This window comes from Thunnus thynnus, chromosome 18 (genome assembly GCF_963924715.1).
Source record: "Thunnus thynnus chromosome 18, fThuThy2.1, whole genome shotgun sequence".
Taxonomy (NCBI): domain Eukaryota; kingdom Metazoa; phylum Chordata; class Actinopteri; order Scombriformes; family Scombridae; genus Thunnus; species Thunnus thynnus.
This window is the reverse complement of record NC_089534.1, coordinates 15,313,838-15,458,016: the sequence shown is the minus strand read 5'-3', so window position 1 is coordinate 15,458,016 and position 144,179 is coordinate 15,313,838. Positions and strand designations below refer to the sequence as shown.

The 144,179-nt window shown below is 40.2% G+C and overlaps 6 protein-coding genes, 2 long non-coding RNA genes and 1 other non-coding gene across 10 annotated transcripts in view; 2 read left to right on the top strand and 7 right to left on the bottom strand.

Moving 5' to 3' along the window:
- rp1l1b (rp1 like 1b) overlaps window positions 1-1,556 on the bottom strand; it is a 20,563-nt gene extending 19,007 nt beyond the window's left edge. Inside the window, exon 1 of the mRNA XM_067573312.1 lies at window positions 894-1,556. Within this exon, the coding sequence (XP_067429413.1) occupies window positions 894-1,382 (489 nt within the window). The 5' untranslated portion in view covers window positions 1,383-1,556. The remainder of the gene's footprint in view (window positions 1-893) is intronic.
- A 6,728-nt stretch (window positions 1,557-8,284) lies between these two features.
- On the bottom strand, window positions 8,285-11,057 carry LOC137169834 (uncharacterized). The gene is made up of 3 exons (XR_010924549.1): window positions 10,979-11,057; window positions 9,929-10,045; window positions 8,285-8,764 (listed from the first exon to the last, which is right to left on the bottom strand). It is a non-coding gene; the product is annotated as an uncharacterized lncRNA (long non-coding RNA).
- A 29-nt stretch (window positions 11,058-11,086) lies between these two features.
- Window positions 11,087-19,060, top strand: LOC137169835 (uncharacterized). Its single transcript, XR_010924550.1, has 4 exons — window positions 11,087-11,782; window positions 12,842-12,988; window positions 18,174-18,279; window positions 18,652-19,060. It is a non-coding gene; the product is annotated as an uncharacterized lncRNA (long non-coding RNA).
- trnal-cag (transfer RNA leucine (anticodon CAG)) lies at window positions 11,251-11,333 on the bottom strand. Its single transcript has one exon. It is a non-coding gene; the product is annotated as a tRNA-Leu (tRNA).
- Window positions 19,061-20,238: 1,178 nt separating the features above from the next.
- Window positions 20,239-23,591, bottom strand: sox7 (SRY-box transcription factor 7). Its single transcript, XM_067573228.1, has 2 exons — window positions 23,028-23,591; window positions 20,239-21,972 (listed from the first exon to the last, which is right to left on the bottom strand). Exons 1-2 carry the CDS (start codon window positions 23,257-23,259, stop codon window positions 20,999-21,001), a joined length of 1,206 nt encoding a protein of 401 aa, XP_067429329.1. The 5' UTR covers window positions 23,260-23,591; the 3' UTR covers window positions 20,239-20,998.
- Window positions 23,592-26,013: 2,422 nt separating this feature from the next.
- pinx1 (PIN2 (TERF1) interacting telomerase inhibitor 1) lies at window positions 26,014-49,760 on the bottom strand. Its single transcript, XM_067573227.1, has 7 exons — window positions 49,652-49,760; window positions 48,368-48,477; window positions 48,146-48,238; window positions 46,574-46,655; window positions 45,189-45,278; window positions 40,682-40,764; window positions 26,014-28,213 (listed from the first exon to the last, which is right to left on the bottom strand). The coding sequence occupies exons 1-7, from the start codon at window positions 49,668-49,670 to the stop codon at window positions 27,536-27,538; spliced, it is 1,155 nt and encodes a 384-aa protein (XP_067429328.1). The 5' UTR covers window positions 49,671-49,760; the 3' UTR covers window positions 26,014-27,535.
- A 6,093-nt stretch (window positions 49,761-55,853) lies between these two features.
- On the bottom strand, window positions 55,854-62,121 carry tdh (L-threonine dehydrogenase). Of its 2 annotated transcripts, none has more exons than XM_067571860.1 (9): window positions 61,965-62,121; window positions 59,911-60,105; window positions 59,477-59,519; window positions 59,268-59,338; window positions 58,328-58,477; window positions 58,060-58,232; window positions 57,831-57,921; window positions 57,162-57,431; window positions 55,854-57,038 (listed from the first exon to the last, which is right to left on the bottom strand). In XM_067571860.1, exons 2-9 carry the CDS (start codon window positions 60,095-60,097, stop codon window positions 56,899-56,901), a joined length of 1,125 nt encoding a protein of 374 aa, XP_067427961.1. In that variant the 5' UTR covers window positions 60,098-60,105; window positions 61,965-62,121; the 3' UTR covers window positions 55,854-56,898. The 2 variants fall into 2 exon arrangements, with proteins under 2 accessions (XP_067427961.1, XP_067427962.1); XM_067571861.1 differs by lacking the exon at window positions 61,965-62,121 and adding an exon at window positions 60,922-61,073.
- A 2,692-nt stretch (window positions 62,122-64,813) lies between these two features.
- Window positions 64,814-75,914, bottom strand: mtmr9 (myotubularin related protein 9). The gene is made up of 11 exons (XM_067572070.1): window positions 75,806-75,914; window positions 75,242-75,426; window positions 73,991-74,099; window positions 73,722-73,847; window positions 73,359-73,532; window positions 73,021-73,238; window positions 72,708-72,869; window positions 71,994-72,135; window positions 71,634-71,854; window positions 71,077-71,228; window positions 64,814-67,345 (listed from the first exon to the last, which is right to left on the bottom strand). Exons 2-11 carry the CDS (start codon window positions 75,421-75,423, stop codon window positions 67,182-67,184), a joined length of 1,650 nt encoding a protein of 549 aa, XP_067428171.1. The 5' UTR covers window positions 75,424-75,426; window positions 75,806-75,914; the 3' UTR covers window positions 64,814-67,181.
- An 8,371-nt stretch (window positions 75,915-84,285) lies between these two features.
- Window positions 84,286-143,967, top strand: xkr6b (XK, Kell blood group complex subunit-related family, member 6b). The gene is made up of 3 exons (XM_067572751.1): window positions 84,286-85,245; window positions 136,013-136,209; window positions 137,005-143,967. The coding sequence occupies exons 1-3, from the start codon at window positions 84,680-84,682 to the stop codon at window positions 137,973-137,975; spliced, it is 1,734 nt and encodes a 577-aa protein (XP_067428852.1). The 5' UTR covers window positions 84,286-84,679; the 3' UTR covers window positions 137,976-143,967.
- The last annotated feature ends 212 nt before the right edge of the window (window positions 143,968-144,179 follow it).

The following is a 144,179-nucleotide window of genomic DNA, read 5'->3' as shown; positions in this document are numbered from 1 at the left end:
TCAATGTCCTTATTTATTTCAATTCGAAAGCAGTACTCAGCAGTACTGTACCTTTGATCTACATAGACTCAGAGAGTCTCACAGTGTTTTTTTCAATAGCACCTATAATGTTAATGCCCCTATAAACTCCTATAATGTTCTTATATATGGTATGTCATATTATAAAACATTTAATTTACAAATAATTAAATCCAATAACTGTAACTAATAAAAGATCTTAATACTTAGCAACCTGCTGTTTTATTCATGTAAACATTAACATTACAAGTTGTATCTTTGACGACCATATTACAATATGTTTTGCATGTTCATTTGTTCATGTTCAATAAGCGAGAGTATCATAATCAAAGGCCCCTAATTTAGTGTTGCATGATGATTAAGAGGACATGATTAAGAAGCTGTTTATGTCATGTGATGTTGATGATATGTGGTTTCATTAATTGAATATCATCCTGAAATTGCTTTTTGACATTGTGTGTTTGACTTCATGTAGGGCTGATAGCTGATGTTGCTCTCAACTGGGACTTAGTAGGGCACCAGTGCTGTCACTAGAGGCCTCTCTTTCACCCTGGTTTTCAATCTCAGCCTTTAGTACCAACAATATGTAAGACTTCAACAGTTTAAATCTGCATATTGTGGACAACCTCAACTCATAGTAATAGTGATCCTTAACTTCAGGTTTAGCCATCCCTTCAGTTCATTTAAATACAACTTTGGGTCAATCACAGAAACTTCCTCTCGGAAAATGAACACTTCTCTGGGTACATTATAGAGTAAAATGTACTACAAACTCTAGGCAGATAAGGGGGTATCATGAAAAAAGTGAACAGAAAATGAAAACACAACATTTATATCTTTACATTTATTCTACTACCAGGTGTTTATGAACTGACCTTGCGGCCCTCCAGAGTGTACAACTTCCTGATGTGGTACTGCATGAGCTCAGAAACTTCCTCTAAGAAAAGCCCAAAACTGCGTATGCTCCTGCGGTGCAAGACGATGGTCTTCTTGAACGAGGGGTCACTGTTCTTCACCAGCACCACCATCTTGTTGGTCCTGTGATGATGGATGTGGCGCCCGTGGCCAGAATGTGCCACAGGTGGCTCCTTGGGCATGATCGGCCTCCGGAGAACATACTGGTGCGGATGATGATGGTGGTGATAGGGTGTGTGAGTATGATACAAAGGTGAAACCTGAGTCTCTAATGCTTCCAGGGCCTGGGTGTGTCTATACTCAGAGCAAAGATAGCATTCCTCCAGAGGTTCATGATGGGCCACCATGCCATGCTGGGGGATCCTGGGGAGCCTGCTGGTGTGATGCTTGTGGGAGCCATCACCACCTACGGCATTGAAGCACTGGAAGTTGCGCTTGTGGGAGGACATTTTGGGTTGCGCAGACGTTGATGGTAGTCTCTCTGCACTGGATGAAGGATGGCCTCAACTGAGCAGAAGGGGGCAGGTCAGCTTGGGCAAACAGTGACAGGGGGTTGCCATGTTTCTCCTGCGCTGCCTAAGGGAAGGTGTTGCAAAGAACATCTGCATGGCTACCACTCATCTCACCTCATCCTAGGTTGAAAGAGAAATTAAAACAAGAGGTGAAAAAATACAACAGGTTCAAGAACTAAGTGTCTCTCATTTCTTTCTATTCTTATGGTGTAAAGTAATAAGATAGTTAAATGTTTGAATCAAAAACATGGCAGATTCTGAAGTGCCTGTTTCCTTCACATCCAACTTTTTTGATCCAAGGCTAACCTGCATGCAGACAATGAACTTGCAGTTGCACTTTTATGTCTATTTTAGCCTTTCCTGGCAACCCAGCATGGCTCCTCAGCAGCTTCCCTGAAGTACTTAAGTCTAAAGTAGTACCTAAACATGTTTGATAAGGACTGACATAAGGCTTGTCTGAAAAAGAAAATCCTTACAAAGGAACACCTTTAAGCCTGTAGGTGTAATCGGTCTCTATAGTCGTGCCTATAAATGCCAAGTCAAAAGCAACTGGATTTGCTGTTTTATTCTCAGTGATCCAAGATCTGAGAGGCTTCTTCAGGTCAAGGTTTAGTACTGCTAGATATCTTACAACCTGGATTACTGAAGATTTTGTGGTGAATTATTTTGTTGGGATTAGGTCAGAAACTAACAAACTCAAGTACTCTTTTTCATATATTTTCTATGCTATTTATACACTTTTTATGCACACAATGTTTTATGTTGGTTGTCACAATACAGACAAATCCAGACTATAAATAAAGTTATCCACAGTTCAGCAGCCGTTAAAATAATACACACCATTACAAGTAAATACATACTTACACAGGACACGGTTGTTACATATGTAAAGACTGCTGTGAAGATCAAAGAGTAAATGAAGACAGGGATAATGAGGATATAGCCACAAATAAATCCTCCGAGTGACTTAAAATAACGAGCTTAAGTCTCTGCTAGCAGTGAAAGTGGACATTACCTAGTGATTGTCACTGTCACTGACGAAAACACATTCTTAGCCAGCTTTTTCTGCAATCAATAATGTGAGGATTACCTATAAAAAGCAGAAATATCTGTAATATGCACAATTCATTCTTACTGAGACAATACTGTGAGGTAAAGATGATTCATTGTTGCCTGGTGGAAAGGGATACAAGCCCACTATAAAATGCAAATCAAAATGCCTCAAATTCTGCAACTGGTAAAATAGGCTAAGCTTGACTGACACCTATAAAGAATAGGTTTGAATGTTGTCCTTGTTATTGTATTGGTAATGTTCTAGACAAGCAGCAAGTGTTTCCTGAGTTGGCATAGAAAAGTAATTGATTGCTGTAAATATATCCATGTTGTCTGTCAACTGAGCCTTTAAATCTTGAGAGTTGAACCTACCATATACCCATTTATAGCCTACATTGGCATTTTGTAATGTCTTAGAATATAACTTAAGCAGAAAAGGTTATTATTTCCAACATAATCCAGGGTTATGAAAGTGAATTATAGTTCAGTTAACTGAATTAAGACAAATTATTTTACCATAAGTGTAAAAAAAACCTTGTTTAACTAGCCTGCTTTAACTATTGATACTAAATGCTGACATTGTCCATGATATGTTTCATGACCCCAAGAATAAGCCAAAGCATTAAATGAGCTATAAACCTTAGAAAATGCATGGCTACTGAAGACGACCGTTTGTGAAAAAATAATTTTAGAGAAGCATTTTTTCGCAGGATTCAAACATTAAAGGTGCTACTAGGGGAACTACAGGGAAGTTATCTGATAGTATGTAAAGATAGCTCATTATACAGTGTAAGGTAGTATTGTCTACTGTAGCTAGCAAACTTGCAGAATGTAGTTGGTACAAAGAAATGTGGCAGGGACCATTATTCTGTGTACAGTATGTGTTGCTACTAAGCAAATGACAAGCCATGGTCAATGGATTAGAGGTATTTTTCTTTTTCTTTATTCACCATGACCAGGAAACATATGTGGCCTTGAATCCCTAGAATAATGCTATGTTATCCCTAAGGTGTCATGTTTGCCAACTAAGGCTCCTAAAAAAGTTCAAACAAGGAAAATAAAAATGACATCCTGCATTCAGGCCAGGCTGAGTTCATCAGGTTTGCCACGGATTATTGCATCCTTTCTTTGTGGGAATCACACGAACAACATAGTGCAAGACAGGTCTTAAATTTGAACTTCATGGTGGATGACAACAGGCTTTCCACTTCATTCTTTCAGTTAGTGTTGTGCATTTCAGTTGCTATGCAAACAACATTTAACCTGCAAGACATGCTGCAGATAAACATACACCCAAAATGTACAGTAGGTTATATATACTCCATATGTATACTCACATGATCTGCAATTACAATCCAGAGGATAAAAGAACCAAACCAAAAAGTAGTCCCAAAGCCACAGAATGTGAGATGTAAACTCCCAAAGAAACACCAAACCGTTTGAAAGCAGAGAAAGGAGAAACCAGTTCAAAAGCCTCCCTCCAGAAGCGAGCCTACCTGCTAATCAGATACATGGGAAGCTAAGGATAGACTGAAAAGCCTCGCTAATCACTCTGAGATTGGCCTGAAATCTGCTGAGGCTTTGGACACATGACTTGGACTTCACCATTGCATAAAGGGAGTTAAACACGTTTTTAGAAGGCAGTTAAAGACTCAGTGGCAATCTATGACTACGCATAATGTTCCTTCTTTTATCAGTTACCTTTTGTTGCTTCAGTCATCATTATATGGCTGCTCTTTTTGCTGTGTTTTGTCTCTGATGCTAAACCTTAGACTACTTGTTAGTGTGTTATATTTGAGCTAGACATTAAAACATTTTTAAAAGTTATAATGAGAAAGTTTCTTTGTATGTTGATATAAAACAAAATTGGTATATGATAATAATCGGAAAATGGTGGAAATTTCCCTTTATGATAATGAACAGCATTTTTTTTCCCAAGGAGGACAACAATTGCTGAATAGAGAGCAAATTTCTGCATTTCTTAATGGTTTCCTAGATTTTACCAAAATGTCTTTGAAAAACACCCACAAACATCACCTACACTTGTTGCATCTTTGGTTTCCTCTTGCTAAAGACAGTCATGATAACCATAGTATTTGTAATAATTAGAGTGATGACAAGAGAGCATTTCCGAGTCAAGAAAAATCTCACATCAATCACTGCCAGAACACACGGTGTGATCAGAGTGGTGGGTTTGTCCCTCAATGACAAAAGTGTCATTCAGTAGTGATTTAAGGGAGATAATTCTCATATCTGCCTCGTCTATGATATATTTATCTCTGTGTGACCCTTTGCTCTTTCATTTTCAAGATCACAACACCCAACATTTTTCCGCTTGTTTTAGTCTTCTTCCTATTAAACTCCATTGAAGCTGTGCTTAAATATCTCTGAGACATGATATTGTCTACAGTTTAAAATGTGTCAGTGAGAATAAACAAAATAAACAAAAACTTTTAAATAAGCTTCTGATGACTGGCTTTATATGCTGCATTGCTCTGCACCTGTCTTAGTTTTCTAGGTTATTTTATTTAATTTATCATTACAGTGTATTACTTGTTTGTTTTTTTGATCCACTATCTGTAAAAGTTTCTTAAAGATGTGCATGCTCCACTCTCTGTTCATACTTAACAAGAGTATTCAAATGATATTCAGCCAAAATGTCACTAGCCTGCTTCAAACCAGCTCAAAAACAAAGCAGACGAAACAAAGAGTCGTCTCAAGGGTCATATCAAGATAAATGGGCAAAGATGGCAGCCTTTAAAATACCCATTTATTTTTCCAGGGCACTGTGATACTAATAAGAGAGGAACTGCCTCCAGCTAATTGGCCTACTTCAACCCAGCTGGCACAGTCTCCCTAGACAGATTGATATGACAGTCACAGGGCATGTGAAATGCTTTTTCAAAATGCTGCAGATATCGACCGACTGCAGCAATATCTTTAAGTCACGAGGCCAAAAATGTCTAATCATGCATGTTTCACCTGCATTTATATTTATGTGAAAGGTAGGAAAAGCTATTTTAGATTCTGTGCTTTCCTTGTCTAAGTTGCATTTGGGGTCAGCTCAATCTTTTCAAGGACAAAGGAACTGCCACAGAATACATATGAGGGGTTACCCTTATCAGAGGCTTACAGACGGCATGCCAATCCCTCCCTATGATGCCAGAAGTGCTTAATCACAGGAGCACCCACTCCCACAAAGCATATACACACACACGCACACACACACAGTGAGGCAAGCACTCATGCTAACCATCTGTCTTCGGTCTTAAAGAGCTTGATGGGTCAAGTGGGGTGGAGTTGACTTGAGGTGGGTTGATTTATAATGTCCTGACTCAGAAGAAAATAGCAGAAAGACCCCCTGCTGAGTAATGACGGTGAATGAATGACTCACAGGTTTTGTCCTCTGACTGCGGGCTTTCCTGTGTGAGGAAAGAGCCTCCCCTCACTTCTTACAATCAAATGAGAGAACTTACGATCAGTTTGAGTCAGCTCTTGATGGAGTCATCAGGAAGAGGCAACTATGACAGAGATGATTTATCTTTTAATTAAATTTCTATAAATATATATTTTACCCCTACAAGGACCCATCTGTGATCAGTCAAATGAATAACTACTACACTCACCACCAGCCTCGAAGAGCTGAAAGTGCAAACAAGCCACAATAAAGGAATTTCCCAGAACCTGTAGTCTACATTACACTGAATTAAATATGATTAGTGGGCATTTTAGTCTCCTGTCAGCCGCCTGTCCTCCACCATGCAAATTCAGTTTGGATAACAGTCACAGCAGGATGCCCTGAAGCTCATCATCAAGCACACACGTGTGCGCTGATGCTCAGGCTTAGCACTCCCCCCTTCTGGTTGCGGTTAAAATATCAGGGGTAATTAGTGTGCAACCTGCTGTGCAGCAGGACTACTGCAAATTGCCCCAGTTAAAGGGTGAGACCCAAGTTCAAGTTTGGATATAAGATGTAATAAATACTTCCAATTAAAGGGTACACAACTGGCCCCAAATACTAATAACCTATTATGTAATTATATTACTTCAGACTGCAAAGATACAAGTGTAAAATTACACACCAAAAATGATAAAGTTGATACAGTTAACCTGCCATGATGAAATGTCAAATAATAATTAAAGTTATGGCATAAAAACAAGCAACTCCAATTCTCACAACAAATTAAAATCAAATTTCTGTTACAATAAATACAAGTAATACAATGAAAATGTAATACGCTGATGTTTTTTAACACGTATGTTTTTTAATCTAGCAATTGAAGTGCCTATAAGTTCATGAAATGGACAAAAAAGACTAAAAAAAATAAATAAATAGAAAACAACATGATACTTGCCAATTTGACTGCTGTCCATCTTGGAGCTGACAATCCCTCCATCTGTGCATCCGAAGCCAGGGAAACACCCTTGGTATAATGCCAATTCCTGTATATAAGAGAGATGGTAAATATAGTTTAGAGTCTTTTTCACTACTTTATTCCATGTAGAAAAGAACTTCAATCCAATCTCATGATAATGAGTCTCCTAGACAGGCTTTCCCTCTGTTGACTCTTCAACCTTTACCTGTCACAGTGAGGTCAAAATGAGGATCACAAGGAGGGAGTAGGCTATAAATATACTGTGACTAAGAGCAGAGAGCCACATTTACGCAATCTTACAGTGGCAGGCCCATGCTTTGGACAAATCCTGCACTACTTACAGCAGATTTACAAAACCTCTGCAGAATCCTAATTTAAATGTCCGGTTATATTTATCCATTTGCAGTTTTGTTTGATTTATTCATTTCTAAGTAGTCCAAATCTGTACGGTTCAGGTTTAGCCAAGCAAACATTTCACAATTACGCTTTCATAGGTGTAATAAAGTTGATTTTTCAACACGTTAAGATGCAATATTGCTGCATGTGTTTAAGTTTGATATAAACTCAGACTCCACAGTACATTAGCAAACGCTACCATGTCCATGTGTGGTTATGTAATGTTTATTTCAGTGTGTGTGTACATGTGCATCTGTGCATAAGTGTGTGTGCATGCATTAGTTGTGTTTTGCATGTGTGCATGTGCAATTCACCTTCACTGTTTCCTTTTCTTTTTTTTTTAGAATAAAATAGTCTCTATTTTTTATAGCAATCTGCCAACATAAGAAATGAAGGTAGACAATCCTATTAGTCTCAGGACTTAGGTAGCAGATCTTTCCATTGCTGACCCTCATTTGAAACTTCTCATGTAAATCAGATCGCCTTCAACATTTACCAGAACTGAAAATGCCTCCTCTGAGCATGTTCCTTTTCCTCTGTTGCATAGCATGTTGTTTTTCCCATGTCGAGTTAGTTAATTTGTAAATAACATACCATGTTATTATTGAATGTTGTCATCATCACCATTATCATTATTATTATTATTGTGCTGTTTTACACAAACTGTCATTAAAAACACCCACTTGTACATTTGCTGTACACTAATTTTCTTTGTTCATAGATAAAAGAAGCAAAGTAACACTTTTAAAAGATTTAATTAAAACAGACCACAGAAAGTACAATACAATGAAAACTTCAGATGTAGAAATATTGATTTTTCATACAACTGTTTACAGTAAAGACAATAATATTTCAATACTTTAATAAACTATTTTAAACTTTTTACAATACAACTAATATTTACAACTATTAACTATTTACATTTCACATTATTATTTAGGGAACTTTTTCCTCATTTCCTCCAACCATTGGTCTTTTGGAAGAGATTCAGATTGAGGGCATAACACTCTGCGTCCAGTGCAGAACTGGCCACACCTTTTACATGTGTTTGCTTCTACAGTTCGCCTATATGGCCTCTTTGGAGTTGCTCCAGCTTCCACTGTGGTGATACACGCACTGGTTTGTGGGTTGGTGCCCTGAACTGCTGACACAGGAAGGACTACTGCTGGTATTAGGGTGGATGTGCCAGGAACCAGGGTGGATGTGCTGGGAGTCATATCAGATGTGCCGGGAACCAGGGTGGATCTGCTGGGAGCCGTGGTGGATGTGCCAGAGCCCAGACTGGATGTGCCAGGAGCCATGGAAGATGTGGTGATCGCCAGGGTGGAGACGCTGGAGGCAAGACTGGATGTATTGTCAGCCAGCGAACCAAGACCAGATGTAATGGTGCAGAAACCAGGAGTTGGAGAGGCTGGAACCTGAAGGACCTCCAGGCCCGGCACTGTGATATCAGAGAAGCCCTCATCTTCCTCCATGTCAGTTACTAGGGTACACCTTGAAATGAAGAAATAACTTCACCACTACTGAAACCTAATCATTACAGCAAATAAATCATAAACTGCTAAAGCTGGGGCATCCACATGAGTCTAGCCATCTTCTTTGTTCTCAAACATTTGCCACAGGTGAGCTGGCTGCCTATATTGATTCTGAGGCTCTGCCCATCCAGGAAGCAGTGAGCCAGGTAGAGGAAGGTTAGAGTGGGAGGGGATTTTCCACATAACCCTTACATACTGTACTGTTCATATCCTGACACTTCATAGTATGGAGCGGGTAAATTTTGACACAGCTCAAGTATCCCTTTATAATTAGTTCCTTTTACCAAATTTTGAACCACAAATGTATTTTGCATCCATAGATACCTTATCAGTCATTAATAAATGGATGACTTATTCTTGATTGATGTTTCAGAGAGCAGAGAGAGTGTTTTCTTTAGGTTTGACACTATTCATTTATAGAGAAAATACATTCACAACCACACTATATTATGATCTCTTTATCTAAAACAGATGAACATAACAGTCATAATTATTTCTATGAATTTTATTGAAAGTGAAGGACTCTATTTTTGAATGGTAGGCTTCATTATAACCATTAAAACCATCAATCAACACTGCCCGCAAACCACATGCCCTTCTTTTCTGTCACTTGTACACAATCAACTCTAAATTGAGTGTATTAGTCATAAAACAAAACAACAAACTGGTTTGTACATTTCAAACAAACAAAACTGCAAAAAACATTACTTTTGCAGTCCTTTTCTGTTGTGCAGAAGTTGCATCTCCCTCTCTTTTGTCCCCTTGTGACAACTGACTGTGGGACTGCAGACTATTCAGGGCAAATTTTGGACTACTGTGCTGCTGCGGTTGCTGTGGTTAGCATGTGGTGAAAGTGGTGTTATCTTTGCATGAGAGAAGTCACAAGGGCCTTTGCTCCATTTTCTCTATATTGTCCTCCTCTTCTAATACTTTCTCTTCATCTCACTGTTTCCTTTTTGGACTAACAGATCCACCAAATCATTCCCTCCACTTCACCAAATCAGTGAAATAGGGGCTCAGGTACTTTTTATGGTCCTATGAAATCTGCCATCCACTACAGGGAGGACTATGTTGGGCAACCACTATATTGGTTGCCTGGTAATCGATGGGTTTGATTTGTTACTTTGTATAGTCTTGTTTGCAGGTGCAGATGCTCATCTGAGTGGGAACGCTGGCAATTGTAGCAATATGGTGAGGACATGGGCAGTTCTCCTGACAGTGTCAAAGTCCCCCATGACCTCTGTTCCCACTGTCCTAATGACAAAAATACACAGAGATGGCAATCTATAGTTTCAATGTTTCAAGATTTGACATAACCAGCCTTTTCCTTGATTTGACCCCCTCTAGTGACATTGAAATCCCTTTGAATAAATACGGGTCACATTTGACCCGAGCACCCTCTATTATACCAACTGCACAAAAATAAATAATATGAAATATTGTCATGTTTGTATATTCTGGGACACTTTAGGAAAAGTCATAACATTTCAGGCTTAATGTAATTTGAATGTCATTAAGAGTGCTTATACTGCTTTCAAATGTCAAAATGGGTCAAATTTGACCTCAACAGTATATAAGGTATGTTAACATAAGTTAGAAACCCTTAGGTAACATCACTTGTTACAGTGTAGCTAACTACCATAAACTTGTGTAAAGTGATGTGAGGGACGTGTTCATATTACATTATCACCATAAACTTAGCCTAGCCTATTATACAAATTAAAAAACGTGATTAGGTGAAAACGATTATATATCGTGTACGTAACACTGGCATTAGTCTTGGAAATAGGCTCAAATAAGCCAAAATGAACGTTAGCATACTAACAGCTGAAAGTGCTGAAGATCAGAAGACCTATTCATATGAAAACCCCTCAATATATTAAAACCCCTCAATATATTTGTATATATATATATGTATATATATGTGTGTGTGTATACATATATATATAAATTTAAAGGATTGAGTAGAAATAATCTGCTTCATAGTCAAAACATTTTGTTCTCGAAACGCTGTATTGATAGCCTACCCAAAAGCCATCTTGATAGATAACACTAGCAAACTCCAGTCAGATAACGGAGTGTTTACAGCTAAATCAATCAATATAACATGACACAACAGGTGAAATTACTTCTAAATTATGTCATACACTGTAGGATATGTGTAAATACTCACCATGTTATTTGAGTAGATTTGAGCAACATGTTATCATTGATAGCGTCCAGCTTATTGTATGTTCACTGTTTGATGAACGCCCCCCACAGAAAAAGAAACTTACCTTCTCAACATTTCTCCGCTGTGATTGGTCAAATGTTGGAGAGCTGCTCAGAATTGGTCGCAGAATATTGGAGCGGTGAATGTTATTGGTCCAATTCTCCAACATTTTAGACAAACTGAACGTGAACAGATTTTGTTTTTAAAGGGGGGAACGTTGAAAAAAAATGATCTGTCAGAAGTGGGATTCGAACCCACGCCTCCAGGGGAGACTGCGACCTGAACGCAGCGCCTTAGACCGCTCGGCCATCCTGACGTCAGTACGTTTCCCTGTATTTTAATCATATAAATAATAATAGCATGTCGAGTGGGAATACAATGTTTGGAAAGTTATAAAACTCACGACAGCATGACTACTAAACCTCTAAATATAGATGTAACTGTACGGGTTATGAATGCAACTTTAGCTCAACTGGCTAATGAGATAACTAGCATGTATGTAGCTTGAGGACGCTAACGTGTTTCCTATGTTATGGTAGGAAACCTGCAGACCTGGAACACAATACAGAACCGTGAATTTGTGCTTAGTAAGTGCACCGCAGTCTACAGCACACACACAGCTGCACCTCCGTCAGGCTTACATGCGCTTTCACAGTGATTCATACTGCGGAAGGGCTGCAGTTCCTCTCATGGCCGATAGATGCTGACTCCTTGAAACTGCTTGAAAAGTCCAATGGAGGAATCCTCCACGTCCATTGCCAGCAGGTATGCAGTTTTCAGGTGCAATTTCTTGTGTAGGACACTCTCCATTATTGTGAATGACAAAACACCAAATAAGTTTTTATCAAAGTTTTAATCATATGATGGTTTAATGAGTTCAGAGCTAATGTATCTTTGTGCTTTATGAATATAAAGAATACGACAGTATGTATTGTGGTAGAAAAGTATAGCTGTGTGGCATAGAGGTGGTAGCTTTAGTCATCAGAAATCTATCTTTACATCTATCTTCAGTTCCCTTTAGGTTAATTAATGCATTGATAACACCTGGACTGCACACAGCTGGAGCCAATTAAGATAATAATTGCATTGCATCAGAATAAATTACGATTCACACGCAGGTTTTTCTGACTTTAATTTACACATGCCAGTGATGCTGGTTGTAGAGTAATAGTGTAGCCTATATCTTGCATGTATGTTACTGTTTAAAGTATATGTTTGAGAGGAACTCTATGAATGATTGATAAGATATGATGATAGGATAAGAATGATTATCCCACTGCTAAGCATAAATTGGTCAGTTTATAAATAGCATAAGTTAGCATAAAAGGTCATGGGCTATTGTAATTAATGACTTTTTACAGATTCTTAGTTCCAGTCACCATGGGGAAAACTCCCCTGTGAAAGTGCAAACTGTTTGATATTTTGCAGAAGCAGACACACTATAGGGCCAAATCTTACAGGAAAATGTCTTGACTTGATATAGCTTTATTTGCCTACATGTGCTGCATTTCTGGAGTTGAAGTATCTAGCAAGCATAAATGTGGCCTATTTATTATCAGTCTATGTTTGTATGCTATCCTTTTGTAATAGTTTGTGAGTTCAGTCTTTGTGTGCCACAGTGGCTACGTGACTGTAGCTACTTAATTTGCTTATCAGAGCTTTCAGATATCACTGCTCTTAAGTATTCTGCCATCTGTAATAAACACATACCTATACAGCTCATATCCTGTTTTGAACCTGTCAACATGGTACTTTAGTTGAAGTGTCTGAACTCTGGGGACAAGTGTGTGAGTCATTTCCGTGCGTCTCATTTTTGATGTTGAGTCTTTAAGGAAACGGGGCTGAGCATCCAGCAGGAAGGGATTCCTTCAAGCTCAGACATCAACAACATCCCGAATATTACACCCGTAACGTAAGGTTGGAGGAATGGGAGTGAGTGTGGAAATGATGCCAGAATGACCCGTTGCCAAGGTCAGTCAGGAGCAGCGTTACCCAGAAATTCTGAGTGTAAACAGTGCACATCAAGGCAGCGGAAATGCTGTGTGTCATGACTGACGTACTTTATCTCGAATAAGCTCTGGTAAATGAGGTTTGTTGTTCCTGTATGTAGGAACTTACATCATTGATACATGAATCTTCAAGTTTACAGGCATCTGGGAGGTGAAAACCTAAATGATAATGCAGGAAACGGATCTCCTGTACAGGTTTCCTTTAGTGATAAAAAAAAATAACAAACACAAATCTCAAAACAAATTCCACCACCAGTATAGAAATTAAACATTTACTGTATTCCACCCCTCAACCCCCGCACCACATCCCTATCTCCCAAAATACTATAATAATAAGTATCCACACTGCACCAGTCGCACTTAAATTCTTACAGTGCAAAGGTTTATCATAAATAAAATGAAATTAAAGAAACAAGTGTCATTGAATGCAAAATCATGAAAATAAACAAAATGAAATCTAGAGTTGTTGACATCTATCACATCTTAGAAAATCTTGACAAATACACCCAGTTTTCTGTACTTTACTAACTTTCCAACAGAATCATTTAGTGCATAAAAATTGTTTTCTGAGACTTAAATATTCTCCATGTTTCCATATACTTTGAAAGGTAGCAGCAGCTAAAGGTGTTTTGTAGTAGTAGGTAGTTTGACACAGAATTTGACTATACTGTCACCCATTGTATATTTTATAGTAATGTACTCAGCTACGTTAGCTAAATACCATTGATTGCGGACAGTGACATTGATTTGTAATGTTATCACAGCCATCTCTGTTTTTCAATTGCTCTCAAAAAACCCAATAAAGTGTTTTGAAGATTTTCTGTAAGGCTGCAACTAAAGATTATTTTCATTATCAATCATTTTCTCAATTAATCAGTTAGTAGTTGGTCTATAAAATGATACAAAGTGTTGATCACTGTTTCCCAAAACCCAAGATGCAACCTATAATGCCTTGTTCTTTACCAACCAACAGTCTGCAAACCAAAGATATTCAGTTTACTATCGTAGAGGACTGAAGAAACAACAAAATATTCACATTTAAGAAGCTGAAATCTGAGAATTCTGACATATCTTCTTTAAGAAATGACTCAAAATGATTAATCGATTATCAAAGTTGTTGGAGATTCATTTTCTGTCAAAAGATCAATCAATTAATCAACTAACCGTTGCAGCTCTAATTTTTTGTAGGGGGCACACTACACTTTTTTTTTTTGTAGCCATCTCCAGTTTGTGTATTTATGTGCCTCATATAGTGTTGCATATTTGTGAGACCATGAGTCGAGAATGTCAATGATGACAACATTAACCCTCAAAATGTTGACGACAGCGATAACAACAATCATCCTGCTGTGGATATTTACTGCATTGCTGAGGCTAATGTGAGACTCATTCGGCTTATGGAAGTAGCAAACCCACATCCTGGAGGATCTAGGAGGCGGTCTCAAGATTAAGACGATGAAGATGAGGAGAGGAGTGGTAAGACATTCAAGTGGTGGGATGAGACAGCACTAGGACTATGACTATCACAGTAACTATGACAGTGATGCCAGCTGCACTCTGTATGAAAATGAGGACGATGGTGACGATGATAACGTTGAAGAGGAGAACCCACTGCCTGGGCTCCCTGGAGTATCGAGGAAGAAGGCAAGGGAAGATTAAGAAGAAGATGAACAAAGCCCCCAAAAAATCAGACAATAACACAATCCATGATGACAGACATTGCCAGAGACTGTAACTCCTCCTCTACACCAACCACAGAACATCCCCTACATTATATGTGCAGCTTCACTTCTACATCGAGGCTGTAATAGTCTCTTTTTTTTTACCAACTCTTCTGTCAAGTCTACTTTGAATAATTAGTTAGCATTGATACAATTCACTTTTTAACAAATGTCATAATATTAACATTCAAATATTTATGTTTAATAACCAAATACATTAACCAATTCTTGTATTGCTACCTGTAACACAGATTAGATTTAAACATTGTTCAAACATTGAAACCAAGTCATTAATAATATTCTACTGCATGTGTTAAACATTCTCCAAGTATTTTCATCATAGTTTACCTTTGATTAAAATAGAAGGCACCACGTTATATCCAATCAAAATCAAATCATAGTTTCTTTTATTTAATAGTAAAACAGTGCTTTTTTCTTAAGTTGTCGTTATTTGAAAAAATAGTGCTAGGAAGGCTGTATTAATATAAATCCATACATGATTTTAGATTTGCAGCACTTTTAAAGCAGATATAAGATATTTTATGAAATGAGATTAAAAAAAATGTAAAATTAAATAAAAGGGAAAGAACAATAATGCCACAAAAACATACAATCATTGTTAACCTTAACTTTTAATTAAATATAACTATTAAAGGTAAGTTTATCAAGAAATCCTTTTGCTTTGCGGCAAAGAAAATTTTTATGAGGGCTGATCTTGTCTGCTTCACAATCTGATAAGTTTGTTACATTGTATTGCGACACGAATTTTATGCAGGATATTTGCTGAAATATTTAAAACTTAATGGCTCTCAAAAAGTCTCACAAGCTGTCATCAGGCAGCTCGGTCATTTGCTTTGTCTATCCTCCACAGTAGCTGTTAAAAGGGGCTTTCTCACACATCTGAACTTATAACATCACTCATCTAAATCATTAGTGCGTCGGCTTTTCAGGATGCATGCTGAGTAAACTCTGTTGGTGCAGGACGACGGGGTCAGAGCCACGATGGAAGCATGTAAACCCACTAAAATGGAAAAGACGGGGAGTGACTTAAGATCAAAGACATCTTCCTTGCCCTTTAAAAAAAAAGCAGTGTCCAAATTCACTTAATGGTCTTGATTAACGTATTTCATTATCCAATTTATAAAGAGAAAACATCTCAGGAGATGACCATTTTTTACAGGCTTTTTAAAATTAGCAGGAATTAGCCACATTATTTAGAATTTCAATCATGTCTCAGTTTTAATACCCTGGTCTAGATTAAATCTAGCCGTCAGAAAATGGACACATTGGATTAAATATTGTAATTAGTTCAATTAAAACATGAATCAAAGTACGTAAAGCCTCTCCCAGTGATTCCCACAATACAAGATCACCCGCGGAACAGATAAGGATGTTCTATCTCTTAAATGGAACAACCACATTGCAATTAGGAAGCACAATAGGAACATCCTCCTCCACATTGAGGTGAAGAGTTACACCACCCCAGGGAGAATCTGCAGCAGTCAAAAACAAGCCAGATAGCGCTGCAGCATACATAGAGCAAGCCATAGTGCAAGCCATATTAGAGAGAGAGAGAGAGAGAGAGAGAGACCAGTGTAGGCCATGCTGTAAAAATAGGACATCCACTACAATTTTACACTGATTGTCTTAAAAATATATATAAATCTGTGTTGAATGAAAAGTATTTTATAACTTTTTTCACATCACTGTTCCACTTTGGGTGGTACAGGCTGATTTCACTTTGGGTAAAATATTTTAATACACAGCTAGTGTTTTTATGGGTAGTTTACGGAAATGTGCATATTTTTGGAAGGAAAAGCATTTTTCAATCCTTTCTGCAGTAGAGCACAAGCTTTCCTGCCTGCGCCGATTTGGTAATCAGGCCGCGCTTAAATGGAAATCTAGCCTTCTCCTTCCCTGGGTTGGCAGCCATGTGCTGGCCTCCCTCTGTGCTTTTGCTGGTCGCCTGTATCTGCTTAGAACAGGTGCCGGATCCCGCTCAGCTGCAGTATTCACAGCACAGGTACGGGTGGGAGGCCCTTGGCTGCTCGCACAGTCCCCCAAGTTTTCCAGGGGTCCCCATCTGTGTCCCCGCACATCCTCTGCCACATGGCACCTGTCCCTCGACGAGTCTGGTCCATTCTTCGTCCGGCGACGTACACGCCTGCCTGCCACCCCACACTCTGCCTGTTGTTGAGCCACAATGAGATGAAGAATAGCTGCACCCATAATCCCTTGCTGTGAGATGTGTGGGTTTTCCCCCCCCCCTTCTTTTCCTCCTTTGGCCAGATTTAGGGCCAAGTAGAAATTGTAAACAGGTTATTATGCTGCTGTAACACACTCCAACTGGAAATGCACTCCAACAACATTTAGTATTTACTGATGTAAGTGTGTCTTTATCCGTCACACAGGGTAGTTTAATTTGGTGTTAAGTTCACTGTGTTTAGTGTGAGGAGGAAGTGGTAATGGGTTTGTAGTTCTCTGTTTGCAAGGTTTAACAGGAAAAGACCTGATTATTTCATCAGAAAGACTTGGAACAATAACTTTGCTCTGCTCAGCTGCAAAAAATGGCTTGTGGTGTATGCAGCTGCTACATAGGCTACATAGCTACTTATAGGTTTTATAATCTCAAATATTAAAGGAAGTAATACACAGTACCTCACTACTAACCTAAACACAACATAATATATCCAAGCTTGTAGGTTTAAAGGGCATCTCTGTCTCAGACATTAATACGCCTCAGTCACGTAGTTCAAATCAGCCACTTCCTCTTGACCTACACTTAGTACGCAAGGAACGTCATATAGCAGAAACGATCGACCTCTAGATGTGACGTGATTGGACGCTCCCTCGCTGGCTACACAATGGACGCTGGACCAACCAGACAGTCGGCCTCCTCCATGCCTCTGGAGGACATGATATTTAAAGTGATCACTGCTCACCTCAATCCCAGCAGATGGATAATACTTTACACAGCTGTGCAAGCTCTGGCCCCGTCCACACACACCGAGCCTCAACGCTGTTACCTTGACAGTTGGTGTTAGACCACCGAGTTGTTTGTTTGCCCAGGGAAGTGACATGACGGCAGAGAAGGAAATAGGAAACATAACAGACTACCTGACAGACTCATTCCACAGGCTTGACCTGAGACTGGAACTGAGCCAACCAGCAATCAGAGAGAAATAACAAGAGGAGGCTCTTTTGTTTGTTCAGCCTATATCCTTATATTCGCAAATATTGTAAATCTTGTGATCCTGCAAGTGTGTAAGAGATGCAATTTATAGAACGGATACTATGTTCTCCCTTACAGACAATTCTTGCATGTGCGTGTGTACAAAGTGCACTGTTGACACAGTGCACAACAATGTCATGCCGCTGTTTGTTGACATGTTATTTTCTCTTTCCTCTCTTGTTGATTTATTGCAGCTAAAACAGCAGCGATGGCTGTCTTTGGTTTTCAGGAGAAGACTCTCGCTAAAGGTTATGATGACAATGAGTCAACTTCTAGGGAGGAAAGGATTGAGGCTGACAAGTTGAGTGTTTTGCCCTCACTTCCCGAAAACTTAAAAGTCAGAGGATCCGCGCATCTCAGCAAATACCTCTATAGGCCTTCTCTGGAAATCTCACAGCAGGGATTTTGTGCGCTTATCAAAATCAAAAAAGTGCTATTACCCTAAGGAAATGTTAACTAGTCAGTGCTAACTATTTTATCATTGCAAACTACTGAATAGTTAATGGTTTAGATACCAAATAGTGTTTTTTTTTTTTTTTATCACAGTCTAAAACCAGCAACACTATATATATAATTTTAGGAAGTGCAACAACTTATGCCTGAGTTGAGGTTCTTGTGTGCAGTCTAATGTGATGATGCTTTGTTGACACTTTGTCCTTGTCCATGTTACAGTGTCCTTCCCTGAGGTGGTAGATGTGACTGTTGAAACATTGCAGGGCGTCTTTACCAAGGGAGTCTGCAGCAGCACCCTGAGCCGACCCTGACAACTCAGTGACTACTTTCTCACCCCGTATGCCTGGGGCACCACCGACCTGGCTCCCGCATCCAAAACACAGTATGGTTGCACTCAAACGGACCCTCCACAGAGTTTTGAACCCCCACAGACACAAAGGGTAATGATTTAACCCCAAAGAAATGAGCACAACATCACCCAGCTGCAAACATTGGTACATGATGAATGTTGTCATTCTGGTCAGTTTAATCACATTCACAAGTGCCATGAAGGTGTGTCAAAAACACAAGATCAGGGTTGAATATGTGTGCCAAGAAAGGTCATTTTTGGGTACATTTGTTCACCACAAGCATCTGATTATAGAGAATGAAAACTGTTTAGAGCTCAGTATTGTGTGCATTTGTGTGGCGTGTCTGCATTTTTGTGGTCAAGGTAGAACAAGGCAGGTTGACAAAGCCTCTCCTGAAAAATGGTGGGTAAGTAAAGACGGGTAAGTAAGATGCTAATCAGCACGGCAGTGTTTCCTCCCGCTAGCTGAACAGCGGGTTCCCTTCCCTCTCTCTGGCTCTTTAATGCAGGGCCCAGCCAGGCCCAAACATCCTGACGGAGAGAGGCTTTTCCCTTATCAGTCAGGAAACACCGCTCCTCCGCCACATCCTCTTTACAAGAAGCACGACTCAACCGTTCCCAAAAAATGCAGGAAGACCAGCCAGACTCCAGGATTTGTCAAAAGCCCCCCAAATTCCTTTTATCGAAAAAGAAAAATTCAAGAGAACAGAGAGGGTGAGAGGGGAGGAGTGGAGAGGAGAGAGGAGAGAGGAGAAAAAAAAAAGAAAAACGAGGAGGGTGTAAAACAGTCAACGAGGCCTCTGGATTTATTTTTTTATTTATTTTGCACAGATTACGAAAGGTCTGCATCAGCAAGATATAACACGGGGTGAGGGGGTGGGGGTGGAAGGAGTGTGCGGTGGGATGGGGGGTGGGGGGTGGGGGTCCAGCATGCCTAAGAATGGCACCCAGAATAAGACTCCAGGAAAACAAAAGACGGTTGAGATGGAGGCGGGTGGCGACGGCTGTGCCTGTTTTACACTAATCCTCTGAACCGGGATGAAATGAAAGCGAGAGGAGACGGATGGAGAAGGATGATGGAGGGTGGAAAAAGCAAGCAGGGGAGTGGGTGTCAGAATGGGCCACTCGCAGTACAACAGTTAGACAGAGCCCGAAATAGAAGAATACATGGTGTGACACTTAATTCAAAGATGGACAGATGATCCCTTTTTTCCATTTGTGTATGGAAAATTGCAGTGTTCAAAAACTACTAAGCAGTACATCCTTCTTTTTTTGTTTTATTTGGTAATCTGACTGTGTTGATTACCTGCTACATATGGGTAGAAATGTGTTTCATCTGCTACTGCACAATGCCTTTTAAGTGTATCAATTATTACGAATACTCCTGATAATAATGAAATAATAAGAAGTCTTTTGTTGTGGTATGTTTGTGGATGCATCATCCAAGTAGCAACTGATTTAATATAAAAATTTCACTTTATTTTAAATTATTGTCTTTCACAAACCTAAATCAGCATACAGTTATACTTACCATTATTATTTTTCATTGTAGAGGTTATGATTATATATTATTAAGTACTTGATAAGAAGTATAAACGCCTTTTTTCTTCATTATACAACGTCTTTGTTAAATTGCATAAGAAATGTCCAACTAAAACCTCATTCAATTACAACTACTGAGGTAAGACTCCCAAACTAATGAGAGCAAGAACATGATAATACAAACATTCGAATGGAAAGCGTCGATAGTAGCATTACAGTTAGAATTTATGCGAAACATCAAAGGACTTAAATTAGCTTCTAATGAGCATCTGTACACGCCTCAGTGGCAACAGTAACTGGTGACATTTACAAGTGGACAAGAAGTCTTTTTCACGATTGTTCTTCTGGTTTGGAAATTTCATGACAACTGGAGGTGGCATACTATATAGTGTTTTGTGTCTGCATCCCTGAGGTGTCCATCTCCCTTTCTTCACATTCCTCCGATTGCTCTTTGTTCTTCCCTCGGCTCCAGACAATCATATTGCTCAGTAATCAGTTCAGGTTTTAATCGTGATGGGATGAAGATGCTACTCAGGGGAGATTTCTTCAATGGAAACATAGAAATATGTCTCTTATTAGCACCCAAGTGCAACATCATCCCAACTCGACCTCACCCATCTTAAACCCTGTAGTGTCTCTGATCAGTCACAAGTGTAATGGGAGCTGCAACCAAGCTTACGAGATGCCATAGTTGTTGTAGTAGGCCGCCGTTGCGTCCGCCAGCACGGAGATGAGGCTGGTTTCTGTGGTGCTACTGGGACACGCTGTGGCAGAAGCAGTGGCGGCAGACGCCACCTGGATGTGTCCCGTAACAGTCATGCTGCTGCCATGCTCAGGGTGGAACCCGGTCCCGGTGGAGTTCAGGTACTGGTCAAACTCATTGCGGTCCACCTCACCCAGTAGTTCAGCCTGGCTCAGCTGGTCTAGAGTCTCCAGGTGACCCTGTGTCTCTGGTGGGGGGGACAGTTGACCCAGATGGCCCTGGTGGAGCCCATGGTGAATCTGGGGGAAAGATGAGGTACTGTAGTAAGACAGAGGAGGGCCGGGGATCAGTCCTCCGCTGCTGCCACCAGTTTGGGACATGTGAGGGATGTGACCTATGTGTGCGCCCCCACAGTGGATTTGGGTCTGAGTGTAGTCAGTGTGGTAAGGGGGCGGGCTGCCCATGCCATTCTGGTGGTGCTCATCTGGGGAGCAGGAGACGGAGGAACTTCCAGACGTGGAGTAATAAGAGGGGGGTACATGCTCGTGGTCCATGGCATCTAAGGGGGACATCTCAGGAGGAGTGGGCAGGCCGTAGGGGTAGGTGTCGAAGCTGCTGTTGGAGCCGGCAGGGTCTCTGAAGCTTCGGACGCTGGGCAGAGCAGGGCTGGGGCTGGAAAAGCCACCGCCCACACCATTAGAGCTGCCCTCGTCTTTGTCAAGGGAATGACAGAGGGCCCGTTGGTCAGGCAGGGCATTCTGATCAGGAGCCAGTCCGCTCAGGAGGAAGCCAGGGTCCACGCGCTTGCAGATGCGTTTCAGCTGTTTCTTCCGGCGAGGACGGTACTTATAGTTGGGGTAGTCCTGCATGTGCTGCACCCGAAGCCTCTCTGCTTCCTCCACATAGGGCCTCTTCTGAGGGGGAGTCAGGGCCTTCCATGACTTGCCTGTATAAAGAGGAGATAGCAGAATTTTACATTTTGACTAAAAATTCCTGAATAGGGTTCAACAAATTGAATTGCAATTCACTCTTGCACCTTTTCTTTATTTCATATCTGTAGTCAGCACAATATTGAAATAACTGAAAATCTTTTTCTCACACTCAATTTCTACAGCTTGTAAAATATCCATAAAAATGTTCACAATCATTTAAAAAAGTTGTAGGTATACTTCTTCTATTGGACAATTAAGATGTTAAATTGATGTGAATAAATGTAGAATCACAACATGTTTCCCAAAATTATACAAAAGAAATATATCACTATAAAACAGAAATAAGATAAATCTGCCTCAACTTTCTAAATATTTAGAAAACATTCCCTATTTTTCATTTACTTCATGGGTGCGTGACAATTTTTTAAATGAAAGGAAAAAACAAAGCTTTCTCTACCCTCAACATTAAACTTATTTTTAGTTGTTAATTGTATTTAAGACGCGTAATGAATACTCCATTTTAGATAAACAAAGTGTGTGTATCGCTGTTCTCGAATTGGCCTAAAGATGATTTCCGATTTGCTACAGTGCAGAATTTGGAGATTAACATTATAAGCAGTGATCCAAGTAAATCCAAAGCAAGATGATACATTTATATCCTTTCCTCTGCCTTTACTCTCTATTAACGAATTTTACGGGTTGGTAACCTAAACTTCTGAAATTTCGTGGGGTTTTCAGGACGCGCTTCATAGCTACAATAAATGGTTGAGAAGTTTAATTTACTCTAAGACAAATTTGTAACCCACTAAGATAAAATACGTAGTTTTTTTGTTTGTTCTTAAAACTTTTGAAAAACATTTTTTTTAGATATAAATTTACTTATCACATTGGATTTTGAAATAACTTTTAAAAACTTTTGTTTAAACAGCCGAGGCCTGAATGGTTGTAGAAGACTGTGGAAAACTTTATAAAGTAGCAGTAATAGTAATAATAGTAATAATAATAATAGTAATAATAATAATAAAAATAATAATAATAATAATAAATCTTTCAATAACTTTCGTCTCACCCAACATCTTGCTGAGTTCGGCATTGTGCAGATCTGGATTTTGAACCGCCAGCCGTTTGCGCTCATCTTTGGCCCAGACCATGAACGCATTCATGGGCCGTCTGATCCGCGGCTCCGGCGCCTTGTCCACGGGGGTCCTGTGCGGGCCGTGTCCATCGGGCACGTCCCCGTCTCCTGGAGGACACTCGAAGGACTCCGGCCACGACGAGTACGCGCTGATGAGGGCTGCCATCTGCGCGCTCTCTCCTCTCCAAACTTAAGATGCGCTTCTCGCTCTCTCTTTGACAAGTTGTGTGTTCTCGCTCTGAGTACACTCTATGGGCTAATCAAGGCGCTGAAAACATATAGAAATTGCTTCTTCTTTTTTTTTTTTTTTTTAAAGAAAAAAATCCAGCGAGATCACTAGAGCTACAGGCTGCAGTCAGATGTCAGTGCAGGTTTGGGGAGAAAACACAGATGTGTTCAGGCAGCGGCTCCTCCTTGTGAGTTATGATTCAGTCTTTCCTGGTGGATGGGGGGAGCGCTTTATATTTGAGGAGCAGGTTCCAGGAGAAACCCCGGAGGACTCTCGGCTCCTCCTTGATTGCAAGTTGAGCCCCGTGAACTAGAAGAGAGAGAGAGAGAAGGAGAGAGAGAGCAGCATTTCAACGCCACTAACTACTTAAACTGCGTGGCCTCACAACAAAACAACACTTTCCACTGACAGATTTCTGTTGAACTAATAGGGCAAATTATAAATTACTCACTGGGCAGTTCATGATTATTGTTTTTTGAACAACTGATCACCAATTAACAGTCAATTGGGCTAAATCCAACATAGGACCATAGTTAATCAAACAACAAAACACGCAGTTATCTTGAAGGAAACGTCACTGTTTTTCCACTACATTCTCGCTTTGGTGTAGTGACGACGAAGAGGGATTTGGCAACCTCGGTTATTTTTTTCTCGTCAACAAGGAAAAACCTCACCTGACAAACTTCTCGAACCTGTTCTGCAGTATTCTTAACGACATCAAACTCCACAGGTTAAGTGAGGTTCTTCATTGAACTCCACAGCGTGACATGGTGTCATGGTCTTAGCATGTAAAGAAAAACACTTACATTTTAGTAAACGCCTATTCTTCCTATTTTAGTAACAGCATAAACATATACACGTTTTTTTTTAAGCATCTCAATGCTAGAGCCTATGTCAACACTACACTCATCCGGAGGAGGTAAATGTCCTCTTTTTTTTTAACAGTTTGGGTACAGATCAATTTTTGGAACCTCTGAGCACATCTGTGAGTGAGAGCAGAGATAACCACTGAACACACACTACAAACAAATCAGTTTCCTTCTGTGGCCAGAGGCGGGTGCATATCAAATCCAGGAGTTCCTGTTGACAGGATACTCTTGGGCTGCAGCCATGGAGTAGCTCACACTCTCACACACAAGGGCAAGCAGACACACACACACACACAGCCACTGATCACAGGTCAGATACTATCTCACCTTGTAATATTTATGGAGGGAGTAACCTGGCTGATTTTAACTCCATCCTTCCACTTCACTGAAATTTAAGAATTTCTAACTTTCAGTGAGAGCTGGTCCAAAGGCGCGTTATACACATCTTTTGGTCAGTAGTGCCTCCCCACCCATCAAACTGAAGTGTCAGCTTATAGCTTTGTGTGAAACTTGCCCCTCACAGGAACAGGATACGGCACCTGAAGCCACAGATTGTGCGTAGAGCAGGCACATCAGTGATATATAGGGCCACACTTCCTCTTGCCGTTCTGACACGGCCACATTGATGTGCTCTCAGTGTGCCAGTGAAAGTCAACGTGTGTGTACGTGAGCTGATGGAGGCCCACGATTGCACAAGAGCGCATGTACATCATGGTATAGACAGCAGACTGTATGAGACAGAGGTGACAGGTTTCACACTGTATTTGCAATTTGGAATTTAAACACATGCAGGTTCTGAGTCGGGGGGTTTCTAAAAATGACTAATAGGTCTACGTGTGAACTGCTGTGTGGGTGGGAGCTGTATCAGCCTGCTGTCGTTCACCCATTCAGTGTATAAGACATGTGGCTACTGGAGACTTGTGAGAGGGATTTGTGTCTTTGTGTTTGTTTGCTGTAAAAAGGGAACTTCAACAGAAACTTCACTGACACATTCAAAAAATTTTATGAATGACTTCCACTGTTGCTTAGTATTATCAATCCCTATCAACTTGCTAAGCCTGATTCATGCCAGATGTATCATTATAGTAGTTTTTTCAAAAGTGTGTGTACAATTATGTAAATGGTAGTAGTTAAAATATTTATACTGTATATTCAGAGATGCATGTGAAGAATAAATTCAGTTGGAGAGCCCAAATTTTTGATTCTAACTCAATAAAATATCAATATTAATTATTACATGTTTATTTTACACTATTTTAGCTTTTTCTTGTATCTCTTTTATCATGTGTGGATGAATGATTCTGGTAATATATTGAACTATGTAATCTCCAGCTAATGACTGGATTGTATACGAGGACAGGGAGAGAAAAAAATCTGTGCACCTCAGACGCTTACAGTAACAGTCTCCATTTCCACGATGAGCCAATCCAATTTTTTCAGCTTTCGGTGTAAGAGTGACGAGGAACGCTGCTCTGTTGTGACGGACAGCTGTCGTTTCCTCTTCCCTCTGACTCATAAAACCCAGTCTAGTCGCTAAACAAGACAAGCTTGTTTAAGATTTTGTCAAGTGAAAGAAAAGATTTCGTAACCTCAAAAGTCATATTTGTAAGTGGCAAGTGTTGAGTGTTGTGAAAGTTATCTATGTTGAGCAATAGAAATCTGTGAATTTGTAATATTTTCAGATCATCGTCATGGCTCATCGGTTCACATACAGCGGAGGTAAATGGTATTCTCATCACCCCTATTTCCTGTAAATATATTCAGCTGCATTTCACTTCAACTACTGTGTGTAGGATGAAGAAAAAAACAAAAACAATGAAACTTGTATGCAGGACCATTTGGATTTATTTTACAAAAGGATTCATTCTGGTTAAAGAACCAAAGTTTGTCTGATTTTCTACAGCTCATGGATGTTAAACAAGTGTTTTCCAGATTTATGGCCAAAAATAGTCAAATTATATCTGTATTAAGTTACATAACATCAAAGGAGACTTCTGTGTGCTTTTGTTTTACAAAATTGACTAAGTCATAGGATCAGTTTAATGAACATCAATATGATTGGTTTCATTTTTAAAAAAAACAAATTTAACAGAGATGGTTAAAAGTAATTGACTAGAAAGTAAAATCTGTTGCAATATATTGTTTAAATAAATAGTAATGTTAATGCATGTAATGAGATAGTAACCAAAACCGGACATCTGTAAAAATGCATTTTGGTTTGTTGTATAAAATAGGGTAACATTTTTTCCCTGAATTGGTTGGTAATATTTTGAAATCTGGACCATTTTTATTCAATATAACATGACAGATTTCAGCACATCAGTCTCATCTAATTATTTTAAATCTGATGGAAAACAAGCTTGGTTAAAAAATTGTCGACTTATGACATCTCTTAATACATTGTACACATTGTGGAGACAGCCACAAAGAAAGAGATTAATTCATCTAATTGATCAACGAAACAGTTCAACATTCTGGAAAATATGCCGATTCTTTTTCCAGAGAATTAGATGAGAACAGTTAATATAAAGCTACAGCCAGCAGAGGTTAGCTTAGCTTAGCTAAATGTTTAGACTAAGGGAAACAGCTAGCCTGGCTCTGTCCAAAGGTAACAAAATCTGCGTACCTGCACCTCTTAAACTTACTAATTGTCACATTTTATCTGGTTTGTTTAATCAAACAAAAACCAAAGTGTTGAGGTGACACATTGTGGTTTTTGCTGGACTATGTCTTGGCTGCCGCAGTGATTTTGTGGAGTTGTTAATGGTTGCCTGGCAACCTTACAGTAACAACAAGACTCCAACAAGATTTAATGTGTCGATTAGTGACTTTTAGAGGTGCTGATACCTAGATTTTTTTACCTTCAAGCAGAGCCAGGCTAGCCGTTTCCTCTGTTTCCAGTCTTTGTGCTAAGCTAAGCTAACCGACTGCTGGCTGTAGCTTCATATTTACCGTTCAGACTGACAGTGTCGACTCTCAGCAAGAAAGTGAATAAGCAAGTTTCCCAAAATGTCGACCCATTTCTTAAAGGCAAGGCATTTTACCATCTGCAGCTACAATGGTGTGTCCTGGTGCCCAAGAGAACAAATTGATGACTTTAAAAGGGCAGCTTAAAGTTCTAATGTGATCAAATGTGTGATTTCTCTTTTCTCCTCACTGTAGCAAAGTGATCTTCATTAACAAGTTATTAAGTGGTATATTTACAAGACATTTGATTTACTCATAAAGGCATGTACTCCATATCTGTATGCCTCCATGATCATCTGTATGATAACAGGATAATATAAGTCCTCCTGCAGCCTAAAGAACCGACAGAATTGGAGGCCAGTTTTATCAGTTCCTCCCTAATCTTGATGTTTCTTTTTCTTGTCCTTTTTGGATTTCTTCTCTACCAGCTCCTCTTTGTCCTCTTCTACCACATCATGCACCTCCTCTCTGGATTTCTTCTTCTTCTTTTTGTGTACGACCTCAGATTGATCCTCAGTTAGCCCATTTAGTCCATCTAGAAGCTCAGTTTCCTTTTTGTGTTTTTTAAGCTTTTTCTTCTTGGAGGGAGGCACCTCCTCACAGTCCTGCTCTACACCAGAGGTGGAGCTACAGTTCTCATTCAAAGCCCCTTCATTTTCTTCAGCTTTTCTCTTTTTCTTCTTTTTTTTCTTTAAAGGCTCCTGCTCCTCATCATCTTCCACTATGATGGGAGCTTCACAGTTTGCTTCGACCACTTCCGTCTCCTCTTCAGCCTTTTTCGCCTTCTTCTTCTTCTTCTTTTTCTTTTTGGGCTCTTCTGCATTTTCATCGGTGCTGTGGATGGGACTAGGCTCCTCGGATGGACCTGATATGTCATTGGTCTCTGTACTCTGAGCCTGGCCGCGAGCCTTCTTCAACTGAGCCATTCGCTGTGCAAAATACTCCTGCATAGTGAGAGTACTCGTCACAGTCTTGGTGATGGACTCTGTATCAAGTTCAGTGGGGGCAGTGGTCGTGGTCTCCTTCTCACCCTGAGAATCGCTGCTGTTGCTCTCCTAGACGGAAAAGACACAAGTGAGAAGATAAGAGTTAGGATTCAATGCAGCATTTAGGGAATCTCCACAGAAACAGACAGCACACAATGGTGGACCCAGGAGCTTAAGTGATCGTCAATCATCATGCAGAGATTAACCAGGCAGATCTTAGCGAGTGAAAAGAGTCCAAAATAGGATGTTGATGTAACAATAGGTGTTAAAGGATCGCCTGAAAATAAGCATCAAGGACCTAACTGTCGCACATCTGACATTTATCATCTTTTTCTTACAACGCTACATAGTTCCACACATCCAGCTGTGCGTCCTTGCATAGTCAGCTCCTTAACTTCCATCCATCTGTAACAGCTCCTCACTAGTAAAGCAAGCTACAGCTGAGGCTTGATTTTTCCCACCATAGTGAAACAATATCTTTGCCTAATGAAGGTAACACAGCTTATTTCATGAATAAGGCCAAGTGTTGACAGTTTATGGGAGATTTTTTTTTTTCTTCACTTCACCTGGTGACACTATAGCACTACTTTGGTACTATAACATTTTAAATTCAACTCGTGGTTTATTCATGCTTTTCTGGGCTGAGCAAACTGCTCCCCTTTCACTCAAATAAAGATTTTAATTACAGAATTAACACTGACAATTCATAACATGAGCATTCAGTGCATTCACTTTTAGTGAAAACACTGAGTGATAAGCATCAAAACCACCTTACGATAGTGCTGCAGTAAATACAAATTTGGTGATGCTAATGTTTAGTTTTTGGTAAGACTGTCGGAGGAGTTGATTTAACTCAATGTTCATTTTTTAAAATCGGATATTGTAGCGTTGGTTGAGCAATGCTGGTGATGATCTACTTGAGTCCACATATCCTCTTAGCTTATGAAGGTTTCTGGTGTTTGGCATATGTCGTCATGATTTTGGGACATTAACAATATGTGCAGTTAAGTGAAATGTAATGCAAATGGAACAAAAATATTAAGGAGCAGAAATGGAAGAGGGGAGCTCAGAGGAAAAAAAGGGCAGGAGGAGATTTGTTTGCTAAAAGATACAGTGACCTTAGTAGTTAAAAAGGAGGTCAAAGCAGTATTCATTCATTTCTTTTGCGCTAAATTGTCTCAGCCGGTCTGGATGAATCAGTCTGGTCACCAACTCGTAGGCTATATCCAACCTTTAGGCTAAAAAGAGCCAACTTCACAACTATGAGGCACAACACAGTCAATTTGTCACCTCATCCCTGCGACCCATTTGTCTTCATTTTCCTAATGGCCTACTCAATGCATAATGATTTGTCCAGAAGAATACAGAACCTCCTCCTGAGAATCACACTAAACAATACTGCCGCTCTGTGTATTACCTCAGAGATGGCCGAGTGGATGGCATTTTTCAAACCCTACAGATTAGAGATAAATTGAAAACATGGTGTTGTGTTGAGTCACTTCACGGTTTGGCCTTTAAGCTTCTACATGCAGATTATACTACTTTGACCCTCAACACTGATTGAGATAGACAAGTTAACTGATGGGCTGGTAAAACAATGTGGATGTAGGTCTTAACAGGGCTTGAGGGACATAAATAGACTTAAGTGCAGAGTACATTACTCCATATGAACTAGACTTCCTGCAGGCCTTTAAGTACTCTGTACCTATAATTTCTCTATTATTTTGGTTTCTTAGCAAATTCAGGATTACCAAAAGTGTCAGTTCTGTTAAACCAGCCACCAGGGACTTAAGTAAAACCATGCAAGCTATTAGTCTTAACCCACTAAAAGGCTCTTCATGGTCAATATATTTCCATATGGGAAACAACCATTGTTTTTGGAGCCTGATACATTGATTAATACGGTAAGAAGTGATTGCTCTGCGAATTTACCCTACGGTACAAAAGGCTATAAATTATGCCTGAAAACATATAAGGGGCCTTTGACTGATTTGACCAACAATTACATACTTGAGTATAACGTGACATGAATTATTGCATATCCTGTTGACTGTATGCTTTCTAAAAAGGATGGCTTCAAAAGCCTTACACTGACATGAACGATTGAGGCTAAATGACAAAACGGGTATTGAGATGGACGGCAAAGTTTTCCGCCGTCTCAGACCTCGACTACAGAGAAACCCCAACTTCTAACAAGGGGGATAAGGCCCTTCAGGTGAGTTGCCATTAAACAAAACTTTTCATCTTCCCAGAGAAAATCTATACTCACTGTTACTGCACAATGGTCTCCCTCACTGCTTGGGAGAGTGGAGATGGGGCTTAGAGCTGACAGCGCCAAACAACATGTAACTGGGATTTGGGAAGATGGCTGGGGGCCACTTTAGAACTGCCTGTGAAATTACTCTCAAGAGAGGGAGAGGGTGAATGAGCGAGGGGAAAAAGGAGAGGAGAGTGACTGAGAGAGAAACATCTCCTTCATCAGGGAAAGTGGCTGGAACTTGGTATGTGGTTCGTCCTCACTGCCTGGGGATCTCCATTAGACTCTGATCTGACAGGAGGAAAGTGCTGTGCTGAGCAGAGGCTGGACACACACACATATGGATATAAACCTACAGATTCAGTCAGCAGTACCGGCAGCCCTGGAGATTTTTGTTGGTGAGTGCTGAGGGCAACGTGTTACTAAGAAACAATTTGGCAATAATGTTTGAGATCTTGTTTCCACATTTCCAGGTGTGTGTCATTTCCTACGGCCTGCTATCAGTCACAATTTCCATGTGAATGTTAATGATATGAATCATATGTTTAGTATACAGGAGACATGAGCCGATATCCTCATGTATCCTGATACAAGCTTCATGATACAATATTCAAATATATAAGCACTGCTATATCAATATATTATTATACATACATATGAGAATGTTTTATTATGTAACATGAAATAAAGCTACCAATTTACATTCCTAAGCTGTTGATGGATAGTCACAACACATCCTATAGTTGGCTCACAGTAAAATACCTCACGCTGAAGAGAATAGCTTAAGGCTTTTCATAAGCAGCTGCAGGAAGTCAATGGTATAGTTTGTCATTGAATTAGTTTTACTCAGTGAAGTAGTAAGTAAAACTTTTTCCTCCTATGAGATAATGCCACTGAGGTACAATTTTCTCCTAAAGAGAGAAACCATTTTTAAATTCTTACTAGTTCAACGCAAAACCAAACGATCAGGACCAAAGTTTATTTTCTGTGATACTAAATGTACTTGATTTGTATGAAACTGCAACCTTTAACTCAAAAGTGGATTTCACCAATTTATAAAATCAGTTTACATAATTGCTGGAACTAGAAGAAGAACGACTGAAAAAGGCAGTCCCAGGCTAGTCCACAGCGGGGTTGAGGAGTGGAGGGTTGGAGAACACACCTATATCCAGCCGTGTCTACTCCTCCTCCTCCTCCTACCAGACCCAGAACCCCAGGAAAAGGATGCGCTCAGTGCACTGTGTGCAGTTCTGAGATAAGACTCCTTCGGCAGAGGAGCGGTCTGGCTGGCTATCGGGCCCTTCCTGCTCAGTTCTCTCCCCTGGCGGGGGCTGGGGCTGGGCAGGGAACACAGGGAGGGCCCGCAGAGGGTCCCAGAGAAAAGGAGAGGGTGGGAAGACATTCAACAGGCCGCCTCCTTCAAGACACTCCAGTTCTATCTGTCCCTGCTAATGTAGCCAATGGAAAGCCAACAGTAAGACATGTGCCAAGGTGCCAAGACACTGAGGCCAGCACATTCAGGAGGAGAGTCAATCAAGCCAGCAGAGAGTTGGTGGATACAGTTCACTAGAGTGCATGTGAAACTTTTTTACCCAACAAAATCCAGAACAGCAGCAACATTTTTAAACTTTATTCAACTAATTAACTACAGACTAGCTCAAAGTTGTATATGGCGGAAACCTCTCATAGTGATCACGTCTCTCCGGCTCAAATTGATCACTATAAGCGGATGATTATTATAACTGAATTGTTTTTAATTGACATTTGTAAATTTATTACATGAATGCTGAATTTTATTGACTGTTTCAAAAAAGTAGTACACCTGTTTCAAACGCTTGTTTTGCTGCTGCATCTCATTGGCTTGTTTTTGGCAGTTTGTCATAAAGAGACTATGTTTTTCATTGAGAGAAAATGACCGTTCTTCCTGTCAGGATTTCAATGTGCAGGCAGCACCAGCCTCAGGTAACTAGCTGGAAGCAGACGGGTTACGATGAGGAAATAATGGTGCTGCAGCCGCTAGGTACATTTCATACCATATCATGTATCATGGGAGTAAATAAAAATTGCTGTAGTTTTAAATTTTTTTTTCCATATGTTGTCATGTATGAAAAGACCCAAAATGAACACTGTAAGCAGGCTACTTGATTACTGAGCAAAATATTTAAACAGCATTTGTACAGCAATGATTCTGTCCCAAGCTTTTTGATCCATATAAACGGTTGATCACTGTAACCGTCATCACTTTAAGCTGTTTCCACTGTACTTACATTACTAGGGATGGTACAGGAGAGGTGATTCCAGAGTCAATACTTTTAGTTCAAATTACGTTTTTGTTGCCTACACTCCCAATTCAAGGCTTTTAAATTAAGTCTATAATTTAGATATTTCTGACAGCTGAACAGCTTTATATTTAGAAAATACAGCCTAGATCATAGCTTCCCTTTAAATAACACTGAAATAGAGCAAAATGTAACAACTCAGTTTACATCACTTGTTGTGTGGATTTCATTGACTGAAACTGGTGGCTGATGTTAATTTCTATGCAACTCCACAACACCTACAATGCTGTCCATCAGCAAACTGTTCCAATAAAACACAATGAGGCAGGCATCTGAGCACAATGCGTCATTCCGGTCCTTATGACGCAATGACTGAAATGCGGTCTATTTAATGCATGGTCCTCATCCTGGTCCTTTGGATTGGTACGGGACAAACAATGTCAAATGTGAGGGTTAATCAGGTTCTCAGTTTCAAATTCAATTATTCATATTTGTTTTTTCGAAGTATCACAAAAAATAAGGAATCTGAAGACATCTAGAAACAAATGACAAGAATTTTACATTATTTTTGACACTTAATTGACCAACTAGATAGACTTATAGACTAATATGAAAAAACCAGAGTAAACAAAGATGAAGACAGTGCATCCCAATTCAAGACATTACCACTTTAACAATTTCTAATGACACACACCATCCAATGGTTTTCATGAACAGAAAGATCCTGAAATACTGAAAAGTACTGGTATTTTGGCAGCCCCATTTTCCTAATGCAACAATAAAACCAGCAAATGTGGTTGCTTAAAACTGGCTGTAAACTGGGGCATTCCACTCTCTCTGCAGTATAGTGAGGTTTATATGTATAACTATACTCTTTTGGTCAAACCTTTTAATGAGATGAATATAAAATAATAATTCATATTTCATCATTAAAACCTGATTAAAGGGAAATGTTAGGTCTTGCTGACTGTACTTTTTATTTGATCATTTCATCATTGCTCCAAAACAAACATTAACGAGCTCAACCTCCGCCTGCATTACCAGCCCCAGTGTAGCAAGTACTTCAAGGTGAGGCTTAAAAATAAAAGAAATCACTGAAATGGTGACTAGTTATAGTGTGTATCAATCCTGAAAAATCAAAACTTCACACAATAGCGCAAAACTGGGCGACAGTTAAATGCAGGGTTGGACAAATTTGCAGGTTTACTTTTTTATTACCTTTATTAAAAGTTATTAAAACCTAACTAAATATAAAGTTATGTCTAACTAATCGGCTTTTCTTTTCTAAAAAGTCATCTTCTGGTTTACCTCTTAATTAACATTTGACAAAACTGTAGTCCCCCATTTATTTTCTTAAAAACTGCCTTTTTGCATTACTTGCTGTTTTTTTTTCCAATAATTTCTAGCCAATATTGGTTGGGTCTGTAATTGCATGAGTGTGCCCTCATTGTCCTGCCACAATAATAAATTTGGCGATACTCAAGGTCTATGGATCAGGCCCTGATTAGCCAGCTGTCTCTCCCTGATGAGCACACAGGTCCAGCAGCCCATCCTTCATGAGCCTGATGTGGGTGGACAGAAAAACAGGTGGATACTTTATTCCCTGGTAAATAAGCAAACCCTTCGGTTGCCCATCAATATTCTTTAAGTAATGTCACTGTCCCCATAGTGATACTTATATTCATCTTTCCCTTCAGCAGAAATGACATTAGGTAACAAAGTTAGAAACTGTAAAATAATGCAACTTAGGTACATAAGATGCCACACATGGAAGGTTCCATTAAGAAATACTTTTGTTAAAGGCATACTTTCTGTGTATTGCTAAACACAGGACACCAAAAAGAATGGTTTTGAAAAATTGCACTTTGTGCCCAATGCAAGAACGTTTATCATAAGTAACAAATGAAGACAACATTATGCATGCAGCATGACTGCCCTGTGCTTGTTCACATTGCAAAACGGCTCGCCGACAATGCCCCCCTCAAGAGCATAGAGGTCCCTCCACCTCAACCCCAGAGAGGGAAGATGCAGTGATTATTTTCGCCAGCTGTGATTTATTAGATTAAAGAGTCAGTGATTAAACAGTAGTCGGTGGCTGTAAACAGCCGAGAGGGCTGGAAATCTTTGGGCGGTTAGCTTCACCAGGCAGTAATTACCCTGGCCCCATGTATTCCAGCTTAGGCTCGTAACTAAGAGACAGACGCCCTTTTTTTCTTTTTTGTCCTGCGCTAATCTGTAAGTGTCAGCGAGCTGGCATGGCCAGGAGGGAGCAGTCCACAGAACTGCCAGGGAGGTAGGTGGTAAATGTGTGGTGTGTGTCTATGGAGGAGGAGGGGTGCGTCACTTGGCGGGTCTTGATAATTTTCGGCGGTAAAAGCAAAAGGGCCCGTCAACAAACACGCTCAAGAAAGGGAAAGCTTTTGCTTAAGGCAATTAGATGTTATCTGAGAATGAATTAGGGCTCCTCAGTTTCACAATAAGCCACGCACCCTGCTTGAGTGCACCGGCCCATTCAACATGCACTAGCCACACTGCGACAACGCACGTTTACACCGGCAACCCTTTCAACAGTTCAGTGTTAAAGTTGAAGGACAACTGAGCCTAACCACTCGGGCCAAAATTTCGGGCCTGGTGCCATTTTTTTTTCTATTTATACTGTCAATTACACAATGCAGTGGAACTCAGCAGTAAATTAAGAATAAACCTGCTACGATAGAGTAACTGCGTGAAAAATAAAAAGCTAAAGGAAATAAAGAACCTTGCACAAAAACTATGCTTGTATATATACAGTGGTAGACAGATGTAAAGGTGTCTAAGGGAGTTCACATCCGTTTACATTTTAATGATAGAAGAAGAACATGTTTAAAAATAGAAAAAAGAGAAAACAAGTTTTTTAACAGCAGTAATGGATTGTAAAGACAGTAAATCAGTAGTTTATCTGCTTCCCTGCATGAAGTCAAGCTGAAAAAGCAAAGTCTCAGTCTTAAATAATTAGAACAACTAAGACATGTTAATGGAACTATGTTTATGGCTTATCCACAACAGCCAGCCCAGTTTCTTAATCATGTTGACAGAATTATAATCAATAATTCTACACTACTTTACATCGTTGGTCACAGGCCTCCGTAGCAACCTGTAAATCCTAGACTAGATTAACAGAAAATTTCTGTGCAAAAAAGACATTTTGCTTCTGCGCTGTCAGCAAAGTGTCACTGCTGGACTCCGCCCATCGGCTCCCTGGCGCCCTGCCGACGCATCTGCCAAACGCTCGAGCCCCCAACCCCGCGCCGCCCCTGCCCCATATTCCTTAAGATGGTGGTATCGGGGGAGACCCTGCTGACGTGCGATCCTTCATGTGGACGACGCGTGGGCAGGAAAAAACTTGCAACAGGTGCCACCCGATGAGGCTTGATCCTCGGCCCTTTGTGCCTGAGCAGGAGTGGGAGTGGGAGAGGCCGCAGGGGTCACGCTGACCCGAGAGCGCGGTGCACCATACCGACTGTCTGACTGGAAGGTTCAGACGTCAAAACAAGGCTTGTGCCAAATTATACCCAACTATTTTTCTTGCATGACATCTTTAAGGAGTAAAAAACTAATGAATGAGTCATAAATCTCACAAATCTCTTGAATATTGAAGAAACTGAAGAAAATTCCGTAAGGGTGTACTGAATAAGTAAAATAATATAAATTATGCTGAGGATTCTTCAAAAATGTATTTCTAGAGGACCGAAGGAAATAACTGAAATGCTGAAATCTATTTTTTTATTTCTTTAACATTAATTACCATGACCAAGTATAAATGTCATCACTTGAGAGACAGCCAATCTACAGTCATATCACACAAACAAGAAATTAGATTTAACAGCTGTAGCTCAAAAGTAAAGAAAAAACAAAAAAGATAAAAACCAAATTTTGTCATTTTTAAAAAACACACTGCCGCAAAAAAGACGCAGAAGAAAGAAATATAGGTGGAAAAATAAAACTATGGCTTGTTTCCACCTTTCAACTGAGCTGTTGGCTTTAAAAAATGACTAACTTTTGTTGATGTATGAATCGGCGGGGAGTCTATTTATCAGCAGGCCCTCTGCGGTCGCCCGCTTGGGTCCCTCAAGTCACAAGCCGTGTCGCTCCCCTTTGACTGATTAATTAGCCAATCAGAGGACATTTTTCACTGGGCGGCAGAATGGTTTATTTCAGCTAATGCCGGGCTTTCGAGCAGAGGCCCGTTGGAGCCTCGTCGGCTCTTTCGGCCTGCCTGAGTGGCCGGGCAGAGGGGCAAGGGAGATAAATCAAGCTGGGCTAGCCCTCCATGTGGCTCCCCTAACTAAACCCCCTGAGGAGGGCACGGAGAGCCGGGGGTGGTGGAGAAGGAGGAGGAAAGAGAGGGGGACACAGGACGGCCAGGGGCACTGCTCGCCCGCCGATAAGCACGGGGAGCACTGGGCTGCCAAAGTGCCTTCATTTAGAAGTGGCCGGGGCTTTTTGATATCTCGGCAGAGAGAGCCTGTCATTTGTCATGCGGTGAGTAATTGTGTTGAGGGGCACGAGAGGAGGCAGGAGACGGAGGGGGCTTGCGAGCGTGGGATGGGTGATGGATAACAGGGAGCCATGTAGATGGACAGGTGCTCCACTACAACTTGATAACCCTGACTGGTCAGGGATAGTAAATAATGGTTTAAAGCATACATTTTCAGATGGCTACATGAATGGGTGGAATGAGGTTGTGGGTCATCCATTTATCTTGTAGACGTTAGATGTTACAAAAAGTTATTTGTTACTAACTTACAATGAAGGTAGTTTATTGGTGTCGCAACTAAATGCATAATGTGTATTTTGTGCACTACAAAAACAGCTGTGATGTTAGAGTGTATGATATGAGAATGAAGCACAGAAGAATGAATTATATTTGCTTTAGTAAAAAAAGCTCTTTAATTGTAAACCTACATCAGTGCTTGGACCTGGACTTCAAACTGCTTCTTTACTTCAGTCTTAATTTGTCTTTTATTCTTAATGTGTCCTTCCAAGTGCATTTGTGGTCATTTTAACGTTATTAAAATCACTCCGGCCATTATTTAACCTCCAAATAAATCCAATGTTATGCAAAATACCAATTAAACATTAAAATTGTTTAAGTTTTGACCTTGAAGATCAGGACAGGAGATTACACAGAGGCAGTTCAGCTGGCACAGGCTACTGGATGAGACTTTATGGCTACCTGTATACAACTAATTCATATGAAGGGGTTAAAAATCCGTCCTATGTGCTCACATGTTCTTTGCAACACAGCTTTGATGAACAGAGGCATGTGGGGCAGCTGAGTGTGTGCGTGTATGTGTGTGTCTGCCTGTCTGCATTTCAGGGAGCGTTGCGAGCAGCGATAAGAGGCGAGCAGGAAGCACATCACTGCAGAGGAAGGAAAACCCCAGCAGTGGGGGACTGGTGGAAGGGAGGCTGGAGAGACAGCAGTGGGTGGCGGGTGAAGTGCTGGAAGATTCATGAGGAGGAAGGAGGGCAGATCTGGAGACGCCGATCCAGATTTGGTCGTGTCTCCTGGCCTAAACTTGTCAGGATGCAGATATGAGATAATGCTACTGGTGACAAGTGCAACTAACACTAAACCAACGCTCCCAATGTTGATAAAGTCACTACTGCATACAACTCTTTTGGCTATTGAGATTGTGTGTGTGTGTGTACTGCAGAGCATATTATGTGCTGCAACAGTAATGGCACACTACAGTAAGCACAGATCAGTGTGAATTGCAGGTCACTGGCAGTGTCACGGACATACTTGCAGGAGATCCCGCATAATACCTAGAGCATGATTGGTCAATCACCCTCTTTACCTCTTCCCCGCCACCTCAGATGTTGCCGGGCTTCAACACAAGGCCTCATGGGATGCCATTGTAATTGTGTTCAGTGTTTTCGATATGGTCAATGGTGTCCCTCCTGGCTGAAAAATAACAACCCATAACCAAACGACTAGGGAGAAAATGATGGTGAGTATTGCTTGCATTTCCAATGTTAATCAGCTAGGGAGCAGCGGCCATTGTGATGTTATGGCTTGGCAACTGCAGGGGAATAGAGAAGGGGTTTTTTTTTCTCCGTGCAATTTATGGATTTTAAGATGCCAATTTCTTCAAGCCAAATGCTTGAGATAAACAGAGGAAGCCAGCAAGAGGCTTTTCTGTGTCTCTGAGTCCAAAAGATACATTTGTCATTGTCCTTCTGGCTCTGTATGGGGTCAGCAGAACTTGTGACACCAAAAAAAAAAAAAAAACACACTAGTTTTATTAATGATTACTTATTTCATAGAAGTCTTGTTTGTGTTTGCTTGTATCACTTTTCATGTCTTTATCATGATATCCCTATACTTCATTTACATACAAAATTTGAAAGTCCCATCTGTTATCCATCTTAATTCACCAATAAAAATGTGGCAGCATTCTAAATATATAATATATAAAGCATAAACCTCACTGGCGAAATTATACTGATTTTAAGTATGCAATTTTTATTTTACATGACATTTTTTTTATATGTCTATCAACTGTGTGCGAAGCAGGTATTGGGTGGTGACTCAATTTCAGTCCCTGTAAATTTCTAAGAGTTCAACTGTATGATTAGTGCACCATGAGTTATATTGACAGAAACAGTAAATGCTTGTGTTTCATTTATTTACATTTTAACGTTCAATATCTGACAACATCGACAATGCGGACACTGCTTTTTTTTTTTCACCCCAGGCTAACACATTCCTAATTAAAAACAACAAACAAAAGGAAGATACCACATGCAGGTTAATCTGATAGAAGGCAAGATTTTTTTTCCTGATAAGTGCACTAAAGGAACTCACTGGGCTTGAAATATAACCTGCATCTGATTGAGCCTGTAAGCCACATTTCAAAAGCTTGGAAGCTAGTATAGCACCAAATGGCAAAGTGACGTTTGAAGTGACCAACCACCAATGCCAACAGCAAAAAGAGAACTTTTTTTTGCAAGCGTCATCATTTCAGATTTTTGCACACCTCACCACAATTTTGATTTGCCTTTAATAATGCCCACTGGCACACTTAACTACCTGATGTGAGCGCCCGAAGACAGAAGTAGAGAAGAGGGGAAGTGTGAAGTAGAGGAGTAAGGGGTAAGAGTGCAAATCCTTTAAATGGATTTAGGTGCTCTTGCTGCCATCAGTGGCCTGTTGGCAGTGTTAAAGCTCCACGCTGTGACATGGCTAATCTAGGACCACAGGGTGCACATGAGCTGGGCCCTGTAGAAGCAAAAGGATCACATGATGCTGCAGCGACTGATGGAGGCATCAGAGCCAATGGTCATCCCTAATTACCAAGACAGAGGCAGATAAGCTCGAGCCACCTGGCCAGAGGTATGCCATCTCCTCCCCCAGTGCACACTTGACATTGACTGGTTTAACAAAGATCAGAGGCCAGCCCTTTCAGTTTAGACAGCTACTTTTTCACTGCAAAAAAGTAACTTACATATTAGATTAGGGGTATGCTCTACAAATCTTTAGTAGCTGGATTAAGTGTGCTTTTACATATTAGTTATTGGTCAGTCATGTTTTGGATATAATTAAAACAAAGTTCTTGCACACCAGAAAGTCCAATAGACAGGTGTGTCACATTATAAACCTATACTGTGAGAAAACCAAACAAAACAGAACAAGTGACATAAACCCAACTACATTTTTTTTAAATTCACATTTACTCACTTTAATTTACAACATTTCTGTCCTCAAATAAAAGTCATATTGGCAAAAAGCACCAGCACCATATATATCACCGTATATATAAACATAGCACAGAAAAACCCACCAATCAGACGGAGCCAGCAGATTTGTAGGTTTTTTCCAGGGTGTGTTGAGTAAAAGTGATTGAAAGTGTGCAAATTTTTTTGGTTCTTTCATATTTTGGATATACTACAGAAAGAAAATGTCAGAATGTGGGAAATGTATATAATTAGGCATAATTAAGTGATGTCTCTTACCTGGTCTTGTTCTGTGGCAGATTTTGTTCTCTTCCCAAAGATACAGTTAAGGTCTGTTTCACTACGGGAGGACAGGTCCTTCCCTAAAAGAAAAAACAGATTTCTAAAAATCATACAACAGTACGAAACTCCAACTATTTTACGATTTGTTCAAAGATCACAGTTAACTCATTTGAGCATCATTACTCTGGCACATAGAAACAAAGCTCATTTAAACACCTGGCTGAAATGAAACATGCATTACCAATACACAAACCCAAAAAAACTCATTGCTCACATATACCAACGAGTCTTTTATTACACTTTCCTCAACATATACACCAAAATATAAATAGCATTTAAAAAGTGCAGACATCTGAAAGTACAATTGTTTTAGACGGGCGACCTGTGATGGTTGCAGTTGAAAGCTTGAGTACGTTTGTGTGTGTATGTGTGTGTGCGCTGGGGGGGGGGGGGGGGGGGGGGGGTCTCGGAGTGAAGAAAGGGGAGGTTTGCGTGGTTTGCTTCTTGCTCCAGGGATAAAACGGCAAAGAAAAATAAACCGACGACAAGGTCAGCCACGCCACGCCTCCAGATTCCCATTTTCAAGCCAGGCCTCAAAGACTCCTGGAGCACACAGTCGTCTGTCTCAAGCCCGGGTCCTGTTCGTACAGCTGCATCCTCTTCCTTCAGCGGGGCTCTGATAACATTTGGTTATTTATTGCTTTAAAACCTCTATCTCCCCTACTCTTGGCTTTGAAAGCCACTGCACATGCAGGTCTAAGAAGTAAAACCAAGAAAGTACATTCAAAACTAAAATGAAAAGAGGGGGGGAAGGGGGTCTTTGGTGTTTGTCATCGAGTGAACTTAGGTCAAATTTAAAATTATGCCCAATATGACCTTTCTGCTGTTTGGATGAGGAAGTACCTGTCAAAATTCTCAGGCTTCCAGGTGAAAGTGCAAATAACAATGTTCTGATAAAAATGAGCTTAACCCTACTTTTCCCTTAAATGCTCCAAAGGTGGCTGAGAAACGTTACGAAGGATAAAGCCGAAAGTGTTATTGAATACATGTTGGTTTCCAAGGTCACCGTTGAAATAGCAACAACTGTCAGTACAGATAACTAGTCAAACCAGACCAACCAATCATTGAGGTGCCAAGAAAACAAGAAAACACACAAATCTAACAAATACAAAAGAAAATTACAAACGACTAAAAGAGTATCCATTCAGGTCAATGTCATGTATTAAAACACAATTGCAGGTAGGTGTGATGTTTCTAGGGGAACAAAAGGAACAACACAACTTACTTACAACACACTGTAGTTGATATGGCTAATCATATTTTCTCAAAACCGCTCAGTGTACAGACACGTACCACCTAAAACACAAAAACACGTTTTGATAAAAACACAACGAACGCAATGGAAGCCAACCACACGGAACAGCCAATGGAGAGCTGCGTAGTTAAATTCTGCATCAACCACCCTTGCAGCCATGACAGGTGATAGATGGAGGTAGCAATTAAAACTGGGTTACTGGTTTATGCTGTGGGCCTGGACCGAAGCGGCAGAGATTTTGGTGCCTTTCCCCACAAACAAAGGCCATCAATCCTCAGTGCTGGCAGTGAGAGAGCTGGCATGAACGGGATATCGATTAAAAGCAGGGGAGAATAAGGAGGAGGCCTGCACTGAGGGGAAGCCTCCAAGATGTTTGGAAGGTTCACTGATGATACTGTGGCTACACTTTAGGCAACTATGTGTTTTCAATAAATACATACTAAACGACAAGATTCCTATTTAAGTAAGAATGTATGAAAAAGTTTAATTGTAGATTCAGTGACCTTTGCACACAGACAATCTCTGCACATCTAGAACTATGAGAGTGCCTGACATTTTCCACCACTCATGTAACAAGCTTAGCAACACTAAATCTATTACCAAGCCTTAACTTGGCAACAGCTACACAGGGAGGGGAGCCGACATCGGAGCAGTGGAGGCATGCAAACAGGCGTGGTAGGTTACGGGTTGCCAGGTAACTCTTTGGTTGTCCATGCAAATCCAGACCTCAAGCTGGGCACAGGGAGGGCATGTCAACAGAGGGAGACAATTAAATAAATACTAATAAATGAATAAAATAAGACTTCCTGTAGCTGTCTCGTACCACTCAGCAGACCATGAATATTTCCTACATTAAAAAACTGACAGTCAAAGTGCACTGAAAGTTAATGCATGTCAGACCACTTAAGACAGGCGGAGAACTGAGCTCTCAAGTTTCCAATTAAGTTATGAGTCGTATGTATGGACAAACAAGAAGAGCCAGCGTCTCTTCTCTTGCATGACAACAGTTGTAGCCTCTTTGAGTAGACAGGTTAAAGTGGTGTTAAGTTACCAGAGACTGTTGAATTGACAGCTCTGCTGCCTGCTAACTGACACAAACTGGCTTAAGATTGAATTCCAATGAAAACATTCACACCTGCATTTCCCCTAATCTGTCTCCCGCTCTACTTTTCAACAGTCAGAGAAAATAAAAATACTGAAAGGGAGTGCACTCCAAATGTCTTCATGCGACAAACAGCAGCAGTGTCAGATGCCAACTTCTCTTTACCTTCCCCTGACATTTACATCTCCTCAAATGGATTAGAACTTAAAGTCCTGCAGGATCAGGGCTTTATTAGTTTAACACAGATTCTGGTGCAAGTGTATCCTGCTGTATAGACAATAAGAGAAGACCATAGCCGCAATCAACACAAATGTCCAACTGAATGACAGACAATTGTGGCCATATAAATCACTAGTCAGAGCTTTTGAGTAAGGTATTGTTTGAGGCACTTTTCATGGGGTTAATGAGGCCATTTTGGAAGTGAAGAGAGGTGGCCATTACTGTAAGGATAGAGTTCGGTTTGATGCACTATCATGCACAAATTTTAACTAAAAACACTCCAGTTTAATATGCAAATAATATCTCACATTCACATCATGCTAACCTGATTTATCCTCATGAAGATAAAAACTATGAACTTAGGTGGCATGACAATCTCCAAACACTTAAGCTGGCCAAAAATTGAACTTTCCCAAGAAAATGTGGTGAATGGTGCAATGCGGTAACATTAGACAGTTTGAAGTGATATGGAGAGACAGTATGGATGTATTTATAGTCAAAGAAGGAAACAGATGCAAACCTGCACTCAGGGACACAAAGTGAAACAAAGGTGTCTGCTTGAGTTAATAAAAAGTCTCAACTTGAAAGAATCAAAAATCAAAAATGTATGACTTCATGTATAGAATGTGCAAAGACAAAGATGTCTTGTTTCAAGTCTTAAGTGTGCCTTGCATAGGTATATCTCACTCATCAGGGACATGGTCTTTTTCTGGCTCCTGCCAAATTAAGATCATAAAAACAGGGTGAGAGGGTCTGAGGGGGCGGGGGGGAAGACCGAGGCCAGGTTTTATCAGGCGGGGTCATCTAATGGGTCACAAAGCCCCTGGGAGGAGTTGTTTTTGGGGGGCCAGTAAATGGACCTGCCAGATGCCCCAAACAGGAAACAGGAAGTGGCTATTGAATGACGTAAAGTATAAAAGGCTCTTCCAGGTGAGGAAAAAGTTGAGATTTTTTTCCCCAAGTTTGCTGACCTTATGAGCTACAACTGAACCGATAACAAAAACGATTAGCAATGAATTACTTTAACACATGTTAATATTTGATGAACTTGCACTACTTTCTTGCAAAATTACCTGCAGAATGATTGCAGGTTAAAAATCCGATGATAAAGATGAACATTATCAGCTATTTTTACAGGTCCAAAACATACAAACTGAATTCTAACACAAAACAACATTGAATAATGAACCACCTTTAATAAGAAGTTGTTCTTGTAATCTCTAAACTATGCTGCACGCTCAAGTAAAGCGACTCAGCAATAAAATATGGGCTAGTGGTTATTCATTTTGGTCTCCACTCGTCCTGAACACTGAATTCCTCCTTGAGCCTATCAATGTACTGGCCTTGACCAGCAAATCTTGACTTCCTGACGTGTAAAGGAGTAATGAAAGTAGAAGGAAGAGTTATTAATAACCTCCCCTAGCACTGACCGGCCCGACTGACCTAGCACAAGCTGACAGAGCTCTGATCAGCGTCTGTGATCTGAGCCAAATGCACAAGGCTCAACGAGGGGTAAAGGAGGCTGTCTGTCTGAGTGGGTGGCACGTAGGTGGAACAGTAAGAAGAGGCACCCATTCCAGTTGTTCCGCAAGAAAAGAAGTTGCTGATCGCAAACCAGTGTCATGTGTCCCCAAAAATTATCTTATTTTTTCACCTAAAGGGCAGATCATATTTCAGAGGAACACTTTAAAGATCCAGTCTGGCTGAGTTTGTTCTATTTTACAGTTTTACAGGTAATCAATGTAGTAATTGTTGAGACTGAGAAAAGAAAACATTGTGTGCATTTAGCATCTTCTTGAGACATATTTATCCCTCTGATCTCTGTTTGTTGCTGACAAGAACTCTCAGCTGCTCAGGAATAAACCCACCTTTAGTGAATTTCATGTAATGGACCCTCTTTTTGGAGGTCTTGGACTTCTCTTCCAAACTGAAGCCTTTCTGCTCCTCTGGAGGAGGTTCTACAAGGACAAGATAAATAAAACACAGTGAATTTGCAGATAGCAATTTATATTGTTTTTCAGCATCATTGCACCTAACCTCTAGATGCTCCCATATAACAGTGTTCTATATGTGTGTCTAACATGATAATCATGATGTTCATTATATGACAGTGAACGTTTCTCTCCTAAATATAGCACTGTAGCACCCTCTACTGTCCAACCGATGGATCAACCAACCAGAAAAAGCTGAACCTGGCAGCACTGAGGTTGGTGTAGTCACGTATAGCTTGATGCAGAGTCGAAGTGCTTAGATTGTATCCAGTGAAACTAACTAGTTAGAAAAGGAAATTACTTTGATAGATTTTCATTAAATTAACTCAGAATGTCCACATCATCCATATTACCGCATTTTGTTCTAATCTTGCATTGTAACAAGCCAACAAGACAAACAGCAGTCCTACCACATCTCAGTAAAATTACCATGTTCCAACTGTAGGTAGTGATTAATAAAAAACATCAAGTTTAAATATTAGACCTAATGCGGTACCAGTCTGAGTCATGTGTGACCTAGTCTCGCAATACCAGACAATCAGATTTCCATCTAATGAAGTCAGGGGATTTTTAAATGCATGGCAGTTACTTGAACAGCGGCAAGAACGGCCACTGACAAACCTACGCTCCTTACATTTTGTCCGCCCTCAAGAATTTGAATTGGTTCTGTAATGCAGGGTTTTTTAAAATTATCTAATTGTTTCCACCCAGTTTTAACAACGAAACCTGAGAGACTGTCCTCAGTCATTATAAGTGAATCATTTAGAGACTGACTTGTCAATCCAAGTGTGATCAAATATCGATATATGGACCATTTAAATATCACACCCACAAAGAAACAGAAATAAAAATTTGATCTCAAACAATGTATTTAAAAATGTAAGTATCAAAGTTTTTGTATATTACTCTGCCCTTCAATAAATGGGCCAGAGCCAAAATGTTTAACGTACTAAAAAAACTGTTAGTAAGAGTAAGAGTTAGAGTTACTACTGACACTAAAGTGCTTTAACACACCGTAACACTTCTGCTGTTACAAGGAGCAGTAAATTTTGAGAACACGGTTTTTATACTTTTTAGACTTATACTGAATCTATTAACATTTTTATGCGTCAGGTATAATGGGTTTGTGAAGAACCAGTGCTGAACAAAGTACCCCACGAAGTGAAGTCAACCAACACAAATAAAATCTCAACCACAAATAAATTCAAAACAGTGCGTCATATACACGCCATATAAAGCTGAATGCTGCTGTTTGTGCATACCGGTGTTGTTGCTTTGGCCATGGCAGTTGTTCAGCTGTGCAAGAAGCTCATTGAAATCATCTTGGTGGGCAATCCAGTTATCCTGTGAACGCGGCAGATGTCAATACACAGAACTGAAACACTTTGGTTTTGTCAGCACATTTTCAGTTCTCAAAAGCTATATGGGAGCTAAATGTGGATCTGTAGGTTGAACTGAAGTAGTGCATTCAAACCACAAAGGCATGGTTTAAGCTTCCCACAGTAGTTGCCAGTTGCACAGCTTGTGAGAGGACCTGCCATATGCCTCTTATAATCTGGAAAGCTGAAATGTGCCAGCTTGCATAGTTTGTCATTAAACTTAATGAGTGCTATTAACTTCTAGCTCCTTTAGAAAGCAACAGCAAAAGGAAACAACACAAACAAACAAAACTGCAAATGTTTGCATGGAATTTAATTGTGACCTATAAAATATTTTTGAAAATGAACTTAAACTGTAGCATCAATCTTTGGAAAAATACTGAAATATCTGTATAATGTTAATATAGTGCTTTTAAATCAAGTATTAAGGGACCAGCCTTAGTATTTGTGCAGAAAGACTGCAATATAATTCTTAAAACACTTAATTCTGAAAAGACTTCTCAAGTGAATGGTAATTGTTCTTCAAGTAGTTTAAATATACTCCCCTCATATAATTTAAAAATGCACTGTCCCCATGCATTAAAATCTACATCTATAATTAAACTTAGGGTTGTGCAGTATGACCATAATCTCATATCCTGCTATAGGTCATTTCATATTACGATACATGTCACAAAATAGTTTCTGATCTGAGCCTCAGTTGGTTCACTGTCTCTCCTCTGCTCTGTGTGTACAGCACACATACGGAAGGCTGAGCCCCCCCCCCTCCGCGGTGAAACACAGAGAGCAGAGGAGACTAGTGCAACAATAAATGACAGCAAAATGCAGTAGAGACTAACAGTGAGCTGAAATTAAACAAGTGCACATAAATTAGGTAATTAACATAAATAAACATAGTCTCTACTGCGTTTTGCCATCATTTATGGCCGGCTACTCTTCTCTGCTCTCTGTGTTAACTCAGGCGGGGCTGAGGCTTCCGTGTGTGTGTGCTGCACACACAGCGCAGCAGAGGAGAGACAGTGAACCAGGTGAAGTACTTGAGCTGACAACAACTACACTCGTTATGTTACTCCAAGTGTGATAAAAGCTTTGTGAGTAAAAAGCCCAGAAGAGTAATTTGACTTTCATGTAATCTATGCAAAAGATGGACAGACTACAAATGATGAAAAATATTGCCGTAAAGAGTGTGATTTGTGACACAACAAAATAAACGGTAGAGCATAATATGAAATAATAGATGTTTTCCTATCATCACACGATATACATCATCATATCACATAGCTTTAACTGAATTTCACTATGATGATCACTATGATGATCTGTTGATTACAAATTCTCTCTTGATTCTCTTGGAAAATCCCTCAAAAATGGACTTGTTGGCAAAATGTGTTGGCATTAACAAAAATACTGAAAAAAAAGCAGAGTATTAAGTCATTAAGTGCTGGATATGCTCACCTCATGGCTGACACTGGTTCCAAGACCATAGCTGTTGTTTTTAACTTTTACTTTTATATGTTCGGTGGAGCCTTGCTCACTTCTGCCCAGGCCCTTAACATGAAAAAAGAAGACATGACACGTGACACCATTGCTGACCAATTCATACATTCACTATCGATGTCCAGAGAAATCACTACTACTGTCAAACCAGAAGCACTGCAGATACATCTCAACACTGACCTTGCCTTTGGACCAGCCCATTCGCTCCAGCATCTTCTGACCAAATTTGGAGTCATCATTACTCCAGGCACTGTTCCTGGGGTCAACTGACCACTTCTGTTTCCTCCGGGCTGCAGAGAGAGCAGCAACATAATTACATAACAGTTAGACAACAAGGTGCGATATGAAGATAAGACAGAGCCAGAGACACAAACAAGCTGAACAAAGTGGTCAGGAAGGCTGGCTGTGTACTGGGGACTCCTCTGAATAGACTGGAGCTGGTTGTGGAGAGGAGGATGCTGCACAAACTGTCATGGAGAACATCTTGCACCCCCTCCATGAACTACTGGTCAAACAGCAGAGCACTTAGTGAGAGACTTCTTCAGCTCCACTGTGACAGAGAATGCTACAGGAAGTCATTCCTGCCAGCTGCCATCAGTCTGTACAGTGATTCTCCTCTGTGTCAAGAGAGAGGACTTCTCTGACAATGAAGACAAACTTCTGACCTGGACTTTTATTTGGTTATTTATTACATTGTCCATCACATCTGTTGTATTTCAGATTCGTATTTGGGTATATGATGTTATCATACATCACTTATGTATGTAGATTATTATTAATCTACACATGTATTATTCAGATATCAATATTTAGTGCACTCCATTCTGACATCCATGGACAATCATGCACCTTATTACTGTAGCAATATCGTTCTATGCTTTCTGTTCAATTTATTTATTTTTGTTTATATTTGAGTTTGTTTATTTAGTTATTGTATATAATTTAGCCTTTAATTGCATTTGTTTCTTTTACCTCACTATTTCCTGCAGTAACATTTTTATTTCCTTTTGGGATTAATAAAATATCCACCTATCTCATCTATAATGCGTTTATATCCGCTAAAAGATGTCAAATTACAGGAATCACAACTCACGACCATGTTGCATAGAGAGAGAAAATGTGTCACAGCACAATCAACACGTTGACTGAAAAGGGACAACAAATAATAAGATGACATCTGCCTTTAAGGACAATACATGAAGCCACAAATGAGCTCATGACAATTTGCTCTTGTTAATATGCAGCCTTAAAAGAGAAAACACGTGTTAACAGAAACAGCTGGAGCTAATGCTAAGGTTAGCTGCCGAAATACTTCCAAAACTATCAAATACTTCAATGTTGTGAATAAAATCACCGTACAGTAGATTGCGGTGGATTTTAAAAACACAGAACACATAAATATATGTTGTTACATCGACAGACAAAAGGGAATATGTATGAAAACATTGGTGGAAATTTACTTACGTTCAGCAAGCATGGACATCCTGGGGTCCTTAAACGGCTTGTCGGGAGTCGAGTAGTATTCCCAGGAAATGCCTGAAGAAAATATGTGACCACGCTGGCTGTTTGATGTAAACATGTCATTACACAATGTTTATCGCGTTTTGAATTTTATGTAGATTAGATAACAATTATTCGTCTACTTTTTTGCTTTTGTTATTATTGTCTTTTTTAGTTTGGATCACTGCAAAGAGTTTGATTTGTCAACAGAGGGCGCCACAGTCATAAAAACATGCTACACGTGTTGGGTCATCCAGGTTCAATGATCCTAGAATTACATATGTCTGCCAGTCTGATACTGTCAGTATTGGTGAATATGAAAACTACACAATAGTAATATATCGATCAAAAACATTTCCCCTCTTTTGTAACATTTGGAGCTTTAAATTCAAATCGGTCATTGCAGTTGTGACTAAAATTTGAACATTACATCAAAGTTGAACAATGATTTAGATGACAATTACAGTGAATTTAACAGTACACTTTAATTAAAACCATTAGAATCAAAACCACTAATACAATAATGTATTAAATTAAGGATTAAAATCATAAATGTAATGCAGCCAGTAAACCATCCAGCCAATTTAATTATGCATATTTCCCAATATGTACCAATACCAATAAATGTTTCTGTAATCAGCCAAAACCAGTTGATATCAGCCCACTGATGTTGCCAGGTTCCACCCAAAACTAAACATATGAGTGTGTGTAATATGTTCTGTCCTGCAGCTGACACTGTGATAGTGCTTTTACTGACGTGTGATACTCTAACCCTCAACAAGATCTAATTTTAACAGTTTTTGGTATACTGTAAAAATCCCAACCACAAGTGATCATGAACATCTCAGTACAGTACAAAGAGCTGAGAAACTGAAAAATGATGAGCCTCCAAAACATACATGAGAATAATTTTTGCTCTCTCTAAGCAGCACTGCTCACATATAACTCGCCTTCACTTAGAATTCTTCTTTTCTTTCAAGGTCTTTTGCTGCTGACAAAAACACTTAAAACGGGAGCTTACAGGCAGCACTTGAAGGCAGCAGCTTTAACCGCCACAAAGTAAACAGTTGTAGCTGAGATGTGGATCAGCTGGATTCCACATGAGTACCGCAGTCCTCTTATGTAACTCGTAATCCGCACAAAAGACAACATACTAACCTAAAAAAGCCAGAAACCCAGGCGTACATAGAAACCTATAGCTACTAGATAAGGGACAGTGACAGCAGCAACATTAGTAGACTTTAATACTGTGGATGTAGTGACAGTGGCAGTGGTGGTTTCTATGTTACTGTGGTTGCTGTTAGGTGGTGGCATTTTTTTTATCAATTGATTATAATAACACATATAGCACTGTAAAAGTCTAAAATCATTCTGATGGCACACTCCACGCTCTATTTTATGGGTGCTTGCTTTGCAGTCCTTGGCTGGGACTGATTAAGTGTCCTTGAGTTTATAAATTTGCATTTCTATCAGAAAGGTACAAAAACTTGATATGAGACTAGTGTTCTAAGCTAAGAATGAACATAATATTTATTTATGCTAAATAGTCCCCAAGGATGAAAAAAAAAATCCCTTCAGTTTTATAAGATGACTTGAGTCACCTTCAAGTGTTGTTTGTCCTGAAAAGGAGCCAATGTCCCAAGTTCGTGTGAGTAAGGAATTTGTCCACGTGAATTCTTAAAGTGAACAATGATGGATAGCGTTTATGTATGATATAAGAGCAGGGAGAGTTGTGATTTAACAAATACGAAAATTGAAACTATAATGTGTTTCACTCCTATTGGTTTTGCCAGTATGTAGTGTACACTGACATGACACACACTTTTCCACTGGACATTTTTTGTTCCACACTTTATTTTTTCAGCTTGTCTCATCATTAAATTTAGAAAAGAAAGGAGAAGGAGGACTCAACTTTTACATATGCAGCCCAATATCACAAACACATACCAAATCTATCCATTAATATATTAAATCCATCCTCACTTACATTTTCTTGAGCTTATTTGCTTAGTTCTTTAACCCAATGGCTTTGTGAAGCGTGGTTTTACTGAGTACTGAACATAGATTGAATAAATAACTCACTGAAAGATAAACTCACTTTGCATAAAGGTGAAACATGCACTATATAGAGATAGTAAGATAATCTTGAATCCAGCCTTGTCCCAACTGTGCAGCTTTACCCTGGGGGATTAAAGTGAACAAGATATATTACGTCTGCTGTTCCAGAGTCAGACATCACTTTGTTTCTGTAATAGTCAAGACTGGATTGTGTGACGCCCTAATCTGACCCCAAATCTGTGGCTAAAGTTACCACCTCAAGTGCGGGATTAAGGCGAGGTTGTGTAACGATGTCGCCCGAGAGGGATCAGTGACAGGAAATATTTTCAACTTCACACAACTGAATGAAGAGCCAAAAGGAATTCAAGATGTTCTGCCAACCCTGTGAGAGTCTTTTAAACAGTATATCAGCCTATGATTTCATCCACACTATGACTTGGAAGCCAAAAGATTTTTTCTGTGCAAATAAAAGTGATTTTCATTGCATAGGTTGCATGCTCAAAATGTGTGTTTGCAGTGTAAAGGTCAGATCAAGTCAAGCACTTCATTTTAGAGTAATAGCTCAGTGGAGGGTTCAACGAGTGGTAGAGCTCATAAATGTGACCATGGTCCTAAAGTCAAAATTGATTTTCTGACCATTACAACGTCAGTCCTGTTCCAGACCAGTGGAGCAGTGAAAAGACATTTCCTCAGCAAAAAGAGGTCTTTCATCAATCAGAGTCAAGAGATTTGTGCTTTTGGATGGATCACCACTCACTCCTGTCTATCTGTAACCGTCAAACAGTCACAAATGAGGAACAGAGAAGCCACAGGAGTGCAGTGATTGACTAAACCTATTGAAAGCCTGTACCTGTAACTGTAAGGGTGTGATATACAGTATAGCCTTATATTTCGCTTGAGGCTAGAAGGTGGGAAGACGCTGGTGATAGTGTTGGTGTGCCTCCATTACCATAGCAACAAGTCTCCATGTGGAATAACAGCTGTGGTACAGGGTGTTATGGCGGTTTTTGGCCCACTGCCCAGCAGCTCCCTCCCCCCTACATTCTTTATGTCTCGTCCCTTCACGTTCTGCCCCGGTCCAACGTAAGCAGCTGCACACTTTCTGAATCGTATTACAAGATGACGGACAAAACGCTGAGGCCCAGGCGACCAAGGAAGCTCTCTGATTGGCCGGTGGGAGGCGGGCCCGCAAGCGCCTTACATAAGAGGCAAGGTTTCCCCCCCCCCCCTAGAAAGAGAAGTGAAAAAAAAAAAAGTGAAGGTCTCGTCTGATACGTCTTTGTTCCCGTGATTCTTCTTGGAAAACTTTGAGACATATACATGTTCCAACCGTTCAGTCACATTATACAGGCATGCATGTTATATAAAACGTCATTTATATATGGAAATATTTTGCCAGCAGCCAATAGAAACAGGTCTACATGTGTGCATCATTGTGCCTACGTAGCCCACGTGTTTACATGTGTTGTAACTCTTGAAAGATATGTGTTTATTTCTCAGTAATGCTATAGTCCACAGTAATGCTATATACTCTCAGTTCTTTAAGGCATGCTACAGAAAATGTCAGTTAAAAGACACTCTGTTCCTGATGGCAGGGAAACTGAAACAGAGCTATATTTGTAACATTGCAAATCCAGTGCAAATATTGATTTTCACTTCCAATTTTACATTTCAACTAAGCTCCTGAAAGCAAACTAATCACAATCTTTCATACACAGAAAGAACAGAAATGACACAAACTCTAAAAAAAGGATTTAAACAAGTGAAATGCCTTAAATATAATTACCACCTGCAATTTGAGCAAAGATTGCCAGATCTGTAATTGAACTACCATAAAAGCTATACAAAAAAACTACAATTAGGAATTTACACTCTAACATTAAAATCCTTTGCAGTCATTTTAGCAGATGTGATTAAGGTATTTCAGTCTTTTCCATGTGGTGTTAACATGATTTTGTCTTCCCCTTGTACAAGCCTCAAAATCTTTGGAAAACAAAGATAATATTGTTTGCGGAACCTCTGCTCGATGTGAGAACAGTGTGAAACTATTCCTACTCGGCGAGGTCGAGGGGATTTGGGGAAAAAGCATTCCAATCAGAGAGCACACCTCCAGATTTACTGACACACATTCAGAGGGGAGATGCACTAATTAGCGATGAGAGCTCATGTAGTGTTTGGCTAAAACGAAAGCTTCGGTCTCAGTGGTTCATGATTGAGATCCAGTTAATCTGCCTCAGCTTACTTAACGCTGTATTTAGCTGGATAAAGTGACTCTCTTAGTGCACTCAGCCAGTCTGCCTCCCTTCTGTGCTCTCTCTCTGCAGCACAATGGCAAAACAAAACCAAGCAAGGTCACCCAGCTGTAATTACTGACACAGAGAAATTGAAGAGAGGCTATCAAGCGTGTGGTGGAGGACATTGCTGTCCTCAGGGTTACAGTTTATGATCCTATTCTGTCAGGAAAATACAGCAGCTCCAGGTTTAGTGCATTTATTGATATGCTGAGGAGGACAATTCTCTCATCTGGGATGGTTTTTTTGTGTCTTCTTCTTTATATGTCATTCGGTAAATATGTGTATACTCTTACTTCATTTGCTTCAGTGTATTTGCTTGCTTTCAAACTGCACCCTTCTGCCTTTTACTAAATAATTTTGGGAAGATGTGTTTATTTCAGTATCAGTTTGAGACGACTGAGCCTTTAGGAACAGGAAAAGCTAAACCGCACTGTTTAGTGAAAGTTCCTTCTAACATTCGAGTCAGTTTTATCGCAGTTGTAGCTATTGTGTGACTAATTTTATTCAACGAATATTCAACATAAAGGCAGTATTAATTAGCAAAAAATGTGAGCTATAAATATTGTTAATCATACTTACTGATCATCCACATCCAGAGTTTAAAGATCTAATTAATTTACATGTTTTACACTCATTGCTGAGAAACAAAAATAGCAAAAGAGTAAAATAACTATACTGTTTTTTGTAATGGTCAGTCCACATATAATATAAATCTGCATATACAGCCCGTTATTTAATCTGTGTGTCAACAACACTTTGTTTGTCAAGATAGAAAAGAGCCACATAAATGTCCATTCGTCATTTTTTTGAAAGTCACACCTGTAATTGTTGTGCATTTAACAAATAAGGACATTTAAACATTTAGAGTTGCACAATGATTCTGAGTACAACACACAAAACTCACATTTCAGGTTGAGGAGTCCAAAATTTCACGTGTCCAGCTCTATTGTTACATAACGCAAACAGTTTGCCTCAGAGCGTCAAGTTGCAGCTGGGATGCATTCTCAACTGGACAGTCAGAAAGTCAAGCGAAGCAGTTTAATGCCTTGCACTGTCCAAAACAGACAGCTGGATGTAATTTCCACGTGTGCAGATGCAGATCAGATGCTAACCGTTGGATTCTTATTCATGTCATTAGGATGAATTGTTTCACCCTCTGTGTGGCCCTATCAACATACGGAAAGTTATTTATAGACAATATTACAGGTCTTGCCTGCTAACAGTATAAACTCACATCTGCTACATACTTGCATTTTTTAATTTCCGCAACAGACAGTACAGCTTTCAGCCTGTTTAGAAAAGCTGGAAATGCAATGTGACTCATTTTTTTCCCCAATAAAGATCAAATTTGAGGTGAACCTGATATTTGTATTTTGACAGTGATTCTGCATGACTTCATATTTAGTTTTACTCTACAGATTGCCGATAAAGATCACTAAATGCATGCTCTGAATCTTACATACATCTGATCAGTTGAGGGTTATACGCTGCCAGTAATGCTGTAAGTGATATCAAGCTAATGCTTGCATAACGGCAGCCCAATGAGACTCCTTTATACTGCTTTGAATACAAGGAGCAATTCATTGCTTCAAAATTGAACAAATCTGACATTGTAAAACAGAAACAACCATGCTCTCAGGATGGAAGCGCTCACAGATGGACTGTGAGGACATTTTGTACTTAAATGTTTGCCGTGTCACATTCTCCACAACCGAAAGGGTAACTTAGGTAATATCGTCTGCACTTTGTTTGTATAATAGAACACTCTGTTCATGTTGTGATGCTGTGAAAAAGACAACAGAAACTAGCTGAGGTACATGGAAAACAGTTTTATTGTCAAAGCTTATTGTGTGATTGAAAGAACAGAAAGAACCTGCTAATACATTCACATATTAACCAATTCTATTCCTTTCACAGAATGTTGAATTACAGAAACCACCGAATGTGGCTAAACTTAAATGCGGCATATAATGTCACATTTCCCTTTGTGTCAAAATAATCCCACAGAGTTGATGAAAAAACAAAACAAAACATAAAACTGGACATAAACACTTGGAAACAAGAGTGTTAAGAAAATGCTTTCACTTGATGAAGCTCCCACACATTTAACACCAATAGACAGAATAAATAATGTTATGTCGGAATAAAAGGAACAATTCTTAAGAATTATCTCTCTGCACTGCTCGAAATACAGATGCACTGTAATAGAAATCGCCCTCGCAAGTGATTAGGCTCATTTATTTGTCAGTAATTTTAAGATATAAATTGGTCTAAAGTGCATCAAAGGACACGACTTGTGTATTTGTATACCCTTAAAATCCAAAGTCATTGAGTTATTTGATTTTAGCCCCAGGAGCATTAGGCCCTGAATACCTGAATTTAGGCAATCCTTGGAAATTTAGCAAAACAATCCTGGCAGATTTGGATTTTCAAAGAAAACTGGATGCTCACAAATACACAATGCAACTTTCTCCAGTTTGTTAACTTTGCAACACGGTGCACAATTCATGAACATGCAAGTCGTCCTCCTTTTCTTCTGAACAAGTTTTCACAGGCCATGTTGTTATCCCTGATACTGCTGACAACCTTCCACTGACAGGACTGCTCCTTACCCAAATCTCCAAGCAGAAAAATAGGGAAAAGAGAGCAAAGTCGGGTTGATAGACAGGAGCAGGGGAAGGATTGTCTAGCCCGCACTGACTTTACATTCTGCAGACACGGTGGCCTTGTGTCAGGCAAGCAGAGCCCTTCTGATTTACAGAGAGAAGTGAGAGAACAACTATGTACAGGCCATGTTTCTCTATTCTCTTTGGTCAGTCTTTACATTATGTACAAACAATACTCTGATGCGGCGCGCCCTCAGTTAGCGCGGGCCATGCGTGTTTCTGCGCCAAAGAAGTTCAGCATCGTCTGGACGAGCTCTGGGAGATCATAATCGTGCTTCCAGCCCCAGTCCTTCCTTGCATTGGAGTCATCGAAGTTCATTGGCCAACTGTCAGCTGGAGGAGAAACACATAAATGAGATGTAGAATTTAATTTAGAGTGCTGGTTTTGATTTTAAGCAGTCAGTTTATCTGATAAATATCCCTCTACAAACTTAACTTGACAAAAAGTGGACTTACCAATAGCCTGTCGGACGAGGTCAACGTCATACGTGACCTCCAGCTCTGGCATCTGCTTCTGGAGCTCTTGGGCCAGTTCCTCGGGGGTGAAGCTCATGGCGTTGATGTTGTAGGTCCTCATGCTCAGTGTGTCAGCTGGCGCCTCCATCACCTCCAGCGTGGCACGCAGGCAGTCGTCAATGTACATCATGGGCAGCCGTGTGTCGGGTTTCAGGTTGCATTCAAACTTTCCGGTTTTGATTGCATCGTGGAAGATCTGGACGGCATAGTCTGGTCCAGAGACAGAAAATTAACATTGATTAGCAACTCTGAAAAAAAAGAAAAATTTAAAATATCTTTGCAGGGGAAAGGAAGTGAAACAAAGTAAACCAAAAAATGTGAAGTGTTTATTTTATGCAACTGATAACAGAACTCTGGTATGAAGGGGTGTGGCAGCAGCTTAGACAAGAGGAAATATGGAGATAACACATTGAGTTATCGGCCGGCCTAAAAATACAGCAAGTCATGAAGACTCTGGAAAAAGCCTGTTACATAACAAACTTGTGACATGACAGGGTGGGGTGGGGTGGGGTGGGGGGGTCGGGGGGGTCGTACAGGAATAGACCTCCATTAAAGTGAAACCTTACATACGGTCATATGGTTTCTATGCGATGGCATTTCATCTCTTACCTGTTGTGCCGCCACCAGGCATGGAGTCAGCTGAGATGATTCCTGGGTAGCGAAGACAACGGAAATCCAGGCCGTAACGGTGGTGGTAGTACTGCAGAAGAACAGAAAGGAATCATTTATTGACAATCTGGTTAATTAAAAAGCGCCTAAGGAAAGTGAAGAAAGTGAATGTAGGCTCTTGTTTTGGAATAACAAAAGATAGAAAAAAGAAAGACATCTGTGATCTCACCTCTCCCATCAGCTCAGCATGAACTTTGGAGACACCATAGATGGTGCGAGGTCTCTGCACACAAAGATCTGGAGTGGGGTTGCGGGGAGAAGTGGGACCAAAGGCACCGATGGTGCTGGGGACGAACAGACGCAAGCCGTGCTCAGCCGCAATGTCCAGGATGTTGTGAAGCCCTGAGAAAGAGACAAAGAAGACCATAAGGACACTACACTTTGAAGAAACACTGTGAGAGTTTAATGTCTAGGTTACATGTCTCAAGTTGGCTCACCAGTGATGTTAACAGACCGCGCCAGAGCCACGTTAGCCTCTCCCACAGCACTGAGGAGGGCGCTGTAGTGAACCAACCAAGTGATGCGGTTGTTCACCACAATTTCCCGCAGGTTCTTGTAGTCCAGGATGTCTGAGTAGATGAAGGGGCCTGATGGTGACAGAGAGGTTTGAAGATTTTATAAGTCATCTATTCAATTAATCTTGTATTAAGTCCTTATTTAGGATTTACTGCCTGTCTTATAAAAGTTAATCTGTCTTTTCATTTTTTTCTTGAAAGGAATTCACAGATAAAAAGTAAATGAGAGCTCACTTTTGTTTACAACTACAGGCTCTTAACTTCTACATTCATTACATCTTTGGACAGCTCATAGCTGGACAGAACAAAGTCACTATGTGTCACATATTGATTTTACGTAATTTATCGTCAACATTTTTCAAGAGAATGTGACCTCTTAAGAATAAATAAATAAATAACAATAAGAATAGAAGAGGCTTTTTGGCAGAAAACACTGTTTTTTTAATTTGGCAATTTTAAACTGAGGCTAAAATCTATTGTACATTTGTAACACATTCACAACCTCTATTGCCAAATACAGGAATTTTTAAAATTGGGTGGGAATTAGTCACCGACATTCACCAACTTTGTACTTTTGCATATGATGAAATAAGTGACTAGACACTAAAAAAACAGTGGAAGGTTACTGATATCACACTTTGATGACATCTATTTGTTCTATGGAGGTTGAATGCACTTATTATAAGTTGCTTTGCAGAAAAGCTTTTGCCAAATGAATGTAATTTAATCAGATTAACCCTCCTACAATCTGATCCATATTAAAAGTACAAATTAAACATTGTCAAAGCTGTCTTGCGCATGTCTGAACCTGATTAATTCCACACCGCAGATGTCAGTTCTGATATCATATGAGCCGACTCACCACTGTGGAAAACGTTGCTGGGAGGTTTCCTGATGTCGGACAGAATGACGTTGTTCTTTCCAAACCTCTTCCTGTGAAAAGGCATAAGAACCCAACGTTCAACATCAGGAAAACTGTGTTAAAGGGTATCTTAATGCTGGCACTTTGCCACCTGTGGGCAAAGGCTGTGTAATTTGTGCAAAGACAAACACAAGGTGGATGATTCTTACCTCAACAATTTGGCAAGCCCCACACCAAGCTGTCCCAGGCCACCTGCAATAGACAGAGAGAGACAGAAACACAAGGTGTCATCAGAGGAAACTAAACTAGTTAAATCAGCAGCAGCTAATTATCATCAGTGCTGGTTTCCACGGAGATGGAAGTAACTAAGAAGGAGTGTGGGCCATAGGAAAAAAGGTCAAAGCACTGGTCACCTACACTTTTGTTTTTAACTGGCACCTCATTCTGTTTTCATTGCCAGACTTGTTAGAAGTCCTGAATCCCTGACAAGCACATTTTGTACCAACTTAAAGCATCTCAACGATCCTGATCTTAACTGTTCTGTATTTTAAATATGTCATCTGATCTCTTGCTGTATATGTAGCCTGAGTTTAACCCCCCCCCCCCCCCCCCCAAAAAAAAAAAAACAAAACCAGTTGCTTACCTGTAATGAGCACCTTTGGGTGGTCTGTTTCTGAGAAGGACACAGAGTGGAAGCTTGCATCAGACGTCACCTGGCGAGGGGAGAAGCTGATGTTGCGTACAGCCACCGTTAGGGGCTGGCAGCCGCACCCCGGGGTGCTGAGCAGAGCCTGCTTGGCCACCTTGCTGAGGGTTCTGATGACAGGCATGCTGGTACCTGCCAAGAAAAAGAGTGTGTTCACACTTTTGAGACATCACAGCTGTAAAATTCCACAGGCATCAGTGAAATTCAGTGTCTTAAGACTTTTTGCTGTATAGGAACAGCAGAAATACCTCCTACCCATCCACTGAAAGCAACCTTTGGATCTGTTTATATTCTGTGACATATTGTACAAATACTACTGCCATCATCTGGTGGTCTCTTTCAGTACATTTTTGGAAAAAAAGAGTTCTGTGTAAAGAGACTTGGGCTCCTCTCCAGACCTCAGGCGCCAACAGACAGGAAGAGAGAGAGAGAGAGAGAGAGAGAGGACTAGAGGACAGAAGTGTGACCAAGTAAAGACGATTTCATTTACAAACTTTTCGCGGTAATAACTGGCACGACAATGCAAACGATCTGAGATGCAAGGACACGTAGGCTACAGTTAGATGCAAATGATAGGCTTTTATTTCCAAACAGGCGCAACGGAGCATTCAGGCGTATAGCAACGCTCAACATTTTTCGACTGTATTTCAATCACTCTGTTCACTTTTACAAAACTTTAATGCTACTTTAATGCAGATGTACTTTTCAACCTGTATCCCTGTTTTAGAGACACACATCACAATGGATCGTACGGAACAAAAATAACAGTACATGCACATAACATTTGAGGCAGCTCTCAAAAGTGCACTATTATTTCTACAAGTGACATTACCGACGCAGTAAAAGGTTTAATCTAATTAAAAGCAGCCTTTTAAGTGCTTTCTTCATTTGTCCATCACTGAGCCGCCTCGACTTTTGCGCAACTCATCCTTTCAGAAGTGTACTTACCGAGAGTTCAGAGAGCTTCCAAAAAAAGGAAGGAAGAAGGTAACTTGGGAGTATTTATACTGCCCTGCCTTCAACGACAGCCAATCAGTGAGAGAGGGCGTACAGCGACATACAGTAGAATGAAAACAGTGCCAAATCATTTGGATTTGGAAAAAACCCCAAAACTTTTACAACGTCTTAGGAAAGAGATAATTTGTCTTGAACTCTTTTTAGAAGAAGTCTCACTCTGGGTTTAGAAATGATCTTGTATCTTGTAATAAATACAAGATACGACTATTATTACAGGGGAAATCATTGATTATGCAAACACAAAAAACACATTTTTACGTCTAACTTGCGCAAATAAACCATGCGCTCCTGTGCCAGATACTTAAAGTAGCCTACATTTCAAAGCTTCTCCATTAGTTATTATCTGGCAGCTCTGGCCCCCTCCTCACACCATGCGTTGTTCACTGTTGTGCCAACATTGTTCAGCGCGTCCATCATGTCAGCCAGTTGTGTAATAGGGGGCTCGAGCTGCTCCCCTTTTTGGGGCTGATGCAGTGAGTCACGGTGGACCTTTAATAACCATTGAGTTTGGCGCTTTTCCAAATGGATTAGCGTGCTGTACAGAGTTTTGAAAGAGTGAGCGCAATCAGCATCATCATATTGTAGATGCACATTGTTTAATGAGATCTGTGAGACGCAGACATCCGGAAAAATTAAGCCGGGCCAGTGAGCCGGCATGAGGCTGTCTCGGCATACGTAACGATTACAGGAGCCGCCTGATAAAATAGGCTAGCCTATATAATTCAAAAAGTGGCAATTGCTTAGGGCGAAAAAAGGTAAGGTTGCAAGTATAAAAAAAGGCTAAGACAGCACACTTTCTGTGTGAAATAAACACATCATAATGAAATCAAACAAGCACGTTTATAAGAGTAACCTCGTGGTAGCGAATTAGATAAAGCCGTGTATGGATAAATTAAAGTTTAAAAAACATTAATTGATTTCAGCTTTAATATCTGGCTACTATACAGGAAATACAACGGAAGCAGTTTACTCACCGGTGAATTAAATTATATGCAGCCAAAAAGAAATCCTATGTGGCTTATTGAGAATAGGATGCGACTTCCTCTTGTGAGCTGATTTTGTAGCCTACAGCGCCGTGACGTGATGCTTGGTGTTATCTCAGTCCAGTGTTGCATCAGCTGCGTCCTCAAGCTATATATCAGCGGCCATCTGGTTTCAGGGGATACCGGCTTTCTCTGGGATTGGTGGAGCCTCGGAGGTGCGGTCCTCCCTCACAGACCACTCCCACAGAACGTCACCGACACCCGTCGTCCGGCTGCTTAGCGTGGATGCAGATAATGTTTGTGCCGGCCATTCACTGCTGGTTAAAGCTGAGGCCACGGGTACGCGTTTACGAGTTGTCCCCAAAAAACAGGGAGCCACGTGACCGTGATGATTGATAAGTATTATTAAAGCCTTGAGGTGTGGATGCATGTATGTAACACATCCATGTGTGGATGACGCAAAAAAAAAATGGTGGAAAAGGTAATCACAAGGCAAATAAACTGTTATATAAATGTACTGTATAAAATAAATACATTTAAAAATATTTTAAATAAAAAAAATCTCCAATTCATAGACCATTTGGTCTATAAAATCTCAGAAAATATAGAAAAAACACATTTCCCAAAGCCCATTTCTACATATTTATATTGCCTGTTTGTGCAAGCCAAAGACATTCAGTTAACTATCACAAAAGACTAAGAAAACCAGCAAATATTCAAATTTCAGAAGCTGGAGGCAGTGATGTTCCTCTTCCATTAAAACTTACTTAAACAACAAGAGATCATCAAAATAGTTGTCAATTAATTCTCTGTTGACCAACTAATTGATTAATCAACTAATTGTTTCAACTCTTATGCTTTCTTCATATCATGTTATAGCCTGTATAGTAAGCTACTTATACTTGTTATCATATTTTATTATCAAGGTGAAAGGAAGATGTGAGCATGTACACACCCTTTGTTTGACTTTGAGGATTGTTTGCAGTTGATAAAGGCTGGCCAATGTGGTTGACGATGTCTCTGAGTGGAGTGAGCAATGGGTGGGCTTCAGATCTGTGCTGGTGTGTGAGTGGTGGACCGGTGCACACCCCCATGCCTATCATCACTGGGGAGGAAATGACTTCTTCAAAAACAAGTTAATCTGTAAACTGACACACTTTTTCCGAAAACAACACAAGGATATCATTGAGGCAAATTTTTTTCGCAATCATGATGAACCTCTAGGTGCTTCACTCTTGATGCCCATGTGACATGAGACGGAAAGGATACCTAATGAGAGTTACATGAAATAGTGCTTTATTGTTAGTGTAATGGTGGAGAGGGGTTTTAACCACAGTGGAGAACATCTGGGCAGTCAAGACAAAAAGCCCACACACCTTTTGAGAGAGAAAAACTACAACTTTTCAATTGACTGCACCAAAAAAACTAAGACTGACTTATTTGTTCTCCCCCTAAATTGTTCTCAGTTAATGTTGCCAATTAAATAGGATAAAAAAAATTCAATGATGTAACCCCATAAAGTAACCTTCATTTCCATTATATTTGTTCCAAGAGGCTGTCAACGCCTCCTGTGTGAGTTAAGCAAGACGGTTGTCCATGAAATCCGAGAAGACCCAAGGCCACATTAATATGGAGCGAAAACTGAGGCAGAACGATTGTACTGTAAACACTGGCTGCCATCACATGCCCTCATGAAGCAGCTGATGGTTGGCTATTTATTCCACTGTCACCTCATCAGATGATCCTTCCATCATAGCAATGGCAACATATTTAGTGAGGCGGCTGGCCAGGGTGCTGTTTACTAATCATTGGGCAAGCCATATGGGGACTACGCCACCTGTCATTGTAGTGGGAAGCTGCGTCACTGGGCATGTGACCAAAAAAAATAGCAATCAATCGTGTTATTTTTGGTCACTTGGGGGCTGGGGAACAGACTGCAAACACAACATTGACATATCATCACCATATAAAGCTTTTATGGTGATCATGCTTGCAAACAGTTGCTTATTTACACAATCTGCAACATTAACATTCATTTGGAGTTTATGGAAACCCAATATTCACTTTTCTTTTAACTCGGTTTTGGTCTCCACCAACTCCTGAGGGAAATACCTGGATATTTAGTTTCTAAATGCTGCATTTTGTTCACCAGCTAGTCACTAACTTTGTCTTTCTGCTGTTTGGTGCTGGGTAGGTAGACCACAGACCACTCTAAACGCTTTGCTCATAGAGGCTGAGGACAATCTCCCAGCTTTCGTAGCTAAAACTGGGTGGAAATAATTAGAGAGTTTAAAAAAAAACCTACATTGCAGAACCAATCCAAAGTCTTTAGTCTGGTCCTTCGTACTGGGGCGGTGACATGCAGTTCACTACGGAGGAGAATGGGGGGAGAGCATCATTTCTGGTAAGGTTTGTGAGCGGCCATTTTTGCCGCTGTTCAAGCAACTATCGTGCATTTAGAAATCCCCAAACTTCAGTAGGTAGACATCTCCAATGTCTGGTGTGGCAAGACTACTGGGTAGGTAACCTATAGTGGGTTTATTAGAGGTTTTTTTGTTGCTTAAAACAGCTGACTGCTGTGACTGAAAATGAGGTTGTCGAAAGTGTTGAGAGTGAACCAAAACAAGGAGCTGAAAGACACTAAAATGCTCTGTAAAGCAAAAACGCAGCTTTAAGGTTTAGCACATAAATACTTAAGAAAAGTTAATCTAATTTTTTGTTATAATTTAATTATTATTGTGAAATGTTAACACTCACAACAATAAACCCCATAATTTACAGTTATGCAACTCTTACATGAGAACAGAGACACTTTTTAAATAATTACATGATCAAACATATCTTGTGCTATAATTTTTAATGGCTTGAAAACTTAAAAACATTTTATCTTTTCAACAATTATAGATTTTTACAGACATATGATCAGCAGTGATAAAAGTACTTGAATCTTTTAATTTTAAATTCTGATTTTGCAGTAAGGCATTGCACCAAGCTGATAAGTAGAACAACGAACCAACAAAACGATTATTTGTCCACAGTGCTGATAATCTTTTAGAGTTTTGTTGACTTAGACAAAGCAAAGAGAATATTATGTGTAATGCGAGCATAGGACATCTGTACAATGACACCAGAACCTTTAAACTGTGTTCCATTCATGCACACACAAAGCAACAAATTAAGATGCCTTTTGGGCTAAAGGAAACTATGAGAATATAGTGCACACATGAAATATACATGTAAACTTTCCCTTTATCAAGCAGATTAATGTAGTGGCTGGAATCAGTTTAGATTAGTGTGATTATTACATCATTCTTGAAGCAAAATAGATGAAATGTGTTAAGACAATATGGAGACAAGCAGATGAGACAGTATTAAAATGTATTTTACAGCCAAAGTTGAACATTGTAGATTGAATTCTACCAAAAAAAGGTCACTTTTCTGTATTTTACATGCAGCATAAAGCTTTCTCGATGTGACTGTCAGCAATCGTAAAATATGAATCATGCTGAAAGATGAGATTTAGTGTCACTGTGCCAAAAGAAGTCAGTTCAAGTTGTTTTAAACATGTCTCAACTCCTTCTTTCATAACAGCGTAATTAAAGGTTTAGAAATGCCAACAATTTGACTTTTCTGGTCCCAGATTTGTGAGAAAATTACCTTGGATGCTGAAAACTATGTTCCAGTAAACATGAGTTGGATATATTGGCATATTTTCACATTTAATATTAAGACATTTATCATCTATTATGTTGTACTAACAACAAAAACAATATCAATTATAAGAATTATAATTATAAGAGTATGATTCTGACATTGTGGTAGAGTATAATGGCCTCACACACATATATACACATAAAGTAACTGAAATGCCTTTCACACAAAGTGCATTAGTTTTAGATCTTAAACTAAGAAAGAGAAGATATGCAGTTTGTTCAATTATGTACTTGAATGCAACAATTATAGAACTTTAACTCCCAAAATATAAACTGGTCTGTAAGGATATAATATTTTCACCTCTTAAGCAGACAAACCCTCTTGTGGCCAATTCTTTAAAATCTCACTAATAAGCATATGGCCAACATGGCCAACATAACCATAGCAACAACCCCTACTCTTTTTTTTCTGCTTCATACTCTCAAATATATACTTTCTTACTACTGTGCACAATGAGATTGGGAAAAATTTTGACCAAACATAACCAGGCAACCAGCTGATGGACATAACTGTTTTATAAGGTTGTATTAGATAAATCTTCTGTGTAATTTATTCATAACTCTGGTCATGGTACGTACTGGAATGTCAAGTAATGATTAACATACAAGAATCAGGATATTTTGGTCAAATCCATATTAAACAAGCCTCCCCTCTCATTGTATAGTACATTAGGTGCTGACCCAACCTACGCTTATTATATCACCTCATCATGCAGCAAAGTCACATGCTGCCTTACAGAACCCTATATGTTGCCATAGTTACTCTGCAGTGCCTCAGTGGCATATACATTCAGCAGGATGTGATAGACATGTGTACCCAGTAGTAAGTGTACATCCGCCGTCCTCCAAACGCCCCAATATCCACTCCTGAACACAATCAATGCCCACAAATACAGTACATTAGAGTCTAACATTAAGTATTATTTAAAAATTAACTAATTAATTAGTCAGTGAGTGTGGGGGTTTGACAATATTACCGTCTGTGAAATCATCTGACAAATCAAAGTATAATTTAAGAAAATGAAACCATATTTTTCTGTGCATACGGTTCTGCATGCATACTGATATTGGATTTCTATGTGATGAAGGATGTTTGGCTTTTAGCAGCGCTTTGAGAAATGACTGTCAATGTTTTTTGCTTGTTTGTTTGTTTTTGAATGTTTCCCTCTTGTTCCTTAGTTTGAATGAGATAACATGGCAAAATATGTTGAAAATGTGTGCGTGTTTTTTTTTTTCCTTCAAGTCCATTCAGCCATGTACGCTGCGTGACGAGTAACTGCATCGAAGTAGTCAAAGAGAGAACGATTTTGCCAATTCCAACAAACATGCAACAATAATCATGTTCAAAATGCAAAATTAGAATAGTTTAGATTTCTTATTCTCAAACGTTTGAAAATAATTTAAACCTAACTAAAGTCTAAAAATCGGGATGACAGAGATCTGTTTCTGTTTTTAGTTATTTTCCACATTTTCTACCTCTTTCTTTCAGCTCTCTCTATGGTGTTTGAAGCAGAGGATCTTCAGTTTCCAGCTGGGCAAGCTGCCTGCGCAGGCTGTTTACTTTGTTCTGAAGCTCCTTGTTGTACTCAATTATATGTACCATTTCCTCATAGGCCTCATCCAAACACTTGGAGGACCGGTTCCAGCGAAGGAAAACTCCTGTGATAAAAGAGGGAAGAGCACTGTAAGTTATGAAAGAAAAAACAATTATATAAAGATGGTGTGGACAATTATTGTTGGTGTATGAAAAAATATGGAGCTTTCATAATTACATAATTAATTAATACATAGACAATTATATAGAGAACATAGAAAACTTGTTAACTGAGAAAAGCAACGGGATAAAATGGATAAACTTTAAGGGATTCTTTGAGCCGCAGCATTAAGAGTGATAAACCCAGATGTTCTTGAGGCAGAAGGTAATGTCAGCAGACGTCGAACTGTGTTGAAACAGACCACGGATTGTGTGCACTGACTGCAAACGTCTCCTAGACTCGCACTGTGATGGTGGGCGGGGGACTTTGGCAGAGGAAATTGAACTGATATACTGGAGAAACAAGTGTGACCGCAGAGATGTTTTGTATGACTGGAATGTACAACACAGTAAAGACGTGACTGGTTGGTCACAGTGAGACAAAGTGCAAGTGCCTGAGTGTTTCCCAATCAAAAGATCTGAGAAATAGATGTACTTGAATTGTAAACTCAGTTACGTTCAAATTTATGTTGGAATTAATATCTCTTAAGTTTAACTAAATGTGATGGCCAGTATTGTGATAATTAATTAATGACTAATATTTGATGCTGTTTGTTTTGTGTCCCAAATTTTAAACGGCGGATTACGTGATTCAGTTCTAACTTGGTAGGAATATAAATACGGTGGAGACATTACCAACAGGGTTTAAGCATCTTTGTCTCTGGATTTAGAGCAGCATCGGCTAGTCAATCAACAGAAAAAAATTATCTTCAACATTGTTGATAATCCAACAATTGCTTTCCAAGCAAAAGTGAGAAAAAAAAATTGCTGGTCATAACCATAGACTGTATAAAAATAGGTCATAACGTGAGGATTTGATGCTTTTCTGTCATATATGATAGTAAACTGAATATCTTTGGGTTTTGGACTGTTGGTTGTACAAAACAAGACATTTAAAGACATCGACCGATGAGGGCTCTAAGGAATTATAATAGGCATTTTTCACTTATCTGACATTTTACAGACAAAGCCATTTAATCGAGAATATAATCGGCAGATTACTCAATAATAAAAAATAACTGTTAGTTGCTGCACTATCTGGATTACACAGTAGATAATAATAAGAAAATTGCAGCTTGAGTTTCCCATTACAAGAGCGCAGAGCCTTCACAATCCTGCTGTTTTTATGTAAAAACACAAAAACCCATTAAACTCCAGTCCACATCTAAAGCAATGACACCTCAACTTATGTCACACATTAGTAGTAGTATTTCTTTTCTATATTCCTTCTGAAATGACTTGCCTAGTTGAAGCACAGCGATTGTGCCCTAAACACAGCCTGAAAATGTCAGGAGTATGTGGCTGGTGGTACAGATTTAGATGTGCCCGGGGTCTTTGAAGTTGGTCCAGGAGTGTGCGTCATTCTCTGTGAAAGAGCTGCGTAAGCGGGATGGCTGTTGTATTTCACGTGCTTCAGTCAGTTCACATGCGTTCCAGTTCATATAGAATGAAAAAGGCTTTAGGCAGGGAGGGGCCCACCTCACACAGGAACGTCTGAACCTACTGACCCCTATTCTGTCAAGACCCCGCCCCCCATTTTTTCCTTTAGAAATTGCCTTTTCTTTGTGCAGATTCGAGATTCAGCAAGTTCAAGCGTATATTACCCTGGGATTTTTTTTTTAATTAAAACATTATTGACTTGAACTCAACTGGTCTTATTTCAACAAAGATTATATTCACTATCATAAATTTTGCACTGGAAAAAAACCCTTTACCACTTTCCAAACCAAACTTCCTAAAATACTCTCATTTAGGAAGCAAATATATTAACTCTTTCAGTCTTATTTAATATGCTGATTGCATTGAATTAAGCCTTTAATATCCCAGAAGTTATGAAATATTGGACAATGTATTTCGAGCAGTGATACTTAAGGTGGCACCCTTCTAATTCCATGTTATCCTTGATTTACAATGATGATAAATCAACACAAATGGTGACACTTTCATCAAACATAGCATATTTCAACAATTTATCAATTATTCAGACATAAAATTTGCAGCTTATACAAGATGTTTTTTAGAAAATCAGTGATTGTAGGAAAGAAACTTAACTTACATATGTGTTATATGACAATGTTGCCACAGAAGAACATAGAAGTATGCCACAGAGCTAAGATTAGCATGCCTAATGAAAGATTAGCATGCCTAAGACAGCGTCAGAGGGGCTCAGGCGTCAGTGAGGATACCTACTGTGCAACCTATAATAAGGCAAACATGCAAGTGAAACGCATCACTGACGTGCCGGAGAAGCTGTCTGAGTAATGCTGAGACTGTGAAAGGTGCTAAAAGCTAAATCAGGGTTAAAAAGTCATAGGAGCCTAACAGCAATATGGAGAGTTTGACCTCTTCATCTAACGCGGATTATGATGGCGGTTATCAGAGGTGGACATTCGACACTGATGAAGGCAGGAAAATGCTAGGTTTGTTTACACGGCTCATTATTGTGCTCATTATTTTATTTTAGCTAATTATGTCTGTTGTTTTCAATATAAGTTATACACTGTATGAACTATTTCTATTGTTTATGGATCATTATGTGTGTCATGTTGGTTCAGCAGGTCATGTAACTGGACAAGGGTGACATAAGAGTGTGTTGTGCTGTTTATTGTATCTCAAATAGCTTTCTGACAATGTGACAAATTTCCCTTTAGAATAAAATGCATGCCTGTATGTACTGTATGTTTGTAACTCTCTGTGTGTAACCAAATAAGTATGCTTCACTGTTTACTAGTTGCTCACAGGCTGAGTCGCATTATCAGCAAATTGTGGAATCAACGGTGCCCCCTTCTGGTGAAATTTCAAAATGTTTGTTTGAGGAAGAATATGATCACACCTCTTTATATACAGTCCATGGATCACAAATGAGATGAAGAACGATTTATGGCAGCGTACCTGCAGCTATCGCACTTGTTTTCAAACCCACTACTAATAACAGTAATAGGTTTCAGCCATCAGCTTACTCAGGTTTCAGGTTTATCCAAGCATACATCAAAACCGTGAGTCAAACCCAAAATATGACATTAACGCTATACCATGCTGTAAAAACACAGCATGTAGCCTTACTGGTTGAGCCTGCTCCCAGTCTGCTGTTGTACAAACTTAACATTTAAACCAACCAACAAAACTCGTACAGTCCACAAGTGCTATTTTTTTAACTTATTACAATATATTCTATATTCCTCTGAAGTGTGGACATTTTGCATGCTAAAGTTGAAATTATGTAACACAGGACTTTCATTTCTATCAATACCTTTGTGATGAGCATGAAAACCCTAACCCTCTTTTTTCATCTGTTCCAGCCACTCAAACAAAAGCTCCACTATAATTATCTGAAACCTGTTTTTAAATACACTTTCTTACTTGTTGCCTCCAGCTGTTGCCTTAAACCTTTGTGGATATTTTCACTTGTAGGTCTTTTTAGATCAAATACCAGTCGAGTTTGCTTCTGTTTATTTTTGTTTCAAGGTATTCCAACCTATGTTTGTTATCCCTGACTCATAACAGACAATATGCACTAAGTATGGATGTTCTATAACACTATAATTAAGTGTTGAGACACACTGCTGTAGGGTGTTGTCCTGTATATGATCTTGAATATAATCTCAGTCACGGCATGTTTGTTTTTATTGCTTCTTACCCTCCCACAGCAGCAGACTCTGAGGGGCCACAGAGGGCCAGATCACAAGACTGTTGGCCTCGTAGAGCGGGTTTGTCAGGCGCTCCAGCTCCTGGGGCCGATTCACCCATGACCACAGGGACACAGTCTTTTCCGGCAGAGACAGTTTAGCTCTGTAAAAAGGGTGAGGGGCTGTTAGGTTAACCAAAAAGAGCAGCAATTGCCTACAGTTTATAGGAGTGGGCTTGTGACTTGTACAATGATACATCACTGGTTGAACATGGAAAACCCCTTTGGAGAAAACGTTCTCCTTTCCCTCACCGAAAACTTTATAATTGACTTTGGGAAAGTCACCTAATCCACAAATGTTTTTTAGTAAAGCTGCTTAGTGGCCAGTAGCTCAAGAATGTGGAGGAAAGGCTCCATAAAATATATTTTTTGCATGATGTAACTTTCTTGGAACACTGTACTACATGTCAACTAAGTTTTATTGCATTAGCAGGTGCACATAACACTTTGTACTGCACACCCATGTGAGACAAAATGGCATATGGCTGCCAGACAGACTTCAGACTTACCTCTCAGCTGCGCTGTTGCCCAGGAAAGTACCAAACTGAGAGGCATAGGCATGCTCAAAGAGCAGCACCAAGAAGCTCTCACTGAATTCAAAGGAGCATGGAAACTGACGAATAATCTGCCACACACAGTCCAAGAAGAGCAGGAAGACAGGAGCCTCTTGGCGAGGTTTGCTGTTGGAGTAGGCTGACAGGGCGCAGCGTTGCTGGAACGGGTGACCCGCCTGGATAGGGGTTCAAAAAGGTGAGAAGGGAGAAATCAGGTTTCCTTTAATGTACTTCATAATGCTCAATAACGAATGCTATCAGAAAGGGGAAAAAGAAAGGGTGGAGCGGTGCTTCAAAAAGGTCAGAGGAGCTCACCTGGAGCCACTCTCGCTCCACCAGGCCCTGGAAGCCTCTGATGGTCCTGCACGCTGGATCAAGGATGATCTGAGCCAAGGAGGTCACCTGCAGGGTGGTGTCTGTCCCTTCTGTACCATGAACAAGCACTGATGCTCCCTCCCTGAGACAAACATATATGCTTACTGTTTGTCACAAGAGTGTCACAAGTGATTCTAATGTTTTAACATCTCGGGCAACCTACTGTATATACTGTAATCTCAATCCTTGCAGTACTTAATGATTAGTTTACTGCTTAATTTGGTAGAAAGGTCGCGGAGAAATTTACAGCCACAATGAGGGTATTCATGAATTAAAACAATAAATCAAACAACAATCATTTCTATCCTATTAGACGTGTGTGTGAAACTTTGTCATAATAATGAGCGTATGAATTCTTGAGTTATGGCCTAAAATTTGTTTTTGTCACAGTGACCTTGACCTTTGCCCACCAAATTCTAATCAGCTCATCCTTGAGTCCAAGTGGCTGTTTGTGCCAGACGTAATGAAGTTCCCTCCGGGCGTTACTGAGATATCATGTTCACAAGAATGAGATGGACAACGCGTATTACATAATGCCTCCAGCCACAGCTGTTGCCAGCGCAGAGGCATAATAACACACAGTGGTATGATCTGTGGAACTGAGTGATTTACTGCTTGTGGATTACTGGATGCAAATAAACCAAACTCCCTGACCTGTCGATACACTGTGCAGCCAAGCAGGCGGTGGTGAGGATCTCTTTGACATGAGTCTGCCAGCTGGAAGCCTCAAGCTTACTCAACCAGCGATCCATACTGTGGGACTGGTCGTTACACGCCTCCACCAGCTTAATCAGGCTGTCCTGGAGGACATTGGACCTGGAAAAAGACAGATGTGTCACAAAACTAAAACAATGTTGCATGAGTTCAAATAAATTCTGTATAAATTTCACCCACACATACTGTATATAATATAAAACTTATTTTAACACATAGTATCACTATCAAATTTCACTTATGTGTCACCCACCTTTCGATGGCCTTGTGGATTCTCCTCCACTGTGGATAGTTAGCTTCAGACTCGAATCCTCCTCCTCGAGCTTTGGCCTGCTGGGCCACATTGATGGTGCGCGTGTCAATGATGTAGCCGCGTTTGCCCGGCCGCAGGGTGGCGTTGATCAGCTTCTCGTCTTCCTTACACCGTCGCCCGTTTGTGCCTGTGAGAGGCTGGCCTGCTCGCATCATCACCTGAACATGGGAGGTGATTTGAGGGCTTTTCAAGAGGTGGCAACTGTCTACAAACAGTGCTGTGCTATGATACTGTCAGCCTTTAGACAATAATACAGAACAGAAAGAGTCAAAACTTACCATGCCATTCTTCTTGTGGTAGTAGCTAAGCACTGGGAAACGGCCACTGTGACGGAAGGTCGCTACTTTCCTCAGTGTGTCATCATCAACATCTTTGGGCACTGCCACCAGAGGAGGGTATGACGGACACACGCTGAAGTCCTTGTTGACTTCACTCAGTCTCCACTCATCTGTCTGAGAGATGGGATGGAGACACATTAAGAGAGGGGTGTCAAACAGCGTACAAAGAAGCGTTGAAATCTTGACTATAAAAGCTGATTTCACTGTTTCGATCATCCTCTCTGGATGATTTTATTAAATACTGATCAGTGCCTACCTACTGTATAACAAGTACAACATTATCATCACTCATCATGGCCTTACCATGGACTCCAAGTCTTTAAATGCATCCTGTGGAAGGAAAGAATTCCATCCATCTTCTATGACTTCAAACATGGGCCGGTAGAAGAAAGGGTACATCAGGGAGACTGAATCAAGTGTGGACAGAGCCTAGAGAAGTGTAAAGTGTATATGCGTTTGTTAATTACATGTAGCATTTAATTTCACCTGACACTAAAAACATGACAACCTCTCAAATTGTAGCAGTGAACATTTTGTAATTAACAGTATTATTTTGGGCTGTGTTTTTCTACCTCAATAGAGCTGGCAATGTTGAGACACTCCTCCATACCAGGGATGTCCAGCTGGATCACCCTCAGGTCTTTGCATTTGACTATGATGCTTCCCAGAGAGCCCACAAATCTGAAAGACAGGTTGAAGATTTGATCAAAAGGTAAACATGGTAGAGGGGATAAATATCATGTGGCAGACAAAATGACTCAGAGTCAGCACTGCTGTTTCACAGCAACAATTCTCTGTGTCCTCTTGGTGCTCTGGATTTCCAAACACTTAACGACATGCTTGTTAGCTATTAGGAACACTCCTGCCTCAGAGCTAGAGTTGCTTCATCTGTGGCTAGTCAGGAGTGCAAGTGCAATTTCACTTTCATTATCATGTGGACTTCCTTTGTAAATAAACTCACTAATGTTGTGTCATTACAGAGTACCAGGGTCTCCTATGGTGTAAACAGTTCCTTGAAGATGTTCTTATGTTCCAAATCGATAACGCCTCTATAGAAACTTATAGAAAAAAAGATTTTATCAGCAAACACTCTGCATGCCTTTCCTGCAATACTGGTGAGTTGGAGACAGCATTATAGTCAAAATCATCCCGTTTCTTTCCAAAAATATACACAGAAATGCAGCAGGTAGTGCCAATTAACACATTCCTGATAGAGCTGCAAATGAATAGTCGATTGACAGAAAATTAATCTGCAACTATTTTGATAACTGAATAATCATTTTTAAGCAAAAATGCCGAAAGTTTGCTGGTTGCAGCTTCTGAAATGTGAGGATTTGAAGCTTTTCTGTGTCATATATAGTATCCTGAGGCACAATCACAAGACATACATTCTCAGTCAATGGTAAAAGCTGTAATGACAGCCCAAATTCAGACTCAAAACTTCCTGTTACAACGGTTTCAGATGCTCTCACATGTCCGATGCAAGGGAACTACTGTGTGATCACAAGAGTTGCACTGAAAAGACCAGTGTAATCACAGTAAAGGACAACTTCTATGTTTCCTCCCCTGTTCCTCAAAGTGAATGTCTGACTTGCTGACCTGCTGCTATTTATGAGCAAACACTACACAAAAAAAGGTACAAGTTAGACACAGAGGTCACACAATATATAAAACTACTGCACACTGTCTCTTGAGGGTACCTGGGGCTCTTTAAGTTTCAGATAAGAAACACATTTTGATAGTGACATGGTATGGAAAGCCATTAGGGTTGGGAAAAAAGAAAGAAAAATCCTAACAACATCATTTGGTAAGAAGCTCAGCACCTTTTCTCTATAGAGTCGATGTTTGAATGAAGTAGCCACAGCTCTTCTGTGTTGTCCTGTCTGGAGGAGAGAATCAGGTGGTGGCCAGTCAAACACAAAGTCCCCTCCACAGTGGGCATGAAAGGTCGATGCAGGACAACCCCATCCACCCTGGGTGTCTTTATCAGCTCTGCAAACTCCATGATCTGACGTGAAAAGAGGCAGTAGACAGACCAGATACGAAGGATGAGAAATGATGAGTGTTGTTTTTTTAAATTCTTTAACACAAAGCTACCATTTAGCCTCTACCTGCTAAAACAGACCCACTCAAGTCCTGCTGTGCTGCTTTTACACACAGATATCGTTCAAGTCGATGTCAATCAACATCAAACCAATAAATGCTGCAGAATCTGCAAGCTAGCTAAAGTTAGCTTAATTCAGGAAATGAAGAGGCTAACGGAAACAGGGAAAATGGCCGTACATTTTTAAATGTACGTATAAATGTCAAAACCACACACATTATAAACGTAAAGAACAAACATATATGCCTTTCCTTACTGCTAAAATGATTTATCGTACAATTACCTGATTATCTTTCCGTTTATTTTGTTGTTGGACGAGACTGGTACGTTCACAAAAACACGCCGACTGGAAACAACTGGCTCGTGAAATCCCGAAGTTCCTTTTTTTTTTTTTTTTTTTAAAGGAAAATCATTTTCTCTTTCCTACTCCAGGGATTTTGACCATTAAAGTTTAATGTCTCCGCTCCGAACACAGGCATCTGTGGAAGAAAATACGATATATGACATGGAAATACGAGATGAAATGTAGTTTTAGTTCTTATTTTAATTTCTGTGTCATACCAAACATTTGGCCCATTCCACGTGAGTTTACATAACACCACTATTTTACAAAACATGCATCTTCCGGTATAACATATACAAAGCATTTGGAAAATCTAACCTTCCTGTACTTGCCTCACTGCTTCCTGGATGGGCAGAGCCTCAGAATCAATATAGGCAGCCAGCTCACCTGTGGCAAATGTTTGAGAACAAAGAAGCTGGCTGCCCTCATGTGGATGCCTCATCTCTCCTATAGTTTCATCTGTGTATATGATATGTAAGTTTCCATTGGTTTAAAATGCATTTATAGCAGCTTTAGTAGTTGATGATTTATTTGCTGTAGTACCAATTAAGTTATTTGAAGTTAAATTACCTTTGTTGGATTATTAATTATTGAAATTAGGAATAATGATGTCTAGATTAATATCCTTTGTTATCCCTTTTCTTCTGTTATCAGAAAAAACAGTTTCAGCTATTCTGTAATAAAAGATTAGACTGGAACTCCTGCCTTTGCTCATCTGTCCTAACAGACAAGCCACTGAGTTGGTATTCCTGGAACCAGACTATCCTCAAGAGATATCAGTATTCCTTTGAGCTAAATATTCTTCAAAGCATGTACAGAAGCATGTGGGAAAATAAAAGAAACAAAAACACAATACGATGAAACAAAACAAAAATCCCAAATGAACTGTTCACAGAAAATAACTGTTGCATATCTACAGATTATCTCGATAAAGGGCTTTTTAAAAAAAAATTTTCCAAAGGGTTTCTCCAAATATAAATGATGGCCTATGTAAAGATGTAAGTTTATTCATCCAGGTAGTAAGATGTCAAATTATCCAGTGACTTAAACTTAAGAGTTGAAGACTTTTCATCTCTCATCTTGGAGCTTAATCATCTCAGAAATCAGTCCATGAAAAAAATTTTTTTTAGAGGATTTGCTCTATTTTACGGTGGGATTTACCTTAATTTTTGGTCTTTAGTGGAACATAAGAGGTCACTGGTAAGGGTTTAAGTATGGGAACAGTCATACCACACTTTGAAAGAGCTAAAATATTGTTTATGCTGAGCTTAACATTTAAAGTAGGATACTGATCATATCAATAGGCCCTGATAAGGAGAAACAAGTATTTAGTATTTGGAGTATTTAGATTTTCACTCCAACCAAAGACATCTCCTGCTGTATGAAACATGTAATATCAAAAACGGACACTAGGTGGTGACATTGCAATATTGTTGAGATTTGTGCTATTAAAAGACTAAACTGTATGGATCCATAATTCAATATCACCTTGATTTAAGATGTCTGGAAGGGACATACTGCATGATAATGAGAAACAAATCATTGTGTTGGTCATGCCAAGGAATGTGTATGTGTGTGTGTGTAGTTTTAATTGAAAGTCAGAGATTATAAAAGGACTAAACAGGACTCAGACTCAAAAGCAGACTCTTCAGGCAGATCAGAGTCATTTAAAAGCTCTTAACACACAGCTGTTAAACCATGCAGGCAGTCTACCAGTTAACAGCTGCAACCGATAGGAGATGAAACCAGGTAGACTAAATTCAAGGAAGACAACAAGCAGGCAAGACATCAGTAATAAGTCTGGTACATGAACAGGTAACAGGCTGGTCAAAGCTGAGAACATTAAGGAAATTTAAACAATCTGACAGCAGGTGAAAGAAAATCGATATCTTCATAGGTTATACATGCGATTGATTTAATGATCAGAAGAGAGCGGGCTTCCCTAATGGCTACTGGGTGTTAATTCTAAAAAAACGTTGGCCCCGAAGGAAAATGCTGTTACCTGAGGATTTTGTCTGTCTTCCTGCTGAGATTTTAAAAGCGCATGAAGGAACACACACACATGCTCACATGACCTTGAATGGGAGAATCTCTAAAGAGGTGAACTCTTTTGGAGAGAGAAGAGGAAGGAGAGCAGATGGCTTGGCGACGGCTATAGTGGGCCAGTTTGTTTTAGATACAACTCTGTCAGGGCAGTGTGTGTGTGTGTGTGTGTGTGTGTGTGTGTGTGTGATGTATTGCAAATCAGCGCGGTATTTGCTTCAGTTGCATCCTGTCTGGGCTTCACAATAGATGATTTGCTCTGGGCCTTTCCAGCCCTCATCATAGTGAACGCCGTAAAGATGCCAGAGCTCAACTGAATGTGAAACCCAGTGTTGCTTTACAAACCAAGTAACTGCCCTTCTTCTCTGGAAAAGATGCTTTGCTATGGCTTTTTTTTAAAAAGAAGATGGGCTGATAAAAAAAATAGCTTTCAAAGCAAATATTCACTCCATAGCCCTGTACGGGATACAAGAGAATAACCTAACCTCCATGTTTTATTTAACAGGATGCTCAGACAAATGTGTTGGTGCAGGATGATTTACTTTAGTTCCAGTTAGAAAATGTTACCTTTTATAACAGCAGCTGAATGTTATGGGGAACTTTGGGGAAATTATCCCAAACACAAACTTGCATTTTCCATTAGAAGAACATTTACAGACACAGATGAGTAACAGCCAGTTACTGTCACACTGTCAAATAAGTTGTCATCATTGAACTTCCAAATCTGTCTTCAATCTGTGTCACATTAGTGCAGATTTTGACATTTATTGACAAGTTTTGCGCAATTTTTTGGAAGATCACTCAGTGGATTTTTAGGGACTGACAGTCTGTACCCACACCTACGACATTACTCACGCCTGCCATTCATACAGTTTCATTAAAGACAATGTCTCATCCATGATTCATTTCTTTCCTTCAGCCTTCTGTTCTGGATGGTTGTTGTTCATTTGAATTCTTATTTTTGTGATGTTGTTTTTGTGTTATTTTGGACATGTCCAGTGAATCAGAGCAGCCAGTCATGGCAAATAAAGATGACTTAAACGTGGGTGCAGAGTCTAATACCAAAAATATGTTGCATAAGCTTGGAGAAACTTCATTATTTCTACACTTAAAGCTCCATCAGTAGCCTTGCTGGCCATGAAAGTTTGGAAAGGACATGTTATAGCTACTGAAATGAATGGTAGATCTATTGTGTCTATTCTTCTGTTAAGTTTTTGTTCCCCACGTTTATTTGAATGTAGCTCTATTGACTGTAATGGCCTGGTGTCATTTTTTATGTTTATTTAAGTTATTGCTTGGACAGGTTTGTGTCTCCATTTATGCAGTCATTTCTCATCTGGGTTACATGAAGGAAGTTTGCAATGACAAACACAAATCTAGTTACAGTTACCACCTCGCACTCCAATAGGAAAAACTGTGAAATAGCTTAAAAGACTCCTGAAGGATTTGTCACTAATTACATTCTTTGCATTATTTAGTGCATGCCACATGTGTGCTGCTGTAAACCTTGTAAGCCTGAGCAATATGCTTCCCTATTTGCTTTCATAAAATTTTCATATGTTTTGAGAATGGTTTTCTTTTCTTTCCTTGGTAATAGTAGATCGTTTTATTCAGTCAACCATTATCACAAAGTAGGGTTGCTATTTTTTTTTCTCACATTTCTTGTTTTCGTGTGCAATTGTAGCACATGAAATGATACCTTATTTACTATTTTTAAAGCATCCTTCATTATGCCTAATCAATCCCCCGAAGTAAAAATATATCGTAAAAAAAAGAGAGAGAGAAATCCAAAATCTATGAATATGCAAATATTGTTCATTTCAAAAGTTTAGAGACAAAAGATGTGTCCTACTTCACAGAAAAGTCCATTCCCAGTGTTTGTGCACTGTAGGCTTCAAGCTTCCACATCACGCTTCTGTAAATTTCATACTGGATCATGATTGGCTTCCGAACTGGTTGTAATGTCACAAATCCTGCTCGTACGTATACGCCTTAAACTGAGATTTAAGGTGAGCACAGTGAAATTTTCCACTTTCAGCAGATTAACGTGAAAACAGCCTTCTAGTGTCAAACTCTGCACATACATCATTCTGCACAGTGAAGCTCAAACATCCGAGTAAAGTTATAGTAAACAACACACAAACAACACACATTTTTGAGTGGAGGGGGACTTTAGTTATGTCTGGATAGGTTGTCTTTAGAATGTGTATATTGAAAAGTGCATTATAGAGTTTTTTTCTCAGCTGCTAGTTACTGAAAGTCACTTGCAATATACTCACTCATGACTCATTATGAGGTTAAAATCGTACAATATATCATTGGTAGATGCACAACAACTGATGAGCTTTGATAGGAGCAGTAGGTAACCTGATGAATGTTATGTAGTACAGCATCGCCCCGTTCCTCCTTGAAATACCTCTACAGCTCATTCTTAAAATCTCAAGTGATCTCTTTGTTTCCAGCATTAGGAGTCAGTTCCGTGTCTGCCATGATGAAAAAATGCCCCAACATGGAAGCAGTGCTTGTTTTCACCACCGCCGTATACATTACATTTTTTGTTTTGCTCTTGCTCTTTGGTAAGTTATTGTATGACATATCGGCCTCAGCAGCAGGAATTTTAACACAGACTGGAAATAAACTCACATTGACTTCTCATTGCTACTTTTATTGATGACAAAGTCCCAGTTTTATGGCCTTGCACACAATGCATCATTGATTTGCTCTTTATAAACCACCTGAACATTTTGCTCACTCGGTGCAGGATTTACATTTGAAGTACTGCTGGATAGAAAGCTTCATATGCCCTTCCTCTGCAGGTTCCCGTCCCTAGTGGAAATCACACACAGACTGTCTGATTTATTTAGCCTATACACCCCCTAAACAGCCCTCATTGTGATCTCCTCCTCAAGAGGCCTCTGAGTTTTTCTTGCTTCTCCTGCCCAGTATTCTTTTAAAGTCTGCTTCAATATTCACCCACTCTTTCTGTCTCACACATGAGCCTTGTGTTGCTCCTCCTGTTTAAAACGCCTGTTTGTTTCCCAATAAAGCGATTTGTGACAAATTGGTTAAAAGTGCCATAAAATTCGAACTGATGTCACATGATTTGTTTTCATTGCTGTGAGGCCTTTTCTACATTAAACTGCCTACCATCTCCAGTGAACATTAGAGCTGAGTGTGTGTCTAGTGTGCTGCTCAAAAGGCATTGTGGAGGCCTAACAGCCCTGAGGAAGAAGAGAAAATGAAGGTTACTCAGATGAAACAGGTTTTATGATGTGCCAGTCCCTTGCACACGACCATACTCTCTCGTGTGCATTCGATCACATTTAAAGAATTTTTTTCCCCAGTTATCTGGCCCGGAGGAACGACTATGCCCTGATTCTTTTCATCTAGCATCGTTGTGACTTTTCCTGCTATTCTAAAACAAAGGACTTCCCTCTCCCACTGCTTATCGTCCTTGATAAATAAGGAAGTAACAATCCACAATGACACACGCTGGTCTTAAAAGCAAAGTTAAAACTATTTAATCTTACATGATGTATTTGTGTTCAGACATGCTGTGGCATAACAATTTTTTGTAGACAACACTAAAGTCTCTGTGATAGCTTTCAATAAAAAGCAACAACTTGATGGATTAAATGTAATTGTGATCATATAGTTCACACAAGAAGTGTTTTATGTACTGTAAAATCTATCAGCTATAATGTCTGGGGGAAAACATATGGAATTTCTGGTGTGAAACCAGACAGGGCCCGGTCTAATGAACTCAATCAGAAATAATGAAGTGAATTAATGTAGCTCTGGGCTCTATCTCACTGGCACAATGTTTTTTTTTCCACCTGGCTAATCTGTACTTACATTAAGTGATTTATACATTAATGTATAATTATAGCATACATATAATTACAGCCTCACACATTGTACTCACAGCCTTCATCTGTGTTGAGTTTCAATTCATACAGTATGACTGTCTGACTTGGTGAAGGTCCACACAGGTTAACAGTATTATTACATTAAAGTAGTGAACACTGAGGATGGGATTAGGTAACTCTTTAAACATTACTCTCACAAAAGTCAGAAGTAGAAAGAGGAGCCTTGAAATGCTTGATTGAATAAAAGGAACAGTGGAAATACTGTCATAGTTTGGATTGGGTCAGCGTTTGAAAAAAATAGATTTACTCCAGAAGTCATTTGTGAACAGACAAGGTAAAAAAGATGGACGGTTTATGCTTTCATAAATACACATATACACTTCCTGCAGCTTTTGACATATTGTGCCTTTTGTAGTGTTAGACAGTGTCGGTCAGCTATGGATTGGTCAAACCGGCTGTGAAAAGACTTTTTTCCTGAAGTGATTTCCATGTAAGAAATAGAGGACGAAATCCACAGTCCTCATTCTGTGTAAAAATGCAATCTTAAAAAGGAACCCCAGCAATTTTACAAATCAAAATCTGTTCACAGGTCTTTGGATGTACTATGCATGAAAAAAGTTGTATAAAACCTTTTGTGGTTCCAGATGGAGCTGTGTGAAATACAATAAACTGCCTCAAGTGATGTCATTTGTGGCAGTGTTGGTTGGGGCTGAAGACTACAAGTTCACAAATTTCTGCATGTGAAGACCTCTGTAGCCTGCTCCTCATCTCTGCTTGAGGCTAGCTACTACTAGCATAACACACTCGAACCTCTGAACCAAAGTGGAACTGTTGGTAGTTGAGTTGCATTGTGAGTAATAAGTGCCAGGTTTTGGCAGAAAGAAGAACACACAGAATAAAAGACACACAAAAAAGGACAATATATATGGTTCTTCTGATTTGATTTTGATCCTTTGAAAAAAAATGTCCATCATGAGTCCAAAAATGTTATAAGAGTTCAATGTGAAATTGGTGGAGTCTTTTCAGTTCAGCTCAATGTAATATGAAGCCTCAGAAGTCTGTATTAGTCAAATCAAGTGGGTATCTTCCAAAGTTATGGCCCTTTTAGTATAAAGCTCCCTTCTTGTGCATCCACAGTGTTTCCTGGCAGAGCCAAAGTGGAAGAACAGTAACACAAAGCGGGCATTTGGTACTAAAATGAAAGTAATGTTGCAAGCTACCCACTTATTCAACTCAGACTGCAGAGGTCTCATGTTAAGCCCCCTTTCCAACTGAATTTGGGAATAATTTTACACATTGAGAACTATGAATTTTGGCTCCAGCACTTACCCTGGAATCACTTTAAGAGGGGATGTCTTTTACAGCCAGTATGGAGTGAAGGAACAATTACAGTGATTAAAAATAATTTCAATGTACAAACGGACAACTGACTATTGTTTTAAGACAGACTTGAAAAAACTGCAGACTTATCCTTTAAAAAATAGGGTTAGGGGCTAGGGAATGCGCTATTTCAGCACTGGACAGCTCCCATCAAAAACAGGCGAGCAGGCAGCAGGGGTGAAGCGGGCATGATCCAATCAATCACACATTGGATATGACCCTGCATGGCAGCTCTGTGGGCACAGTCTAATCACAGTGTTGTTGAGCCTGCAGCGGACTCACCAGCTCTTTGCTCGCACATGCTACCAGAGGGGGGGAAAGTGTCTCTTTCCAGCAAATGCTTAACCCCTTGACTGGTGCTGGAAAAAATGCGGCAGAAAAGGGAGAAAATTCAACATGTTCCTTAGCAACCATGCTAGAGACCTATAGATTCACCTAGATCAATTCTGCCTTTTCCCGGAGGATATGGTGTGTGGAAGTTGCCTATAGCCTCCTCTTATGTCATTTGTATTGCTGAGGTAAAATTACTTGCATGCAGCATCTTCCTTATTTGTTGATAGAAATGACTATTATCTTACGAAAAACATATTAAATTCAGAAATACACTAAACATACCGGATGCTGATAACATGTAAGAGCATTATACACTCATACCAGAGGAGAAACAGACACAAAAAGGACAGCAAGGTCACTATAAACTCTTTATAGAGCAATAAAACACGTTGCAGGATGTTCTTTTCGTCAGTAGGAGCGCTTTAGTTTTGTTCCGCCTCCCTCCTACAAAAAATTACCACACACTGTGTCACTGTGACTGATTCAAGTGTTCAAACAACGGGAATGACTTCCTTTGGTGTCGTGAATAGGCATGTTGCATTACATCATGCAGTCCTCTCCTGCATATTTGGGGGCTTCAAACGAGACACTAGATGGCAACCACGTTGAGAGGGAGAGACAGTGAGTGTTTATGTGTGTGCGTGAGAGAGGGGGAGAGAGAGAGAGACAGACAGACGGAGGGAGGGAGGGAGGGAGGGAGAGAGAGAGAGAGAGAGAGAGAGAGAGAGAGAGAGAGAGAGAGAGAGAGAGAGAGAGGAGGGGAGAGGTGGGGGATGAATTACGTCGGTATGGGACAGTGAAGAGACGGTCTGCTCATGGCACTCAGCTTGCAGCTGGAGGAGAGCTGCAGAGAGGGGAAACAACTGAACAGCGGGGAATGAGATTAATGCACAGGTAAAAATTGGTCGACCACAGTTGGATGCACGAGGTTCAAATTAAATTGTTTGAACCTGTAGATTAGATTACTGTTGTGGCCAAGTGAGAATACATCTGCAGTGGGGGGAAACCAAGAAAAGATGTGCTGCGTCTGTGGTGCCAGTGGCGCGCTATCTGGGCACAGAGTGAGCGACGGCGACGCGCTGACACCCCGCTTTTAGATGGCTCCAACATCTGGGGTGCAAAACAGGTGTCAGGGAAGTGTCGTCACGAACCCCGGAAGCCGGAGGAGGTGGGAACATCAGAGGGAAAGATGGCAGCGAAATCCGATGGTCGCGGGGTCGTCACCGGTTTCGCCCAGCTGCACAACCTGGACGAGGTGGTGGGGACGGGAGAGGACGACACTCAGAACGGCAGCTCATTCCACATCTGCCACTGCTGCAACACCTCGTCGTGCTACTGGGGCTGCCGGAGCGCCTGCCTGCATTACCTCCGGGGGAAGGGGAAGGGGAAGGGGAGAGATGCGGCGCGGCCACCGCAGGAGGAGCGCCTCTGGCTGGACTGCCTGTGGATCATCCTGGCACTGCTGGTCTTCTTCTGGGACGTGGGGACCGATCTGTGGCTGGCCATCGACTATTACCACAAGCAGGACTTCCTGTGGTCAGGCCTGACCCTGTTCTTCGTGCTGGTGCCCTCGGTTCTGGTCCAGATCCTGAGCTTCAGGTGGTTTGTGCAGGATTACACTGGGGGCGGACTGGGCACCGTGGAGGGGTTGAGTAGCAGAGCTACAGCCAGTCTGCAAAGAGACAAGTGCTGCCGCTTCTCTGTCTGGCTCTGGCAGACCATCATACACATCTTTCAGATGGGACAAGTGTGGAGGTAAGACAAACTTTGAGTTTAGCCTTTAAAAGAATCCGTTAGACCCCCAAAGCACAGTGTTTCCAGCTCCCCTCACTCTATCCATTCACTCAGCCTTCTAACCTCCTCCTGACTGTCACCTGGTATAACCCGTTGTTGTGTAGGCTACATGACTGGGGTGAAAATCAGCACCGTGGTGATGCCATCACGCTTGCTTCACAGTCTCCACTATTTTGGTATCACAGCCGTTATTTGCATTTTCCATTTATATACATGTAATTGCATTTTAGCCGTTCTGCAAGGAATTTGATGCTCTCAGTCAAATGCGTTGACTGCCACAGATGCACAGAAATTGCCCCGCTGTGATTATTTCATCACAGTGCGCCATTGCGCTTGTGTGGGGAGGGAAGAGGGCTATTTGTTCAAAGAGGGACAGGTAGTAGCCGGAAGCTTGTGTGTGTGTGTGTGTGTGTGTGTGTGTGTGTGTGTGTGTGTGTGTGTGTGTGTGTGTGTGTGTGTGTGTGTGTGTCAGGCGCGCCGTTCACATCACAGTGCACACGGTCGCCTCGATTCACCCGCTCTCTCCCTCCCCGCATCAAATACTCCAACTCTGCAACTAGAGGCCAGAGGAGCATCTGTTTTCACAGCTCAAAAACTACATCTTCCCCCCACAGACATGATGTCATCGATTCCTCTGCGACGCTCGACATCTTTGGTCCCCAAATCCGCTTCTTGGCCGTACAAATTGATGCGTCGGGGGACCGCGGGGACACTCAAGGTGTAGGCTACGTCTCTGCGCGTAATCTGTGACATGTAGCGGCTACAGCAGTTGTAAAATGTGACACTGGTGCGCGCAGCTTATCTACTCCAGTCGGAGCTTCTCAGCAGCGAATTGTTTTTGGTGCAGACAGACGCAATGGCTGGCATTTAATGGGGAAAAAAAGTAACGCATGACGGCTGCGCTCTGAGAGGACTGCCAGCGGCTGTACAGATGTAAAACAGCACAGTGTGAGACTCAGTGGACAGGGTCAAAAAAAAATCATCCTGACTTTCAAGGCTTTCATTCGACGCTTGTTGTGTTGTTGTGCATCTGTGCGTTTGGGAGACTGAGATTGACCACTGACTGTGATTGTGTTATAGTGTTTGTGTTAGACAGCTGCCTTTTCTCCCCATGAGTCAAATAGATTTTTAAGCCATGTGTTGTAGACTAATGCGTGAGAACATTTGTGCTACGGGCTAAATTACTCACACGCTGGGACTAAGAGTAAAATCTGAACTGAAACTATCTGACCACAAGCTTTAAATGAGATACCAACAACCTAATCCAGTTTCACCTATTCCCTTTCTCAGTCTACTCTAAAAATAAACCTAATTTCCTTTTCACGTGGCTGGAAAGAACATCTCCACTCTTAGATTCAAGTTAAATTTAGTTCATGCCGGCGCATCCCCTGTCAAGATGGGTTTTCCCAGCATGAGACAGACAATCCACTCTGCGTTCCTCATCAGACTCATTTTGAGCCACACCTGAAGGCTATTTTATATTGATTAGCTGCTGTTGCATTGGCTCAACTGTATTTACTCTAGTGTGGTTCCATTGATCATGTGTTCATATCTGTAGTGAAGAAAAGGACATAGAAAGTGCTGGTGTGCAGTAAAAGACATTGGTGGTTATGGTGGTTGATGCACTCTGGACTGTAATTCCACTCATCGTTCCCCTCGTCATGCATCGCCCACTTCCTCATTCTTCATCCATGTTTCAGATGACAACTCAGGGATTGTGAGTAGTAACCAATGCACATGCTATTTTATTAAGTAGCTTTCACTAGCAAGTGAAACAGCCTCTTTTTTTAGGTCACTAGGCTCCCATACAACGACTCAGGCCTGCATCAATTTGTTTTTGGTTTAAAGGACACTATTTTACTTTGGTTGCAGAGTGAGTATGTGTGTGTGAGTGTGGGCCTTTAAGTTAGGAGCTTTTGAAGTGGTAAATAAGATCAGAACTGAAATTAAAGGAGCAGATCAACAAAAATTGACTGTAAAACTTTGGAGAAAGGTTTGAATTCAAAAGTGAAAGTTTGTTTTGGTACACTATTTTCATACCTATTTACCATTATTTGCATTGAGAGTTCTCTGTGTGTGTCATATTTACATTTCATCAAGGTGGAGTTGAATTTAAAAAGGGAATAATAGTTTAAAACATAATTCGTAGTGGGATTTAAAATTAGTGACTCATATATTCCTGCTAAGTGGAGGCACTTTCATATATATGTAATTCGTAAAAGCTTTAAAGCTAGTAATTTCATTTCTGTTACACAGGTTAGCACATTCAGCCACAGGTAAAAGTACCCAGGGCCCCGCCCATAGCACTACAACACCCTTTAGACAGTTTATAACTATATAGCTACATGGGTTGGGTGCTACTTGTGGTCATAAGGAACACAAGGGAACATAATCGGTTGGTGTGTATGTTGTGACAGCCCAAAGCCTGGGGCGAGGGATCGTTGTCAAGCCACTGTCTCCCCTCGGACATGATCCGCCTGGCTGCTGGTTCGGGGTTGAAGGTCAAAAGCTGCTCCTGTCAGCTTAGTGAGAGTTCACAACCCAAGACTTGCAGGGCTAACAGTTGATATGGAGATTAGTAGCCACTGCAAGAGGCCACCCTGCCAATAGGTAGCATAAGTTAGCATATTACAATGTATAATGGGGTGAGAATATATTAAACTATTCAGTAGGTGCTTTCTCGTTTGAACTTTTCAAATCATGTGTTTTGTTATCATATTGGCAGTAAATGATCATTTTCCATGATAGGATTTCAAAGCAACTATCACAGCCATTCTTAGGCATCCATAACAAGACGCTGCAGTATCAGTTTGTGAAATGTTTTGCATTCATTAATATGAGAAAACAAGATGAAGTGCTGACAGGACTCACAAACACTGCCTCATCATGTCTCATTACTCAATTCTATCTTCAATTCTCGATTCAATTAGCTGTTCTCCCTCGTTGCACCTGAGGACCGAGCTGATGACAGAATCGCCAAGCTTGTTTTGCAGTTATCTCCTTGTTAATTGTTGACAGAACGGGGAGGATTCCTCTCCCATCTGTAATCCCACTATGTCATTGGCTCTCCGCGGCTCTTTCATGTCGTCCTCCCTGTGAATCACTAGCGCTGCTGGCGGTGCCTCCTTAAGCTTAGAGATTCCGCTCACATATGCCCAGGCACACAGTGGCTCTCACACATACACAGAGGTCTCCTTGCAGTGCGATGGACAGCTTAATCAGTGTAAACCCAAATTAGCGTCTGACTGAAAAAGAAGTGCATCCATCTTTGCTCCCCCAAGGAAAGCTGAGTATAAGTTTTGGAAGCTCTTTGTTGTTGGGAAATCCCAGCAGAGTTGGGTGGGGTGTTATCCTTTTCTTCCCCTTTAATGTCTTATAGTTGGCTGAAAACACTGTATAATTGGCAATTATAAGAAGTTTCACATAAACTGAACCACATTTCAGGACTTGAATCCAACTGAGCAGTGAGCATCCAGCATCACATCTCTGCTGTAGAAAGGAACATGTGCTGCAGTTTCAAAACAACCTGTAAATATGTGCAGTAATTTCATATTTAAACACTTCAAAATTCCCAAAATATGCATCAGAAAACAATCCTCAAAACATGTAGCCAGTCTAGGATGGCAATACTTTTAAACTCAGCTTCCCCATTTCAGCCTGGACACTTAGAACCATTTAGATATCTTTTAAAAAGTTAATCAGTTCAGAGTAATTTAGTTCAGATACTTAACAGAATATGGTGAATTTTTGTCCAGGTATAGTGTATACAAGAAGATTGAGGAGCTGTCCAGTCCTGAAATCACTGCTCTACTCGTGTCCTCTTTGTGGGAGCTGTCCAGTGCTGAAATTGAAAGAAATAACTTTTAATGCATTTTTAATTTCATGCAATCTATAATTAAACACAATTATTTTTTGTAGGGTGTGTATACATGAGTTTGTATTGATTTGTATATCTCATTTGGTGTCACACAGTGTCCCAGACAAACACAACAGTGCGTTGTGGAGCACCCTAACCACAATAAAGATGATACCCAGGAGACAGATTTCACGTTTTAATATGCTAAGTGATATTAGGTTTAATATTTTATTCAGTGCATATTTGGATTCCTGCTGACTTAATTCTTGACGGTGAATTTGTCAACTGCAGTAAAAGGTGCTGAAATGTTTTTGTGATTTGAGTGATGTTTACCTACAGTAAAACAAATCGATAAGGTAGTAGGGTTTCATTGTGGTTGAAGTGATAAAGTTATACATTATATGTGATTCTTGTTGTTTTTCATGATGATACATTGTGTGCATGATAATCAGAGTGTGTGGGCAGTATCGCTTGCTTGACAATATATGAAAATGTAAAATATTCCAGATCAGTGCCAAAATGCAATGCACTTCAGACTACTAAAATGGAAATCTTCCATATGTGTAGGGGTCAAATGGGACCACAGAAACTGCTTAATATGCTGGTAAACATGCAGTGTGTACTCTCAAGTTTTTTATATCTTAGGTCTTGTGTTGTTTGAGTTCATGTTGGCTATCAAGGAATTCTCCAGTTCTGCAGAAGCCAAAGTGGTGGGGGCTCCCCCCCCCCCCCCCCTTTGCAATTGTACAAAATGTTGTAACACCACAGATCTGATGCTTGGATTACACTGTAATCCAGTACAAGAGTGGGCTCACCACCGAGCAACACGAAGAAACCGCCTCATGGTTGACATCTGCTTCTGTTTCCTAGCCTGGTAAATATTAATACAGACTGGGAAGGAGTCGACAAAAGCCTCTCTTGGCTGGCTGGGCTGCTTGTAGTTGCCAAAAAAGGTTTGTACATGCGGCAAAGCGAGACATTGAGATGATACAATACAACCAGCTGCCCTATCAAAGAAAAAAAAAGCTGAGGGGGATGAAAGAGGGAAAAGATGGAGGCTTGGATAAACTGGTGACAAGCCATATGATTATGTATTGAGAGTTTAAAATGGCAAAAGATGGGGACATCTTGTTCCCCCTACAGTGGAAGAATTGGAGTATTTTTTCTTTTTAGTGAAAGAAACAACTGATAGACGGCTGGGTCTTACTGGGCTGCTTATTCTGTTCCCTGGCAGAATAAATAAGTCTGGGAATCTCCTTAAAAATTCAGCTGTTTTCCATTGTTGTAAAGGCAAAAAATATGAATGTCTTGATGTTCATTTTATAAGAATCACATTAAAATACATACCGCTAACCCAAATAGATTTTATTCAATGAAAGATGAAAATGAAAAGAATACAAAGACAGACAGGAAACGCTTATCTGTACAAAGGAACACATCTGATTCTGTTGTGTGTTATTTACAGACAGCACATTAAACTTCCATTGCCACTCTAGTACATGTCAGTGGAGCACTGCTCGTTTTCTCATTAGCACTGATAACGGGGGACAAACCTGTTAAAACCCCCAATTATGTGACAGAGGGGCCTATCAAAACGCAAGAAAAGACAGCTTTCTTGGGAACATATCGCAGCTGGGGGTAAAGAGACAGAAAAACATAAATGGCATAAAAATATGTGGCTCAGTTATTCAAGTGGCGGAGGAAGAGAGAAAGATCTGAAGAGAAAGAAAAGGGGGATTCAGTTGCTGTTTTGGTTCGGTGTCATCAGGAATTGAGTTCAAGCTGGGTTATTGAATTAGAGAATATTGCTGGAAAATGTTTGATTTAAACAGACAGATGCACGATTAAGCAGTGTATCATAGAAATCAAGAAGGTTTTACAGAGCAGGCAAATGTGTTGGCAGTGACCTTACCTCGGTACATCATGGTAAGACCCTAAATAAATGAGTAGCTAACATGTTAGCTGATTTCAAACCCATTTCTTGAGGCGATTACACCTGCTCTTACTGCAGAGAGCTCTTAAGTTCAGTGCAGGGTGAACCTATGATGATGCTTGATTTAACTGCCTCAGGCCTGCCTCCTGAGCAAAACAATATTTTGTAGTAGAAGCCAGAAGGCCCTGATGTTACAGCTTTGCTGCCTCTCAACACTGGTCAACAGACAGAAGCAGGCTGGCGCACATGAGGCATTATTAAGGAAAAGGGGCATATGGGTTACCAGACAGACATTTGTATGCAGATCACAAATGTATGTGTGCGGGCCGGGCACATACATACACACATGTACACAAACTACACCACAGGGGAGTAGAGAGTAGCTCTTTTTTGATATACCTCCTTATATGCAGTCTCACATCACAGCCTCTTTCTCGCTGACAGACACGCAGAAACACACACCTTGGCAGAATTATACATTTCCATGTCCTGTTTCTTCAGGCACTTAGATCAGAGAGAGGTGGTGCAGAAAATGGACAATAAACTCCTCCCACCCTCTCCTGGCTCTGTCCTTTTGCAAAAAAAAAATCATCTGCACTCTTCCCCTTGGAGAAAATAGAAATAAGTGAACATAGAAATAAGTATGCCTCTTCTTTTACAAGAAGAAGAACGCGCACTTAGTTACACAAGTGTCCCTTTCATTTACTAACATTAGAAAACAAAGCTGAGTAAGAGAAGGATTCTCTATATATTTTTTTACTGTCAACAAATCCCATGAAAAGACCAAAATCAACAGCGAACTGATCCTACTAACAATTTTAATAATATTTTATGTTTATCCAAAGCTTGATGTAGCTTATTCCTCTGTGCCATAGACCTCCATTGTTACACAGAAATGATAAAAATTCATCAATGCTCCATTATTACAATGAAGCCAGGCACTACAGCTGCAACAATTAGTTGATTAATTGATTAGTCAGTCAACAGAAAATTAATCGCCAACTACTTGACTGATAATCAATTAAACATTTTGAGTCTGTGTTTAATTAAAAATTACCAAATTCTCTGATTCCAGCTTCTCAAATGTGTTTTTTGTTTAATTAGTCTTGTATGATAGTAAACTAAGTGTCTTTGGGTTATGGAAATGGTTGGGTCTTGGTCAAGACAAAGCAAGACATTTGAGGACATCACCGTGGGTTTTGAGAAACAGTGACTGACATTTTTCACCATTTGTAGATCAAATGATTTATCAGGAAAAATAATTAACAAATTAATTTATAATGAAAATAATCATTTGGCACAGTTCTAATGGGCGCTGCAGTTTATTTTGTGTCAATCTTGCATATACCATCCTGCTACTGTAAATACTCACAAGAGTACTAAACGTGTATTAACCCACTTCTGAAAGTAGTCCCCAAAAATGCACTACTCACTCCTGTTGGAGTAACGTTTGATAAAAACTACAATGCCCAGCTGTTTAAGGAAATTGTTTAGCCTTTTAAAAAAAATTGAAACTACATATTTGTGACCCATAACTGTTTTATGTCTTAAGTAGGGACCAATAGGTTGTGTAACACAGACAGAGACAGGTTAATGCATTGCTGGTCTTTTCATGGGACTTGTGGATGACACAAAAAATGTAAAAGAATGCCAACCTTATCCGTTTAATTTGATTAGACCCACACTTGCGGCCATATTTTATATTTGCTTCCGTATATGTTAACATGTTTAGATTTTTCTTTTCTGCTCGCTACATTTGTAACTTGTGTGCTTGTGGAACTTAGCTCATGATGATGTAGGATTTATTGACTTTGAAGTCTGTTGTTTGTTCAGTGTGGTGTGTGTCTAGTACTGTCTGGCAATTATATTGGCTGCATCACTTCAATTCTCAATCCTCCCTAAAGCTATCTATTATTCTCATACTTCTACTACACAAAAATCTAAATCTGCCCTGTGGACACTTTTCCTTTGAGCCCTCACAACAAAGTGATGTGCAGGTTGTATGATGTATATTTTTCCACATTAGTCTGCTGCATATTCTACTCAGAGAAAATCATTACCTGGGCCATGAAATGCTTACACACAAAGGCTATTTTTCATCTGGACTCCCTAGCCTAATAGTTACATTCCTAATATATATTTATGCCTCACTTTCTCCTGAATTAGGTGAGGCTCATACTCCCAGATGTACTATTTGAGACCATCGTGTGTTCTCCTTGTACGCTCGCTCTATCCATTAATGCTCCTCATAAGCTCTATCCACCACATTACCATCTGTCCTCCCTATGAAGTTAACATATGTTTTTATTTTTATCCCGTCCCCACACCTTCCCTATCACTTACACCTATTAATGTTCTTAGGCTCCTCATAAAGCCTTTTATCTCCCTCCATCCATCCTGGAAGGAGACGCCGCACTGTGTGTTCCTCTATCTTGTCTTATCCTCTCCTTATTGTGTACAGTTAAAAACACTGGGCTCTCTACACTGTGAGCTCAAATGCTGTGTCCCTTACCACTAGTTAAAGTCATCATGGTACCTCCCTCCCCTCCATCTTTCTCTTTATATCTATGCCTCTCTCCCTGCCTTCACATAAAGCTGCACTTGACCTCCATTTCTGTCAAGGAAACTGGAGCATCTGGCTCCTGCCCCAGTACAACTCAACACCTCCTCCCTCCCTGGCTCCCTCATCCTGCCATACCACCCGTCTTTTAGTCCCCACAGACCCCATTTTCAGATCTCCTGCACTTGCCCGTCCCTGTAGTTCTTCACTTCTGCTCCCCTTTTCTGACAAAACGTCTTGTTTCTGCAGGAAACCATTACACCTCTGTTCACGAGTCAACCTGTGGCTTAATGGCTCTACTCTCACACACTACATGCCATTCCTTTGGATACACGTCTTTTCACAGACACTTTTTTTTTTTTTTTGCTGCGTTGAAAAGAATGCTCACAATAGAGTCAATCAATACAAAATGCTGCAAAAAGGGAGAAGTTGCAAGTAACATTTGAGGGGTCTTTAAAGGCTGCATTAAATAAGATTTTTATGTTTCCACTATGCAGTGCTGTTCAGCTTTCAGCCACTTTTCAGCTCATGTCAAAACAGTGTTAGTTCACATACAGCTATACATAGCCACTCTCAATCCAGGAGCTCGTACAGGCTGATTGTACACCACCTGCTCAGTGTGAAGTGGAAGGAAACAAGTGACAGGTGAAGAAAGGCAAACAATTAGGAAACCAAATAGACCCAGATATTTTTCACAAGAGCTGAAAGACTGAATTAGAGTTATCAAATGAAAAAAGAAGGTGACTTTTGTATACTATATACATTTACAAGGTAGAATCAGCAAGCTCAAAGGTGGGCAGTTGTTTTCCTAACACATTAGCACAGAACTTACTATAATAGTTTGGTACAGGATACAGTTTTTCTGGCCCCTAAAAATCAAAAGTTGCTTTAATTAAGCATCAAAGGAAACATCTTTTTTTGTGTGTTCAGGGGTTTGTGTGCAGTTACCAGAATGCCACGTACACCAGAAGAGACTGTGCAGCCTGGGTGGTGCAGGAGGTAAAAAAAGATAAAAGCACTCATCTACCAAACTCTGTTAAACCCCCCGCAGCAGCCTAGTGCTGCTTTGAAAAAGAAGAAAAAGGTGTTTGTGGGTGGGAAGCCAGTGAGGGATCTCATACTTGTGGGGTCTTGGGAGGAAGTTTGGAATGCTGCATAATGAAGCTCGTTCCTCCCTGCTGTCAAGAGAAAAGAAGCGACTGGCCTCTCCATTTGTACTGGAGGAAGCAAACGACCTCCACAGACCAGCAATACTGTAGGAGTTAGAAGTGACAAGGGCTGCAGTGTGAGGGTAATTGGATGGCGTAATTGGCTGGCGAGAAAAAGAGAAAAACACAGTATAATCCACATTGTTTTTACTGAGGATGTATATTTGAAGTCCCACCGGGAGAATATAGAGTACATTAGTCCATGGGACCATTATGCCCTCATTAACTTACCAATAAAAATACTGTCAGTCTAAAGCTCAATTCATTGTAGTTAAATAAGATAAATCATGTATTAGCAATATATCATATATCATATATAAAACTTTATTTTAACACTTTATTTCCACTCCTCTATTTCACATCTTCTATGCAGTATATTAGCACTTAATATGTGGTTTATAACACGCTATTTAGTTGTACAATATGGCAGGTGCATAAACGATTAATTATTGAAAATTATATACACTTCTCACAAAATCCTGACCTGATGAGTGTCAATATACACACACACAAGCACACACACTCTTCCTGGCTCTTTTTGATGCTATCTGTGCTTTATTCATATGTCTGCTGTATCTTGGAAGCTGCATCAGCAGCGCTCAGAGAAGACCACCATTGTTTGAGTCTAATCACGGTGGACGCTCCAGGCGTCAGTTTGATAAACAGACAATCTCTGCTTATAAATAATTGAACAGCCCCGTTAGTTCTCTCGCTCTCACAGTGTCACACTTGCAGGGATTCGCAGTCATCTCTTCTCATTCTCATATTTGCATGGCGATACCCTGCTTAGTGAGCTGTTACACTAACTGAGAAATGAGGAGTGTGAGGATGCGCCGCATGCAAAGTCAGAAGAGCACACTCCTTTCAAAAATTTAAGAGGTGTTGTGCAGAGTGTGCAACAATGTCTCAGTTCACTGAGCGGGGCGTCTTGAATGAGATGAAATTACTGCAAAACCATGCAAACACTGTGACAATGACAGAATTAGGCAAACACAAGGCGTAGGTTTTTCAGAAAGTTCTCAAGATTCAAACATAAATACTGACACTGACTCCAGCAGTAAATATCAAACCCTCAGAACAAAGAACAAAGTCTCTTTATTTAAGCATGTGAAGTTATTTCTTGATCTTTGGTAGCAAAATAATCTACAGGTCCACTTTCTAGCTGTCTGAGCTAGCTGAACTATTTACATTACAGAGAGACTACAGTTGTAAACTTCATTTAAAAAAAACAAATAGTTCAGCATTCGGGAAATACACTTGACCTGAGAGTTAAATGAGAAAATTGATACCACTCTCATAGCTGTCAAGAGATGGTTAGCTTAGCGTAGCATAAAGACTGGCAATGAAATAGTCTGGCGCATAACCCCCTTAAAAAATGTGATTTGTTGTTTAGACTTTGGTTTTTGTATGGATTAAACAATCTAGATGTAATGTGTTAATTAGTGAGTTTGGGTTTTTTTTAGTTTTTAGACAGAGCCAGGTTAGCTGTTTCCCAATTTTCAGTCTTTATGCTAAGCTAAGCTATCTGTCTCAGACAGACAGATAGATGCGAAAATGGTATAGATCTTTTCTGCAAGAAAGCAAATTAGTGTATTTCCCTAAATTATTTCTTTAAGAAGGTTGCTTTTATTTTCATGTTAGTATATGTAAACTGGCTTGCATCGTCATGCTTTGAATGAATTCCTTTTGGGTTTTCACATTTTGTTTTGTGAGGGGATTTTTATCTGGCCCACATAATGTGAAAGGCCTCCTCATATTTAGGACAGCCCATATTCAGGCCTCGCTCTCAGCAGTCCATCACTGTCCTTCCTGTGTCCTTCCTCTCTTCCTTATGATTGTAGCTGGATGGCTTTTTCCTTTCTTCCGGTGACCGTGGCGAGCCAGGAGAGCTAAATTGGGTTCTTGAGGGGGACCTGAGAGCGTCGTTGCAGAGAGGTCATCAGCTCACAAGTCCGACAGTGATCAGTTAAATGTCACACATCACCACCTCTTCGGGCCTGACAGGGAATGCGATCACACCAAGTGTGCTTCAGATGTTGAAACTCAGACCCATTTCCTTTCCTTCCTAGTTATTTTTTCTTTCTTGTTTCTGACTCTTGTCCCTCCACACGTCCTTCTGCCTGTCTTTCTGTTTCTATTTGTATTTGCTCTTGCACTTTTATTTCCCACTTCTCCTCCCTCCTCGCCTCCATCACTCTTTTTTTTCATTTATTTGTTGTTTTGTTTCCGCTGCATACTCGCTCCCAATATGTTTTCCCTCAGAGTGAATTACATATAATAATAACAACAACAGCAACCTGTGTGCTTCAGGCCCTGCAGGGTATTAAAATACACTGATAGTGTGGTCAGTTTGCTTGTGTGCAGGCAAAAGCAATGAAAGCTCACTGATAACACTCTTCTGCCATCCTCCAACTTATATAGATACATACACATACAAAAAACCCTGTTTTGCTTATAATGTCAGCCACCTGCCTCTTACTCATTCTGTCCATATGTAATGTGTATGTATCTTTGCATATGAATTTGTGACTATGTGTGTGTATGCATAGGAGGTGTCGGTTTTCTTTGCCTTATGCTATGAGTGTTGAGAAGCACTTGACTCATCTCATATGGTACAGTGTGAAACATCTGGTGCGTTGCTGTGAAGTTCAGCTCTGCAGGAAGACACGATGCAACACTTTAACTCTAAATCAAGTCGTTACAGATTCAAATTTTCATTAGCAGAATCCATTTTGAAAAACTTGTATTCCAAGATGAGGTGAGAGATGTTGAGCTAAACTCCTGAGAGACTTAACCCCCCCACATTTCTCCGTTCTCTGTGTCTCTGTTTAGCATCATCAGGCAAGGCTAACCCGTTGTTGCTAACTTTGGAGCTAACCCCCTTCACTTTTTCAGGATTTAGGGAAACAACAGATGTGACTTTTCTTTGTCTTGAGAAGCTACAGCATTTGTTAACTGACACACTGTAGTCTGTACAATACATTTACTGCTACTCACACTTGCTCAACTCGCACCAATCACTCGCTACGCACACAATACGCACTGTCCTATTCCTTAAAAGGAGCTACGCTGCCAAGAGTTTCCCAGGCAACGACACAGAGATCGACTCACATTTCGGAACAGCACTGCACAGAAACGTCTCCAAACGCTGAATGGATATTTGGTTATTTTGGCATTAAAAGTTGTTTTTTTGGCCTGGCAGGAGTTCTCATTATACAATTATAGGTGAAACACTGATGTTTAAATGTACACCGGGTAATTAACCGTAGAAATGAGGAATTTAGCAAAATTAACTGAGTTGAAACGCAGAAACGCTACCTATCAGACACACAAACACCGGCAACCGGAAATGAGACAATACGCTTACAGCAGCACATCAGGTTGTTTATGATTGGTTTATGGAATTTATGGCATAATTTTCATAATAAATGTCCAAGCATAACCATACACAATTGAAACCCAATATCAGGAAAAAAGTTTCCAAAAAAATCATTAAAATTTGAATACACAACAAGAAAGGTCTAAATATTATGCTCGTATACATACACCCTTGTTTGCTGGCATTTAGTGCAAGTGCCATACATTTCTAAGCACATGCACATATCACATTTATATTGACTGGAATTTCCTCAATGACACTTGATGATACGTAATGTACAGAACTGTTTATATAAACATAGTAACCAAATGGATATCTATATGTAAAGCATATTTACAGTAAGTACAATATGACTAGACAGCATGGGCCCAAGATGTGGATGAACATTGTTCTACTTTATACTTCCTCTGCAGTAGTTTCAGGATGAAATGGAGTCAGTGAGATATTTTCAGCCACCGTGTCTGAGTGGATTAGTGTAGTATTCCTTTAAGGGACATAACAGTTTAAAAATTGCTACTGTGACTCCCTTGCCTCAATATGGATTACAGGTTTTGAACGGAACAACAAAAAGTAGACCATAAATATCTGTCAAACCTAGAGTTGTTGATGCTGTATTTTATTTACTTTATGTAAATTACTTTAACACATTTAGCTATTAGAAATTATGTAAATTACACAAATGGAGTGAGACTATTTGCGATAATGTATTTACTGTATTGTGTTGTCCCTTTTTTCATAGACGCCTCATGGACAAGGACACACAAACAAACAAAGTCAATTACATGAAGTCATTTTTCCACTCGCTCTGTGTCTTTCTCTCACCCACACATGCAGCATTCCTGATTAGCCATATGGGTAATTTACACATTTTTAATCTCAATGAGTAGTGATGGGCAAACATATTTCCTCACGCTTCATGTCTTTATATAGTTGCAATTTTCGACCTGAAAAACCGACGGCATCCCCACTTTCTGTGCTTTCCTCCACTCACATTTTGCAATAAATGGATTTATGCTCTGCAGAGTTTTATGTAGAACGCGCCAAGATTAGCGGGATGTTTAATCATGGAGCCTTTTGAAATAAGCTTAACATTTATCCGAGTGCTAGGCCAAAAAAAGAAAAACACAGCGCAGGAATTTTTTTTTTTTCGTCTGCACTGAGGAGAAAGGTCCTTGGGAAAACAAAATCAAGCAGCGCCGTCAAAGGTTTGAGTGTCTGTTTATTGATTTATTTGGGAGTTTTTTTGATTTGTGTTTTCTGCGCAGGACTTTGAGGCTTTTCCCAAAGCATTTATGTCCAAGAGAGAGAAGGTTGTTTATTTTTTTTCTCCTCTCTGGCATTTTTCCTTCACTGCCACAAGAGATCCCAGACTGGTCTTTGTCTTTTTTGGCATGGCCGAGCTCTCCTCTCTCTCACCTCCCCACGGGGCACAAATCTCTGCTCTTTGAAGACAAGTGAATGTAACAAAACGTGGAGCAATATGCAGCACTGTCATGCACCACAGGCTGACAGCAGACATAATATCTGCTGTATAATCAGTATTTGCTTGCATGTGCAGCGGTAAGTGTTTGTACCAGGAGTATTTACGGTCCCAGTACTGAGACTTCTAGGCAGCTTCCTATCAAGGCTTCAGTTCAGGGCATCTTTTAGCACCTACTGAAACAGACACAGGTGTAGTGGGGTTGGTTTAGAGTGTCCATCATCATCCTTACAGGCTGCTCTTACTTGAATCTTTCTACACTCCCTGACTGATGCTTGATCTCTCATATTTGTGTGTTTCCATTATGAATGCATTTAAAGTCACTTGTGTCCCTACAGCGTGGACATACAGTAGAAGTCAGTGTAGCTATTGAAGGTGACCTTAAACAATTACAGTCTATTTCTACCACCTTTTGGGTGATTTTAGAAGTATTTGAGGCCATTGAAGTTTTTAGAGACATTAGAGATTTTAAGCTTATTCGCTTATTGCAGATGTATCAAGGCTGTCCTCTTGGCAGACTTCTGCTGGCTCCGAAGGATACATATACAAACAAAAGTGGTCAGTTTCTCTTCTTTTTCTTGTGGTAAGTGGACAGCCCATGGGACATCCATACAACAACAACCATAGCAACAAAAACTACTTAACGGACGGCCGTAGGCATGCACAAACAATCTGACGTTAGCTCAATGTACAAGTAGAGATAACTTTGCAAACGGAACGCTCAGAGCAGGCTGAAGCCCTGGCTTTTGACTTTCAGGGAGCATTTTTACTTATGTTCACCTCAAGTTTTGGAAATTTGTACATGTTTAACATAGATATCTGACATTATAACATTATAACAGTATATATGTAAATGACAGAAAATCACAAAAAGCATATATCCCCTTTAAAGAGTGACAAAGTCTGTACAGGGAGGAGGGAGGGGTGGATGGATGGGTCAGCAAAACATTGAACTTTAATCATACCATTTAATGGCAAGCAATGATCCCCACTTGTCAGTGGGGAGGTTTTTTTTTCAGTTTTGCCCATTTTAGCCCCCACCATCTGCATAATTGCTCATACCTGTTACATTGATATACCAAGCCCAATGTTTTTAATGCTGTACAATCATTTTTAAACTTGAGCTGACTGTGTGTGTAGCTGTGTATCTGTGTTCACACGCTGGCTTGTGTGTTTGTACGTTCCCCTCCTGGATTTGGACAGTTGACAATGATTTGATGTGTCAGGTTTCATTTCCACCTGCCAGAGACACTGTGAAATTAATTGAGCCAAAACATTAATTTGCTTAAGGTTTCTCCAAATGTCCAACTGGTCATTAACATGCCTCGCATCAAAGCACTGTATGCGATAGAGAGGAATTACCAAAGCAAAATATATATGTGTGTGTGCGTGTGCGTGTGCGTGTGTGTGTGTGTGTGTGTGTGATTGAAGGAGAGGGAAAGATAAAGATGGGAGAGAGCATGAAGAGATCATAGGAAAGCGCTGCTGTGTAAGTTGATTATGAGATTGTGAAAATGTGAACGGCTTCGTCTTCTGCTTTTTGAGAGACTTTCCGAACTAATTTGTTCTATAGTGAGAATTATTAAACAGATCATCTGGCAGTACAGTAATAATGCAATTAATTATTCACTGCTGAACTCCCTGTGCAGTTTTAATTAGCTCTTTGCACAACATCTGCCTATCAGAATTACAACAGAAAAGTATCAGATGTGTCAGAATTATTGCGGAATTCATCATAGCGGTGTTGGAAAAGCATTTTATCTGTAAATAAACATGTCATGTTTCTGGAATTTTGAGGAATTTCTGGAAAACTTCAATTTTGGGATATGTGGTGACTTTTGTATTTTACAAACTTGATACACTCTTCAAATTGTTGTTTCTATACTCAAACATCACTATAATGTGACAAGTCAAAACCAGCTAGAGACTATCTGCAGCTACATGTTTACCCTCTATAGTCAAATCAGTCATGTTAAAATGTCTTCTGTGTAAGAACTCCTTAGTAGGACTTACTTATCCTTTTTGGTTTTGTATACACAATATAATATTTTACCATCTTTCTTCCTTGTAGTGTGGGGCCGAAATGTAGATGTGTGTATTGAGAACTGTTAACGAGGTATTGCCCTGCTGCAAAATGTGACCTAGATTTATACTGGAGTCCTGCCCTGACCAGTTAGACCAATTCTGCTATTCAGTGGCAGTGCTTTGCTTTTATCTGAAACACAGTCCACACTCAGCTCCAGCCATGCACAGAGAAAAATGAAGAACCAAGAGCAATGTCCCTCTCTCCCACTCTCAGTCTCTCCTACTCTCTCTGCCTAATTACACAAGTATGTGTCATCAAAATATACTGTATCATATACTTCATATCATATCATATATAACAAATCTTTTTTTAAACCAAATGCTCCACTTTAACCAGATTAACTAAGCTTTTCTATAGCTGAAAATATTTGATACAGATATTTTAAAACTAGCTGTATGGCTTGTTACCTCCATAGATAAGTGATATTTTTTTGATTTTCATTATTTGGGTGAACAGACCGTTTAAAGCAGCATTTACTGATATTTTCTGCCACTTGGGGGCAGTGCAACAAGCTGTAAACACAACACTGATATATTATCTCCTCAACTAATATTTACAGTCATATAGACCCAGACCCAAAGCGACATTAGCATTAATTTGAAGTCATGTTTCTGGTGACCTGATGAATGTAATTCTCTCTTCTTTTAGCTCTGTTTTACTCTCCACCAACTCCAGAAGAAAATTGCTGACTTTGTCTGTTTGCTGTTTGTTGCTGGGCCATCCCTGTCTCCTAGAAATTACGTTTATGTATACCACTAATTTGTAACAGCGATTACATTTTCTGGTAACATAATGAGGAAATGTTGTCAATTTAATTACCTGGCGAGTTGCAAAAATGTTGATACTGCATGTATCAGTAAAATGTGTGTGTGTATATATTTCATCAGTTTTCTGCCAAAATATTCGATCGTGCATTACAATGTCCAATTGTAGCGACTACATCATTATTAAACTTTGTTATAGTTGTAGGCACTCACAATACTTGGTTAGGTTCAGGGAAAGACTGTGGTCTTGGTTTAATACAGAAAAAGATCACAGTGTCTTGAAGCATGAGACACGACATCTTCATTAACATTTAACAATCTTTCACTAACCTTAAACACAGTGCTTTTGTTGGCTAAACCTAACCACATACGGGAGTCAGGACGTGAACCCCTGTCTCTGTTATCAGAGTGCTGCACTTTGTACACCCACCATCCACCCTGACCACCTCACTGCGACTCTTGCATGGTACATAAATATAGTGCCTCAGCCAAATCCTTCTCTGTTTCTCAATATTTTCCATTTACTAACTCCCTACTTTACTGAAAACAGCTGCCTGCACTCAGCCGGAAATGAGGATGATGAGAGCAGTGAGAGTGAACCAAAACAGTGAAGAAAAAAACCAAAAAAACCAAAACCAAAAAAATGAGCTGAAAGACACTGAAATGCTCTGTAGTGCTGAGGGGAACTGCAGAGTCAGGAGATAATTATCTGTGCGTTCATCCCTTCGGGTGACCCCTCTCACATACATGTTGTCTTTTTAATCCACAGATAACACAAAAATATTGATTAGTGCAGCTTTAAGAAGAGTTAGGAATAAATAGGTTATAGAAAAAATAGCAGCACCTTAAACCTTATAAAGAGAAACTGTAAAAAAAAAAAAAAGAAGACATCACAGTACAAAATTTGACTAATGACAAGATCAAATGATACAGTTATGAGGTGAATACTGTATGTACATATTTTTCTACAGCGCACTGTGGCAAGTGCACCCATGTGTACAATGTTGTGTCCAGTGAGGTAGAAAACATTGTCTGCTCACAGCCATCCACCTGACTGACCTGCTGACCGTGATGCAACAGAGTACAGCGTTGTCACAGGATGACCTCGGTGACTCACGGCAGTCTGAGCAGTCTGCCTCTGCAACCCACTCTGCTCTTGCTCACCCACTGACATACGTTCTGTCTCACTATGCTTGTCTGCCATCCTTCTGTTTGCTCTTCACTCTCAGTCCTATGCTTCACATTTTTTTCATTGCTTTCTCTCCTCTAGGGCCTCAATTTATTTTTTTATTTTTTTTAAACCACTTTACCATCTTCTCTCACATTTCTGCTCATACAGTCCTCTTTTCTTCTCTCTCCCTCTCTCGTCTCATCTCTCATTCCTCTGCTTTCTCTCACAGGCCTACCCTGGTGGGCCTTGGTGGGCAGCAGGCGATGACAGTTGTATTAGCAGTCGATTGCGAGGTCACTTTCGCTCAGCCCCACTGAGACTTAACAGGACTGTCTGAGCCACAGTAACAAAGGGAAAGGAAGATGAAGGGGTAGTACGAGAGATAGGAGAGAGGAATATATATGGAGAGAGACGGATAAAAAAAAGTGTAATGAAAAAGAGATATGTGGATGAAAATCTGAAAAAAGAACCTGAGGAAGAATGAGGTGAATACCTAATTTTTAAAAAAAGTTGAAAAAAAAAAATCAAATCCTTTTGGGTTTGAATGATTTTCATGATAAGTGAACTCCACCTACATATGTTTATGTTTATTTGCTGTAGCCCTTTCAGCTTGAATAAGGCAAGTGTGAGACTAAGTGCCTGTGCATGTGGGTGTAAAATCTAATGTAGAGAACCCCGCCATCTCTTGATTGACATTTAATCGCCATGGCAATGAGTGGGCTGAGAGTGATTGCTCCCCTGAGAGCTTTTAGTCACCAGGTTGCAAGAAAGAAAGAGACTGAGGACTTTCTAACTGAGCCTCACCACTGTCGTTTTTCAAAGCTTTTTTCCAAGGAGTCTGTGCCAAAATCGAACCCCTTCTACCCTCAAAACCCACCCCTATGCAGATGTTCAACCCCCTCCCCATCCTCCTCACAACCTCCAACCAGCTGTTGACCCACTATTCCAATGTAGCAGCGAGTCATGATTAAATGTTAGACGACAATCAGCACATGCTTGTTGGAGTCTGGCAGCGTGGTTGCTGCAGCGTTTTTGGGTGCTAAACGCCATTGCTAATTGTTTCCTTTCTCAGTTGGACATCGGCTTCCAACGGCATTGTGTTGATTACAAGGTTCTGTGGTAGATTTCAGGTGCAGAGAAACAACATGATGACGGCGACACTCTCTGGCTTCCAGATGGCGTTGTGATCCGGCTCTATACAGTGTTGACTCATCCCACTGTTTCCCAGTGCCTGTACCTCTGCATTTCCCCCATGTCAATGTCTCTCTATTTCTTTCTTCTCTCTGATACACTTGTCTTCTTGCAGGCTTTGCATAAAGTGTGGAATCAGTGTGAACTGTTGAGCAAACAGTGATATGAGCAGTCACTCTAATGTTTGTGCATAGAATCCTGAAGGAGAGGGAGGCAGGAGGGTGGGAGGAGGGGAATCCCTAGCAATCTGAAGTGTAATGCAGTGTTTATTTTATGTATCCACAGTGCTGTGTGCAGACCAGCATCTCTCTCTTTGACAGGGTTTGCCACACACATACTGCCTCTCTCCAGTTCCATTTCATCTCCAGTTATCATTGCATAGAGACGTGCAAAAACTCACAGAAAAGTCAAATGTAGTTACCATAGCATCCCTGTGTAAGCACAAACCCCCCTGCTGAGGTCCAAGAGCGGGGGTGTCTGGAGCCCTCTGCAGATCGTGTCATGCCAACATGCCACCCAGCAGGTGTCCACTCAACTTACTAAAGAGTCATGGTGGGCGGACTCTTGGGTTGGTGTTTTGCACAAGATGTTTTGTCTTAGTCTGCTTATTTTGCAGAGAGATAAGAGGCAGGAGCATCCCACAGCGCTATTTTGTCATCTGCTTGAGGCTACATATCTTCTCTGGGCATGATGTCATAAAGGTTTTTTTGAGCTGAATGCTAACATTAGCATGCTAATGCTTACAATGACAATGTGGACATACTGATGTTAAGATGTTTACCATGTTCATCATCTTAGTTTAGCATGTTTGCATGCTAACATTTGATTAGCAAAAAACACAAAGTATAGCCGAGGCTGAAGATCGTTAGTTTTGCAGGTATTGGGTCATAAACTAAAGTTGCCCAATTTAAATTACGACCAATGATGGCGCCAGGAGAAAGGTCAGGGGATCACCAGAGTCAGAAGGATTCTATCTACACGGACACCATGAACATCAGTACCAAATACTTGTCAAGGTATTTAATTAAAAGCCAAAAATGTCAACCTTCTGGTGATGCTAGGGGAAATGTCAGGGGATCACCAAAATCAATGGAATTTATCCTCTGGGAACCATGAATCCTTGTACAGAATTTCATGGCAACCCATCCAATAGTCATTGAGCTATCGCAGTCGGGACAAAAGTGGTGCAAAAAGTGGACAAACCTTGAGCCATGTCGCTAGTATGGCTAATCATTAAAATAAAACAATCTCAGATGGAACGATTGTTCACAGATACAATATGTGCAACCTGACAAGGGCTTGCAAATGGACATTGCTTCTTTTTTAAGGGACAATGAACTAAAAGAGTTTGGAACTACTGCTTTAAGAGATGACTGCAACTGCAGCCGCATCCCAAATTTTTCATCTGAGAACTGATGTGCATTCATAGGTTTGAAAATGGCAGCACTAACAAGACTAAAAGGATTGTGTCAGTGTTACAGTGAAGGAAAGAATAATTAGCATTAAAATGCCTCTAGAATTAAATATAACATCAAAGATAACCACTTAGTTTTTTGGTCTCCATAGCATTAGGAAAGACTTTAGCATTCAGGTTATCAAATGCTCAAGACTATATGTCAATTCTTGAAACTGAAAGTTATTCCCCCCTTCAGCTTTCACTGAACTGTGGAAGTGTGGGAAGGATAATTTACAGAAAGTCATGCTAGTGCAGTTTGGTTTGGTGTAATTTTGACATTTTAAGTGGAGAAGATGGCCTCTTAATGATGTTCCTCCTCTGGATCAATGCACTAAGGATGACGGGTTGTATTAATGACCTATATAACACATTCCAGTTCAGCCTTAGTTTAGTTTTATTTCCTAGAGTACATTGCAATCAGAGTTAAAGGACGGAGGGTACATGTGAATATCTTGTGACTGGAACACTTACAGTGTTTTTGGCTCCTACCACTGTTACATGCCCTCTCTTTTTCTTTTTGGCTGTCAGGTATCGTTCTGGTTACAGGCAGCTCCTCTGAGAATTGGGTAAAGGAGCTGTGTGTAAGGCCTGAGGCTGTGCCGCTACTGAGCCAGTTCTCTGCTTCTCCCTGGAAATCACAGTTTCTCTCACGCTCACTCACACACAGCCTGGTAGAGATGGAGGAAAATGATGAGGGGCAGAGGGATCTGAGGTTAGAGAGATGATGGTGGACTTAAGACACAAGCTCTGGAACCAGTGCATGCATTATTTGAGAGTAAACCCAGCTAAAACATTATGCAGATGTAGTACATTATAGAAGGAATATGTAGTGTAAAATAAACAAGGGAACACATACTACCAGTATAATTCAACTAAATACTTGTATATAATTCTGGTATACATTTTTATATTCATTTTATATCCTCCTATCCACAGGAGCTCATTTTTAGTTTCATTATCTATTAATCTGCTGATTATTTTCTCGATTAATCACATAATGATTTAGTCCATTAACTGTCAGAAAAATGTGAAAAGTGCAGATCACAATATCCCAAAGCCCAAGTTAGTGTCTTCAAATTAGTTGTTTTAGAGGGAAGATATTCAGTTTACTATCACATTAGACAAATAGAAGCTGCAAATTCCTCACTGAATCTTCACATTGAAGTGGCTGAAACCAGAAATTTATTTATTGATTGTAAAATTTCCTAAGCGATTGAGTTTTCTGTCAATTGATTAATCATCTAAAGTTAACATCCATAAGCACACATAAAACAAATGCAAAAAATGGGAAACTGTACTTTTATCCTTCCTGCCTCAACTTGACAGTGCCTTGTGACTCACTACTTGCTAATGATGCACCCCTGTTGTCACTATCACTGATTAAGCAGACAATCTGCCCTGCCATCACAAAACTCCCAAAAAAGAAACATCACAACCCTCCAACAAGCCCTCCAACAAAACATTGTGAAACACAGAACACTCAGCTTACACCTGTATTCTTCTACCAGGGCAACTTGACTGATAAATTAACAGAAACATTGGACTGAAATCGGTGATTTAACACAAAAACACTAGCAATGTTGGTAGCCAGGGCCCAGTGAATAGGGAGATGAGCAACCTTTTCATAGAAACCAACACTTTTACTGAAATTACGGCACTGAGGAGGTAGACATTAGGGGAAATCTGAAATGCTGCTGTGCTGCTGACTGCGTTTAAACTTCTATTAAAAGGTTACACATACAAATGAAGAATTAATAAACAAATCAAGCATCAGCTCCTTGGCTTAACTACAATTAAGTTGAGTAAGACTACAAACACATTGGCTGCAAGCACAATAATATCTATTCTGGCTGCCAAAATTGAGGAGGGATTCAAGCCAATGAAGCCTATTACAGTGGAAAAAAAGGCCTCCAATGTGTGCTATCCAATATGCTCCATCCAATATGATTTTACTAAAGACAAGATCATCCTTATCAGATCCTCTTATGTTCAAAGAGCTATAGAGGCACAACTGTGGGAGAGAGTCCTATTGTGCATATAAACTGTAAAATATATGAAAGATGTGAATTCTGTGTTATTCCATGTAACATATGGATTTACTACAGGACACAGAAATGTCCATATATTACAAAACACTACAGAATAGGTCACAAAACTTATCTGTCTTACAAAATGTGATGTTAAATACAAGACAAGAGTGTGCTTACACAGTACATACATTCATAATTCATTTTTTTTCTCATAAAAGATTTGAGTAATGGTTAAAGGTCTCAATTGTTATTTAAAATTAATGTTCATAATGAAATGTGCTGTTTATGTTTATTCCTTTATAGAGAAAAAATGATTTGCATGCTCTTACATCACTTTTCCAGCATTAAGAAAACATCAAGGAAAGAAGAGCGGCAAAGCAGTTTGTCATCGCACTGGCAGGGTTTGTGTGGTTCTTTCATAAAAAGAGCCTTGACAATATTGAGTAAAAGGACTAAGAGAGGAAAAAGGAAGAGGAGGGAAAAACATAGATGGTAAAAAAAACAAAGAAAATTGGCTAAGAGGACTGAGAGAGGAAAGCGAAAAAATAAGTAATTGAAGGTAAAAACACAGACGGCCTCAGAAGGGGGTCACAACAAGAGCAGCCATGAAAGAGACTTTCTGAAGCCTCTTTACCCATGCGTTGTGCATAGAGGTTTTGATCTCAGTCTCCAGGCTTCATAAATGCCTACTGATCTCACTGTGAGTTTTCAGTTTTAGATCTTGCTGTCGTATCTTTTTTACAATGTCTACACAGCTTGACTTGACCCGGTTAAAGCTCTTCCTGCCTCGGTTGTAGTATGTAGTATTTCTTTATGTTTTTATTCAATTTCTGGCCTTAAATTGCACTTGTAAGATAGGAAGGACTTCGCAGGGACAAATCTAGTTTTGCAAGGATGAAAATATAGCTATGTTAGTTATGAATATGTCAATGCTTTTCACTTGAATGCTCATGTTGGCACTATGTTGAGTTTTAAATAACTTATGTAACCTATGGGACATCCATCTGCTTCTCAAAGGCTTGGTTAATTATTTTGGGAAAAACATTTTTTGATGAAGATTGATACCACTCTCATATTAGTTAAGTACGATCGTACAGCCAGCTAGCTTCACTTTGAAAAAACACACTAATGCTCAACATTTAACATGATATATTTTGTTTGTTTGATCCGTACAAAAAAGTGTAAAAACAATTATTTTACAGGAAGGTTTTGTGAGCAACTATTTCTTGGTGGTGACTTCCTGGTGTTTATGCTAACTGGTTGCTGGCTACAGCATTTTCAACAAACTAATAAAAGTGTGACATCAATTTTCTCACTTAACTCTCAGCAAGGTAGCAAATAAGTGTATTTCCCAAAACAAACTACTAAAAACTATTCAGACTCAGTTGAATTTCAATTTTATTATCTGCTCCGCTCTTTTAAGGAAATTGAATTTACTCCTTGTCATCCAGTTGCAGGCAAAGTTGCACAATTTAGTGTCATTCTTAGAATTTTATTAAATCCCCGTGCTATTTGCAATCAAAGGTTTTTTCCTTGTACAGCCATGTGGAATTTAAGTTTAACCTTCTTTAGTAATTCTGTATTGCATTGAAAGTGACTAACAAGTTAACCATCACTACAAAATATATACTTAATGAAACAGTTTTTTTGTATAGTCCTTACTTGTTGTCACCACTGATGCTGCATTGCTAAAAGCAGAGTTTAGCCTACAATAAACTGATCCCAAACCTTTTATTTTCATCATTTCAGTAATCCAGTTTAGAATCCAATTCTTCAACTTATCTTCCAAGACATTTCTCAATCTTGTTTGTCCTTTGGATCTGTGAGATGAAGCTATGAACAGGGTAGTAAGCCGGCGGTTCCCTGGTCCTACTCTGGGTCAGTGCACGGCCTCACAAGATGAGCGACTGCCATTGAAGCCTCCACTAATGACTTATTGACCGGCTGCCACTGAGCATGCTCCATCCAGGATGCTTCAAAGGTAGAGCTGGCTGGCTGTGGTGTGTTGTTCAATGGGATAAGACTGTTTGAAGTCAACTCTGCATTGTCTTGCACTTTGACACAGATAGACACTCCGCTGAATTCAGTAAAAATAGGAAAAGACAAGAAAATGCAAACCTCTGAAGTTCTACAGAAATCTCTGAGCTGAATGTTCTGTCGCAAGGATTCTCCTTTATAAAAACCCTTATTTTGAGCTACATAAAGATTTTGCCTTAGACTTTGAATGTAGACTTGTTTCTTTTCTTTCAGACTTAGTTCTTTTTTAGAAAAATGTATTTGTGTATATGCCTGTGTTTTTCTATGCTTTATAGTGCTGCATATATCCCGACCTGCTTTAGGAATACAACCCGACCGTAACATATTGAGCCTTTCTGAAGAGATTTCTCTCTTTTGTGTGCTGCCTTTGATGAAAGTGTGTCACAGACATGAGACGCAGCCGTTTGATGTGGTCTGATGTGAATTGGGGAGGTGACCTGGGTGCAAACACACATAAGCACACACACACACATACACACTAGTTAATTATCCTCTCCCAGATGTTTAGTTTTGGGATGCTTTGCAACCCCGGCACAGAGGGAATCCATATAAAGGGACATCAGCAACAAAATAAAATCGAAAGCATCAGCTAGTTTATTAACTAAGAGAAAGAGAAACACATACCAGAGATGAGAGGAGGCTGCTGGCAGAGAGAAAGAGTAATAACAACTGAAGAGGTGCACAGGGGGAGCACATCGACAATCAGTTAAACTTATTGAGCAGCCTGAATTCTACTTAACAGGATGAGCAACACCTCTAAGTATTGGTCTTTGACTTTCTCAACTGGGGTGCCGTGGCTCCCTGGGGTGCCGTCTGGCTTCGTCAGGGGTGCCGTCAAAAAAGATATTCTGACATTGCTGGCATAATAAAATGCATTAATAAAACTATAGCTACAACTTATCATGAAAGTGCAGATTATTAGCCACACCATATATCATCAAAATTTGTCTCACATGTCCCTTTCCTCATGTCACAATGCCAACATCAGAATCAGTGAATGGCTATGTAAATAGCAAATAGCAAACTGTTTATTTTTTCATTATCACGTGATGCATGCTGAGTTGGGGTTGAGTGAAGCGGTGCACACAAACTAGCATGAAACAGACTCAGATTCTGCATATGCGGAGTTGATTACAGATGCGTGATGGTGTGCAAAATCTGTGTCCTTGGCCGACATTTTTAGGCATCTCAATGAACTAAACGTTAAAATGCAAGGCAAAGAAGAAAATCCTCTCACCTTATCTTGAATTTTGTGGCTTCAGATCTAAGTTCACACTCTGGCACTCCTTTGTGGAACAGGGTAGGCTTGAGATGTTTCCCTTGTGCAGTGAAACAAACAGCAGCATACTTTCTGACCTTATCTCTCAGCATCTGAAAATTCTTGAGGACAGATTTAGCCATTATTTTCCATCAGAGTCTTTTGTGCAGTTTGACTGGGTCTGTGACCCTTGGAGCTCATGTGCACTGGAAAACTTAAAAGACTTGCCAGTGTTGGCACAGGAACAACTGACAGAGATAAGAGAAGATTGCACATTAAAAATTAAATTTCAAGACATGAATTTGGACATGTTTTGGATATCATCGAAGAAGGAATATCCAGTAGATTCAAGTAGCACCATTGCAATTCTGCTACCTTTCTCCATGAAGTATTTGTGTGAGCTTTTCAAGCCTAACTTACATCAAGAACAAGTACAGGGAGCAACTGAAGGCTGTCGACCAGGAGCTCTGTGTCTGCCTCTCATCCATCCCTGCCAGAACAGGGTAGTTGTGTGTATATGTCCCAGGTTCAGGTTTCCCACTGATAGTAACTGACATGTGCCTCTCTCTCTCTCTCTCTGTCTCTCTTGCTTTCTCTCATAAAACCACTTGTGTGCGTGTGCTGGCCATCAAAGGGATGTAGAGTATTCATTTTTTAATACATTTTAGATGTAGACATGATAGACATGTTATTAAAGGGTGCCATGACTGAAAAAAGGTTGAGAAAAGCTGTCCTAAATTATCTGCTGGGCCGCTCATTACCCCTCATTCCCTCCTGTGTTCGTGCAATGTGTGTATCTTAGTTAGAATACTACCTGCCCCCAGGTTTGCTGTAATATGATTAAAGGATTAGGTACACATTTTTTCAAGTCTACCATAATACTGACATGCCTATATATAGATTAAATGGGTTATAGGTCACTGAAATTTTTTCTCCTGTCCATGCAGGCCACAAAGTAACCCCTTCTTTTAGAAATTTCAATGTAAGTGATGGGGGACAAAATCCACAGTCCTTGTCATGTGCAAAAACAAATTTCACTGAGTTACTGAGTTTTACTACCGAATTCCCCAGTAGAGTATTGTTTTAAGATTGAACCTATACTTACACTTATTCTACTTACACTAAATTTAGGGGTACAAAACTGAGGGAATGAAGGTCTTAAAACAAACTAGGACAAACCAGTTAACATACAGTAAGCCTGGAGCAGTACCGGTTGGTAATCCAGCTTTACTCCCACCACAACTCCATCCCTTAAAGAGTTGCCCACAGGGGCACCTTCAAATCATCATATAAAACGAAGAAAGTCAGTACAAAATAAGTTTTACAATCTAATATCATAACAATCCACTCTTCATATCATATTATATTCCAAGTTCAACATGTTTGTTAAAGCTCTAAGATACATATTGGTGAGTGACACTGAATGTAAACATAACTTTACCTCCATACAGCACCTTTAATATCTACGAGAAAGACACATTTACAAGCAAATACACTGACTGCTGCAATTGTTTTTGGGTCAAAATTTTGCTGTTACAAACACGGTTCAGTCAGAGATTCATACCTTCTCTGCTGGGAGAACTTGTCCTAACACCCCTTATCAACACATACATGAAAATTAAATCTTAAATTAACAATACAAAACATTTGGCACATACTGTAAGGAGGAGGTGAACAAATGGTGTCGGCATGAGTGTATCAGCAGAGTAAGACAGAGTAAGACAGCAGAGTCACGATTGGTCATTTGACCTCATAAAAGTAAAAGACATTTGAAATGTTGCTGCTTCAAAATCTGTGTCTTACTGTATTAGCCCACCACCCACTCTTGGGGTGTAGAATGTCACCTTACTATGTGTTTGCATTTGGTAATCACTGAATTTTCTCGTGATCATTTTTGCAAAACAAAAACCTTATGAATAAATTAGAGCACATACATAACTCCTTCGGAACACCTGACACATACAAACAGTTGTCTGGGACACAACAGATGGCAAATGATGACACACAAGTGTGTAGATCACACTCGGGCATATCAAACCACTGTTTATATCATGTGGATGGAATGGATCCTCAAAATTCTGCATTATAGTCAAATTGAAAACCTAATGGCTTGAAAACTTTTTGGTCTACCATATTTTAAGCGTATTGTGCCAGAAGAGCAAATAGAGAAGATTTTTTGGAGGATTTCACTTCCATGGCCATGACCAACACAAGTATCACCACAGGGTAGCTCTGTTGGTTCAGCTGTCCACTTCAGATATAGATCGACATTCCCTTGTCGGAGACGAGCACGTTATCCCACAGTATGGGACACAAAGATGTCAATGTGTCCTCCATCCATCTCTCTCTTTCTCTTCTCTGTTTCTCCATCTCTGTCACCGTCTTGTCTGTCTCTCTGTCTCTTTCAGGTTTCATGTGCTTCCAGGGTGCTGATATTGACAGCTTGTTTTTACCGCAAAGTGCTGAGTTTTCGAGAGACTGTCGCTTTCCATTTGCTTTCTGGATGTTGTTGCTACAGGGTCTGCTAGCGATTGGGGCTTCAGTAGCTTGCATGAGAAACAATTCAAAAAGTTTGAATGAAAAAGTACGATGATAATAGCTGGTTCACATATCACTGACTTTTTAAAAAAAAAAATGTCTCTATTTAAAGTAGTGTGAAAATGCAATTCATTTAGCAGCTCTGGGTTTGACAACAAATTGAGTTCCTGTTTCTACGCCTGTCAAACTCTCTTCTTTTATGGCATTTATGCGGTTTATGGTCATAACGGGGGCAGATTTACCACTAGAAATTCTTGTAATTTTTGAAACAACTGGTGCAGTGCCTGTTCAAAAAGTGCCTGTTTGGAATGGGCTGATTGCTTGGTCTCTGGCCGCTGTTTCAACACACAGAAAAATTAATACTGCTGATGTGAATATACACACCAATAACATGAAAGAAACTAACATTCTATTACACACAGATGTCAAGTACTGTAATAGTGATTTGTTTCTAATTTCAAGTATAATGAGGGTTTTGATAAAATGTGCATCCTAAACTTAAGTGGATCGATCATATTGGGCTTTCTCATATTGGGTTTATTTTCTGTGGCTTTAGTTCGCATCATCTGAATGGGTATATTTGCTCCGAAGATTTGTGCTTATATGAGACATACTGGTTTTGAACTGCCCATGGGAAGTAGCCTAAGAGCCTGTCCATTCTTGATTAAAAGCTGTGTTTTCGGTGTCTACTCTTCTCTACATCAAGTGAAAAAACTTTTCTGTGACTCACTGTACTGCTCTGATCCCTGGCTGTGCTCATGCTTATGGTTTTATTATTATGAAGTACAAAAAATCAGAATCATAAATATTTTTGGTGAAAACAACTCACGCAGGAATTTGAGGGTTTAATGAACACTCACGCTCAACATTTTCAGTAGTTTTTATTGTCATTTGACTATTACGCACATCATTTAGTCATTTCTAGTTAGGCCCTATATAATTTCCAAATCATCGAATGTTACCCTGAGTAAGAATATCCACTCACACTAATCCAAATTCATTTCCAGATTCAGAGAAATACTCCACTCCAGCAGTGGAGGACAGTCACCACTTCAACACCGTACTCTTTCCTTACTCCTGGACAGTATATTCTGTGCTCAGACACAGAGCGGAGCAGCTCACTGTTCGCTTTCAAAGTTTATTAATATTAAAACTGTTATATGTCCAAGCACACCATGTGAAAATACTTTTCTCTGACTTGCTGTACCGCTCTGATCTCTGGCTGTGCTCATGACAGGCAGTCGCAGAGCCCTGAAGCCCTGCGCCGCTGCTGCACAGAGCACTGTTCTCTTGTTTATTACAGTTTATTAATATTGAACATGTCATGTGTCCAAATTGCACCAAATGTGACACTGCACTTCCTTAAGTACCCAGCTATACAGCCGCCTAGTGTTATATGTGAAGGACACACATACATACAGAAACAGACAGAAAGTCCTTGCTTTATAGTTAAATGGGTAATTGATTTCAGACAGAAGTAGTCAGTTTTAGCCAGTTACCATTCATGTTACTAGCGTAAATTACCACTAACACTGGTAGCTAGCTAGTCAAAGCTAACATCAACTCTATGAGTTGGTTGAAAACACTGTCTCTGGCTTACTTTTTCATGTTTCCACCTGACTCATTTTAAAATTACCTGTAGTGTGTAACCCCGCAAAAAAATGTAGTGATGTGCTTCTTTGCCTTGGAACTCACGCTTACGTTACTACCGCAGGTGGTAAGCTAGTTTGCCGGACATGCTAATGCTTGCAGTTCACGACAGAGCAGTCAAACACTGTTTAATCCATTTCTTGCATGTTCGCTCTTTTGTTTTTGGTTTTGGAAAAGCTTAAAAAAGACAACACTCTCCAAGGATCACAATGGTTAATTATCACTTTTGGAATAGACAGTGTCCAAATGAGTGAAGTGCGTAGACTTTCAAATCAGTCTCACTTTGATCATTTTCACCTGAAGATCAACTCTCAAAATATCTTTAAGTAAAATGCCAGGAGAAAAAACTGTTTCAACTTCAGATTTTTCCAAAGCTATATGCTGCCTCTAACAGCAGCCAGTGTGATTTAGATTTCCTTACTTGATGTTGAGCATGAGTAGGGTTTTGCCTGCCCTCCCTGAGAGAGCACTGGAGTAATAGCAGCTGTTCAGTCCTGATTAGAGCCACTGTCCTTCTAGAGCCAGGCCCACACATCTCTGTCCTACTTTCTCTTCCTCTTCCTCCCTCCTCCTCTTCCTGCTCTTCTCTCCTGATCACCACCAGCCTTTAAAGTCATGCTCCAAGCTGCTGTATGCTTGTATGTATCACAAAATCACGCTGTTGTTTTTCTAGCCCTGCGCCTTTTTTTTTTTTTTGGTTTTACTCCTCTTGGTTGTCCACCCACCCATAACTTGTAATCCTGTGAGAAGATCTGCAGTATTTTTAGCTTGCGAATGAAAAATCCACTCACACATACATGTGCATCCAAGCACGCATATACACATGGCACCATTAGGTTAATCTTAAACCTAGAAACAACAAAAATGTATCAGGATTTGTTTCTAAAACCATAAACCTACGCACACACCCACAGACATGTACATAAACACACAACAGTTATGAGTCATAGCAAATACAGAAACCCAGGCTCTGAATTGGAGGATCCCTACCCTGCAAAAAAACAACCACCTACAGTATATTAAATTTCAGCTGTGTGTTAATACTTTTCATGCTATAGAGTTTGCTGTGACTGTGTCCAGACCTTCAACGCCTTACTGTGGCAGCTGCAAGCTGTAACGTACATTTTTACTGTGTGTATGTATACTGTATGTGACCTACGCTGTGGTTTGGATGCATCTGTGAATGTGTAGGTGTGTGATGAGAATTTCTACTGAGTTCTTGACATTAAGAGCAACGCAAGCTACAAACAATAAATTAATCTCAGAGAAGCGTTCACACTTTCACATGGCTTCAGCATTTTATTCCCTCCATCGTCGTCTTTTCCTCTACTATTTTGCTGGCTCAGTTACAGTATGTCTGAGGCTCTGTGTGTGCTTTGTAAGGTGGAGAGAGGGCTGCACCGAGTTTGGAAGTAGAAGAAAGGTCATCAATGTCTCAACCAAAGTGATGTAAGTTACAGTCTCAGATCATCTTTTACAGACACATCGTTTTGTGTACGCTGTTTTTTTGGAGGGGTTTTCTTGTCAAAATGATGACCAGACAGGCCGAAGCAGCTCCTCTGACTCAAATTACCCCAGGATCAGGGTGAGTTGATCAGCTTCATGTGGGATAGGATGCTTATGAAAAATTTAGAAACACATTTTTCCATTGTGTAGATTCTACTGTAATTTCAGTAGGACACAAAATTGGCACAAATGCCTCAGTAATTTGGTTCAGTTAATTACAGCAATTACACAGCCCAGATAGCAGCACCAACAAGTAAACATGTGCAGCTGATGGTCATTCACAGGGTATAATTTTAATTCATTTTAATTCATTTAATTAAAAACCTAAAAAAAAAAAAAAAAATCCTGCTAAATGTCATATTTCCATGGGTGGATATTTTCTCTTGCTGGGGCTATAGGTGGTTAGTTATTTACTAGTGAGAGTGCTATAGAGTTTGTAGTAAATACATGAATAATCAGGCTAAGTGTGGATGTGTAGCATTTGAAAGTCAATTTCAAATATTGTATACCTACTACAAGCACTTCTGACGATACAAAAGTGCAGTACTACGCAGTGAAAATAAAAATTGCATTTTTTTTCTTTAAGTTAAATAATAAGAATCAGCACTTTGATGGGACAGAGGCAGTCAATAAGCATGTCTGTAGGGGTCAGGAAAGGGACACAGCCTCCATGTGCTTAATGTGACAAACAGTACAGTCAGTGAATTTGAATTTGCCAAAATGAAAGCTATATGACACTGGAATATTTCATGGGAAATTAGTTATTTAAAAGTTCTGTATGTAAGAATTGTGAGGCAATTTACATGTATTAATATTTTTATTTCCGATGAGTGAACGGGTTGTAACGTAAGATGAAAACCATAAAATGAGACCTTCCCCGACTTTCTCGGTTGTCTGTAATAGCCCATGGACTGATTTCTATATGAGGGACTCAAGCCAGATTTTTCTGCAAAAATCCAAAGAAAGTGATGTTTTTGAGCACTCCTGAGTACCTTGCCTCTCTCTCGCTAATGTCAAAAAACAACCGGCATAACGACACAACAACACAACATGACAAAAATGGTGCTATCCAAGTAGAAACACCCTGCAGATATTAGCTCTCCAGCTAATGAGGGCAGTCTGACTGACTGGGAGTGAGAGATGCTTTGCTGAAACACAGTGCAAAACACAACATTAGAGAACTTTTATGTCATATAGCCTTATAATAATAATAGTTTTGCGCTGCTGACCGAGCATGCGAGTGAGCATGCAAGATGTTGACTGCAGTTCACTTAACGCCCACAGGTGTCATTAATGAGAAGGAATTTCTGATTCTTTCAAATAGGACCTTTAACTATTGTCTGATCAAAGGAGTATGAGCTATTTTAAAGATCCCCCTCAGACATGTTAATAATTAACAATCATCTGCTTTGAATTTATGGATTGGAGGCTGTGAAGAGTTTCAAAACTCCTCAAGCAAATATAACCCAATCCACATGTGTCAGGTGATTGGTGAACACACATTCAAGTATCTGTAAATAAATGCAAAAAAACTTCTACACAGGAAGATCTCAAAAGCAAATGTTTTAAGGTTAATGAACTTAAAGTTGAAAATATATGTGTAGAATACTGAATTTATTCAAGTTGTGTAATATTTATTTGTGGAATAAATAAATTACACTTGTTCAAATTGATTGGTATTTGTTGATTGGATAATGCAATTAGAACACCATAAATTACTCACAAATTGCCATGCGCATTTGTAAATATTGTTTTTATTTATGGATCATGATCACTTGTCACCAGTATTGAGACTATTTTCTCTCCATTCATGAGAGCTGCTTTCTTCCCTTTCTCCCCTGGGCTGAGTAGGAGCAGATTGTTCAGCCTGGGGTTGAACCTCGGGGGTTTTGTGAATGAAATGGGCGCCTTGGCACCGTGCCCGTACATTACACATCTAGGTTTTCTCCTGTCTTCATTCCCATCCCTCCTCTGCTGCCCTCTCTCCTTCCAATTCATCAGGAGATTTCCCAGACTGCAACATGTTGGAGTCCAGTTACCATCACTTAGCAACTCCCAGGAGTCATCTGCTCTCTCTCGCTGTAGCTTTTAAAATATTGTAGTGGTGTTGTCAAAACAGTATACTGTAAAGTATATACTGTAAAACTATAGCTTTATTATTAAATTACAAAAGACCTAAAAGGGTTACGCAAAGGCAAGGTGTCACCAGCTAATTTTTTCCATTTGTGCATATTGGTCCTTTGAGAACCTTCGTATTTGTAAATATTGTAAATTGCTGAAAATAAATTGTATCTTCATCTACTCCTATTTGATTCTTTCAATTTTGGTTGTTGTGTAACTGTCTCTGTTTCCTCTAGTCCTTCCATGCTGACGTAACAATAACATTATGTAGTTTATACAAAACTGTGATGTTGTCTACATACCATGTTACATTTCTCTGAGTATCACTGCAGTGTTTCAGAATCAAAAAATAAAGATACAGTATATTTCAAAGAATATTTTTTTTATTTCTGTATATGCAGGACAATAAAAAAAAATCAATTCCATTTTAGATGTATCTATTTCACTCTCGCCATTACTTACTGCTTCTTCTCACTCACTTACTCAGCCTCCATTTACAGGCAAACACAGGCGCACACACATACACACACAACTTCATTTAAACTCCTTCAAACAACCACAGAGCCTCTCTTCTTTCTCCCTATCTCTCTCCATCCACCCACTGGACTTAAAGTGCTCTGTAGCGGTAATGGCCAACCTGTGTTTCACCATGTCACATGACATGTGGAACAAGCTTTAATGGAGATAAACATTGCTGCATTTAGGTTTACCAGTGTACTAGTTTTTACTTTCAGGTGTGGGGTATGCATGACTGGAGTAAGTGAAAGTATGATGACTTTAAAAGCATCCGCTGGTAACAACAAAGAGTTGTAGAAATCAAAGTGTTGCAATGAAATAGCTCAACCGAATATTTGGGTCCTTTAAGCTTAGTTGCCACAGTAAAATGAGGTGACTGTGTCCAAGGGGTGGCCAGAGGCGGTCTTTACCATCGTTTAAAAGTGATTTAAAATCCAAGGTGCCACATTGAAATCCTGGGATTATGATTGGCTGATAGCTATCATATATTAGAGGGTTAAACATTAGTCCAGGACATTATCTCAAACAATGATTAGTTGATTAATTGGCAGTTGATCAACAGAAATTAATTGTCAAGAATTTTGATAGTCAGTTAAATTTTTTGAGTCATTATTTAATGAAAAACTGTCTGAGTTCTCTGATTCCACCTTTTATAATGTGAATATTTTCTGGTTTCTTTAGTCCTTTGTGACAGTAAACTAAATATCTTTGGGTTATGGACTGTTAGTCGGGACAAAAGAAGACATTTGAGGACATCACCTTGGTGCCCAATGTTTTTCACCATTTTTGGACATTTTATAGATCAAACAATCAATTAATCAATAAAAAATAATTGTTATTTGTAATTATTCGTAGCCCTAATCTCAAAGCTAGGTGTCTTGGAGACCAGCCCATCCTCAAAAGAAATTCAGCTGGCAAAAACGACCTATAGTTACGTTTGACTGACAGACACCATCTAACGGCAGTAGTATGACCTGGAGAAACGAGGCAGATGAATGACGTCAATATAAGGTGACAAAATCGGAGGTGCAGGTTGGGTGCGTGGCTAGATAGATAGATGGCAAGAAGTGGAATTAGTGTCCACGTGAGTGTCATGTTTCCAACCGCGAGTTGGGACATTTTCCTAAAAACCGTAACTACGACTGTCATGGTGTTTACTGTTACCACAACGACGAAGGTTGCCTAACTTTAAGGAAGTAGTGACTTTAACCCATACCACCTTTCAAGTGATCATTTTAACCCAAACCATGATCTTTCCCTAACCCTAACCGAGTGGTTTTTGTGCCTAAACCTGACCAGATCTCAACCACAGCGTGTCACACCATAAAACATCAATATTTTTTAACAGTGATTTGTAACCATTTTGGAAAGCACCGATAGAGGCGACATACTAGAAAACGCTAGTATGCAGTGGTGGTATGTATGATGGGGTTTTTTCAACACACAGTATATATCTTATCACACATCACAGCCCTTTCCTTTTCACCCTGAGGCACAGACATGGAGATATAGCTGCTATCATACACACACCACTTTTATTGATACAACAGGTACAAGGGATGCACGAGGGATGTTTGCTTCTGCTCAAACAGCCAATCATTTACTCTGTGCAATGATGAAGTCCCTTCAGAAGGTGTCTGGAGAGAGGGGGGGTGGGGGCTTTGCCCTGTCAGCATCCGATCTTTCCTGCATAGATTCATGGAAGAAAAGAAAGGTTCCCAGGATACCTTTATCGATCCGGCCCCATCCCCCCCCAATCTCTTTTTCCTTGTATCCTCCGTCTAACCATCCCCCAGTCCAGAAAGGTCTGTGCATGAGTCTGTGCATGTGTATGTATGTGCAGTTTTGTCTGCTACCCAGTGCGTGCTTGTATGTTTGTGTGTGTGCATTTTTAAGAGCTGAAAAAGCTGACACCATGAATCCAGGCTACTGTCTGAGAGGATTTATATCATATTGTGTTACCCAGTGTTTGGGTGATGGGGAGTAGCTGTTTTTGAGGCTGAAAATGCTGGAATGGGCAGGAGAGATATTTTTTTCCACCACAACTGTGTGTGTGTGTGTGTGTGTGTGTGTGTGTGTGTTCCTCAAGGAAACTATGATGACTCTTAATTTTTTCCATCATTGTCAGTATCTCTTTCAGTCTGCTGTGCATGTCTACTGCAGTAGTGACTGTCAGGTTGGTGACCTTAAAGTACCCTGCATAGCTAAAATATCTCTGGATTAGTTGCTATGATGGCCACTTAATGTGCCTTCTCTCTCATTCTCTCTCTCTATTTCTGTCTCTCTCTCTCTCTCCCTCCCTGCGCCTGCCAGGCTGATATTTTGATCTGTCACAACAGCTTTCATTCAGTGGGTCCTGTCAGTGACTAGCAGTTGGGGGCTCACACATGTGCTTTGTGTCATTGGATCCCCTTAGGTTAGCATGGGGCTCGGGGCTTTCCCATAGTGACACTTTCTAAAGGTCTGATGTAAAAAAAAAAAAAAAAAAAAGATGGCGTGTGCAAACATGTGTGTGTTACAGCTTTTTTTTGTTACTTATAGGGAAGAGAGGTATGTTTTATGTGTAATGCATCAGTTGTATTCATGATGTGCTTTGAAAGCAGACATGTTGATCAATGCTAAATGTGATGCACCTGTTTAATGTATATGTGTGTGTGTGTGTGGGTGGGTGGTTGAGAGAGAGAGAGAGAGAGATTGTGCACACTGATACTGTTGTATAAGAGTGAAAAATTGATAAGCTTGATGAAATTGACCCTGCAGTCCGTGTGTCCTTTTGCAGTTGTGTAAGTGTGTGTGTTGTGTGTGTCCCAATAAGACTCAGTAGTGACAGCAGTGACACTTATGATGGATACTGCATGTCAATAATGAGCTAGCTCACTTCCCTCTCATACATTCACACCTTCCTCTTAGAGAAGGGCTCCTATCTTTCAAATTACCATGTTATGTGACTAATCTTCCTCTACAGTCAGTGCGCCTGTGAAAATAGGGCAGTTTTGAGACTGCTGTGTCTGAGACTTCTGTGTGTGGGAGCCTTCTGCATTTTCCCGCGGGTATGTTCCATAAAGAGGAAGATTAATATATCAATGGACTTGATCATAGTCAAACATATACATGTGCTGGTGGATTGTGTGTGTGTGTGTGTGTGTGTGTGCCTGTGCATATGTTTGTGAGTGAGAGCATGTCTGCAGTTCTAGGGAGCTGCCTCCTTTATTTGCATGTCTGGAGCGAACATCTATCATCATCATTAAGGCGCTGCAAAACAGTGAAGCAGGCAGGCAGGTGCCGCCGACACTCTTGGGAGAGAGACTGAACACACTTTCAAACCTTTGCCGCAGCGATATCAAATGGTTCCTAAATGCCTTCACCTCGGGGGGAAACATACACTGCGCACTCGCATCCACACACACACACAGATGCAAACAGACAGATGCTGTTTTATTACATTTTTCATTCTTCCTACTGAATGTTGTATTTTCCCATCATTCACCTTGTCGCACACAAACTGCATCGCAAAGGTGTCATACGAGAACACCTGATGAAACCACCACCAAATGATAAAACAATTATTTAAAAAAATATACAGGAAACCTCTCAATTAAAACTCATTCTTCCTTCATCTACAGCATTTTTAATGCTGATGACCATAGTGGCTCAATCCATTTTTGGGAGCCAGAGGGGATTACTGGACAGTACTAAAGAGGAGAGGGGAGCGCTGAAATGGTATGGCCTGATAGATAGAGGAGCGAGAGACAGTGTGTGTGAGTGGAATAGTAAAAAGAGCCCCCGAGACGTGGAGGGGGGTGCATGGTGGGAGGAAGGGAGCGAGAGCAAAGGAGGGAGGAGTATGGTGGAATGGAGGCACAGAGCCAGAAAATTGCATTGCGTGCTCGGTGATTAGTTTACCTCCTGGGTCTCATTCTCTCTCACTCCCCTCCTTTCACTCTCCTCTCACTCCCCAGGTCTTTTCTACCTCTTGTAGCTTTTCCTTGTGTCTTTGTCTTGCCACTTTCGCTCCCTCTCGCCTCCTTCCGCTTTCTCTGTCACTACATCACACTGTCACTTCTCTCTATTCTCTCCTCCTCTTGCCTGTTCTCCTCCACTTTCTTGGCGGTTATCTCCTCTGCCTCTCCTCTCTATCTCTGTCTCGCCTCACTCCCCTCCTCCTCCTCCTCCTCCTCCTCCTCCTCTTTTCCTCCTTGTGTGCTGACTTGGCTCTGGCCTCCATTCTTGTGTTATCTTCAGGGCTTGAAAAATGCATAAAGACACCTAACCTGCAACAAGTCCATCAAACCTTGGAAAAAAAAAAAGACGCTGTGACAGAGATGTTGGAAGTAGGAGTACGGGGGGAACGACAACCCCCCTCTATGGATAACTTCCCTCTACTGCACCAAATGTTTTTTTGTTTTTTGATTTTTTTAAAATAAAAAAATGGTGCTTAAATTTGTCTGACTTTCATTTCTTTATTTCATATTTCCTTACAACATGAAGAATATATGCTTTCATAGCCTAGTGATGTAATTGTCAGAAATGATAAGCCTGTCTGCTGCTCAAAGGACTTCATGCGTCTTAAAACAAATAGTCAGGCCAGTGCGGTTTGCATCATCTTGAGCCAAGAAGGGCTCCTTAGCAACCTAGAAAAAGAAACTGTTGACCCATGTTAATAAAGTTTGATACAACATATGCTGTAGCCTATATGTGTACTCATAAAATACTAAATAATGAATGAAAAAGTCTGCAGTCAGTAAATGGCACATACTAATATGCACATATATGCAATGTGGCGTAGTCATGTAGACACAATGAGCAATTTTTGCATGTTAGAACTTTTGATGCGTGTGCATGTTGACCTGGTTAGCTAGCAAGTGGGGTAAAATTAGGCTAGTGGTTCAAGGCAATGTCACAAAAGCGGATATTCGATTTCTTTTCAAAACCTCCCTCTGAGCCAGCTGAGCGCCTAAGAGAGAGAGAGAGAGAGAGAGAGAGAGAGAGAGAGAGAGGGAGAGACAGAAACGACAGCTGACAGTAAAAGTACAATTCTGAAAAGTGTCCAAATGTGCAAGGTTTCATGCACCAGCTGAGCTAACTGCAGGTACCTATTTTTCTATTTTCACCTATTGTCATTTGGCCTCATGTTCTGTTTCACCCAATTTATTTTTGAGATATATGACTATGTGGGATAGCAAGCCTTCATTCAGAAATGGTCTCTCATTCAAGTAGCCTACACATATTTGTACCTATGATTTGCCTAATTACTTTTGATTTTGCTCTTTTTATTAAAGAATTTTATTAAGGTTTCATGACTGATATGAGCATGCATGACATAAGCTATGCCTCTTTGATATGACCCATTAGTTCATAATAAGTCATAATAATAAAGATGATTGGTGAACATCTAGTTTTCTTAATAGCTGTAGACTATGAGGGAATTTCTTCAAATTTGGTACAAACGTCCACTTGGACTCAAGGATGAACTGATTCAAGTTTGTAGGTCAAAGGTCACTGTGACCTCACAAAACACATTTTTGGCCATAACTCAAGAATTCATACGCTAATTATGACACAGTTTCACACAAATGTCTAATAAGATAAAATGATGAAGTGATGACATTTTATATCCAAAAGGTCAAAGGTCAACTTCACTGTGACATCATGATGTTCTGCAAAAACATTTTTTCTGGTCATTATTCAACGCCATAACTCAGGAACAGAAGAATTATGACTGTATTTCACATTTGATCGGATACTGAATTGATGACACTAATCTTGGGTGCCCACCTTGAAACTGTGGTGATTGTATAGATCTTCTGTGCTGCTGGGTTGAAGATGTGTTTGAAGCATCCATGTTTTAGAATTTGTAGCTTCTTTGCATTTTGCCATCTTCTTCACTTCCTCTCCCTGGATGATAACCAGGGCAGGGGGCCTCCTGTTACAGTGGTGGTCCAACATAAGCTCATTGGTTTTGCTGATATTGAGCTTCAGGTGATTATCGTTACACCATGTGACAAAGCTCTCTATCAGTCCTCTGTACTCCTCTGTAAAAATAGTCTCTAAGTGAAGAGCATGTTTCTCACTGGAAATTATTCACTGGAATCATACATGTCAGTATATTGATAACTTCCATTTCACAATAAAATACACCTTTCAAAGTCTTCACTACAAACCTTATATGAGTCTTGACAGACATGGATGTAAACTTGACTGGTTGGCAGAAGCATACACCCGAGAAGCGGTATTTCTAGGCACAAAAGAGATTTACACAGAGAACTTTCAATCAGTTGGTTAGTCAGGGAAGCGTTTTAACACCATAAGCCAGCCCTGCTAATTATAGTCTTAAGAGCAATAAACATGAGCTTCAAGTGTCTTGCACAGTACAACAGAAGTGCTGACACTGAATGGAAGCCAGCATCCGCACAGCCCTTTTTTGGTGGTGCACTCTTTGAAAAGCAAGTGGGTCAAGCCTTTTCTTCTTAATCCGTACATAATCTGGCCCTTCCCCTTGTTGAGGAGCAGTCACAAAACAGTACAGGAGAGGTGGGGATCCAGAGAGGGAGAGAGAAGGATTTCACCTCAGGCCGTCAGACTATTTCTCTCCAATAGTTTTATTTTAAGATAGCAAAAGGCCACGTAGTAACAAATTTCTGTTACTGTAATAATACTGTAATACTAATATCTAAACTCATATGATCGATTTTTTTCGTGTGTGTGTGACTCAAGTAAAGTTTGATATAAGGAGCTGAGAAACCAGCTGTAATGCGCTGCATGTTTGAAAAGGTAATTCAGAAATATCACTGCGGCAGACACTTTAACCTTTCAAAAACAAACAACAAATCAAAAAGCTATTGCAAGCCATGCCCTTAGAAAACTAAAATCCAAACCAACAAATATGAAGAAGTGAAGCCTATCTCAGTCTGCACTGAGAAATTCTTAAATTGTTTATTTTACATTAAGTTAAATTACCATTTTCGACAAGTGTTCACTTTTACAGTTAATCTGCGTTATCCATTTGATAATACTGTTTGGAGCTGCATTGTGTAGTTTTTATTTTAACTGTTGAATCAAATCAATCATTTCATTAAGTCTGCCCTTCATTTGATTACCCATCTGGATATTGGATAGTGCTGCCCCATATTGCTGCTGATAGCTGTTAATGCCCAGCTGAAGTGATCAATAGCCTTCTGTGTCTGAAACGCAAGGGATCGTCCCTTCTTTTTAGCGCTGATACAGAATCTGCACCTCCTTATCCGTTTCATGCTCTTAGTCCATTATTGGAAAATGACCCCGAATTATCTTAGATCAGCTAGAATCTCTGGCTGTCGTCCATCTGAGGGCAGAGAGGCCTTGGTCATGTGACTTGTGTACCTACTCCTCTCGCTCTTGTAATGTCTGCTCCTCTTCCTTTTAACTTTCTCTTATCCCCTTCTTTCTTTTCCTCTTATTTCCTTTCTTTACCATCTCACCTCTCCCTCCTTTTCCTTGTCTTAGTGATGCCTCTATGTCATGTGATCACAGCTCAATGAGTTGGGGTACCTGAGAACCGTTGCTAATGGTAACAAAGGAGTGGCTGCGCAGGGAGGGAAAGAGAGAAAGTGGAGCAGGGGAGAGGAGAGCTACTATACATGCTGGGGTTCAGTGTCTATGCACACATTGAGATGGGGAAGAAAGCTTTGTAAAAATAAAAAAAAATGTATCTCCATAATTTCCAGTGAAGCACTGTAGATTTGTATTTAATTGGTAAGATTCTCACTGATGTTGGTGACATTTGGGGAAAAACAATGTCCATCATAAATCACTTCTTCTAACAGACCACATGATATGAAATATATGTATGAAGTGTTCTAATTACAGTGATAATATTTAGTCAAGACGTCAGACGTGGTTAACCAGCACACACTCAAAGAATTGACAGGGCGGAGCAGAGTTGACGCAACATCCCTCATCTCAGCTTACGGCTCCCCATCGCCTTCAGCTTGCATCATGTCAGCCCAGTCTCTGTTCAACGTTCCAGCACCTCTCAGTGTAGGAATCGCCCAAAGGCCCTGGTCACATATCGTTGTGTGTTTGTATGTGAGTGTATCTGACTCGCCTGTGGGACACAGATCTCAACTCGGCCAGCCTTTCATTCCAGGGCTATTTGCCGCCATAAGGAGGATAAAGACATATCTGATGTAGGATCAGTGGTACACAGGTAAAGGTGAAACCTGTTGAGCCACATTGAGCCACAAAGTGTTGCTGGAAAGTATAAAAATCTCTCCTCTTGACGTATACAAATGCAAGGTTTCTTAAAAAAAAAAAAAAACAGCTACCATGCCATATTTCTGTTTCTATTCTATTTCTCTCAAAGAAGCTGTGAAGTTCAAGAGATGTTTGCAAGAACAGATTTCTTTGGCACTTCACAAATTGGCGAATGATGAATAACATGACATCACTGTTGGGCTCCCGCTGGAGCTGTGATACTTTCATTCACTGTAAAGGGCAGAAGGAGACACATTGGTGACACGACCTGCAGTCCTGCTGAAGTGTCCTTGAGCAAGACGCTGACTCCCTGCCAGTTTTTCATTCGCTGACCCATGCTGCTGGCCTCCACATGGTTGAATGAAAGGATGACTTTCTCCTTCCAAGATCAACAGTATTACTAGAAATGGTTTCAGCCACTCATACATAAACAGCTATGTGTGTGTGTGTGTTCCCACTGCTGCTGTCCCAGTGAGGCAGTAGTTCTTTTTGATAGAAAGCCACAACAGGATTTCTTGCTTTTTGCTTCCTTTTTGCATGGAAAGGGAATATATTGTGTGTGTTTGACTAGCGAGTATGATTGCTACTTATATTTCTGGCAATTTGGACTAAAAAAGGGAGACTTTAAACTTAGAAAGGCTTATTTAAGGGCACAATATTTGAAACTAAGGAAGGCAATTTGACTGAGTTAAGTATGCTTGAAAAGAACTAGTTTGTACAATGTGTCATCTGAGCATGTTTGAAATCTTTTGAAGAATTTTTTATTGCTGTTTCGAACGACCACACTCAAAGGCAGGGCAAAAAGCCTGGGAGATGCAAGATGTGATAATGTGAAATTCTTCACAGACATAGGGTAGTAGTTGTGTGATTTCTGCGTACTTTCTCACCTCCACACACCTGGCACCTGCATAAAGTGAGGATGCTTGATGGATTGGCGGTCACGGATAGTTACAAAAAACGCAATTTCGGGACACAATACCCCCTCCCACTCCAACACTGGAAAGCTGTTGGTGTATGGGGTTTCATATAGAGTTTATTGATCCAAAAAGCACTTTGTTTAAAGCATACTGACCCCTTCAGGCAAACAGAGGGTATGTGCAGAAGAATAAATAAATAAATACTGTAGCTCTTAGGTTGATTATGTCGTTTTTCCACACTTTACAGTATAACTAACATACTAGCAGCATAAAAAAGGGAATATGAGCACAGTCTAAAAGCAGTGGACAGAAAAACAGTCATTTAAAAACAATCAAATGATGAAATTTCATCTAAAACGGATAAATTCAGGCAGAACTTATATCCAGATATGTCCAGTTTGAAGATATATGTCTTTAAAAGACTTACTTTTTGAGGTTTTAAACCCTCTAGTAATTGTAGTAAGTACAACTTATACTTTTGTACAGTGAGTGTTTGCTGGCAACTGGTAAGGGATTAATTCTTTTTGTTCAAATGGCGTGAGTGTCATTTTAAAACAAAACTCAGAGACAGACAACAAAAAGAAGGTGTTTTCTGAAATTGCATTCATGATGGATAGAATTGCCATAGCTTAACCGGGCAATGTGGGATAAGAGGTGAAGGGGTGGATACAGGGGAAAGCAGCACAGGAAGAGGGGAAACAGATTTGCTATGATTAGGCAGTACCTGCTGTAACTGCTACCCCCCTCCCACACACATACACCCACACACATCCTCTACCGCTTCCCCCAGAAAAAAAAAAAAAAAAAAAAAAAAACAGCACTGTAAATGGAGCTAAGTATCCAGACACAGAAATTGAATTCTGTCTTGGAAGGAAGGTGGGGTGTCCGGGAGAGCTATGAAAAGAGAGAAAGACACAGAGAAGTAAAGATGCCGAGGAAATGAGGGAGAGAAATGTAAATCTCTCTGAGAAAATAGGTTTAAACCTCATTGAGAGTCGATGTGCGGCCTCAGAGTGACTCAGGGTGTGACTCATTGCGGTCGGCATTGCCTCCACCTTACACACACACACACACACACACACACACACACACACACACACTATTTTATAAACCCTCAGGCCTTGCGTATGTTGTGTGTCCCCCATGCTTAGTGTTCTGCCAGATTCCACCTGTTACAGCTGATGCATAAGCTCTGCTTCATGCTGCTGTAATAGTACTTGTGATCTTCTTATGAATCAGCTTATGACAAGATATGAATTCAGTCTGAGCTCCTGAGCCTTCCCACGAGCATGACTTAGAAGACAGATGCTGTTAAACTTGGCTAGGTGTGTGTGTGTGTGTGTGTGTGATCCTTCTAACCACCCACTCAAGGGATTAGTGTAAGGGTGGTTGGATGACTCATCGGTCAATGACTTTGGAGGAGAGGGAGGAAAAACATGGCCAAGCAGCCGGTCAGCCGAATGGTGTGTGTATCATTGTGTGTGTGTGTGTGCATGTGTGTGTATCTCTTTGTCATTCCACCTGTCCGTCACTGTAGCTCATGCTCAGACGTCAAGATGTCTAATCATGCAAACCTTGTAATTACAGTTTCATATGTGTATCTGAGGTTTAGAGCAGATATCTACCTTTGGTTAGTCATTTTGGGATGCTATCAAATCTTGTATTTTCTGAAGATGCTTGTGTGTTTGATTGTGCACATGCGTGCAGTGTATGTGTGTGTATGTGGGTGGGTGGGTTAATGGTTGCCTGTGTCTCGACAGCAATGGCAGACGGCTGGGCTTGGAACACGACCCTGGCACAGCATCGAGCTGTTAGGCCATGCGTACGCTGCTTAACGAGCCATGAACGATCGCTATGATCTTGCCACAAATAATTCATGAGGAGCCCTGTAGAGGAGCTATGGAGCTAAAAGGAAAGGAAGGGAGGATGTGGGGGGGGGGCGGCGGGGGGGCATCAAGGAGTGGACCACAGCCTAAGTGGAGTGAAGGCGGGAGGCGAGGGGAGGAAGACAGAGAGATCTGACAAATGTGTCTGGAATAGAAAGGAAATCCCCTATTACCTTCAGAGCTGACAAGTATGCTTGTGCGTGCACATGTGTGTTTGTGTGTGTCTGCTTATTTTTAGGGAGCCGTTTGTGTTACTACATCTGAAAAGGCACTGTGGGAGTGTTAACAGTGTGCATCACAATCCTGGGATGTGTGTGAGATTCTTGTGAAGGCATACGCTGAGTGTATTGGAGACGTGATGGAGTGAGTTCAGATTTTTCTGACAGCCGTGAAACCGAAAGTGTTTAACTGTACAGGTTTTTTTTTTTTTTTGCTGAAACCAAAGGAATATGAACTAAACGGAAAGGGTCGGATGTGAATCTGTGCAGTGAGAACTCTCATTTACCTGCTTGAATAGAGAATAAGTTCAGTTTAAAATGAATGATGGGTTATGTATAGTATGACTTTTCCTCTAGTGCTACCATGAGATTGACGTTTTAGGCAGAGTTTTAGTGAAATGTCTCAACAACTATTGGATGGATTCCTATAAAGTTTGATAGAGATATCCATGGCGCCTAGAGGAGTAGTCCGACTAACTTTGGTGATCTCTGCAGGTAAAAGTTTTCACTTATCCAGTGAAATATTTCAACAACATCTACTAGATAGATTTACATGTACTGACATTCATAGTTCCCAGACAATGGGAACGTGAAATGCTGGTGGTTTGATCGTTGCTCTTCAAAATCCCTGTTAGCGACATGCTGTCTGTCCATGACTTGTACTTACAGTAGTTTGTTGACTTTGTCTTAAATGAGACATTAAATTTTGCAATTAATCCGCAGTTCATATGCCTGTCGTACCGTGGGGGGTGATCCCTACGGATCATGGATCAACTACAATCAGTTACACCACTAGTTAACACTTGTTATTCTAGTTACATTAAGCTTATTACTCAATATACGGCTCAGCTTAAAAAGAACTAAAGAAACTGTCAGAAGCAAGCAGCCAGACCTCCTGCAGTCATTCACTAATGATACATCAACAGGTGACTGAACAACCACTCAATTAAAAACGAATGACTGAGTGAGTCCAGACAGCTCACTGTAACTTCAACAAGCAAACTAACGTTACCCACAACACATTATATGATCTCTGCTGCATTCTTGTTAAGGAGATAAAAAACACAAAAAAGCCACACAGAGACATTTAACCATCAGAGATGAAATTAGCGACCAAAGAGACACAGAGAAAGAAGCTGTATCTGACTCACGTTATCTGACGTCTTCTTCTTTCTTTCATGGAGATGAAGTATTCATGTCATAACATCCATTTGTCGCTGTTGGTCATCTTGTTTGTTAGTTAACAGAACTTTATGGCTAATGCTTAACCAGTCTGATATCATTAGCAACAATGACAAACAAGCTAACTCTCCTGGTTGTTTCTCCAGTTGCTTCTCTCTCCAGCCTCCCCAGCAGCGTGCTGCTACTGCTGCACAGCACAATCCAGATAATTTCTCCCATTAGCTTAACAACAGTCCTTAACAGTCCTTCCATGGATGTATAAAGAGTCCTCCAGGCTGTTACAACAAGCCAGCTGTTGCATTGGCTAACGCAAGGAGCTATCTACTGCTGCTACTCTGCCTTACAGTGGAGAGAATTGAAGATGAAATCTGGAAACTATCATTGGACAAACTCGATGTCAATATTGCATTCTGGTTGTTGATTGGTAAGGAAGGAAAAACAATGAAATACATTGTCAATGTAAGAGATCCCGCCCTGCGGAGGTCAGCAGGCACCCATCCTCCTCTGTCCCCCACTCCACCTCCACCAACTTTTGCCTCTCAAAGGAGGATCAACCTCCTCTGCCTCTATGGACCAGCCTCCACTGATATATATATATATATATATATATATAATGAGCATGCTAGTATGCTGATGTTGACATTTAGCTCAAAGCACAGCTGTGCCTTTACGTACAGCCTCACAGAGCTGCTAGCCTGGCTGTGATTTTCAAAGCAAGACAGCTACAGAGGCCATGAAGATTACTGTTTCTGACGGAGGCACTACAGACCAGTGAGACGTAGCAGTGGAACACACAGACTAATGGAAATGGTGGGATGGAGACAAAGGGCCTGTGTAGGTCTCTGTGGCATGTCATTAGTGAGGAAGAGGGGTTGACTTGTTCCATCTGACATTTACCAGTCCAACTGAAAATGTCACGGAATGCCAGCCTTTACCTCTGGATATAATGGTGCCTCTCACAGCCCAGAGCTATTGATCCCAAAAAAACTTTTGTCCGCCCCCCACCCCCCTCTTGTTCCCCCTGTCCACTATCCCACGAAAGACCACCATCACTGCGCTCCTACGTTTCCTTGCCCAGCCATACCTTTCTCTATCTTTGATTACTCCATGCATCATAGCAGCCTTGTCTTAGTGGGAATGGGATGCTATGACAGCGCTAACAATAGATTAGCTCCAATTGTGTATTTTTCGTTACTGTCAACCTGAATCCTCCACCTGAATCTTGGTTATTTCACTGTGTATTTGTCAGCAACACCGTCATATGAGATTTTTTCTTTCTGTTTTTGAACTACGGGAACACAACCACTAAAATGTACTTACTGAAATCCCATACCTGGTTTCTCAAATCTCCACACTGATCTTGTAGCTACAGTTGAAGTCTTTGTTCCACTCTTTTATTTATTCAGTTCCCTTTTCTCTTTCTGGGAAAGTGGCTGTCTTTTTAGGTAGCTAATTGACTGACAGACCTGACCATGTAGTGGTTTGCCAGCTTTGTCAGAAAAAGATCCACTTTATTGTTTTAGATGTTTCTTGGTTGTATATTAATTCTTTATAAATGTCACAAATGTAATTTACATGGCCTGGGCTTTTCTTTTTTTTTGGTGGCGGTAAAATGTTGTTTAATGCCTCATGTAAAGCAAATAAGATCAGAGATCTGGTGATCATAGTTTATACCTGGTAAAGACGGGGGTTTTAGTTAGATTTCCTGAGATTTATTTTATGATGAGTTGCTTGTTTTCTTGACCATGAAACACATGAAAAAAACTGTTTTGTGACCTCAACCTACAGTGAATAATACCATAATTATACAAATAATACAGTGCACAAAAAATGAGACACAGTGATCTCTCTGGCCTTCCATATCTATCAGATGTAAAGTATGTTCCCATGTTTTATTACATTCAACTGTGCTGAAGTAAAGGGATTTGTATTGTATGTATGGAGAAAGGGGACTGGCAAATGCTCAAATCAACCAAAACAATAACCAAAGGCAATCAGACCCTAGTAGACCATACATTCTTTACAGTGCATTGCACTCAACCTCATTTCAAATTAAACAGTAATCTCTTCCCCAATAGCTATTGCAGAGGCTAATTATGTTGAAAACCACTCATAAGCATTTTCTTGTTTTGTTTGTTATGTTGCAGTATATTTGTGTCTCACTTTTAGGGGCTGAATGTAGATCCATAGCCTCTCAATTTGTTTTGGGGAGTGCTACTGTCTAGTCTATTTCTGTCCTTGCTACACTATTGTCCGCGGTTGACTGCCTTCACATCAAGTACTGGATTTATTTGGCCACTCTGCCAGCTCAGGCAGACAGACCCTGCAGCTACTATCCAATATGCAATGACTGAAATCACTGTTAAGATAACTATAAACCACTATAACTGTGATAGTGGTCTTGGTGATTGTTTTCTCTACAGCCAGACTTGGGTTAACATGTTTGTGGAGCTTGGGTTTGTTTACAGATTGGGGAGGATAGAAGCCCTCCAGAATGCTGTTTTCTTTCTTTTTGTCATCTTGATTTTCTTTTGTTGGATGGATTGATGTTTTTACCGAGAGTGCGGTGCAATGTTCCTGTCCAAAGCTTCGATCCACTAAATGTTTTCCTCCTCATTGTTTACTCGTCTTCTTCTGCGCACGTTAATTGGCGGCAGCAGCTGCAGCATTACATTTCAAAACAAACCCAAACCCAAAGAAGATTATGATCTTAATTAGCTATATCACAGCCCGGAGCATATTACATTTTGCTCAGCAGCACAGAATGAGCCTCTGTGTCTTGTCCTTTTAAAAAAAAAAAGAGGTGGTGTGGCTTTGATTGCAACAGGAGCGTGATTCAATTAGCTGCCACTTCTCTGCTGCATTACCTACCATCTCCCTGGCTTTACCAGAGTCACTTCACCTTTATGAAACCCCATCAGTCATGAAAATAGCCGCTGCAGCAGCGGACAATATGGGTCATGTGGTGCACTTAAGACAATGATTATTGCCTTTCTTACTACAGTATGCTTTCTATAACAAGTTCAATAACCACACCTACAGAGTTCATAGAGACCATTGGAGAATGTTTTTAATCAAGTCATGCTAGTGATGTTTTTTCTCATTGCTGCTTTACACAAGGCAGTCATAAAGTAAACTTGCTAAGAGATGCAAGTAGTTACTTTGTACGCAAGGGAAACCCCTCTTGAGATTATTTTTCTCTTTTATTACTGTTTTATCAACTTTATTCATTGCTAGACATCAGCAAATTCCTTTTAACTAATTCAGAAGCCAATGATAAATTCCTCATAAATGCAGATGAATATATTCAACTGTGTATTAAAAAGTGTAGCTAAGTATGCCCTCTAGTGTTGTCAAAACTCAACCATGTGTAGGTGTGCTTTACAGTGAATTTATGCATTTCTGTAGGTGGCAAAGATGTAATATTGATGTTAATGAGCGCTCTTGTGACTTCTCTATCAATACAGTGAAATATTAATTAAGGGAGTTCGAAGACACCACAAAGTTAGAATTTTTTTTTCAAAAAACCTGTTCATTCTTCCTCTCTCTGCAGGTATATCCGCACCATGTACCTCGGCATACAAAGTCACCGGCAGAAGGAGAACCAGCGGCGTTTTTACTGGGCTATGATGTATGAGTATGCCGATGTCAACATGCTGCGACTGCTGGAGACCTTCTTAGAAAGTGCCCCTCAGCTGGTGCTGCAGCTCTGCATCATGATCCAGAGCAACAAGGCTGAGTGGCTGCAGTGTAAGGGGTTCCCTAACACTTCTGATGTCTGATGTTGTTTGTGTGTAGTTCAGAAAATTTCTTTTTTTGCATGATATGTCACAGTGCATGTTTATCACATGATGTTGAGATGCATCCATATTTTATACCCATGTTTTATCAATTTTCTTTGAAGTTCACATATCACTTTATTTACTGTGTATGACATTCTACACCATTATATCCAATTTCCAACATTCATCACTCTGGTTATTGAAACCTCTTACAATTCCAGTTTGTCTGTGCAATACAGTTCCCCAAGGAAGGCAATTCAATCATATCAAGTCATACCCTTCTCTGCTGGGGTGTCTATAGAAATGCCATCAATGCATTTGCTGAGATGCACCATGCTGCTGCTCTGCAGATAATCCTCTGTCATTTTTCATGCACCAGGTTACTGCACTGACATATCTGCTGTCTCTACTGTTATACATGTCTTAAGGAAACTGAAATGGTGCACTAAATGGAGACTATGTTGACTGAATGACCCATGATGATCTTGGTAATAATATTCCTTTGAAAACCGTGATGGATTGCTTTGGCTGAAATACAACATACTGTATACAGTAAGTGGAATGGCAGCCAAGTCAAGATAAAACCATAAATCTTTGGGTTATACTTTATGCTTAAAATGAAACTGGATCCTTTTTTTTATATATTTCTAAGGTTTTTAGAAAGACCATCTATCACTATCTGTCGCTATCTTTCATTCTTGCCATTTTTAGTCTCTCTTTCTCTGCTTTTATTCTTTCTCTCTGTGTCTGTCTGTATTTCCAGGTGTTTCTGCTATGTCCTCCCTCCTGTCCCTGGCCTGGGTGCTAGCATCTTACCACAAACTCCTGCGGGATTCACGTGACGACAAGAAGAGCATGAGTTACCGAGGTGCCCTAGTGCATCTGTTCTGGCGCCTTTTTACCATCTCCTCACGGGTGCTCTCCTTTGCCCTATTTGCCTCTGTTTTCCACATCTACTTTGGCATTTTTGTGGTGCTCCATTGGTGTGCCATGGCTTTCTGGGTCATCCATGGCGGCACCGACTTCTGCATGTCCAAATGGGAGGAGGTACTGTTCAACATGGTGGTGGGCGTGGTCTATGTCTTCTGCTGGTTCAATGTACGTGAGGGCCGGACACGGTACAGAATGGTGGCCTATTACACGGTAGTACTGTTAGAGAATGCCATCCTCAGCTCCCTTTGGTATGCGTACCGCGACCCAGCCACCACTGACGCCTATGCCTCTTTTGCCCTCTGTGGCGTCTTCCTGTGCTTTGCCTCAGGTGTGGCCTGTATGGTTCTCTATTATGGGGTTCTACACCCCATGGGCCCCCGGCTGAGGGTGCTGGCCAGCTCCTGCTGTGCCGAGCTGCTGTGGGGCCTTCCCTTACCCCCTGAGGCTGAGCCCATGGCTCCCACACCAGGCCCCCGTGGCTCCCAGGCCACCCCCACACGGGGTGTGGCAGGGGAACATGTGGAGTCAGATGAAACAGCCACGGACACCTGCCTTCCGGTTTTCCAGGTGAGGTCCACAGAGCCTGTGGATGCAGCCGGTAGGCCCATCCAGGCTGAGGGTCCTCTCATCAAGATAGACATGCCCAGAAAACGCTACCCAGCCTGGGATGCACACTTTGTGGATCGGCGCCTGCGCAGGACCATAAATGTGCTGCAGTACATTAGCCCTAATGCGGTGGGCATCAGGTATAGGGACGGTCCGCTTCTTTATGAACTCCTGCAGTACGAATCCTCCTTCTGAAGGCATCCTCTCCCTCAGCTCTTTTACCCCCTCTTACACACAACCATGCACACGCATTCCCTTCCTTCATTCTGCTCTTCTTCCTCTACAGATATTATCTCTTTCTATTTGACACTCAACCCTCTCCGTCTCTATGATCATTCAGTTTTCCTGCAGGAGATGTGTGTTTGGTCAACTGAAAATCTGTCAAGACAGTCTAAACACACAGTCATGGTTTATTTTTGGAAAAAACATAAAGTACAGAGAGAAAATTATAAACCTACAGTATCTTATGTGATAATATATACAGAAGTCTCATATAAATCCCTCTACATTGATAGAGGAGGGTTCTGTATGAGTGTAGATAACATATGAATGTTTCATTATGAAATGTGTTTAATGCATTATACTGTATTGGTGATTCAACCTGTGAATACTTGTGAAGGGCATATTGTATGTCCCTGTGACATGGGACTGGCGCAAAGCCTGATGGGAATGATGGAGGAGAGTCTCAGTGGGCGCAGGTCTTTGCACATCCCAACATTTACTGCCATTCTTTCTGTAAATCATTGAAATGTATGATAATGTTTTCCAAGTCCTTAGACCATAAATTAAAAAGCACTCAATTTTCTATCATGATACTGTAGAGTGGACACAATAATAGATGTGTCTAAGAGAAGCAGTTCAAAATGGATTTTCCCTCTGTGAGCTTACGTGGCTCAATTGTATCCTGGCTGTACTATTTTTGTCCAAAATCCTAAATCGTAATCGCATCATGTATGGAAGAAAAAAGAAGCACACTGACCTTCAATCAGTTCCACCCATATATTCAATTTTTACAGTGCAGACTGCCCTCCAGTGGAGGCAAGCTATGATAGCATGCCTTACTTGGTCATTTTTGCCCATAGTTGTGACAGCACAATAAGATAACCACTTGAAGTGAGAAAACACAATGAGAGAAATGTGGAATGTAGTTGAAAAGAGCACAAAGTTTTCTAAATTGGTGGGTAGAAAATCATCGTAAAAACATTCCAAAGACTTTTTTTTAAGATTGTAGGTGTAGAAGGGTACAAATGTGTTAACGTGCACATCTTTTTGTAGTGCAAAGACAGCCTTCAATGAATCCTCCACCATTCCCTTCTGAACCCTAGAAAGTACTCCCTTTTTCAACCTCCTTATTTTGTTTTATTATCAACAAATGTTTTAGGTTGATTAATATATGCTTATCGGGTGCAAAGACTTGTAATAACTTCTTGAAAAAAAACACGACAAATCTGAGAAGATATTTCTATGCTATTATACTTCAGTGCGTATTTGTGTCCACATTTATAGTCATTGACATAATTATATTTTGCCAGAACACACACTTTTTTACATAACAAAACACGTGTTTAAAGGTATACTCTTCAACGTCAGTTTGCCCTCAAAGGGGCTATACTCTTATATGGGTGCACAAGGCGACTGTTCTGGCACCTGCTAGCACAGTTGAAACGAAGCCAAATCGCATCTTACAGTACTGTCTTTCCAATTTATCTACCCCCTTGAACCAGTAGAATGAGTCTGTGCAAAATGTGTGCCATCTATAGGCCTGCTGTGCAGCAATTACACACCAATATACATCTTCCAGCTGAACCTGCGGGAGCTCTCCACTACAAATACCCACGAGAAGACCACTGTATTCACTCATGAAGAAAAAAAAACATGCCTTCTAAGTCAAAGGAGCTTGACGAAAAATTCCAGAGAGGGTTACTGAATAACTCATTGAAAATGAATGCATTTCATACTCCAATTTTATCTATTTACTCAATGATTCATCTGAATATATAATGTGTGTTTTTTACATTGTAGTGTTTGGCATGACTTTAGTATGAGGCATTAGTACAAATGCACCCAACAAGGGATGCCCAAGAGCCCTACACAAAACAGAGATCCCTTTTTCCCGGCTCACTGGCTCTCTGCTTAGCTGTGGCCACTTGTGCCTGCTGACATCGTACTGTAAAAGGCAGATGCCTAGTAAGTCTGGGCTGAAGGCGAGAGGGGGGTTTTGCCAGGGGTGGAAAAGAACATAGAGAACAGATTGTGCGAAAGGGCCTGACTGGAGTGATTTGTTGTGTGTTTGTGTGAGAAGAGTGTTTACCTGTCAGCACATACTGTATGATCTACAGTATGTATTGTTAGGGGAAGTATGCTTGCACGTTGGTAGGTGTGTACACATGTGCTCTGTTTTGTGTATTGTGTGTGTGTGTGTGTGTGTGTGTGTGTGTGTGTGTGTGTGTGTGTGTGTGTGTGTGTGTGTGTGTGTGTGTGTGTGTGTGTGTCTCCTGAGCCCTTTCCCACAGTTCCGTTCTCTCGCCGATTGTTTGGCTCCATCCTCGGTTGCTGCTCCACCCTCTTACCCATCTCTGAGGTGCTGGGCCTTGGTGCACTCCCGTGAAACACTCTCACACTCTCTGGTAACTGAACAACGGGGTTGAGGCTGAACAACTGGAGATCCTGACATGAGAACATGCAATGAGGTACACTGCCATAACCAAGAGCTTCAACATCCAGGGTCTGCCACCCTTCAGCTTATAAGCGATGTTCAGCCCTGAGTAATTGAGAACTGTTGGGTCAGCTAAGGTGGAGCAAACATCCAACACACCATATGTATAGATATACTGTACATGTGTATGCAAACAACCAACTTGTTCATTGTTTACCATGGTAGCCAGAATAGATCCTCTCCGTTGTAGTGAATGAACAGCCATGTTAATAGTTAGTCAATGAATGAACTAATAAATAATAAATATTGTTAAACTAAAAAAAAAAACTAAGCAAAACAGCCAATACAGGGGTTCCTCAGGACCAACAAACAAGACCACTGAACCAGCTGACTCAGGGGTGTCTCAATGCAGTTCTCATCCCCAGGCATGTCCTCAAGGGTCTCCATTTTTTCCTAAACATATTGCATCCTGGACCGCTTCTCGGCTGGGATTGTACCACTTAATTATGGTTTTCACATTTTGTTTATTGGGAATAATTACTCATTTTTACATGAATATAAATTATATTATTGGGGAAGGGGTCGTTTTTTGTTTTGTTTTGTTTTGTTTTGTTTTGTTTTGTTTTTTTTGTTTTTGTGGTAGTTGGCTGCCTGGCATACGGTGCATCCTTACTTAACACTGCTGACCTTTTGCAGACGTGGACACATGTACAAATCAGGTGCAAATACACTGTGATTCATTCAGTTCCAGTTTTTTTGGGTATTGTATAGCATCAAAAACAAGGTTATGTACAACTGGGCTGCATTTCATCTAGTGGTGCTTAATGTCGTATAACGCAGAGTATTTATGCTTGCGTAACTGTGTCATTAGAATAGTAGTAATGACAGTTAATTGAACTCTGAAGTTAAAGTCTATAAAGAGTCTATGTACAAGTCTGGATTTTTATGAAACATGCAGTATATTTTACGTATATTTCTACAGTACAATCATCATTTTGCCACATTATGTATCTAGTAAAAGGATTAGCTAGAAGTCGGATAATAAGTGGGTTTTCATTTTTATATATTTTTCTTGGTTTCTTTAAATTATATGCGGATTTCAAGAGCTAAGCTACACAAGTGTGCAAGCCTTTTCTATACCATACAGTGTAGTATTCAGGCTGCCACGCTTTATACCATAAACAAGGTCACAAAAAGCCCTACAGAGAATTGTTCCTGTCAGGTTACCTGCCCAATTCAACATCCCTTGACAGCCACAACACACAGCAAGAGCGTTTGAACAGCAAGCTTGTTCTTCTCAGTCCTTGTTGTGCCTTGTTTCATTGGGTGCTTCAATCCAGCCATGGCAGCCAGGTCCGCAAACCACAATGCCAATCTCTTTCTTTACTTGTTTCATGTGCCAGCACACTCACCAAGATGACAACACCAAACAATATTTTCCCTGTCTGTCTCCCCAAACTAGATGAAGCCAAGTTCTCAATTCTGTCAGCTTACACCTCAGTCGACAATGTTTTTCAGTCTTACAGTTTCATTCAAGTAGTCATCTGCAGGACTACACAGTTTCCTAGTTACAGTGCTACAACTAAACTTCACAGTGTGACAGAACCAAGTGATGGGTGCTGTGTGAAACCCAATTATTGGTTCTTTCAAAGACATAGGAGAAAAGTAAGGCAATACTGAACATCTTCTCTACTTGAACGTAGGGTTCCTCATCTTATGTTTGAGCGAGCTGAATCACTACAGACCCATTTGATTCAACAAGTTACAGTTAGCAGTTTAGACCAAGCTCAAAAGCATTCGTTTTGGATTGTTTGATGGACAGTCATAACAGATGCCAGCCACGAATTATTTGGTCAATGATTGTTTTGTACTTTTGTCTATGCCTTTACATCTTCTTCTGTCTTGCAACGATGAATGATTTGTAGTGCCAAGTCGTGAACTTTCTGTGTCATTTGTCTCGTGTTGAACAATACATCCTCTAGCCAAAACAATAATGCCTGCGGTTGGAATAACACATGGAAGAAGAGGTCAATGGTGACAAAATGAGCAAAAATCAGTTATGTTGCATTTTCTTACAATGGAACGATGTATCTGAAACAGGCCCGATCACTGATTCACTTTTCGAATAACCTCATTTCCTGGTTTTCCTACCACCTCCCAGCATGCCTTTAGGACTCATTGTGAGGTGACCCTCAGCATTTAGCATGTAAGTGCTCTCGACTGCACAATGACCCTCTGATTTCTGCATTAATGTGTAGCAGCAGGTCATCGTAGTGTTTGACTTGGTTTAAGTCTGTACCTTTGTGTCATGACCATCTGTTTGACCATTGGAGCAGTATGTTCAGATGATAAAACGGTGCATTTTCTTCTTTTACTTTTGTTCCTTCTTTGGTTTTTGTTAATAACCTGGTGCTGAATAAATACATTTAAACGGTGCTACCATTGTGGACAGCAGAGTCCACTTTTTCGGCTTTCTAAAAGCATAGCCTTCCGGTTGACTGAGAGAGCCTGCACCCCGCAAACCTGCAGTCTCAAAATGCTCGAGAGCTAGCACCTCAGATCCACACAGTTTACAGCAGAACTCAACTCTCAATGGTGCCATTTTGATTTTCCAGTCTGCACAAAAAAACAACAGTTACCCTACTGTTCATACAGTGTTTATGATATTGGTTTCAGCATACAGTATGGTTTTTTCTTTTGTTTTATTATGATTCAATCTGCACTAGGATTTTTTTCTTTCTTTCTGAGATGAGAAAATGGCAGGTGACAAAAATGCATCTTTTTGACACACGAGCACAGGAGCACAAATGTGCTTCTGCTGATGGAATTTGGGTAAAAAAAAATATATAGAACGTGATTGCTGTGTTGTAAATTCCTGTCATCTATATGTCCTTTATCTGTGTGTATCTATTTTTGTTGTTCTTGTAGAATTGGCTGTAATATTTTGTTTAAAAATGGATTTGATATTCCAATGAAGCGACTATGGTTGTCATATTAATTGCTGCTGATTTTTGAAATTGTTATCAAAGGTGTTGGGAAATATTGCTTTGTTTATATTCAATCAATTTCTAGATTGTGTTAGCTTGTTGGTGTATTTCACAGATCTGGATACTCCCTAGGCTATATGATTTATCCGGGGTATTCCAAAAGTTGGCACAATGTCAGTAAGCAAATTCGCTACAATCTGTAGCATCTCTATGAAAGTGTACTCATACAACCTACTGTATGTTGTGACTGAGAACATATAAGGAATGATTTCTTTGTTGTTGTTAAATATAAAATGTAAGTAAATTGTTTCATGGAATCCCCGTTCTTTAAAAAAGCAAAACTGATGTCCAGTATTGTACCTACGCCCTATTTTTGGGAACAATATGAATATTATTAATAACATATGGTGCTAAAGTTCTTTTTGTATGTTTTGGTTTTTAGATGAAAAGAGAAATATTATGCTGAAAATGTAATGTTAAGCCTTACTGTAGATTCATATATCAGACTGTTCATCCCAGAAGAGAAAAATAAATATAGTATTTGAAAGTGCAATATTTTAGTACTGTATTTACATGCATGTTTCACATTTCAAATGATGAAAATGGTTGCAGTACAAACAGTGTAGGATGTGATGTATGATGTAACACACTTTAGACTATTTCACTGCTAGAGTAAGAAAGGGGGGAGGTTCATTGACTGTGTTCTAATATAATGCCTTAGAGTGCATGTCTTAGCTCGAGATTAGCATTAGAATT

What these genes read in the sequence shown, in the direction of transcription:
- pinx1 (XM_067573227.1), bottom strand. An exon ending in TGGGCTGGTCCAAAGGCAAG is followed by an intron (nt 48,239 to 48,367) that starts GTCAGTGTTGAG and finishes TTTCATGTTAAG; the next exon opens with GGCCTGGGCAGAAGTGAGCA. An exon ending in GAACCAGTGTCAGCCATGAG is followed by an intron (nt 46,656 to 48,145) that starts GTGAGCATATCC and finishes CCGCGTTCACAG; the next exon opens with GATAACTGGATTGCCCACCA.
- sox7 (XM_067573228.1), bottom strand. Translation starts at nt 23,259, where the DNA reads ATGGCAGCCCTCATCAGCGCGTACTCGTCGTGGCCGGAGTCCTTCGAG. An exon ending in CGAACTCAGCAAGATGTTGG is followed by an intron (nt 21,973 to 23,027) that starts GTGAGACGAAAG and finishes CTCTTTATACAG; the next exon opens with GCAAGTCATGGAAGGCCCTG.
- xkr6b (XM_067572751.1), top strand. Translation starts at nt 84,680, where the DNA reads ATGGCAGCGAAATCCGATGGTCGCGGGGTCGTCACCGGTTTCGCCCAG. An exon ending in CAGATGGGACAAGTGTGGAG is followed by an intron (nt 85,246 to 136,012) that starts GTAAGACAAACT and finishes CTCTCTCTGCAG; the next exon opens with GTATATCCGCACCATGTACC. An exon ending in CAAGGCTGAGTGGCTGCAGT is followed by an intron (nt 136,210 to 137,004) that starts GTAAGGGGTTCC and finishes CTGTATTTCCAG; the next exon opens with GTGTTTCTGCTATGTCCTCC.
- mtmr9 (XM_067572070.1), bottom strand. Translation starts at nt 75,423, where the DNA reads ATGGAGTTTGCAGAGCTGATAAAGACACCCAGGGTGGATGGGGTTGTC. An exon ending in TTAAAGACTTGGAGTCCATG is followed by an intron (nt 73,533 to 73,721) that starts GTAAGGCCATGA and finishes CCCATCTCTCAG; the next exon opens with ACAGATGAGTGGAGACTGAG. An exon ending in TGGAGCGAGAGTGGCTCCAG is followed by an intron (nt 71,855 to 71,993) that starts GTGAGCTCCTCT and finishes ACCCCTATCCAG; the next exon opens with GCGGGTCACCCGTTCCAGCA.
- tdh (XM_067571860.1), bottom strand. Translation starts at nt 60,097, where the DNA reads ATGCCTGTCATCAGAACCCTCAGCAAGGTGGCCAAGCAGGCTCTGCTC. An exon ending in CAGCAACGTTTTCCACAGTG is followed by an intron (nt 58,478 to 59,267) that starts GTGAGTCGGCTC and finishes TGTCACCATCAG; the next exon opens with GCCCCTTCATCTACTCAGAC. An exon ending in ATGCTGAGCTGATGGGAGAG is followed by an intron (nt 57,922 to 58,059) that starts GTGAGATCACAG and finishes GTTCTTCTGCAG; the next exon opens with TACTACCACCACCGTTACGG.